Source organism: Oncorhynchus gorbuscha, linkage group LG20, assembly GCF_021184085.1.
Source record: "Oncorhynchus gorbuscha isolate QuinsamMale2020 ecotype Even-year linkage group LG20, OgorEven_v1.0, whole genome shotgun sequence".
Classification (NCBI taxonomy): domain Eukaryota; kingdom Metazoa; phylum Chordata; class Actinopteri; order Salmoniformes; family Salmonidae; genus Oncorhynchus; species Oncorhynchus gorbuscha.
This window is the reverse complement of record NC_060192.1, coordinates 26,276,059-26,397,218: the sequence shown is the minus strand read 5'-3', so window position 1 is coordinate 26,397,218 and position 121,160 is coordinate 26,276,059. Positions and strand designations below refer to the sequence as shown.

Genomic DNA, 121,160 nt, shown 5'->3' with positions numbered 1-121,160 from the left:
CTTGTATTTAAGAGCAATTGGAGGCCACGAAGGAGAGTTGTATGGCATTGAAGCTTGCCTGGAGGGTTGTTAACACAGTGCCCAAAGAAGGGCCGGATGTATACAGAATGGTGTCGTCTGCATAGAGGTGGATCAGAGACTCACCAGCAGCAAGAACGACCTCATTGATGTATACAGAGAAGAGAGTCGGTCCAAGAATTGAACCCTGTGGCACCCCCATAGAGACTGCCAGAGGTCCGGACAGCAGACCCCCCGATTTGACACACTGAACTCTATCAGAGAAGTAGTTGGTGAACCAGGAGAGGCTATCATTTGAGAAACCAAGGCTGTCGAGTCTGCCAATGAGGATGTGGTGATTGACAGAGTCGAAAGCCTTGGCCAGATCAATGAATACGGCTGCACAGTAATGTTTCTTATCGATGGCGGTTAAGATATCGTTTAGGACCTTGAGCGTGGCTGAGGTGCACCCATGACCAGCTTTGACACCAGATTGCATAGCAGAGAAGGTATGGTGAGATTCGAAATGGTCGGTAATCTGTTTGTTGACTTGGCTTTCGAAGACCTTAGAAAGGCATGGTAGGATAGATATAGGTCTGTAGCAGTTTGGGTCAAGAGTGTCCCCCCCTTTGAAGAGGGGGATGACCACAGCTGCTTTCCAATCTTTGGGAATCTCAGACAACACGAAAGAGAGGTTGAACAGGCTAGTAATAGGGGTGGCAACAATTTCGGCAGATAATTTTAGAAAGAAAGGGTCCAGATTGTCTAGCCCGGCTGATTTGTAGGGGTCCAGATTTTGCAGCTCTTTCAGAACATCAGCTGAATGGATTTGGGAGAAGGAGAAATGGGGAAGGCTTGGGCGAGTTGCTGTTGGGGGTGCAGTGCTGTTGACCGGGGTAGGAGTAGCCAGGTGGAAAGCATGGCCAGCCGTAGAAAAATGCTTATTGAAATTCTCAATTATGGTGGATTTATCAGTGGTGACAGTGTTTCCTATCTTCAGTGCTGTGGGCAGCTGGGAGGAGGTGTTCTTATTGTCCATGGACTTTACAGTGTCCCAGAACTTTTTTGAGTTAGTGTTGTGGGAAGCAAATTTCTGCTTGAAAAAGCTAGCCTTGGCTTTTCTAACTGCCTGTGTTTAATGGTTTCTAGCTTCCCTGAACAGCTGCATATCACGGGGGCTGTTCGATGCTAATGCAGAACGCCATAGGATGTTTTTGTGTTGGTTAAGGGCAGTCAGGTCTGGGGAGAACCAAGGGCTATATCTGTTCCTGGTTCTAAATTTCTTGAATGGGGCATGTTTATTTAAGATGGTTAGGAAGGCATTTAAATAAAAAAAGTCAAACATTGATTTTCAATGAGACTCATATGTTGTAAATTAAATATGAAATATACAAAAAAACGTAGGAGAATTAAATGTTTGATTTATTTGGTCATCATTACACTTGCATTACCTGTATCTACACTTACAGATGTATGGGGTAAAGATAAATTGTATTAAATGAAATTAGCTAGATTATGTAGCTAAATCACATATTATGATATAATGATTTTATTATAGCCTTGGCCTACTTTTATGAAAACCTACTGAAAGATCTGACAAACTGAAGTCATCTTTTGGGGGTTTTATTGGTCAGAGCGTGTAGTGACATCAGTTTTTCTCTATGTCCAATTTTGTCGTATTCAAAATGGTGGAGCAATAACAAACGCATTGTACATTTCTACGGTAAGGAATTTGCTACTTTTAGACTTAATGATTCATACTCATTACGATGCAGATCATTCAAACCAATCATCTATTTTATTAACTACATATTTGTCTTGCAGTAAGTTAGAAATGATCGCCGTAGCAAAGCTTTGCACCAGATCACACACAGCAAGCAAGCGAGATTTGGCCTAGCTAGCTAGCTAATGTTAGCTACACAGTGATTGAATGGGAGGGGAGGGGGGTTGGCAGGCAGGGCTCGTGTATGATCAACTGAGCTAACTAGTTTTTTTTGAAGAGTAATGGAGGAAATGATAGCTGGCTAGATATTAATAAGAAAGGTTAGGTTCGTATCTGGCGACAGAAATGTGCAGGTATGTCACAGTCAACAAATATGATGACATGTCTAGCTAGCTAATGTTGGTTGGCCATAGCTCGCAGTAAGTAGTTAGTTACAGAACTTTCCTAACTACTGCTATTTGCTCAGATTCATGCATCTGCAGTTGTAATACGTTTGCATGCAGTAGCATTCATTACACAACATGCTTTTGCAGAGCTGTAGCTGAAAAAAAATAGAAGTGTGTGAAGAGACAGAAGGGTGCATTTTATCAGACTCCATTTCTTCAATATGACACTTTTTCTTTTTGTATAAGTATCAGCATGGCAGACAAAAATGGCAAGAAAGGGAAACCTGTAGGAGTGAAGAGAACATTGACCAAGAGAGAACAAGAAGATCTGAAGAAAAAGGTAAGCGATTTGACCATTTTATAGATAAAATAGGCCTACACTTTGTTGCAGATGGCTATGATTTTCAATTTGAAAACAATCCCTTTTCCAGGAAGAAGAAAAAGCAGCTGAAGTTTTTGAAGAGTTTTTAGCTTGCTTTGACAGTAACGACAAAAGTGGAGTGAAGACTTTTGTCCGTGGGGGTATCGTCAATGCAACTAAAGGTGAGTGAAACATCCTGGCTAATCCAACTTTGGTTGGGTCTGTGTTGCAGACACTATATTATTTTTAAATATCTACACAGTTAATATTTATATTTGATATTTATTTGATTTTGCAGAAGAGGAAGCGGTAGAGGTTAAAAAGAGCAAGCTTTACCGACCAATCACCAAGTTGACTTCAGTGTCCCAGAACGTCTCACCGGCACACTCTTCTGAAATCAGAAGGCCTGTGAGTATCCCATGTGAATCCCTTACTGTGTATACAGAATGATACATTATTTTGTCCTCTTATATGTTTGTCTGGTCCACAGATTGTTAAAAAGAAGACGGACGAGAAGAAGAAGAGCAACCTTGAACTTTTTAAAGAGGAGCTAAAGCAGTATGTTTTTTGACGCGCCGTAGTAATTCATGTTCTTTCATTATTTGACCAATTTGTTGTTTATTTGTGTGTGTAAATAATTGTGTTCTCCTAGAATACAGGAGGAACGTGAAGAAAGGTACAAAAGAAAGACTAATGAGCCTGGGGGAGGATATGGAGACCTGGACATACCACTAACGCGACGATCAAGTAAGAGCCAAGTCTGTCCCTTGCAGTGGAATAAGAATGGTTTACTACAATAAGCCTTTGTCCAAATCAAAGATGAACCCTCTGTAGCTTTTACATGTTTAGCTACATATGAACGTCTCCCTCCAGTATTTGATGATGACCCAGCCATACCGAACACAACCAACCTGTACATTGGCTGCATTAGCCCCAAGGTAAAGAAACTATCTGCTTGGGACGTTTTGACAGGAGATAAAGATTCACAATATAGCCAGTTTGTTTGGGACAAATTCAACTAACTTAAATGCGGACTGAATTTTTGTGAAACTTTGCTGATATGATACTTCTAATGTGTCAGATGAATGAAGAAATGCTTTGCAAAGAGTTTGGCAAGTATGGTCCCCTGGCGAGTGTGAAGATCATGTGGCCCCGTAGTGACGAGGAACGCACAAGGGTCACAAATAGAGGCTTTGTGGCCTTCATGACCAGGAAAGATGCAGAAAGGGCCTTGGCTGCTCTAGACGGTGAGTCAATCTGTGATTAGGGAATATTGCATTCTGTTCAGTAAACGATGCCAGATGATAAATGCCCTGCTCCGTGTTCCATTAACCTTGTAGGATCATTGCTCCTTTTTGCTGCAGGTAAAATGGTTATGGGTTTTGAAATGAAGCTGGGGTGGGGGAAAGCTGTTCGCATCCCTCCCCAGCCACTCTATACACCCATAGGGGTACTTAAAATGTCCACACCCCCACCCCCCTCCGGCCTGCCCTTCAACGCTCAGCCCAGAGACCGCTTCCGCAATGACTTTACCAAGCCATGGGGCAGGTCCAAGGAGGAGTTGGACAAGGTAGGTTGGCCCTTTAAAAAAAATGTTTTTTAAAGAGTGTCGGGCAGGACGCTCCAACCCTGTTCCTGGAGAGCTACCATCCTGTAGGTTTTCGCTCCAACCCTAATTTAACACACCTTTCTAATAATTAGCTGGTTGATAAGCTGAACCAGGTTAGTTACAACTGGGGTTGGAGTGAAAACCTACGGAAGGGTAGCTCTCCAGGAACAGGGTGAGGAGACCCCTGCTATAGTGTATGTGCATGGTTCTGTCAAGTTGTTTAAATAATTGTTTTATTTTGTTTTAAACTACAGTTAATTTGCCAATATTAGGTGTGTGTAGTAGATTTTCTATGCATGTTGATACATTTATCATAGGCCCAATCAACTGGACATTGCTTAGAATTCAGAACGGCATTTTATGCACAAAACAAAAGAGATGTGATGGCTGTGTTCTGAAATAGCAGTTCCGAGTTCCATTTCCCTTTTTTAAAATCCAGTTGGTTTGTCCTGTGGTGCGTGTATAGACCTGTTATGAATCTATTCAGGATATGTTCTAAGGCAGGGGAATTTGTCCCAGATGGAGTTATGAGGTAGTTACAGAACCATATGTAATTAAAATGCTACTGTAAAAGTAAGAGGGTGGGGGTATTCTATAGATAATGTACTTTGACAGTGTACCTCTCAACTGTAAAAGTAAGAGGGTGGGGGTATTCTATAGATAATGTACTTTGACAGTGTACCTCTCAACTGTAAAAGTAAGAGGGTGGGGGTATTCTATAGATAATGTACTTTGACAGTGTACCTATCTACTGTAAAAGTAAGAGGGTGGGGGTATTCTATAGATAATGTACTTTGACAGTGTACCTATCTACTGTAAAAGTAAGAGGGTGGGGGTATTCTATAGATAATGTACTTTGACAGTGTACCTGTCTCTCGAATGTGGGAACTTTTCCCCTCGTTAAAATAAAGTATAGCTGTTACTGCTGTCCTCAGTTGATATGCTGTATGTATCCTGCAGTGTTTCATCTCTGTATATATATATACTCACTTTTTTTATATCTTCACTATTTTATTTGACTTCACGAACAGACTCTGTCCGAAGCTGTAGTCAAAGTGGTTATCCCAACAGAAAGGTACACACTCTCTATCCATTCTTACTACTACGACTGACCAGACATTCTCACAGACAGAACCGTGTTAGAGGACAGAGGCCCTGCCCTGGTGTACTGTTCTTGTGTACGTACGTGACAGACAAGAAGCCCCAGTCCTAAGTGCTACGTCTGTATGTACATGACTAATGGGAGAGGACAGCTGAGAACATAAGTGTCTCGTAGTTTGTAGTAGTGTCCTGTTCTAACATTGGTCTATCTATCTTGTTGACAACATGGCCTATGTTCAGGGAATTGGTAACCCCTTCTGCTTAGGACTGGAGGCCCTATATCTAACTAGTAGGAGGGCCATGGGCCTCAGTTGAACATGGTTGAAGTGAATCATTGGCCTAGTAAGCAAAGCCCACCGTTTATTCATTCATGTCATCCTCATTAGATTAGTAAATGTCACCATTGTAATCCCCTGTCAGAAAAATTGATTGTTAGACTTAAGTGATTGTTGGAGTCAATTATATCCATTGAAACATACTGGTACTAGCTTCAGTGGCAACCTTTGTTCTTCCTACCTTGTGTTGGCTGAGACACTGCAGACAGATGCAGCTAGAAAGCAAATGCATTTTAGATTAAAATCAGTAGTAGCTAATAGTAGTATTATGTTGTCACTCATATATATAATATATATAGTCCCTCTTTTTTTCATTTAGACACATGACAGAAACACTACTTCTGCTGTAACTACACACTAGGGACAGACCGTCTCCCCCACTCACTCGTGTTTGCAGACCAACACACATCACACAACATATCCTCAACGTTGCTGTGATAAATGATTGCAGAGGGACAAATGTTCTAGAAGAGAGACAGAGAGAGGTTAAGGGGCTCGGGGCCAGTGTTCAGTGAGAGCTTTGACATGGCCACTGGTCTGGATGAGGGGGGACAAGTCACAGCGTTTGGTCTCATCCCCTCTCCTTTTACTCCACAGGAATCTGTTAGGCCTCATCCACAGGATGATAGAGTTTGTGGTGCGTGAGGGACCCATGTTTGAAGCCATCATTATGAGCAAAGAGAAGAACAACCCTGACTTGAGGTGATCTACCATTGCTGAGCTCTCCCTTTCCCTCTAGTCATACCACTGGTCTAAAGATGTCTTTTTAAACTAAATTTTAAACGGATTCCAGGTTTCTCTTTGACAACAAAAGCCAAGAGCATGTGTACTACCGCTGGAAACTCTACTCCATTCTCCAGGTAGGTCATGATCTGTCCTGGCTACAGCCCTATGACCATGAGGCCATCTCAAATCAAGTGTTATTTGTCACATGTGCTGAATACAACAGGTGTACTTGACCATGAAATGCTTTCTTACGAGCCCTTCCCAACTATGCAGAGTTTAAAAAATGTATACAAATAGTAACACAATTGGAATAACATAAACAAGCATAACGCTATATGCAGGGAGTATCAGTACCAGACCAATGTGCAGAGGTATCAGAGGTAGATATGTACATGAAGGCAGGGTAAAGTGACTGGGCATCAGGATAGATAATAATAAGGTATTAGAGGTAGATATGTACATGAAGGCAGGGTAAAGTGACTAGGCATCAGGATAGATAATAATAAGGTATTTGAGGTAGATATGTACATGAAGGCAGGGTAAAGTGACTAGGCATCAGGATAGATAATAATAAGGTATTTGAGGTAGATATGTACATGAAGGCAGGGTAAAGTGACTAGGCATCAGGATAGATAATAATAAGGTATTTGAGGTAGATATGTACATGAAGGCAGGGTAAAGTGACTAGGCATCAGGATAGATAATAATAAGGTATTAGAGGTAGATATGTACATGAAGGCAGGGTAAAGTGACTAGGCATCAGGATAGATAATAATAAGGTATTTGAGGTAGATATGTACATGAAGGCAGGGTAAAGTGACTAGGCATCAGGATAGATAATAATATGGTATTTGAGGTAGATATGTACATGAAGGCAGGGTAAAGTGACTAGTCATCAGGATAGATAATAATATGGTATTTGAGGTAGATATGTACATGAAGGCAGAGTAAAGTGACTAGGCATCAGGATAGATAATAATAAGGAATATGAGGTAGATATGTACATGAAGGCAGAGTAAAGTGACTAGGCATCAGGATAGATAATAATAAGGAATATGAGGTAGATATGTACATGAAGGCAGATTAAAGTGACTAGGCATCAGGATAGAAAATAAAAGGAGTAAAATGAAGAACAGTGCCTACCCACTACACCTCTGCTGTGCCTCATCCATGTCCCTCTCCCTCCATCCCCAGGGCGAGCCCCCCAGTGAGTGGAGGACGGCAGACTTCCGGATGTTCCGTGGGGGCTCCATCTGGAGGCCGCCCCTCCTAAACCCCTACCTCCATGGAGATGAGGAGGCGGGAGAGGAAGAGGAGTCTCCCTCCCTGGAGGAGGAGCTGCTGAAAAAGGGCCAGCTGAAGACTGAGTGAGTGTTGCTGTACATACAGGGCAGAGAGGGAGGTTCTGAGGCAGACTGAAGATGAAAATCGTTCTCTCATGAATCTGACGTGTTACTGGAAAAACAGACTTTGGAATATGGACATTCTCAGGATAACAATGAATGTGTGTTTTTATTCCAGGCACAGGGAGAGACTAGAGATGCTGCTGAGAGGACTCACCCCTCGTAGGGAGGACATTGGTGATGCTATGCTGTTCTGTCTGGAGAGAGCCGAGGCAGCGGAGGAGGTGGTGGGGTCCATCGCAGAGTCCCTGTCCCTCCTTCAGACACCACTGCAGAAAAAGGTCCCTTATCCTATGACAGTCTTACACTACCAAGCACATTCACATGGCATATAGTATATAGAAAACATGTATTATCAACGGTCCCTGGAGAAATAAGGGTTAAGTGACTTGCTCAAGGCACATCGACCACTAGGTTACCTGCCGCCCAGAGTATTGCTCACAGTCATGTTTATCTTTCTTCCCACAGATTGCCAGACTGTACCTTGTATCCGACATCTTGTACAACTCTTGTGCCAAAGTTGCCAATGCATCTTATTATCGCAAATAGTAAGAAAAGTCTATTTTAAATAAGTCTGTCATTATATAATACACATGTTCAGTGGTCATACTGTGTTTTCCTGTCTAACGGTTTATTGTTTCTGTTCCTTCAGTTTTGAAGCAAAATTGCCCCAGATATTTGGTGACATTAGTGATGCATATCGAAACATACAAGCAAGACTACAAGCTGAACAGTTCAAGGTAATGAGTGCAGTTAAAAAAAAATAATAATGCTTTATAATGTTTTTCCATGCTTGTGATCTGTTATCGACTTGGCCAGAACAAATACATTATCACTCACCCATATGTCTTCTGTCCTCAGCAAAAGATAATGGGCTGTTTCAGGGCCTGGGAAGACTGGGCCGTATACCCAGAGGCTTACTTGATCCAGCTACAGAACATCTTCCTAGGTCTGATCAAGGCAGGAGAGGAGGTGATCGAGAGGGTAGAGGTGAGCTGGATCTCAGGACCTGTCCTGGACAAGACCTGGAAAAGAGTTTTGATCAATGCCTATTTTACTGATGACACTATTACATTCTCTGATAGTGTGTGTAAATATACAATTCAGCAACATTGGTTTATGCGGGCTGGGTATATCTCACCTCAGGTGTCGTCTCCAGACCTGGATGGAGCCCCGTTGGACGGAGCTCCGCTGGAGAACCTCGACGGCTCGCCCCTGGCCTGGGACCCTGCCTCCCTGGATGGGGTGCCTGTTGATGACATCGACGGGGTTCCCCTGTGTGCACCCATGGAGGACATTGACGGAATGCCTTGTAAGTCAATCTGGCAGAATTTCTGTGACGAATGGAAACCATGAAAGCGTTATAAGATGTGGACTTGATGTAAGTTTGTGTTCTGCAGTGGATGAGCTGGCCCACTCAAGAGTGGCTCTATCGAAATGGGAGAGGGTGGACGATGCTGACGCTCTCCCACAAGGTACTGTACTGTCAGCACTGTCAACCCAACAATCATATCTCTACTCCTAACCTACAGCTCACCCTGCCGCTTCCTCTTTCAGCGAACACTGAATCCAAATGGGACACTTTGGGAGAGCGAGACTTGGGGGATGACCTGAATGCCAGGTAAGAACCTGGTGCAAGGGACTCTTTTCCCCATCACTGAAACCCAACTCCTCATCACAGAGTTACTGTAATGTAGCATTTACTGCTGTTGAGTGGTGTTTTCCAGCTCCAGTCCTCCAGTACCCCCAACAGTACACTTTTTTTGTTGTAACCCTGGACAAAAAAAAGGGCTTAATGATTAATTGACAAGTAGAATCAGGTGTGCAAGTATGGGGCCATAACACATGTACTGTTGGGAGAACTGGAGTTGGGACATAGTGGCTCTTGCATTTTGTTAAGAGATTGGTTGACTGGCAACATTGTTGCTACATTTGGGAGAAACTTCATCAATTTTGTTTGGAACAAATCGTAGATTGCTTAGGGCTGACAAGATAAAGGTAAACTGCAGGCAAGGAGATTAACTTGGTGTGTCCCGAGATCAATCCCTTTCTGGAGACCTAATTTCTGCTCAAATGATTTCTAAAATGGCAAACAAATTTAAATGTTTGTTATTTGGACGTCAAAGTTAAGAAACTGCTTGTGTCGTGTTGATTATTCTGCTCTGCTTGGTATAGTGGGCTATCAAAAAAGCTGAACGAGAGAATGCAGGTCATGTATATGCTGAATGTTCCCCCTAGGATCCACAGTGTTATCAGGTATATGCTGAATGTTCCCCCAAGGACCCACAGTGTTATCTGGTATATCCTGAATGTCCCCCCTAGGACCCACAGTGTTATCAGGTACATGCTGAATGTCCCCCCTCGGACCCACATAGGGGTACAGGAGTTCTGGAGAAGTGGGCTTGTTACCTGTGGACCAACTTAATCATAAGTTTGACATCTTAAATGATCGTGCCCCAGGTTACATGAAAAACCACATTGGTATGGTCTATAACCAACAGTCACAGTACCAGAGCTAGTATTATGTCTTGTAAAATCCCAAGAGTAAACAGTGCTGTGAGGACCACATTTTTCTGTACAGGCATTTGTCTATGGAATAGCCTCCCCTTGGAGATCAAGAAAAAATAGCTTTAAAAAGCAGGCAAAGATTTATTTGGACAAGGTTGTCCAAGTAAGAGAAACCACTCCACTGCCCCGGTGTGATGTGAAATGAATATGGTTGACTACAGTTAGGGGAAAGTGACATTTTAGGATGTCAATGTTCATGGTTGTTTAATTTTGTCTTGCCTTTTAATCAGTTATTGTTTTTACCTTCAAGGTCACTTTGGAAACAAGCATTTTAATGAATACTTTCAAGTGATATCCTCTGGGTCCACATTGAACATTTGGTTGTATGTCTGTTACCCAAAATCAATTAAATTCCTCTTATCGCCCCATGGTCCACAGTGCTAACATTAAGGGAGGAGATGGGAAGTCCGAGGATGACAGCAGCGATGATGACAGCCCCTCTAAGTATGACAACGCTGACTTCAAGAGCTCCTCAGCAGTTTTGAGATGTCCGAAAGCAAGAGGAGCCGGCTGAGAGAGCTGGAGGTAAGCACAGTCAACAATGCCTACTAGGACCAAGTAACACACTGCAGACCATATGACTGAGTCCATACCGGTCAACCGACTTACAATACATACAGGCCCTTCAGAAAGTATTTACACCCCTTCACTTATTCCACATTTTGTTGTTACAGCCTGAATTCAAAATGTATTTGTTTTTCTCACCCATCTACACACAAAATCAATCACATGTATTTATAAAGACCTTTTTACTGCAGATGTCAAAGCGCTATACAGAAACCCAGCCTAAAACCCCAAACAATGCAGAAGCACGGTGGCTAGGAGAAACGAACCACGATCTGAGGGGTGGCCAGTCCTCTTCTGGCTGTGCCGGCTGGAAATAAGAGTACATGGCAAAGTGAACTAATTTAAATCTCATTCAAATAAGTATTTACACCACTGAGTCAGTACTTTGTAGAATCACCTTTTGCAGAGATTAGTGAGACTTTCTGAATTGTGCAACATTTACCCATTTTATTTTCAACATTTTTCAAGCTCTGTCAAATTGGTTGTTGATCATTACTAGACAACCATTTTCAGTTCTTAGTTTTGACTAACTCAGCCACTGTCTTCTTGGTAAGCTACTCCAGTGTAGGACAGACTGCCATCTATTGGCAGAAAGCTTAAATTATTGTTAATCTAACTGCACAGTCCAATTTACAGTAGCTATTGTTTGAGGAGTGCAATTTAAACTATTTGGGCAGTCTTGATGCATTGCTGTTAAATTTTGTAATGGTTCACCATCTAGTGGCAAATCTAAATTGCACCTGCGCTAGAAAAATACATTAGCCTTTTTTTTGCATTTCAAAGATGATACAAAACTTGTTTTTTTTCAAATGGTACCAAGAATATGCACATCCTTGCTACAGGCAGTTAGATTTGTTTGTCAAGGGGCGGATCCTTGTTTATAGTAAATTCTTAATTGTGGTTAACGACAGATGTTTTCCTTGTCAGCTCTGGGACAAGGTAAAAAATGTTACACTATTGCACACAGTTTAACTTACATGACTTGTTATGCACATTAACCCTGAACTTATTTAGGCTTGCCATAAAAAAAAGGGGGGGGGTGAATACTTGACTCAAGACATTTCAGCTTTTCATTCATTTGTAAACCCCCCCCCGGAAATTATCACTTTTATAATTTGGGCGATAACAAAATGTGGGAAAAGTAAAGCGGTCTGAAGGCAAAACCTGAATACGCTCGGCAGTTGGTTTGATTTACATTAATTTATGCAACAATTGGACCCACTGTCCAAACAGTACGAGTGTATGCATCTTATATTTACTCAATGTGTCTCTGCTGCAGGTGAAGGTGATGAAGTTCCAGGATGAGCTGGAGTCTGGGAAGAAGCCCAGGAAGTCGGGGGTAAACATGCAGAAACAGGTGGCGCACTACAGGAACAAGCTATTGCAAAAGGTGGGTTTCTAGTGTGCTTTTTCATAAGCCCAGCAGTAAGGGAAACTGTCCAGGTACCATGAAGTTGCAGGTTTAAATGTGACTAAAAAAAAACTTCACCGGTTGCAATGGCTCCACATGTTCTGTTTACATCAGGAGTTTGATAAGGATGACAAGGAGAAGAGAGAGAGATCCATTCCGAAATCAAAAGAGCGATCAAAGAAGGATGAGCGGAGAGACAAGGCGGAGGAGACCAGTAAAGGACGGGATAAGGAGAAGAGTAAAAGGAGTCAAGACCGGGACAGGGGACGGAGTAGAGACACAGAGGAGCGGACACAGAAATACAGAGGACATTCTCCCGCAAAGTAAGGCCCATGTGAAACCATTGTTCCATTTAATTTGTGTTCAGCATTCAATATATTTTTGCTGACTCACCCCTATCCCACCCTTCCAACAGAATCAAGTCAAAGTCTCCCAAGAAGTCCAAGCGGTCACGGTCGCCCTCGCCAGTCAGGAAGACGTGGAGGTCTAGCTCCCGGTCGCCACACCGCTCCCACAAAAAGACTAAGAAGAGCAAACACTGATCCTGAGGCCTATGCCTCTCCCCCTGAAGCAGCTAGGCGGCTTTCATGGACTGCCCTGCTCTGCCAGTGCTGACCACGCCACGGCACCACACGCTTCTTTCCCACAATGCCTCTGAACTGCCTCTGCAGACCAAGTGACATCTGTTCCCCTCTGCAGTGAAAATTTGGCCATTTTTTTGTAAGATGAACATTGTTTGTACAGTTCCGTTTTCCTGTCAGGTTGTTTTTAAACCCCATTCAGATTGCGACTAGTTCCTGAGACAATAAATCACTCTTGGCAATGTGTCTGTTGTCATCCATGCTCCAGGATGGTGAATGGATTAGCTGAGGGTACCACGTCATGTCATTTAGCCTTTCTAAACAGCATTGGAAACTAATCTTATCACCATGGAAAAAATGGAATGAGAGCACTATCCTTAAAAAGTGGTTCCATTTTATTTTTCATAACACAAGACAGATGTACCCGAAATGATTAGTTGGTTTTAATTTTAAGACTTGACATTCCTGGCAAGGAGGAGAGGGTACTAGAAAAGCAGTGAAGTTCAGAGTAAGACAGTGCCCGTTAAAACTGACAACAACAAAACATACATAACCGTCCACATTGCACTTGTTTAACCAAATTCTGGTCCTACTATACGATCCAGTCTCACAAACCTGCTTTACTTTAAACACAGCGCACTTGTGCTTTGGACAGGACATCTGGGAGCCACCTTCCCATCATCATCCTCTACTTTAGGGTCCCTGTTCTCCGGAGGGTAACTCCTCCCTCCTGGAGCACTCACCAGTAGGAAATTGTCCAGTTTTAGAAGCATTGGCAGGGCAGTGGGTTGCTCTACACACTGACAAGAGTTCAGTATATGTTCAGGGTGAAGCCTTTAAGGCAGAAGTGCTCAGTATTTTTTTTACATTGATGAAAACTTTAATGGCGCCGGTGAAGTCAGCAGAGAGCAGAACCTCTGTATGATCGGCCTTCAGAGCCCCTGTGGACAAGAAATACCATGTTAAGCATTGAAAGTATACAAGTGTTTTCCTATCCACTCAACACAAACCATATATCAGTTTATTAGTCTAAGCGTATCGAAACCGGCATTTACCTGAAGGAATGGTCTCGGAATCAGTGGAGTCCACGCTCTTACACTCTGCATCGGCCCCAGCCCCCGCTTTCTCTGCCCCCACCTCCTGGGGGACGATCAGGTTAGGATGGGGGGCGAAAATGGCCGATGTCACTACTGCATTGTGGGCTGAAAGACGAGACTAGACTTAGCGGAGGGATACTACAACCATACCAACCAGACATTCATGTTACCAACAGTAAAGACCTGAGCACCACAACAGTATCTAGGTACCTTTAATTCCCTCCCAGAAGTCATTGCGGTCTCGTCGTACGGAGGTAAACTTGCTCAGATCATGGTAGGTGCTCCAGATGTACACATACTTGTCTTCTGAGCCACTCACAATGAACGAATAGTCATGGCTGGAAAATAAAGAACGTAGCAGTTCCTCACGATTTCTTGATCGGCAACATTGAACATCATGGCGGACTGAGGTGGAGTTGTTCTCACCTGAAGCTGGCTTTGATCTGACTACTGCTGTTGACATAACCCTTGTACTTCATGGACAGAGACAGGTCCCGCAGGTCATACAGGCGGATCCTGCAGTCATTGGAGGTTACCAGAATCTAATAACAAAATAAATAGACTTAGCTAATGGACAACTGTCACTAGCAACGTACCCTCAATTTTAAGTTAAGTGGTCAAGTAGGCTACTGTGGCTATTTGATCACAAGGTAGGACTACCAGAGTGGCTTACCGTCAAAAACAATAGAGAAAATGCATCCCATAACATTTTAACATGATAGCAGTTTATCATTCAGCCTACTGTAGCAGCCTTTGTGTGGTGTTCAATGTAGGCCTGCATTCCATGAGACTTTTGGAAAAAAAAAAAACATGCAGGGCTTGACAACCTGTTTATCCACTTGTCTGTCAGACAAGGAGGTAACTGAAATTGTGTTTGATGCAAGAAACCACTTTACAAAATAAAATGCATTATTATTATTCCCCAACCATTATTACAGAGAATCAGACAAATGATACTACCCACTGCCTATTGGCTACTACCCACTGCCTATTGGCTACTTAGCTTATTCAAGCCTGTCTCAAAATAACCCATTAAGACCAAAAAAAAGCTCTTTATCTGACTCACTTTTCAAGATGTCTAGAAATGTACTAGTTTTGTGCTCTTATAGGAAGCAATCACATCCCCATTGCAATCACTCCCCCAATCGATAAAATGGGCATTATAACTCACTAACTAGCAAAGGATTTGAACAAACGTGCATACACGGCTACATGCAGCTCTTGCTTTGATCTCAGAACAAGCGCATCTACTCACGACCGCTCACCCTGGACACAGTCCAGTTCAAAGTCAATGGCACAGATCCATACAGTGCATTTGGAATGTATTCAGACCCCGTGACTTTTTCCACATTTTGTTACGTTACAGCCTTATTCTGAAATGGATTTAATCATTTTTTCCCCCTCATCAAGGGGCTCCCGAGTGGCGCAGTGGTCGAAGGCACTGCATCTCAGCGCTAGAGGAGTCACTACAGACCCTGGTTTGATTCCAGGCTTTATCACAACCGTCCGTGATTGGGAGTTCCATAGGGCGGTGCACAATTGGCCCAGGGTCATCCGGGTTAGGCAGTCATTGTAAATTAGAATTGGTTCTTAACTGACTTGCCTAGTTAAGGTAAAAATATAACACACACCTCCCCCCCATAATGACAACGTAAAAACAGGTGTATAGCCATTTTTAGACAAATTTACTTTGTCATTATGGGGTATTGTGTGTATATTGAGGATTTTTATTTATTTAATTGATTTTAGAATACAGCTGCAACATAACAAAATGTGGAAAAAGTGACGGGGTCTGAATACTTTCTAATTGTCTATTTGCATATAGGCCTCCTGCAGCTCTGATTACACAAACCGTTGCGGCATGACCAGAGTATGGGCAGAGTCGTGCGTGACAATAAAATGGAATGCCTACCTACAACTAAATCTCTTGCATAGTTAGTGTCGGTATGTTGCATTGAAAGTGGATAATAATGCGTAGACTTGATCACAATTCCCACAGTAAAGGGAAATGTTAACAGTAAAGGGAAATGTTAACAGTAAAGGGAAATGTTAACAGTAAAGGGAAATGTTAACAGTAAAGGGAAATGTTAACAGTAAAGGGAAATGTTAACAGTAAAGGGAAATGTTAACAGTGTTAACTAAGGGGGAAAACTAGAGAAAGTTGATTGAAGTTCAATCTTGTGTTTCTCTGCGTGGGCTGATATTTCTTCTGCGCGGCAGTCCCGGGGAGCTGCACGCCCACAAACGCGTGCAGCTTAGTGGGAACATCGGTCACTAGTAGGTCATCTCCAGAGAGGCATGTCTGTGGTAAGTTCATCAAAGCATGGCTATACCTTGTTCTCTCCAGGCAGAGGCTCGATGCCTGTGATTTTCCGCCCCACTCGGTTCCTGCCTCTGGTTGACCGTACATGGATCTGGGTGTGGTATTTAAGGCGCTGAAAAAAGAACCAACTTAGAAATGGTGTACCATTTCCTGTGTTCCTCATTTTCATAATTATGTTCAGCCATTGTAATGCTCAAAGAATCAAACATTTGCTGAAATAATGATTCCTCAAGCTTGAGAAACCGTGTATAATTCTCCCTCCACCGTACCTCTGTGTCGTAGAATATGCAGCGGCCATCGTAGGTGCCAATGACGGCGTACTTCCCGTTCTGGCAGAAGTTGGCAGCAGTGATGAGGCGTGTTTGTCCATCCACCTCATTCCACAGCGCCACCTTCTTGTCTGGGATGTTCCACAGACGCAGTTTCCCATCCAGAGAGCCACTCAGAAAGTACCTGTCATCCTAGGAGAAATAACAGATAATTAGTCTGGCTATCAGAGTCAGAACACAAATATAGCCAACTCACTCTGCACTTAAAAAGGGCCATACTTAAACCTAAACACGCACTAACAAAAGGCACAAGCTCACAGAGGCCCACTTACTCTGGGATGGAAAGCGATGGCTGTGACAAAGTCAATATGCTGAAAGCAACATAGACACTCTCTCCTGGATATGTGCCACAGTCGGACGGTCTTATCCATCGACGAGGAAAGCAGGAAGTAGTTCTGGAAGCAAAGAACACAGGGAATATTAGGACACAGTGTACAGTCATTTGGGAGTGTTGTATTTCTTTAAAGGGGGAGGAGGAAAGGGATTTGGAGTATCACCTTTGACCAGGACAGGTCAAGCAGGTCAGCTGTATGACCCTTGTACTTGCAGAACGGGACTTGGCGGAAGGGGAGATTCTTGTCCTCAGGGTCTTCAGGAACACTGCTCATCTGGGAACAGAAGACACTGAGGTCTGAATGGTAACACCGGTTAAGTTAGACCTTCTGGACAACTGGGTGTGATTGAGCTATTACTACCTCCTTTAGTAGTTTGAGTTGACACAAATAAACCATGCATCTGATTATATCACATATGGGTCCTAACCTTACTCACCCCACCGTCCGTGTCTGATTTGGAGGAACACAGGCTTTCCTGAGAGGGAGAGGGAGACACACGACCTGGTTGACAACATAAAGGGAGGAACCATGAGAAACCCACCAAACAAGCCTTACATTTTCCAAAGCTGTGGTAGAGAGAGAAACTAAACTACTCACGTTCTACCTACCTTCAGTGTTGTACTTTGCCCTCATGTTGTTGAAGTAGTCAAAGGAATTTTTCAGAACCCAGATTCGCACCACGTTGTCCTGGCCTGCTGTCGCCAACAGCCTCCCGCAGTGAGAGAACTTCATGGTCCACACTGCACCCTGAGGGAACCACGGAACAAGGGTTTGGTAAAATATACATATACTCACGTTTTACATCTACATTCATGGTAACATATACTTCAGTCACGGCAGTAGTCAATTGTTTAATGAACTGAAAGCACTGACACATTAACACACAATCTTACCATGTGCTCCCCGCTCAGGTCCTGGACCACCTTAACCTGATCAAAGTCAAAGGGACCCTTGAAGCTGTGGGCTGCCTTGAACTTGACAGGCCGGGTGTAGGGCATCCCCTCATCGTCACTGGACGACGGGTCATCCTGGTCGTTATGGAAAACTGAGACAACCACACAGTGAGACTAAACAGGAGCAAAACTACTGACCAACTGATGAAGAGCAAATACGAAAATATGTCCATCATGAAAACAAGCAGGCATGTGATTGGGGTGGGGCTGTGGGGTTTGGCATACCTTCATCACGGACACTCTTCACCTTGTTGACGGCTTTCTCCCCATACTCCTCAGCCAGATGCTTGGCCCTCTTCACAGACTTGCCCAGGAACTTCTTCAGCTGAGTGCTGGGGGAGTGGAGACAAGAGGAGACAAAACTCCATGAACTTTATCACAGGCTCTGTCACAGCAGCTAAGAGGAAAGACTAACCACAGCAAGAGGCAGGGCACTGTTCCAAGTCTTACGTCTTCTGTTTCAGCTTCCCTCCGTCTGTGTCAGTCAGCGGAGCCTGGCCTCTGTCATCATCATCAGACTGTGCTGCGTCATTACTGACAGGGAAAAAAGGAACAAACTGTGATATCCTCTTCTGTATTGCTGCATGTGAGTGCTACTCACTATATCCTTACCAAAGGAATAGCACAGGGGAATGATTATATAGCTGTATGTTTTTTTAACCATATACCAGGGATTGGTGTGAGCCAATGAGATATTAGAATAGTTTAAGTAACAGGAGCAGTTCTTACGTGATGTACTCCTTGGTCCTCCTCATGATGTGTAATGTGAGTGGGTTGATCCCTGTAGGAAGCTTCTCCTCTGCCTGGATCAGAGGGATCTCCTCCCCAGTGTCCAGATTCTTGATCATCACACTCGCCAGGATCTCCTATTACAGAGACAGCACACCCAATCAATGAATTGGAAACACACACTCAAAAAGGTATGTGTAGACAGAAGCAAACCTGTACAAAAGGAGCTGAAGGCTGAATGAAAGGAAGACACAGAGACGACGATATGTACCTCATCAGTCAGCTCTCTGCCAGAGTTGGAGCGTGGGCGCTGAGGACCTAGAGATTCATCAATGGGACCGGATGCCTGCTCATCCTCATTCTCCTGTGGGAACACACACTAGGTGTTAACTAACAGGTATTCAAAATTGTTAAAGGCTGTTGAAAGAGGACAACATAGAACTAAAAGTAAACCCACACACTGGTATGCCGCTCTTAAAGTGTTTAATCAGAAAAGGACTGGGTCTCCATCAGTACAAAGTGTTCACCAGGTGCAGAAGAATATATACAGTGCATTCAGAAAGTATTCAGACCACCTCCCTGTTCCCTCATTTAGTTACGTTACAGCCTTATTCTAAAATTGATTGCTTTTTCCCACCTCAATCAATCTACACACAATACCCAATAATGACAAAGCAAAAACAGGTTTAGACATTTTTGCAAATGTATTAAAAATAAACTGAAATATCACATTTACATACAGTGGGGCAAAAAAGTATTTAGTCAGCCACCAGTTGTGCAACTTCTCCCACTTGAAAAGATGAGAGAGGCCTGTAATTTTCATCATAGGTACGTACACTTAATCTATGACAGACAAAATGAGAAAAAAATCCAGAAAATCACATTGTAGGATTTTTTATGAATTTATTTGCAAATTATGGTGGAAAATAAGTATTCATCATAGGTATATGTGAAATGTACTGTACTTCTTGGGCAACAATTAGTGGACCCGTGTCCTGTGCCAATGGAACGCATGGGAAACAAATACCAACTGACCTGTGCTGTGACCACCTTGTCCCCGCTGGTGGCACTGGCCAAGTCCAGAGAGTGCTGCAGATCCTTGGTGATGCCTCTCACTGTGCTGCTGGGAGACACCAGGCCACACGGCTCCTCTGACTCCACTGCACACAAAGGCCAATCACACAGCAGACATGCAGGGTCAAAGGTCAACACAGTAACCTTGTCGCCATTGTTAAACTATTCATTTTAATAGAAATTATAATTAGAGGTGTGGGGACAGAAGTGAACATTTATGAGAGGTCAATGTATTTACGCCCTGTAGGGACATTTTTAATTGACATGCATATCAGCATTCAGTCGATTGACCTTATGCAATTGGGTGTGTGGAGAAACAAGTACAGCATTATATACCATCCAGTCCTGTGGGCCTCATACACTCCTGGGACTTCTTGCCGAGGGGTAGAGCAGGTCGGGATGGGGGAGGTGGTCGTGGAGGAGGAGCTCCGCTGGGAGGAGGGGGGCGTGAGGGAGGAGGCTTCTTGGTGCTGGCCACAATGTCAGGCTCTACGGTGAACTGCCGTGGGGGTTTAGAAGGCCCAGGGTCGGTGGAGTCACATAGCTTCTTGTCTGTGAGGGGGACCTGGTCTAGGATGTCTGCAGGTCTCTGCTCCCTGTCCTCTGCAGACACCCGGGGTAGGTCAGGGAGGTCCGGCGGGAGGTCTGGTTGGCTCTGGCCCTGACCCAGGGTGCTGGTGATGTCTGGGGGCTGGACATGCTCCTGTGACCCAACCGACGGGCCGGGGATGTCTGGGAGAACCATGGCACAACACGCTCCCTGCTGTTCCTGAGGCTGCTCTGATCTCTCAACCACAGGCTGAGGTTCCACAGCAGGATGCGCTGGTTCTACAGGGGCCTTATTCTCCTTCACCACTGACTCCGCCCTCATCTCAACATCCCTCTCTCCCATCAGAGCCTCCACCACAATTCCCTTCTGGCTCTCCTCAATGATGCGGTCGATGATCTAGGTGGAACAAGACATCACAGATGAAAACATCATCATCCAAAGGGAAGTTTTCATAACAGGATGTTCCTCTAATGAAGAGTTTGTTCTTGTATTCTGTCACGGTGAAAGAGGGGTGTGGAGAAGGATTAGACAGACAAATGTTGCTAGTTATGTATATTTTGATAACGATGATCACCGCTAGCCAGCTAGCTAACGTTAGCCTACCACAATACAACTTGGATTTGACTCAGAAACACATTTCAAAAGGCAAATAATTAGTAGGAAAACCTTTTGTCATAATTGTGATGTCGCCAGATTGACTTTAGATGCTGTATAACTTTAGCCAGTTAATTAAGATTGAGGGGACCACTGTATTTTAGCTAGCTAACATTACCAAAGCTGGCCATTTTTGAAGCCCTTAGTCCCCTCCTGTACTCCCTGTTCACTCACGACTGCGTGGCCAAGCACGACTCCAACACCACCATTAAGTTTGCTGACGACACAATGGTGGTAGGCCTGATCACCGACAACGATGAGACAGCCTATAGGGATGAGGTCGGAGACCTGGCCGTGTAGTGCCAGGACAACAACCTCTCCCTCAACGTGATCAAGACAAAGGAGTTGACCGTGGGCTACAGGATTGTAGTGGAACGGGTTGAGCATTTCAAGTTCCTTGGTGTCCCCATCACCAACAAACTATCATGGTCCAAAACACACCAGGACAGTCATGAAGAGGGCACGACAAGACCTATTCCCCCTCAGGAGACTGAAAAGATTTGGCATGGGTCCCCAGATACTCAAGAGTTATACAGCAGCACCATTGAGAGGATCCTGACCATTTGCATCACCGCCTGCTAAGGCGACAGCTTGGCATCCGACCGTAAGGCGCCACAGAGTGTAGTGCGAATGGCCCAGTACATCACTGTGGCCAAGTTTCCCACCATCAAAGGACGTATATACCAGGCGGTGTCAGAAGGCCTCCCAGAAAATGTACAACATTTTTTTTTTTAAGTCTCCAGTCACCCAAGTCTGATATACAGAAATACTGTTCTCTGCTAACGCACGGGAAGCGGTACCGGAGTGCCAAGTGTAGGTCCAAAAGGCTCCTTAGCAGCTTCTACCCACAAGCCATAAGACTGCTGAACAATTAGTCAAATGGCGACCCAGAGTATTTAGATTGACACGCCCCCTCCGTTTTTACACAGCTGCTACTTGTTATTTATTATCTATGCATTGTCACTTTACCCCTACCTACATGTAAAAATAACCTGTACCCCCGCACATTGACTCGGTACCGGTACCCCCTGTATATAGCCTCGTTAGTGTTTTGTGTTTTATTTTTTTAACTTTAGTTGATTTAGTAAATATTTTCTTAAGTCTATTTCTTGAGCTGCATCGTTGGTTAAGGGCTTGTAATTAAGAATTTCCCGGTAACGTCTGGACCGGTTGTATTCAGCACATGTGACAAATAAAATGTGATATTTTATTTAGTAATAGTAAATGGCAACATAGCCAAATCTCTAAAGTACTCTACCATTCAACAATTTGGGGGTCACTTAGAAATGTCCTTTTTTGAAAGAAAATCATTTTCTGTCCATTAAAATAACATCAAATTGATCAGAAATACAGTGTAGACATTGTTAGTGTTGTAAATGACTATTGTAGCTGGAAACTGCTGATTTTTTAAATGGAATATCTACATAGTTGTAAAGGCCCATTTATTAGCCACCATCACTCTGGTGTTCCAATGGCACGGTGTGTTAGCTAATCCAAGTATATATAATTTTAAAAGGCTAATTAATCATTAAAATCCCTTTTGCAATTGTTAGCACACAGCTGTTCTTCTGATTAAAGAAGCAATAAAACTGGCCTTCTTTAGACTAGTTGAGTATCTGGAGCGTTAGCACTTGTGGGTTCGATTACAGGCTCAAAATGGCCAGAAACAATTAACTTTATTCTGAAACTCGTCAGTCTATTCTTGTTCTGAGAAATGAAGGCTATTCCATGCAAGTCCTCAACTGGCAGCTTCATTAAATAGTCCCCCCAAAACACCAGTCAACATCAACAGTGAAGAGGTAAACTCCAGGATGCTGGCCTTCTAGGCAGAGTTCCTCTGTCCAGTGTCTGTGTACTAATAATATAATAATATATGCCATTTAGCAGACGCTTTTATCCAAAGCGACTTACAGTCATGTGTGCATACATTCTACGTATGGGTGGTCCCGGGGATCGAACCCACTACCCTGGCGTTACAAGCGCCATGCTCTACCAACTGAGCTACAGAAGGACCACTATTGCCCATCTTAATCTTTTCTTTTCATTGGCGAGTCTAGAAGGCCAGCATCCCGGAGTCACCGCTTCACTGTTGACTTTGAGACTGGTGTTTTGCAGGTACTATTTAATGAAGCCGCCAGTTGAGGACTTGTGAGGCATCAGTTTCTCAAACTAGACACTAATGTACTTGTTCTCTTGCTCAGTTGTGCACCGGGGCCTCTCATCCTATTCTGGTTAGAGCCAGTTTGTGCAGTACGTTGAAGGGAGTCAGTTTATTGGCAATTTCTTGCACGGAATAGCCTTCATTTCTCAGAACAAGAATAGACTGACGAGTTTCAGAAGAAAGGTCTTTTTGTTTACTCTTTGTTTATGGCCATTTTGAGCTTGTAAATCGAACCCACAAATGCAAATGCTGACGCTCCAGATACTCAACTAGTCTAAAGAAGGCCAGTTTCATTGCTTCAGTTTCAGCTGTGCTAACATAATTCCAAAAGGGTTATTTAATGATCAATTAGCCTTTAAAAATGATAAACTTGGATTGGACACAACGTGCCATTGGAACACAGGAGTGATGGTTGCTGATAACGGGCCTCTGTACGCTTATCCAGATATTCCATTAAAAATCAGCCGTTTCCAGCTACAATTGTCATTTACAACATTAACAATGTCTTTCTGATCAATTTGATATTTTAAAATGTACAAAAAAGTGATTTTCTTTCAAAAACAAGGACATTTCTAAGTGACTTCAAACTTTTGAACAGTAGTGTACATTTGAGGACATAATATGGCAAAGTTGTTTTCTTTTAATTATTTGCCTACTTTAGCCATGTCATCATATTTTCATGCCACTAACTTAGTGTAATTTAGACAAAACCTTAACATTAGCATCCAAGGTGCAACCCATGTCTCGGGCACAAATAAATAATGGATGCAGCGATGGTGGTACTATGTAGCTCATGTCTGACTACAACAGTGTACTAACTAGCAGCAACAAACTCAAACCAACCCAGGACCATAGCAAAACACGTCACAGTTGGTTGCATAGTGTAACTGTCACCATTCTGAATCTAATCTGGAGCTAGTCAGTCAACATCTGTAAAACATAAAATTAGCTTCCAAACAAAATTAAGTTATTTCTAGAACCATGTTTATAACTGATGGAGGATGATGACAATCGTTAACCCTGCTTTTCTGTTCAACAAAGTGCACAGTTGGGTGCCAGACTGATTCCCTGGTCATAAATGGATGCAAGCACCAACCAGAAAAAGCATAGGTACCATAACATGTCCAGCAAAGCAATGGTTTAGTGACCTCCAAAAATAATCTTGTTCAATTGCTATTTTCACAGGTTGTCAGGCAAGACCTCCGAATAAAAATGTGTCATTTGACACAAGTACCCTTGTGACACCTCTGTTGTTGCCAGTCTTCCATGACCAATGAAAAGGCCCCGCCATAATGAGGTCTCTGATAGTGACCCGAATTGCTTCCCTAATGTACAATGACAGGTAATACGTTTTGTGAAAAGTTGCATATAAAAAAATCCCTCCCAGTCAACACCACCTCATAAGATTGCCTGTTGCAGTTGTTAGAGAGAGATCCAGTTTACATCCAAATATGCAGCATAGACAAGACCAGCAAGGGGGGCCTGAACAGCTACATGCCCTTACTGTGAGAATTCCTATGAATGGAACAGTAAGCCACATGTTGACAAGTATCCGGCCAGCAACAGCTTTCACAGGTTCATAATTTGTACAAATAAAGAAGGTAAACCACTTCATTACTTTGATAAAGTGATGCTTATTTTCTACTTCTTAGATGCATATACTTTCCAGGGCATAACCTAGCCGGGTGGAGCCAGCCTGATCGCTGTGTTTGCCATTCTAGTTCACTTCACATGTTATATCTGAAGTGAAATAGAAAGGTTAACGCAGAAATTAGGTTGGTTCCACTATTGATAATGTAATCAGTGCTCTGTGTGACCAACCAGTATTTTTGGTGAGAGGCCAGGAGCTTAACTACGCTGCTATGCCCATCAATTGGGCTCTGGTTAAGACCTCACCTCTTGCCTGCTCACCAACGGTTGTCGATAGGGAGAACAGAATTAGGGAGAACAGAATTAGGTAGGTTTGGTCTGGCCCGTTTAAACTTCAACATAGTATACGTTTGTGTGACTACTATCACCTATCCCTAACTACCATTAGTAATAGAACAGTGACTGTTTACAGAGCATTCAGAAAGTATTCACACCCCTTGACTTTATCCACATTTTGTTGTATTACAGCCTGAAATGAAAATGGATTACATTGAGATGTGTCACTGGCCTACACACAATACCCAATCATTTCAAAGTGGAATAATGTTTTTCAAAATTGTACAAATAAAAAAAATAATTAAAAGCTGAAATGTCTTCAGTCAATAAGTATTTTGTTATGGCAAGCCTAAATACGTTCAGGAGTAACAAGTCACATATGTTTCATGGACTATGTGTAATAAAAGTTTTGAACATTCATTTTGAATGGCATTAATCTCTGTACCCCACATACAACTACCAGGGAGGTTTTCCAATGCCTCGCATAGAGCACACATTGGTAGATGTGTAAAAATAAATAAACATGGAATGCATCGTGAAGTTATTAATTACACTTTGGATGGTATCAATACACCCAGTCACTACAAAGATAAAGACATCCTTCCTAACTCAGTTGCTAGAGAGGAAGTATACCACTCAGGGATTTCACCATGAGGCAAATGGTGACTTCAAAACCATTACATAGTTTAATGGCTGGGATAGGAGAAATTTGAGGATTGATCAACATTGTGGGGCGGCAGGGTAGCCTAGTGGTTAGAGCACTGGACTAGTAACCGCAAGGTTGCAAGTTCAAACCCCCGAGCTGACAAGGTACAAATCTGTCGTTCTGCCCCTGAACAGGAAGTTAACCCATTGTTCCTAGGCAGTCATTGAAAAATAAGAATTTGTTCTTAACTGACTTGCCTAGTTAAATAAAGGTTAAAAAAAAATTCATTACTCCACAATACTAACCTAAATGAGAGAGTGAAATGAAGGAATCCTGTTTTGGAGTATTTTTATTCTGTACAGGATTCCTTCATTTCACTTTAGTGCCTTGTTTACAAAAAGGCACTAAAGTAACACCGCAAAAAATTTGGCAAAGCAGTATTTTTGGGGGTCCTGAATAGAAAATGTTATTTTTGGGGCAAATCCAATCCAGCACATTATGGAGTAACACTCTCCATATTTTCAGTTTATGGGTATGCTTGTAATCATTAAGACTGGGGAGTTTTCAGGATACAAAAAAATAAACGGAATGGAGCTAAACACTGATCAACAACCAATTTGAATGTGGAATAAGTCAAGGGTCATGAATACTTTCTGAAGACACCGTATGTGTTCAGATGCATGAGATGCAGGAGAGACCTGGCACTCAACACCTCCACAATGAGGTGATTACTAATAATAAAGTACAGCACAAATGTCCAGTAATAGCAACACCCTTTTCTTTCCATGTATCACTGATGAACTCTGCCCATTTCTACTGATGGACTGAAGATGCTTTTGCCAAACGGCAGATTCAGTCATTTGATGAGGAGACCATAGTAGGATAGGTTTTATCTGACCTGTTCAAATTTCCACATAGTACCTGTTTGTATGTCAGATATTACCTATCCTAACTGCCATTGGTAATAGTCACTGTTCTATGTGTGTATGTGTTCACAGAAACATGTAGGGAGCCAGCACATGGAGACGTGATGTTTCAGACTAAGAGACAAGCTTGATACTGATGTTTCTGAATGGAGAGAGACCTGGCACTCGGCGTTAAAATGTGCCAAGGTAGCCCCCATTAACACCAAAAGGCACAGTATCTGTATCAGCTGGGAATGAGAATGAAAGATATACATTGTTATATTAGCAGAGCACTGGTTCTATGGTATTATGTTTATTCTACATGGACCTGTTCTTACATTTGAAAGTTATCAAAACACTTAGTTTAGAATATCTACATAAATTCAGCAATTGCATTCTTCTCACATTACTCTGTAGGCTACTGACCTATTCAAAACTTCCTCCAGCATCTCACTATACATCTGCATGTATTTATTGAACTCAGTCTGCAGGATATGTTTGATGTGATTGAGTGGAGGGGGGGGGAAACGGTTGCAGGCAAGGTTCTGACTGATTGGTGTGTCAAGAAAACCCCACATCAAACCACACCCCCAAACCAACTCACATTTGGCTTCTGCCAGGATTTCTTGAGGAGCAAGCCAAAAGGGTGCAGTTTTTTTATTGAACCTTTAAGATAGTTAAGAACAAATTCTTATTTAAAATGACGTTCTACACCTGCCAAACACGAACGACTCTGAGCCAAGTGTGCACCACCCTATGGAACTCCCAATCACAGCCGGTTGCGATACAGCCTGGATTTGAACCAGGGTGTCTGTAGTGACGCCTCAAGCACTGAGGCGCAGTGCCTTATACCGCTGCGCCACTCGGGACCCCCCAGTTCCCCTGTAATGACCTAGACCACTTAGTGGTGTAATACACCCCTCACTGGCAGTGACTCCATAGAACAGTGAGACTAGCTACATTTACATAAATCCCAGGACTCAGCCACCATAAAAAAAATAAACATTTAGACATGAACAACACGTACTCAGTGACTTTTTTTTAAATCACAGGGAATAAAACAAAACTTTGCTTCCTAATGACATTCACAATGCCCCATCTGAGTAGGGAATCATGAGTGTTGGAATAGATTTGAAGATGAGGAAATACCTGGATGGGGTCATCTTGGCGTGCCTCAAGTGTGGCCAGCCCAACAGCCACGTCCTCTGGTGGGCTCTCTACCACCCCCTGCAGGAACACAAAACAAAGGCACAAAAACAAAAGGGAGAGTCAAACAACATACAGTGCATCCAAGCACTTTAAAATGCTGGGATGTGCTTATGTTTTGTAATGTTTTACTAGTAAATGAGATGACAGTGTCCTGAATAGAGTATTTAAAACAACTTCACTGGCAACTCAGGACATGCAATAACAAACTGCTTATTGCAAACAATCCCACTTAAAGTTGTGTTTTGGGTTAACTTTAACCTCAATAGAGAACTTAAAAGCCATCCTCTAGCTAGCTCATTTGAAAGTAGTTAACAGCAGATATGCCTTGTAATGATTTAACGAAAACCAGCACTCTGGGTTAGTCTTTGATATGCTGCTCCAAAGTTAAACTTCACTCTTTAAAAAGGAGATGGCTGTTAGAAACAAATGTTCAAAACTGTAAAATGCTAGTAAGAAGAAGACATACCAGAGGTGTGGGAAGAACAAACTGTGTCGGTGTCCTAAGCAATAAAAAAAGAAGGTAAAAGTGTGTTAGTCACAAGACTAGTCCTGATATGGTTGTGTGTCAAAGAGACACAAGTCAGACTTCTCTCTCCCTTACACATTGTTCACCGTGAAAACACAATTTCTGTTGGTAGACTTGGGGAATTGATCTCCCCACAACATTTTAATAATTAAAAAGATGGGAATAGAGTAAACAAGACAAAATCAGTTATTGTTTTCAAATAATGATAACTAATGTTTTTGTTCCTTTATTAGTTACAGAAGAAACACTGAATGTATGAACAAAACAATGTTCTCTCTTGCTAACATCTGGTGCAACTCAATGGCCAGCATCATCTACGTCATATCTGAGAACGTTTCAACACCAATCACAGCATATAAAAACACACCATAGTTCTTAAAAAAAAATAGCTGTAAGTAGAAAGGTCACTTACAATTTTGGCGGTGGAGTAAAATGTACGTCTTCAGCAGCATCGTAGAATTCCTCTGTGTCACTATCTGACGCCATTTAGCTAGCTAACGTGAACTAGATGTCGTATAGGCCCTGCATGCATCTAAACTAAGGGAAATCGCTGCAATATTTATATTTATGTGTTCGGTTCGAAGTGAAGAAGACTTCAAATTTACGCAGCAAATAAAAAGGTCATAGACTGAAAACTCACGTACTTCGCTAGGATACACCCAGATGTTGCTAGCTACTAAGTTGCTAATGCATTTGAGAGGCCACTCACCTGGGTGTACTAGCTACTCCTAACTGGCTGCTAACGTAACCAGCTAGTTAACGAAGTTACTTAGCGCTAGTTTTTACCTAGGTAACTGCCAAGTTTCTCGAATTAATTCATAAATACATACTCCGAACTAAATGTCTGCCCATTGGCGTCTTCCTCAACAACAACAAAAAAAAGGGCTACAGCCAGGCCAAATGTAGCTTGTGTAGTCACAAATAAGGAAGAACACCCCAAAAGATTAATAACGCACACGGAAATCTCGCGATAACTTATCTAAGCCCACTTCCAAGCCCACTCCTCTCTTATCCTCCCCTCATATTGATGTAAATGAGAACTTGTTCTCAACTGGCCTACCTGGTTAAATAAAGGTTAAATTTAAAAAATGTACAAATACAAATATCCTCATGGTCCTTATGTGTACAGTCCATGGCATGCGTCTCTGATGGCTTCACAGTCAGAGCACCATTGTAGCAAACCGTGAAACTCAAAACTGGGTATATATAAACACTGCTCCAATAGGGTTAACTCACTTAAGCTTTTCTTGTCTATGTTTCATGTTTTGTGTGAACCCCAGGAAGAATAACTGCTACTTTTGCAACAGCTAATGGGGATCCTAATAAAACACCAAAAACACCACGTTGGGGGGATTGTATTGAGCCTAAGCAAGGGTCATCATTACACTATTACTGAAAAAAAAGTATAACACACATGAATCCTTAATTAACAGCCCTGAAAGAAGTAGACTATTGACCAAATCAGGATCCGTCTTTGTTTATATATGAAGGAGAGACAGGGACCATGAGGATATGAGAGGAGGAGAAGAGAGGAGTGGGCTTGGAAGTGGGCTCAGATAAGTTATTGTTGCAAAGGCAGTAGTTATTCTTCCTGGGGTTCACACAAAACATGAACCATGACATAATACAGAACATTAATAGACAAGAACAGCTCAAGTGGTTTAAACCTTTTGGACCAGTGTTTGGCAATGTATACCTAGTTTCGAGTTCCACAATGGGTGTTTCACTGTTTGCTACAATGGTGGCCGACTGTGAAGCCATCAGAGAGGCATGCCATGTACTGTACACATAAGAGACTTGGTATAGTGAAGTGTGGGAATTCACTCTCTGAATAGAGGGGATAGTGTAACAACCCTTGCATAGCAAGGCTCATCACAATCACCCCAAACTTATTGAAACAGTGGTTAGTAGTCATTTGCTTGGGTAGCAAACATAGTCTTCAGGTCTGAAGGAAAGAGTGTGGTTCAGCGAACCAATTCAATTGCAGGGGTTCAGACCAGACTCAGAAATAAAACACACTTAATCTGGTTAAAAACAATTCCAAAAAATTGCTATCAATACAATTGATTTATAAATAAAAACCAACAAGATCGATATTTACAGAACTCTTATTTCTTCTATGAGGTTTCACAACTCCAGTAAATGGCATATTCTACCACCAGCTGGACCACGTCTACTTTGTTTGGTATTTAAGTTTTGCGACTATGAAAAATATTGCCGTATGATCCTACCATTTACCAGCGTGGCTACGTCACGTTCCTTGCAAACGACCATTGGATAGGTTGGAGGCGGACCTTAGTGAGATCTATGGGTAGAGAGGATTTGAGGGTTTAAGAAGAAAACAAGGACGTATCAGGTAGGAATTTCGCTATTTAAAAGTTTATAGAATGTCTTTTAAATTCTCCTTTTATATGTATAATGTTGAATACAACATAAAACGCAACCCAACGTTTTCAATTACGGGTAACTAGCTAAAGAAGTAGCTAGCTAGCTAAGTAGCTTAAGATGTAGCTTCAGCTGGCTAACTAACTTCACGGGTAGCCATGCTGTGGGGTTTGTCCTTCCTACAAATGCTCTCGCCCGGCGAAGTTGGTATACATTGACACTGCTTAATGGGTTTAAGCACCCTACGATAGCTAACTAGCTAAATATACGTTCCACCGTTATTTCTAATTGTTGCCTTAGCTTTTCACTTAGGTGATCATGAATGTTTGGAATAAAGATGTGTTGTAACTAACTATCCAGCCTGTAGTTACAGCTAGCTAGCCATCCAGCCTGTAGTTACAACTAGCTAACGTTAGCTATCTAACTTTCAGACTTTCTGAACAGTGGTGGTCATACCAGGTAGCTAGCTAGACAGCTAGCAAGCTAGTGAAAGTTTTAGAAGTTTCCAATAAACATGTGTAGTCATGTCCTCCATGCATGGCTACGCTGGGGTTAACTTGTTGTTAAACTTAAAGCTAGCTAACGGTTGACTGTACAGCAGCAGGTTAACTGTTATCTATTTGATATTTTGGTTAGCTAGTATGAACGCCAGGAAAGTGAGGCATGGATAATTATTAATAATAATTTACCTTGTTACCACGATATCGGCGTGACAGACTGAGGTTTAGAATATTCAATTGAATTGAGGGCGTCGACTGGGCGCTGTCCTTTTTTCTAGTTCCAAATGTCATTCTTGCTGCTCTTTATCTATGTTAACGTAATGACTGACATTAGCTAATGATTTAATGACCTTTAACCATGTGAAATTTGACCGACTCAATTGCTCGACAATTTGTGCATCACCTGTCAGAAGACCTTCTCGTGTAAATAATTTGTTTGTAATATAGGGTCGGTATAGGTGCACTCAGAAGGTGGATGTGTTTATCGGAGGAGCTGGTGTCATGAGGATTGCCATACGAGACAACATCCAAAACGCTAACTGAGTTAGTTACCTGCCCCAATGGAGCATGCACGTATTTGTTTTCAAAATCAGTATATCATTATGGAAGCAGCAGACCATCACCCATCACATGAGCCCTTTTTAGTGTAATGCCAATTGGTCTTTTGATACATGTTTGTCAGATCTGTGCACATGTGGCAACTACATAGCATGTACAGTAGGCTACACAGTATACTTCAAAACCTCTGTGTAGGCTAAAGGCTAGCCAGACCTAGTGGACTGAACTCCACGGTGAAGGAAGTTTATGATGAACTTCACCAACAGAGTGGAGCAGAGACCAGGCTTTGTGGAATTGAGCTCCGGTGACATCGATTCAGCCATGGTCAATACTTAAAGGTAAAATGGTAGGCGTTTCATGATTTACATGTGTCCTCTGTAGTTGCTGGACTTTCTTTGCTGAAATCATACTTTTTCAATAAACGTGAATCAAATACAACCACCAACCTTTTGCTCGTTTCTGTCTCAAAGATGACAACTCAGTGCAAATGCGCATGTGTCAATTGAATCTCAAAGTATTTCAGCAAACAAAGTCATGCAAGTACAGATGACAAACATAGACATAGTGTAGGCGTTTCCTGATTGAAAGTTTTGACCTTGGGTGAATCAATGTAGTCGGAGCTCGATCCCACAAAGCCTGGTCTCTGTTTCACTCTGTTGGTGCAGTCATCATAAACTTCCTTCTCCATGGAGTGGCGTTTAGTCTGCTAAGCCAGACTTAGTTTTTCTCAATGTTGGCCATGTTTTATGTGTTTTTGTGTTCTTTGTCCTGAGTGTGACTGGAGAAAGTAGCCTACACATTGTTCACAGTCAAAGGGCCCTTTGCCGCTGACCTGCAAAAATAACAAGTAACGTGCCATGTCCAAGATGGCCACTGATTGGCTTTGTGTTTTGGCCTCTCTGGATGGAGGATCATGGTTGAACCTTGTTTGTCCTGTCTAGGCCTAGTAGTTTAGTTCTTCAAGGTTGCCCTCTCCTGGCTTAGCCTGACCTACAATCATGTCCTCAGGTGGAAACTTTCAAGATCAGGAGGAATTTCATTAAAACTAAATGCATGCTCTTCAACCGATCGCTACCTGCCCGCCCGTCCAACATCACTATTCTGGACGGTTCTGACTTAGAATATGTGGACAACTTCAAATAACTAGGTGTCTGGTCAGACTGTAAACTCTCCTTCCAGACTCACAATAAGCATCTCCAATCCAAAGTTAAATCTAGAATTTGCTTCCTATTTTGCAATAAAGCATCCTTCACTCATGCTGCCAAACATACACTTGTAAAACTGACCATCCTACTGATCCTCGACTTCGGCGATGTCATTTACAAAAATAGCCTCCAATACCCTACTCAATAAATTTGATGCAGTCTATCACAGTGCCATCCGTTTTGTCACCCAAACCTCATATACTACCCAACACTGCAACCTGTACGCTCTCGTTGGCTGGCCCTCGCTTCATACTTGTCGCCAAACCCACTGGCTCCAGGTCATCTACAAGACCCTGCTCGGTAAAGTCCCCCCTTATCTCACCTCGCTGGTCACCATAGCAGCACCCACCTGTAGCACGCGCTCCAGCAGGTATATTTCTCTGGTCACCCCCAAAACCAATTCTTACTTTGGCCGCCTCTCCTTACAGTTCTCTGCTGCCAATGACTGGAACAAACTGCAAACATCTCTGAAACTGGAAACACTTATCTCCCTCACTAGCTTTAAGCACCAGCTGTCAGAGCAGCTCAAAGATTACTGCACCTGTACATAACCCATCTATAATTTAGCCCAAACAACTACTTCTCCCCCTACTGTATTTATTTATTTATTTTGCTCCTTTGCACCCCCATTATTTCTATCTCTACTTTGCACATTCTTCCACTGCAAATCTACCATTCCAGTGTTTATTATTATTTATTTTTTTACTTGCTATATTGTATTTACTTCGCCACCATGGCCTTTTTCTTACCTTTACCCCCCTTATCTCACCTCATTTGCTCACATTGTATATAGACTTATTTTTCTACTGTATTATTGGCTGTATGTTTGTTTTACTCCATGTGTAACTCTGTGTTGTTGTACCTGTCGAACTGCTTTGCTTTATCTTGACCAGGACGTAATTGTAAATGAGAACTTGTTGAGTGATGTCATGTCCCAGCCTTTGTTGCACTGCGTGTATGACAACTCCAACTACTTTGATATGCATCTGAATGGTGACTAGTAGGAAGAGATTTCTGTCACTACTTTTAAGTCATTAGGATATGCAATGTAGCTACATAATTGTACAATTTTAATGCCACTATGCGCACCTACAATTAGCTTGGATGGTGTGGAAGCCACAGGTGTTGTCACCTTTTATTATAGGTAGCAGACTAACTGCTATATTATCTACTCGCTTTTAATTTTCTGTCACCTCTCTTCCAATGTCCTTCTGTCTGACTATGTAGACCCCTGGTGGGGGAACTATCCACACAGACTGTGCTGCAATTATCACCCCATCTGATCTCCACTGTAATCATGACCAAGCTGAACAGTGGGGTGCAGGGAGGACAGATGGCAGACAACGCCCCAAAATATGAGTCTGAAATATTAATAGAAAGGCCATATGCTCATGCTGCTAAGAAATGGAAAAAGAGAGGAGGCAGAGCTGAGCTCTGTCCACCTGGCCTTGTGGAAATTTGGGAGATAAATATTTGTTGCTTATTTCATTGTACAACATTTCATTGTCATGTGTTTAACCTTTATTTAATTAGGCAAGTCAGTTGAGAATAAATTCTTATTTACAATGACGGCCTAACCCGGGCGACACTGGGCCAATTGTGTGCCGCCCCATGGGACTCCCAATCATGGCCGGTTGTGATACAGCCTGGAATCGAACCAGGGTCTGTAGCGACGCCTCTAGCACTGAGATGCAGTGCCTAAGACCACTGTGCCACTTGGTCAACCCTATCTCTCTTATTGAAAATATTTTATAATGAGGTTAATTAGGAAAAAGGTGAAACAAAGTCTTAAATGTAGAATTTTGAACGACTATATTTGAGCAATATTGCTAATAACACAAACCACGAGGTAGAGATCTGCTACGCGACACGAGCCCGATGGGCCCAACATTTATAATGGATTTGCTAAAGGAGGAAGTTATTTTTGGTTCCAGGCAGGGCCTTAAATTTGGCTATCAGGCCTGGGTAGGGCCTGAATGTCGCGGGCTTAAAATTCATGCCCAGCAGGGTTATATCCTGAGGTGCCTTATTTGGGATGGGTGGTGTCCAGATTTTCATATGGTCATGTTGTTTCTGTACCATACCGGGTTATACGGTATTACCGGAAGTGCACACAAGGGGCGCTATTTCCACAATAATTGGATGCAGCGATCTTGATCCAGGAAGGGATTGAATGTCTCTGCTGTAACCAAGAAGCTTGATCTTGACATCAAGCCACTTAACAAGCAAGTTATCAAACCAAATGCATAGCTGGAGGCCAGACCTGGATATAATTTATTTGACACATAGTAATACTTAACTTAACCTCTTGCTCCTACCTGGCACGCAGGCGTCCCATCTAGAGATCTGGAAATGCAAATGCTCTACGCTAAATGCTAATAGTATTAGTTAAAACTCAAACGTTCATTAAAATACACATGCAGGGTATTGAATTAAAGCTACACTCGTTGTAAATCCAGGCAACAAGTCAGATTTTTTAAATGCTTTTCGGTGAAAGCATGAGAAGCTATTATCTGATAGCATGTAACACCCCAAAAGACCCGCAGGGGACGTAAACAAAATAATTAGCATAGTCGGCGCTACACAAACCGCACAATAAAATATAAAACATTCATTACCTTTGACCATCTTCTTTGTTGGCACTCCTAGATGTCCCATAATCACTATTGGGTCTTTTTTTTCTTCGATTAAATCGGTCCATATATAGCCTAGATATCGATCTATGAAGACTGTGTGATAAACGAAAAAAATAGCGTTTCATAACGTAACGTCATTTTTTAAAATTAAAAAAGTCGACGATAAACTTTCACAAAACACTTCGAAATACTTTTGTAATGCAACTTTAGGTATTAGTACACGTTAATAAGCGATAAAATTCATCATGAGGTGATGTAAATTCTATAGGTGTCCGTCTGGAAAAAATGTCAGGAGAAATCTCAACCAAAACATCCGGTCGGAGACCGGAGGGAATCGGTTCCCTTGATTCGGTTTGACCAAGAATCAAAGCCGAAGCAAATGACAAGACTCTAGACATCGTGTGGAAGCTGTAGGTACTGCAACCTCGGCCTCATTTAATTCGGTTCACCTTTAACAATTCCTGGACGTGGCGCATGGATATTTATTTCCATTTTCAGTGATCAGATTTTCCTGCACTTTTCGATGAAACGCACGTTCTGTTATAGTCACAGCAGTGATTTAACCAGTTTTATAAACGTCTGAGTGTTTTCTATCCACACATACTAATCATATGCATATACTATATTCCTGGCATGAGCAGCAGGGCGCTGAAATGTTGCGCGGTTTTTAACAGAATATTCGAAAAAGTAGGGGGGTAGGAGTAACAGGTTAAGCTGTGGCGTTGGTATTTCGGGGGCGGGGGGGGGGGGCTCTACGGTATATCGCCCGAGCCTTATTGCTATTATAAACTGGTTACTGGCATGAATAGAACAGTAAACACCTATTTTGTGTCATACCCGTGTTATATTGTCTGATATTTCTTATAGTCAATCCGCATCCAGGACCCACACTACCCGGTTTATAATGCGAGTTTGAAAACAAATGCACTACAGGAAGGGATTAGCCTATTGCATTTTATGACTTTGAAACTAAACAGGGGAACGGGGTTTGGCTAGGAGTCAGTCAGTGTTGGCAATGGGGGTAGCACTGTGACAACTGTTAAAGTAGTGTAGATTGTCCATCTCCCATTTCCAGTTTGCGGTCTCGCAGCCCTGAGCTTCGGCTTTCACTGGGACAGAAGGTGCCAGTGGAGAAGTAGGATAGGACTGAACCGGTCTTAGATTTTCCAAACACTCCACAAACTTTCTTTAGGCTATTCATGTGTACAGGCGAAGGGGTTGATGATTGTATTATCACCTAAATGACCTTTGAAGAGCCCTGACAATATCATTAATGTATTGTTCACCTGTTTTTCAGTGGTGTGGTTTTGGCGAGGGCATGGAGCACCCTGTACACAGAGGGGAGACGATGTCCCTCGGACTGCACGACAGGTACTGTGCAATGTATGTCCAAAATTTATTCTACATCTATACACACAATCATTCAACGTTCCTCACTTTCCTCTGAAGTGGCTCATTTTAGCCGTTCTGGGTTTTAGCCGTTCTGTGAACATGTAACGTTAGTAATTATCTCATCTCTTAATTAATATATGAAGTTAGTCTAACGACATTAAATATTTTTAATTCTCATTTCTGTCAGGTCTGCTTGCTTTCTCTTACGAACAGAGACAGAAATTGTGGTTTTAAACAAAAATAATATTTCCTTTTTGATAGTCTGAGTTTCTACCTCTTGCATCATTTGCAATATTCTGTTTCTATTTTAACTTTAACTTGCCTGTTAAGTAACATTCATGATTCCATCTTAAAGTGAGTCAAAGACATGGACTCAGTATGGAGTGTTCATGCAGCTCAGTGTGTGTGGGCTAACTTAGCTGTTGACCATGCTGCAGCAGTGATTCAGGTTGGGTTACAGCGTGTATCCATGACTCAGTCTGTCAGAGGGCTGTCATTGTCCCCCTGTTGCTGGGTAAATGGCTGCCTCTTTGGGCCTGTCTCCAGGCCCCTCTTTGGGACGTGTTGTTTTTGTACCAAGTGACTAATGCCTTATTTCAAGCTGTGAGTGGAGTTTTATCTGTAAGCCAGTTACTATCGTCAACGGTAATGAATTAGGAAGTTGTGTGATTGTGGAGAGCCAGGGGAGATTTCTCACAACATCATGACTGTTGACTATTTTCAATTCTGCTGCTCTCATGACTGTATTTTTCTGAGTCCTCTATGGTGTAGTCAGCTAGGCTTCTCTAAGCCCCTGTCCTTTGTGCCTTCCTGTGTGTTGCAGCAGCTGTTCAGGGATTTTGTCTTCTCGGAGCACTTCATGAAGATTTCAGTGGAGTGCCTCAATTAGAAATGCTTTCATGACACAATGTTACAGATTTATCTCTAACTAGAATCTGTGTCAGTGCATTTTGACCTATGGTTTATTAGAATGATGAGCTCTGACTACTCAAGTATAGTTTTTTTTTTTTTTTTTAACAAATTGTATTTCTTTCCACCAAAACAAGTTGCTGTGATGTCTAACCTAATCCTGCCTTCAGTCATTTCCATGACCATAACCACAACAACAGATCTTAACGGGCAATGCTTCAGTCGTGTGGTTTTCTGGTTTCCCTTTTGTAAAGTTTGTATTTCCTTATTATATTGTGTCCAGTCCTTTTGAAGCTAAGCAGTAGTTTGAGGCTGCCGGATCATAGGCTTGGCAGGACTCTACGCTGGCCTTTAAAAACAAAACAAAAATACAAGGAGCAAGTGTGCGCCTAAGTTCAAATGTAGGCACGCGCACAAAGAAATTTAGGAGCACAATTACAAATATTTGAGGTAATAAAGCTAGAATTGTACATTTTTCTAGGCTCACTGGTGCGCTTAAATAAAAATAAAAAACACATCCCACAGAAAAATATTTAGCCGCATATGCCAGTAAAATTGTCACACTGTAGATAGAGCCCTGCACTTGAGCGCTATACAGGGGTATGACTTTCAAAACCGTTGAAACAATTTCTAGCTTATTCTTTATTTTTAAATAAATACCTGCAGTCGACTTGTGCGCTAGGTTAATAGATAAAGCAGATCGCGTTCTTCAGTTCACCTGTTGCATTATTGTTTCATTATGAAGCTGTTCCCCAAAGCAGCTGATTAAGCCAGCCATGTGGTAAGTTTTTTATCAAAGAGCAAACGGAATCTTTTGGGACATGACGATCCACTGTTGTGCAAGAGTTACAATTTAAATTCACTACAGCTGTTTGACAGCTAAATATCTTATCTTAAACTATAGGTTTAACTATCTAAGATTCTCTACAGCTCAGGGCTCCAGCATTTGGTGAGCTAAGTAGCTAACTTGCTCAAGATCAAGCTTCTTGGTTACAGCAGAGACAGTCAATCTCCTGGATCAAGATCCCTGCTGTCTAATTATTATTATTTTATATATTTAAACTTTATTTATAGATTTTCAGATATAACAAAAACAGTACAACACCAACCCCTCATTCTCCCACCCCTCCCTTCTTAATTATTTGTTTTGTGCGTGTAGCAAACTTTCAGTAGCCTATTGAGATAGTTGTATAATACGCTGGGTTGTCTGTCCTTGCAATTAGTTTGTTTGCTTGCACTTGTTAGCATTTAGCTACTGTTCGTTATGGGAAGTTTGGAAAGACTTGCACTGCCGGTAGTACCGTATACCCCGGTATGGTATAGAAACAGCATGAAGCTATGAAAATCTGGACACCGTTGAAGCCTACTGGACCAGCATGTCCCTCTGTTGTCACGCAGCTTGCTACCTCCTAATGAGCATCAAGGAATAGTTGCTAGGCAGTGGCAGTCTTTGGCCAGAGAGCGTGCCGCTGGACTGGACAACGTGGTGCAGTGGAGCGAGAGTAGACCACAAGCTGATGGGGGGGAGAGGTTGATGGCTTAATCAAACGCACAGATGGGCAGTTATTATTGGCATAATGGGTTTGTCATCATTCCTCCCCTCCCAACCAACAGTAGCTTCAGCTCTCCAGCATCACTATTTTGAGTGCTGTTGTAATGAATAAACCATACAGCAGCTTGACTGGCTTTTAGTGAGTGTATTGTGGGAGTTGAGGTGTTTTATTTCTCTTTCATTCTGTGCTAAGCAAAGTGTCTTTTCAATTTAAGTAGGAGCACTATAATGTACATTTCATGTCCAGATGGAGGTAGTAACAATGCACTAAAAAGGCAGGAACATTTCAGTGCATCACTTGGCAAGGTGATACTCCTAATGCGACAGTTGTTGGCCAGCAAACACTAGACTGCTGCAAACCTTCTTTTGAGGTGGACAGTTGACTCTTCTAGGCACTCTTAATAGCAAGCTCATGGGAACGTGTGCTGTTGGCAAGGTTTGTTTCCCCCATTTTCGCTTTCACCAGCTTCCATCTGTTGCATCGATGTACCCCAATTGGCAAATCTACATCTGTATGCGGCGCTACACTTCTGCTGTCCACATATGAACTCGAGTACCTAAATCCAATGTCTATTCAACCCTGTACACTGGGGTGAATCTGTATTTTCTAAAGCCAACTCTTTCTTCTGTCCTCAACCACATACGGTGTGACGATTGGTTTTGTCAAAGGTCTTTTTTTGTACTGCCCTGAATTGATCCCTGTGACCTAGCCTAACTCAGTCAGGCTACCTCTGGCGAGCACATGGAGGGCAGTGCGGCCCCCCCAAAGAAATGCCACCCCACACCATGACTGACCCACCGCCAAACCGGTCATGCTGGAGGATGATGCAGGCAGCAGAACGTTCTCCATGGCGTCTCCAGACTCTGTCACGTCTGTCACATGTGCTCAGTGTGAACCTGCTTTCATCTGTGAAGAGCACAGGGCGCCAGTGGCGAATTTGCCAATCTTCGTGTTCTCTGGTAAATGCCAAACGTCCTGCACAGTGTTGGGCTGTAAGCACAACCCCCACCTGTGGACGTCGGGCCCTCATACCACCCTCATGGAGTTTGTTTCTGACCGTTTGAGGAGACACATGCACATTTGTGGCCTGCTGGAGGTCATTTTGCAGGGCTCTGGCAGTGCTCCTCCTGCTCCTCCTTGCACAAAGGCGGAGGTAGCGGTCCTGCTGCTGAGTTGTTGCCCTCCTACGGCCTCCTCCACGTCTCCTGATGTACTGGCCTGTCTCCTGGTAGCGCCTCCATGCTCTGGACACTACGCTGACAGACACAGCAAACCTTCTTGCCACAGCTCGCATTGATGTGCCATCCTGGATGAGCTGCACTACCTGAGCCACTTGTGTGGGTTTTAGACTCCGTCTCATGCTACCACTAGAGTGAAAGCACCGCCAGCATTCAAAAGTGACCAAAACATCAGCCAGGAAGCATAGGAACTGAGAAGTGGTCTGTGGTCACCACCTGGAGAACCACTCCTTTATTAGGGGTGTCTTGCTAATTGCCTATAATTTCCACCTGTAGTCTATTCCATTTGCACAACCGCATGTGAAATTTATTGTCAATCAGTGTTGCTTCCTAAGTGGACAGTTTGATTTCACTGAAGTGTGATTGACTTGGAGTTACATTGTGTTGTTTAAGTGTTCCCTTTATTTTTTTGAGCAGTGTATAATGAAACATGTTCAATTTGGTTTAAATAATGCAAAAATAAAGTAAAAGAAGAAAGCTTTTTTACATAGCACATATTGCACTAACTTTTAAGTTCCTTGCTCAGAACATGAGAACACATGAAAGCTGGTGGTTCCTTTTAACATGAGTCTTCAATATTCCCAGGTCAGAAGTTTTAGGTTGTAGTTAATATAGGACTATTTCTCGCTATACCATTTGTATTTCATATACCTTTTACTATTGGATGTTCTAATAGGTACTTTAGTATTGCTAGCCTAATCTCGGGAGTTGATAGGCTTGAAGTCATAAACGGCACAATGCTTCAAGCATTGCGAAGAGCTGCTGGCAAACCCAGTAAAGTGCTGTTTGAATGAATGCTTACGAACCTGCTGCTGCCTACCACCGCTCAGACTGGTCTATCAAATCATAGTCTTAATTATAATATAATAACACAGAAATACGAGCCTTAGGTCATTAATATGTTCAAATCCGGCAACTATCCTTTTGAAAACAAAACATTTATTTTTTCAGTGAAATACGGAACCATTACGTATTTTATCTACTGGGTGGCATCCATAAGTCTAAATATTCCTGTTACTTTGCACAACCTGCAATGTTATGTCATAATTACATAAAATTCTGGTAAATTTGTAAGCAACAAGCCAGGCGGCCCAAACTGTTGCATATACCCTGACTCTGCATGCAATGAACGCAATAGAAGTGACACAATTTCCCTAGTTTAATATTGCCTGCCAACACTAATTTATTTTAATTAAACATGCAGGTTTAAAAATATATACTTCTGTGTATTGATTTTAAGAAAGGCATTGATGTTTACGATTGTGCTTTTTTCGCAAATGCGCTTTTGTCAAATCATCCCCGTTTGGCCAAGTTGCCTGTCTTTGTTAGGAAGAAATGGTCTTCACACAGTTCGCAACGAGCCAGGCGGGCCAAACTGCTGCATATACCCTGACTCTGTTGCACAGAACGCAAGAGAAGTGACACAATTTCCCTAGTTCAAAGAAATTCATGTTAGCAGGCAATATTAACTACATATGCAGGTTTAAAATATATACTTGTGTATTGATTTTAAGAAAGGCGTTGATGTTTATGGTTCGGTACACATTGGTGCAACGACTGCTTTTTTCGCGAAAGCTCTTGTTAAATCACCCGTTTGGCGAAGTAGGCTGTGATTCAATGATAAATTAACAGGCATCGCATCGATTTATATGCAACACAGGACAAGCTAGTTAAACTAGTAATATCATCAACCATGTGTAGTTAACTAGTGATTATGTTAAGATTGATTGTTTTTATACGATAAGTTTAATGCTAGCTAGCACCTTACCATGGCTCCTCCTGGAATGCTGCGCAGTCTCCTCGTGGAGTGCAATGTAATCGGCCATAATCGGTGTCCAAAAATGCCGATTACCGATTGTTATGAAAACTTGAAATCGGCCCTAATTAATCGTCCATTCCGATTTATCGGTCGACCTCTAGTCTGTGTGCCGTATTCTCTGACTGGCTGTCTGTGATTATGCAGATGGGGCTAATCTCATCCCATTTAAGATGTTTAAGAAAGATTTTGACTGTTAATGTGAAAAGTTAAACATGAATCAGTAACCCATTACCCACCTAAGCCTAATTCTAGTAGCAGTTCTATTGTACTACACCCTGGCTTGTTTTATTTAGGACTACCGGTACACAGAGTTTGTATTGTCTGGCTGAAAGTGGATCATGACATAGAGAGTGTTCTTATGGGAGAGGTTTGTAGGGCTTTGAGCACGGTTCTATCCATCCTTCTCCAGCCCTGCCTGCCTGCTGCTGTTTCTGCACTCCTCGGTAGAAGTCCTCAGCCTTCAGCATCTGCTGGGCCTCTGCTTTCATCACCTCATCCCTCTGAATCCAAGCAAACTTTTGTTGCTCTCTACCTCAGTCTTTGATTTTTCTACACTGGGTGAGTTTCTCTTAGCTAGCACTTTCAGCAGGATTATTTCTCACCCCAGAAACGCTTTTATAAAGACAAATGCATATTCTTTTCTGATAATCGCCACGCCTTGCGAAATGCGTTAAAATGTGAAACAAACCAGGTGCTGTTTCATAGCTGGAACATGACATTCAGGGCACTTGCTTTTTAAATTTTTTTTTTTTTTTTACATGGTTCTTATTTGGATAGAGCCATTAGTACTTTTTAATGTCGGTTCGATTTCAGTTAGATTATATAAAAATGATCACAGTTTTCGGTTCAGATTTTTATATATAGATTTTTTTTAACATAAAATGCACTATGTTATGTGTGTTTAATGCCGTAACACAGAATAAAACAATTCATAAAAGTCCCATGATGGTAGTGACTGCCCATTACAGCTTATCACTTACTATTTCATTCACATTACTTTTTATAAATATTTCAGATGTTGTGTATATTACATTTGTTTTGTTAAATTACTTTATTTGATTCCAAGTCATCATCTCATCTCTATAGAGCTGCTGTCTATGCTGTCTGACAAAACCACTATTTTAGTTGTTCTTCAAAGTAAATAAGGCATACTTTTAAGACTGCTGAATACCAACTATCAATCACTTAGATCATGTATTTTCAGGCTCGTGAAGCAACTGCTTTATATTTCTCTCAATAGTGCGTTCTCTGTCTCCATGTCTGCTGCGCACAAACGGACAAGTTTTTAAGCTTGTGTGCAATGGATTATGGTCATTGTAGTTTAGCACTGAAAACATGGTAATTAACTATGTAGAATATTGGCTTGTTGGAAACTTCAACTCCCTGCTACATCGCACAGTTCAGGCCTGATCTGATTTATCTGTACAAAAACTGCACATCGATCTCACAGAAAAAAAGCATGAAGTGGAATTCAAATGATTGAACTATCAATTATACTGAACAAAAATATAAATGCAACATGCAACAATTTCAAAGATTTTGCTGAGTTAGAGTTCATATAAGGAAATCAGTTAGTTGAAATAGATGCATTAGGGCCTAGATTTCACAAGACTGGGCCGGGTTGCAGCCCACTGGGGATCCAGGCCCAGCCAATCAGAATGAGTTTTTCCCCACAAAAGGGCTTTATGAAAGAAATAAATACTCCTCAGCACTGTTTTACCAATCCTGTGACAGCTGGATAGACTGTCCGATGAGATGAAGGTGATTCTGATCGGGCCAGAGAGGATGGATGAGGAACCACACTGTGTGGTGGTGACCGCATGCGCAGTCAGCTGCTTGCTTGAGGGGGTATATGGCGTTTAGACAGTACAGTTCCCTCTGTGTCCACTAGATGGTATACATTTGTCTGTTCTGCAGTCAGTCACGAGGGCTGTCTGTTCCCCTGATGCTCATACAAGCATGAACCCACGCCTAATGGCCAGTACAAATGTCAGGCAAAGGCAAGGTGCACCAAACGCAATGCAAAACAATCTTATGGACAAGAAAATGTGTAGATGGTCGACACTTTAATATGGTGTATGTGTTATTTTAGTCCAGTGTGTTTCTGTTAGAACGAGTGATGGGGTTTGCGTTAAAGTGAGACAGATTTTTAGCAGTGTTACAGCACAGTGAGGATGCATTCCTGTCATCCAGGGCTGTTAGGTCAGTGTGCATAGCTCAGGAGTCTGGCTGTTTCTCTCTCCTCTCCCACCCCCTCCCCCCAACGGCCCTAATCGCTTCTGAAAGAAGTCCGCAGATTGATGCTCACCAAGGCTCTGATAAAAGCAGCCATTGTCAGGCTTCACTCTAAAAGCTGGAGGAGTTTGGTTATTGAGGACTAGGCTGTCAGTGCTGCCTCCCCGCTTTGTTCCCAGCCTGTCTTGTTCTTCATAATACTGCTTGGTTATTGTGGCTTGCAGGGCAGAAGTCAAACGACATAATAATAACGCAGTTTCTTCAATAGATGTTCAGATGACATTCTGTTTTTGAAAAAGGGAAGTGTTTCATGATGAAACATACAATGATTGCGAAATTGCATTGGCCTAACTAGCTTAGTCTTTTTAAATGGGCAACTCTACATTTAGGACTATCTGGTTTCATGACAGGTCCAGTACCATGTTTAGATGTTTGCCCTCTCCGTTTTTGATTTAGGATTGTATCTAAATAAAGAGGAGCAGCTTTAGTACCCTAGATACAGGCTGTAGTACAGGTCAGTATAACCTGCACACAGAGCTCAGGCTGTAGTACAGGTCAGTATAACCTGCACACAGAGCTCAGGCTGTAGTACAGGTCAGTATAACCTGCACACAGAGCTCAGGCTGTAGTACAGGTCAGTATAACCTGCACACAGAGCTCAGGCTGTAGTACAGGTCAGTATAACCTGCACACAGACCTCAGGCTGTAGTACAGGTCAGTATAACCTGCACAGAGAGCTCAGGCTGTAGTACAGGTCAGTATAACCTGCACACAGAGCTCAGGCTGTTGTACAGGTCAGTATAACCTGCACACAGAGCTCAGGCTGTTGTACAGGTCAGTATAATCTGCACACAGAGCTCAGGCTGTTGTACAGGTCAGTATAACCTGCACACAGAGCTCAGGCTGTTGTACAGGTCAGTATAACCTGCACACAGAGCTCAGGCTGTTGTACAGGTCAGTATAACCTGCACACAGAGCTCAGGCTGTAGTACAGGTCAGTATAACCTGCACACAGAGCTCAGTGTTTTGATCCAGAGACAGGCTTGGTGTGTTTTTTTCACTCTGATATTAATTGTATTTTTGTATGGAGGAGGAGCAGGTACAAATTAACGTATTCAGCCATGCTTTGTTCACTCAGACTGACGCATATTAATAATTTTTATGTGCTCACATCTGGCTCAGCGCCATCCCCACTCATCTGACAAAGGGTTTTTTAATCCCCTGGTTTCCATTGTCTTTTTCATTCCTACCGCCATCATAGAGTGTAATCTGCACCCATAAAAATATACTCCCCGTCATCCTCTGTAACCACAGACAAAGACTGAGAACATGACTACCCTGCCTGAGAGAACAGGCTGTGTACTCTGTTGAAAGAGTTTCATAGTGAAGAAGTGGTCCAAGACATCATGGCTCCAAAGAAATGACCTGCAGTGGTTCCATTGGTTGATATTCTCCCTAGATATGGGACGAGATGGTGAGGAGTCAACCTTAAGGGAGGGGTTAAGGGCAGGTTGGAAGACATTACCTTAATTAAGCTCCAGAGTGAGAAAGCAGGAGTGGGCTGACTATAACCCTCAGCTTGGCTGAGGCTGGCACTTTTAGAAGTTCCACAATAGGTCGTTTTTCATGACGATGGGAGTAGAAGAGATTTGAGAGAAAGGGCTAGAGAAAGGGCTTGTCAAAAGGAAGTAGCACACAGGAAATTACTTTGCTTTAGACTTCTTGACAGGGCCTTCAGAGCTCTTTGGACGAGAGGGACTGTAATCGTGGAAATGAGCTGCACAGTGCTCTATTCATGGTTGTATTTTTCTCTTGGTGCTTGGGTGAATGTTGATCTGAGGTTTAAAGGTGTTTTAGTGTTCCATCTTGATCAGCTAGCTGCCTCAGGCAAGGCCATGGCTTACTGCACACTGTGGGAAGATCTCAATTGCATACTCCTCGCATCCTCTCTCCTTGTCCCCTTTTCAAAACGCATTGGATTAGAAAGCCAGAGGTCCCTCCCCTTTTGACTTTCTGATCCAATGGGTTTTGAGAAGGAGAAGAGGAGAGAGGACGCAAGGAGTATGCAATTGAGATGATCTCCGTGTTCCTGCTAGATAAGAGGGCACCGTGGATGACGGCCATGCAGGAGACACTATGAGGGGACAATACAACTGCAAGTGTCCAGCGAATGAGATCTTCATTGTATATCTACTAGTATAGGCTATACAATCTGCCATGCTTGCATATTAGGCTTATATTTTATCTTTGATAAAAGTGGAGAATAAACATTACCTCCGAAGGTGTAGGGGGACAAGTTGTCCATAGAAATATAATTATATTCCTATGATGTACTCTCTCTCCCACATGGAATTACACCTAGCCTCCTAGCCTATGTGGGTGTATCTGAAGTCGCACTAGAGGTTTTATTACCAGTTATAAATGGGAAGATGTAAACTTAATGGACTGGTTAGAAATACCAAACATTCCTTTTGATTTCCCAGTGTGAACTAGTGGTAATTTTAGGCACCGCTCTCCTGAGGGTGGGGAGACGCTAGCTACTGTATTTAAGCCTCTGCTCAGTGCTGTGGGGTTTTCTCCTCCCTTTCTCTTACTCATCCCTCCTCTCCCCTCCACCTCCCCCCTCACTATAACAAGCCCAGCACTGCAGTCGCCGCTCCTTTAACAAGGTGGCACTGTTGTTGAGCTGCTGGGCTGGAGACGGCACAGCCTCAAAGGACTGGAGGCTTTTTCCCTTCTAACAGAGATGACTGTGAGCTGCCGTTGCCCCTGTAGACACAGGAGATAGGATCTATTGGCTTCTTCTCACTGCTACCACAGCTACCGTTAGGATCTATTGGCTTCTTCTCACTGCTACCACAGCTACCGTTAGGATCTATTGGCTTCTTCTCACTGCTACCACTGCTACCGTTAGTGTCATAAGCCGGTGTAGCCTGCGCTGCTGTTGCTGCCTTAACCACTCCACCGCTGTCGCTGCTGCTCTCCCTGCCTCTGATCCTTGTGGGCAGAGTGGGATGGAAGCCCTCGCTGGAAGCCTGTTCATGGAAATGCTCTTTGCCGTTGTTTGCGCTGTAGCTCCGTGCTGGTGACAACATGCCGTTAAAATGGAAAAGCGGTTCTCCTGTCAGCTGGAAATTCCCAGTGCAAGTTCTTAAGACATCCAGGTCCTCACCGCTCTCTCCTGCCTATATGTGAGTAAGGAACAAATTCTATTCATAGCATGCTGTGGTGGTGTATTTTCAGTTTTAGATTTTGTTCAGTTGTGGTGTATTATTTTGGGGTATGGGGAGTCCCCGTCTGTCATTGCAGCCTAATTGGGCAAAATATGATGGGAGCTTTGTTGTGTGTCGATTTAATACCCTCCTTTGTGCCGCGTGTGATGACTGGCCAGCTAGCGGAGCGCTGTCCTCTAGATCGGTGTGCTGACTGGCCAGCTAGCGGAACGCTGTCCTCTAGAGCGGTGTGATGACTGGCCAGCTAGCGGAGCGCTGTCCTCTAGATCGGTGTGATGACTGGCCAGCTAGCGGAGCGCTGTCCTCTAGATCGGTGTGATGACTGGCCAGCTAGCGGAGCGCTGTCCTCTAGAGCGGTGTGCTGACTGGCCAGCTAGCGGAACGCTGTCCTCTAGAGCGGTGTGCTGACTGTCCAGCTAGCGGAGTGCTGTCCTCTAGAGCGGTGTGATGACTGGCCAGCTAGCGGAACGCTGTCCTCGAGAGCGGTGTGATGACTGGCCAGCTAGCGGAACGCTGTCCTCTAGAGCGGTGTGATGACTGTCCAGCTAGCGGAACGCTGTCCTCTAGAGCGGTGTGCTGACTGGCCAGCTAGCGGAGCGCTGTCCTCTAGATCGGTGTGCTGACTGTCCAGCGTGTGGAACGCTGTCCTCTAGAGCAGTATGGCTTATTATCCATGGCCGTGGCCCATTTTCAATTTTTTTGGGACCAGGACCACATCCACTGCCCCTCTCCGCCCTCCCTGGGGCTGTGTTTTTCCGCCTGCAAGGACTGTCGGCCGCCACAACAAGCTTGGGAGGAGGAGCCTGCCTTCCTTTGTCAGGGCATCAGGCTTGCCCTGGTTTAGGAGCTATTGTTTGTTGCTGTGGAGGGGGGAAGGGCAGAATATGGAGGGTCCCTCCAGGCTCTCCTCCCTCCATTTCCTCCTTTCTGGGGAGAAGCCCCATATCATGTCCTCTGCCAGTCACCCTGCTAGGCTAGCTCTAGGTAAATGGCAGGGATCAGAGTATCGTTCCTAACCAGTCTACAGTAGTAACCTTGTTTTAATCTGTCTTGGAAGACCGTGTACAGTAACCAAGCTTAATCTGCCTTGGAGGATAGTGTACAGTAACCAAGTTTAATCTGCCTTGGAGGATAGTGTACAGTAACCAAGTTTATTTTGACTTGGAGGATAGTGTACAGTAACCTGGTTTAACCTGGTTTGGAGGACAGTGTACAATAATTTGGCTTAATCTGGTTTGGAGGACAGTGTACAGTAACCAGGCTTAATCTGCCTTTGATGATAGTATACCGTAGTAACCTGGCTTGGAGGATAGTATACAGTAGTAACCTGCCTTAATCTGCCTTGGATGATAGTATACCGTAGTAACCTGGTTTATTCTGTTTTGGTGGATAGTATACCGTAGTAACCTGGTTTATTCTGCCTTGGTGGATACTATACAGTAGTAACCTGGCTTATTCTGCCTTGGTGGATACTATACAGTAGTAACCTGGTTTATTCTGCCTTGGTGGATAGTATACCGTAGTAACCTGGCTTGGAGGATAGTATACAGTCGTAACCTGGCTTAATCTGCCTTGGTGGATACTATACAGTAGTAACCTGGTTTAATCTGCTTTGGTGGATAGTATACCGTAGTAACCTGGCTTGGAGGATAGTATACAGTCGGAACCTGGCTTAATCTGCCTTGGTGGATAGTATACCGTAGTAACCTGGTTTAATCTGCTTTGGTGGTTAGTATACCGTAGTAACCTGGCTTGGAGGATAGTATACAGTCGGAACCTGGCTTAATCTGCCTTGGTGGATACTATACAGTAGTAACCTGGTTTATTCTGCCGTGGAGGATAGTGTACAGTAGTAATTTGTTTTAATCTGGTTTAAAGGATAGTGTACAGGAACCTGTCCTAATCTGGTTTGGAGGACAGTGTACAGTAACCTTGCTTAGTCTAGTTTGGAGGATAGTGTACAGCAGTAACCTGTCTTAATCTGGTTTGGAGGACAGTGTCATTCATCTGCTTTGGAGGACTGGCATCCTCAGGAGCAGAGACGGTATCAGTGCTGTCAATCCTGGCAAGTGAAAATGAACGGTGGTACATTGCTTCTTAGTTAAAGCTAGATTGAAAAGCTCATGGTCAGTTGATGAATGTGTGTTTGATTTTTGGCTTCATTTTTATCCTGATATTTCTAGTGGAATTTCAGGCTGTTTGCTAGTTCTTTATTGCAAGATTAATGAGATGGTCTCGATATATGCTTTACCATACAGTAGATGCGTCATTTACATTAAATATTGCATGTGGTTACATTCGGCTTATTGATATAAAAATGTCTACATTTTACCTTGCCTTTCTATTACCTTTCTATGCCTCCTGAGTGGATGCAGATACTGTAAGTTTGTTTACATTGCGGTCGTCTATGCCCTATTTAAGTGAACTCCCTAATGCGTTGCAGGCGCGTAGAATGTTTGATTTTTTTCCCATCCACCGAATTATATTTACATGGTAAAGCACCAAGAATATGCCTTCAGGGTTTGAGGTAAATGGAATGGCAGGTAAATCTCTAAAAGAAAAAGGGGTTGAGTCTTAATGTGTATTAGTTTACATATGGACTCGCATCAAGTCTCTGCCTGTAATGTTTTTGGCTAATTTCCCAAAACCAGAATGACATCATAGAAAAAATGACTTTACAATCACTGTACATTTCTAAATGTAATTCAAATTTAACATTTGCGCATAATTGTATATCAAAACTTTTTTTTATTTAATTGTATATTTAATTTATTTCTGTATCCTAAATTGAATTGACATGGACTTGACCCCAGTCCTGGAGCCACCAATTCTCACATGGGAGACTTAGTTTAACGATGATTCATATGGATTGAGAAACTAACATACAGACTCCAACCACTATACTGGGGCTATAGACCTACATATTTTACCATTGCATATAGCACTTTGTCTCTAACGTTAGGACAGTCAAATAGCTTTTTCCCTTATAAAAATGACTAACAAAAAGACCAAACTTTAATACTGAGGCATGCCCTTCCTAGCCCGGCCCAGTTGCTATTTTTCCTTCTGATTCTAGGTTTCTCTATACAGCCTACGGTAAGGATGGGAATAGGCTCTGTGTGCTTAGCTTCTCCCTTTTCACTAGATATGGCCGTTTTCAACATGGAGACTGAGTAGCATATGGTGATGCCTCTTTAACATCTACCACATGGATAGGGTGGAATTTTAGTTTTAATGTCACGGGCAAAAGTACAGTGGAATAAATACATTTCTAATAAGAGCTAACATCTGCATTGCTTGCTGTTTGGGTTTTTAGACTTTGTTTCTGTATAGCACTCTGACATCTGCAGATCTGTAAAAAGGGCTTTATAATACATTATAATACATTTCATTGATTCATAACCTCAACAATTCAGTAATCAATATTAATGCAGTACTAAAAATAAGTTAGTAAGTAAGTATGCTATATACAGGGCCAGTTCCAGGGTCAGTAAGCTATATACAGGGCCAGTTCCAGGGTCAGTAAGCTATATACAGGGCCAGTTCCAGGGTCAGTAAGCTATATACAGGGCCAGTTCCAGGGTCAGTAAGCTATATACAGGGCCAGTTCCAGGGTCAGTAAGCTATATACAGGGTCAGTTCCAGGGTCAGTAAGCTATACACAGGGCCTGTTCCAGGGTCAGTGAGCTATACACAGGGTCAGTTCCACTGTCAGTAAGCTACACACAGGGCCAGTTCCAGGGTCAGTGAGCTATACACAGGGTCAGTTCTACCGTCAGTAAGCTATACACAGGGCCAGTTCCAGGGTCAGTAGCTATGTACACGGTCAGTAGCTGTATACAGGGTAAGTTCCAATACTATATTTACAATGTGCATGGATACTTGAGTGATGGAGGTAGATGGGTATAGGGGTAAGGTGACTAGACATTAGGATATATGATGAACAGAGTAGCAGCTTCGTAAATTAAGATTATATGTGAGTGTGTGTGTAGAGTGAGTATAAAATGTGTGTGTGTGTGAGCAAGTGAAGTGTGTGTGTGTGTTGGAGGGTCAGTGTGCGCGAGTCAAATCAAATTTTATTGGTCACCTACACATGGTTAGAAGATGTTATTGCGAGTGCAGTGAAATGCTTGTGCTTCTAGATCTGACAGTGCAGCAGTATCTAACAGGTCATATCTAACAACTTCCACAACAAAACCTAATACACACAGTCTAGTAAAGTAATGGGATGAGAATATATAAGTATAAAATATATGGATGAGCAGTGACAGAGCGGCTAAGATGCAATAGATGGAATAGATAGTGTATTATGCAGTATATACATATGAGATAAGTAATGCGAGAAATGTGAACATTCTTAAGTGTGTAGAATCCTGTGAGTGTGCATAGAGGCAGTGCAAAAATAAAACTAGATAGATAGTCTGTATATAACTAGACTCAGTCCGTATAGCCATTTTGTTAGCTATTTAGCAGTCTTATGGCTTTGGGATAGAAGATGATGTTCAGGATGTCCCGTTTCAGACTTTATGCACTGGTGCCACTTGCTTTGATGAAGCAGAGAGAACAGTCTATGGCTTGGGTGGTTGGAGTCTTTAACAATTTTCCGGCGCTTCGTTTCACACACTGATTATAAAGGCCCTGGATGGCAGAAAGCTCTGCCACAGTGATCTACTGGGCTGTCCTCACCACCCTCTGTAGTGCCATGCAATCGAGGGTGGTGCTGTTGCCGTACCAAGCAGTGATGCAGCAGGTAAAGATGCTCTCAATGGTGCCGCTGTAGATAGTGCAGCCAAACATTTTTTCAACCTCCTGAGGGGGAAGAGGCGCTGTTCGTGCCTTTTCCACGACGGTGTGTAGACCATTTTAAGTCCTTAGTGATTTGGACCCCAAGGAACTTGAAGCTCTCGACCCGCTCCACTGCAGCCCAGCTGATGTGGATGGGGGCGTGTTCCTGTAGTCCACAGAAGAAGATCTGGTGTGTGTGTTAATGTGTGCTAGCTGGAGATTATTATAGAGAGGGGTCTGTGTGTTTGCCTTCAGTGATTCCACTCGTGTCTAAATATAGCCTCTGCCCGTGGTGCAGATTTCACGCTTAGAAGGAATGGCAAAGGTGCACTGCCCAGAAGACCCATGGAAGTTCACTGGGAATTTCAGGTGTTTATCCTTGCCACTATGCAAAGTCCTTTACAGTTAATTTCATCCTTGCGTCAAGGACACTGATAAAATTATATTCAGCGGTTTGTGCTATTTTAACATTCAGAAACATTTTCCCGTCTGTCTTCCTCAACTAATGTCCATAAGATTGTTTGACCCTATGTTAACCAGTGAAAGACCAGGCCATAGGACAAATTAGTTTAGGCTGTACGATCTGATCTTCAAATGACATCATATTAATGAAACATTAGGCCTACGGTGATCAACAAGAAATGAAATGGAAGTGGATTATTTTTCTATGGCGGCGTAAGGAGAACCAACACCCTCATGTCCTGATTTTCCTGGCATCCGAGGGAAAACAATTCACTTAAGTGAAAAAAAGAAACATGTAATAAACTGTCTGGAAAGCATATTGTGCAGTAAGACTTTCCATTTGGTGACCGAATCAGCTCATGCAAACATTGATCTCTACTCCCTGAGGAATGTAGCAGGCTGGCCCTAACCCAAACATTGATCTCTACTCCCTGAGGAATGTAGCAGGCTGGCCCTAACCCAAACATTGATCTCTACTCCCTGAGGAATGTAGCAGGCTGTGGCCTTAACCCAAACATTGATCTCTACTCCCTGAGGAATGTAGCAGGCTGTGGCCCTAACCCAAACATTGATCTCTACTCCCTGAGGAATGTAGCAGGCTGTGGCCCTAACCCAAACATTGATCTCTACTCCCTGAGGAATGTAGCAGGCTGTGGCCCTAACCCAAACATTGATCTCTACTCCCTGAGGAATGTAGCAGGCTGGCCCTAACCCATCATGGCTGCTCCGTATCTCTATTTTTGGTTCTCTGTCCACTGCTCCCAGTTCCCTTGACACCACTGTTTTACCTTGTTACGATGAGGCTGGACACTACAGTCCAATTTGACACTGCTGTTTTATCTTGTTACGATGAGGCTGGACACTACAGTCCAATTTGACACTGCTGTTTTATCTTGTTACGATGAGGCTGGACACTACAGTCCAATTTGACACCACTGTTTTACCTTGTTACGATGAGGCTGGACACTACAGTCCAATTTGACACTGCTGTTTTATCTTGTTACGATGAGGCTGGACACTACAGTCCAATTTAACACTGCTGTTTTATCTTGTTACGATGAGGCTGGACACTACAGTCCAATTTGACACTGCTGTTTTATCTTGTTACGATGAGGCTGGACACTACAGTCCAATTTGACACTGCTGTTTTATCTTGTTACGATGAGGCTGGACACTACAGTCCAATTTGACACACTGCTTGTGAGGCTTTCCAATTTGACACTGCTGTTTTATCTTGTTACGATGGGAGGCTGGACACTACAGTCCAATTTGACACTGCTGTTTTACCTTGTTACGATGAGGCTGGACACTACAGTCCAATTTAACACTGCTGTTTTATCTTGTTACGATGAGGCTGGACACTACAGTCCAATTTGACACTGCTGTTTTATCTTGTTACGATGAGGCTGGACACTACAGTCCAATTTGACACTGCTGTTTTACCTTGTTACGATGAGGCTGGACACTACAGTCCAATTTAACACTGCTGTTTTATCTTGTTACGATGAGGCTGGACACTACAGTCCAATTTGACACTGCTGTTTTATCTTGTTACGATGAGGCTGGACACTACAGTCCAATTTGACACTGCTGTTTTATCTTGTTACGATGAGGCTGGACACTACAGTCCAATTTGACACTGCTGTTTTATCTTGTTACGATGAGGCTGGACACTACAGTCCAATTTGACACTGCTGTTTTACCTTGTTACGATGAGGCTGGACACTACAGTCCAATTTGACACTGCTGTTTTACCTTGTTACGATGAGGCTGGACACTACAGTCCAATTTAACACTGCTGTTTTATCTTGTTACGATGAGGCTGGACACTACAGTCCAATTTGACACTGCTGTTTTATCTTGTTACGATGAGGCTGGACACTACAGTCCAATTTGACACTGTTGTTTTATCTTGTTACGATGAGGCTGGACACTACAGTCCAATTTGACACTGCTGTTTTATCTTGTTACGATGAGGCTGGACACTACAGTCCAATTTGACTTGTGTGATAATCATCCTGGCTTGGCAACCAGAAAAGTGGAGTTTCCAACCTAGTGGCCCATACCATAGCAGGGGGGCTTGTAGACTAGATGAACTGTAACTTGTTTAACCACACATTCATTAGTCTCATTACTTTCAAGAGAGCGAGCCGGCCAGGAAATCTCTTTTTCGGAAATCTCTTTTTAACTGTTTTAGCCTGGTTTCATCATAAGCATCTTACTCTAATCTTACATTATTCTTCTTTAGTGAATGGGCTTATTAAGTTGTGTGTGGCCTGGCCTGGCAGGTACAGCAATGCAATACCACGTCCCCAGTCCACTGTGATAGACAGCTAAACACAACAGCACCACATTTCTCGTAGTTTGATTGTCCAATGTTTTCAAAAACACTCCAACACTCATTAAGCCTACATGTTTTGTGCCCCCTGCGTATCAATTCAGTACGGTTGAGAAGAGCGCACCCTCAAAAACCCAATATAAATGTGATTTGATTATGCAATACTCAGGATTTATTGACACAATAGGCTAGTAATAATGCTTGTCTACAATTCAGAGTGCTCTCCCTCCCAGACAGTGTTTTCTGATGAATCATACCTCTGCTTTCACAAAATGGCCACAATGAACCTTTGCTACAGAAATAGACATTTGACAAGTAATACTTTCTTCAAGGGGCAGTGCGGTTAAAAATGTGATTTTCAATGTTTTTTGGTGATATTTCCACACTATGAGGTCGAAATAACACTATGATACTGCCCTGTTGTCTTAGAGCTTTTTCAAAACAATGCCTGGATTTTTAGCCTGCTCAGGTGGGATGAAACTTTTGGTCCACATCATGACGTCACAATGTGATCTGATTTGTAATAGACCAATGACTGTTCATCTGGTTAAGGGGGTGGGCTCTAGTCCAGCATATCTGCCAATCAGGGCTGTGTAAAATACTGTATCTTCACATTTGTTTCCTAACACCAAAGAAGCTCAGGAAAATAAATGATAATGAAAACACCTCTGACATATTTTTTAAATAAACAGTTATTTCAAATCAAATTTTATTGGTCACATGCACATATTTAGCAGATGTTGTTGCGGGTGTAGCGAAATGCTTGTGTTTCTAGTGCCAACAGTGCAGTAGTATCTAACAATTCACAATAATACACACAAATCCAAAAGTAAAACAATTGAATTAATAAATTAATAAATATTAGGATGAGCAATGTCGGATTGGCATTGACTAAAATACAGTATATACATATGACATGAGTAAAGCATTATGTAAACATTATTAAAGTGACCAGTGATTCCATGTCTATGTATATAGGGCGGCAGCCTCTAAGGTGCAGGGTTCAGTAACCGGGTGGAAGCCGGCTAGTGATGGCTATTTAACAGATGTCCTTGAGATAGAAGCTGTTTTTCAGTCTCTCGGCCCCAGCTTTGATGCCCCTGTACTGACCTCGTCTTCTGGATGATAGCGAAGTGAACAGGCCATTTCCTTGATGATATTGTTGGCCTTCCTGTGACATCAGGTGCTGTAGGTGTCCTGGAGGGCAAGCAGTGTGCCCCCGGTGATGCGTTGGGCAAAGTGCACCACCCTCTGGAGAGCCCTGTGGTTGCGGGAAGTGCTGTTGCCATACCAGGCAGTGATACAGACCGACAGAATGCTCTCAATTGTGCATCTGTAAAAGTTTAGGGTTTTAGGTGCCAAGCCACATTTCTTCAGCCTCCTAAGGTTGAAGAGGCACTGTTGCGTCTTCACCACACTGTCTGTGTGAGTTGGCCATTTCAGATTGTCCGTGTTGTGTCGCCGAGGAACTTAAAGCTTTTCGCCTTCTCCACTGCGGTCCTGTCGATGTGGAAAGGGGCTTGCCTCCCTCTGCTGTTTTCTAAAGTCCACGATCAGCTCCTTTGTTTTGTTGCCGTTGAGGGAGAGGTTGTTTTCCTGGCACTACTCCGCCAGGGCCCTCACCTTCTAGACATACAGTGATGATTTAAAAATACAATTACTAAGACTGCATGGGGCCTTTAATCTATGTAGGCTAAATGGAATTGATATCGGCTTATGCAGGTGTATGTGTTCAGGTGGAGGAGACTTGAGAGGATTGGTATTTTATTAATGTTGAGAATAAGTCTCTAATAGAATTGGCCTTTGCCTTTTTACGAATAAGAAGTGCATTTTCTCGAACACATGGATTGCTGTCTGAGACAGTCAGTGGAGAATAGATGCTGCAGTGTGTTTGGTGTGGCTCCTCTTCATAAGCTGCATTCACCCCAAGGTTTATTTCTGTTCCAGACCGCTCAGATAGGATGGCATTACGGCAGCTCCCAGTAGCATTAGCATATCTTTCTTCCTGACTTTTTAAATTATGAAATAGAAAATCTGCTGACAATACTGCTGGATAAATAAATGCTGGAGATCTTAAGCGTTTCTCAGTAAAGCACATTTGGTGCAGGATTGGTGACTCATATTGCGTGAATGGAACTCTATTCTCCTTCATATCAGAAATGTCAGTTTTCTTGGCATAATCTCTCAAACTATCCCATCAGTGGATGCTCACAAACTGCAGATCACCTGCACTCATATTAATGTAGCAGGAGAGGATACCAGAGGGTTGCGTGAGCATTATCAATCAAAGGTTTGTTTAGCTGCTGTGTCGACTTAACAGTTGAGTGCCATCTGTTTGCAGTTCAAATGCACCCTGTCTTTAATAAAAATGCCCGCTGCTTATATTACATCATGGCTACTTTTTTGTCTCGTTGAAAATTCTGACATCAAAGCTAGTATTATTATACACCTAACATTTTCTGTAAATTAATCTGTTGTTTTTTCTCTTCAAGTGCTTGGTGCTTAATTTGCAAATGGGTATAAACACTAATGGGCACAGCAACCATTTTATTCTTTTCTTGTAAGCAGCGTCCCGATTTCAAAAGTCAATGGGGGGGGGGGGGAGTAGAAAGGCACCTTTCTGTTTGATCTGGCCGCTCCCTCAAGCTTAATCCAGAGGCCAGCGTCGTGTCCAACAAAGTTAAAAGTGATGTTGGGTAGTCAAAGATGGGGATGTGCTAAGGTCAGTCCCTCAGTGTATCTCATTCACAGGGAGAAGAAGTCTAGCACAGAATGAAATCGCATCACAGCTGCCCCTCACACCAGTAGCCTATTGGAACATACTGTAGTATATCATTATTAATTATTTTAGGGATTTTGCTGTTCTTTTCTTTTACCTGTCTGAAACAATGTCCTGGTTTTATAAAAAGACACAGTAGAGGAGTTCATGAGGTGAATTAGGATTTCCCCGATGTGCTGCAAGGGGTCTTTTCACCTCCTTTGAGGTACTGTTGGCCAGGTAGCAAATATGGTATCATCCTGTGTTGGTGTTGGAGGGAAAACCTGGGCCAAACTATAACATTGTAAAACATGACTTGCTGCGAATGAGTGGCTTTGTTGGATCAGCATGCTGCATAGCATCTAGTCATTTAATTTTACTGAACCAGTTCTCTGGGGGAGGGGGGGTATTGTCTTTAGTTGGTGTTTGTGATGTGTTTTTGTGCAGTATGTTTCTTTTAATTCTTTAATTGTTTTGTCAGTAAAGGCATTATCTTTATTTTGTTATTCTTAATTCCAATGATTGTCACACAAACAGGAAGTGGAGAAATGGCCTACTAAACAGTGTCCGTTTGATGAATGAGCAGCTGTCAATGGGTTTTATTTCCTCATTGTAGGGTGGAGATAGAGGAACAGAGTGTTGTGAAACCATCTATCTTTAGTTTTAATCCAATACTTCCCCACTTTTATAAATTAATCCCTCAAACAGATGTGTGAATGAGAGGAAATAGAGACAGTCTGCTGCTCTTAAGATGCATGTTTTCATTATAGTCATCTTCCAATTTACAAAAGCAATTAAGATGCATCGCACACCTAACCCCCATCCAATTTGGCCAATTTTAATTAATTATTCCCTGATGTATTTCTGATAAATGGTTCAGTCCACATTCCATAAAGCAGACCCAGGTTTTGAATGGGTTGTGAGTGGCTGAGTAATTTTTTATTTATTTATATATATATTTATATATATATATTTATTTATATATATTTATTTATTTATATATAATATATTAGACCGATCGATCTCTGGATATCTAGATGGATCTCTAAATGGATAGATGGATCTCTAGATGGATAGATAGATCTCAATATAGATGGATAGATAGATCTCAATATAGATGGATAGATAGATCTCAATATAGATGGATAGATAGATCTCAATATAGATGGATAGATAGATCTCAATATAGATGATCTCAATATAGATGGATAGATAGATCTCAATATAGATGGATAGATAAATCTCAATATAGATGGATAGATAGATCTCAATATAGATGGATAGATAAATCTCAATATAGATGGATAGATAAATCTCAATATAGATGGATAGATAAATCTCAATATAGATGGATAGATAAATCTCAATATAGATGGATAGATGGATCTCTAGATGGATAGATAAATCTCAATATAGATGGATAGATAAATCTCAATATAGATGGATAAATCTCAATATAGATGGATAGATGGATCTCTAGATGGATAGATAAATCTCAATATAGATGGATAGATAAATCTCAATATAGATGGATAGATAGATCTCAATATAGATGGATAGATAGATCTCAATATAGATGGATGGATAGATAGATCTCAATATAGATGGATGCATAGATAGATCTCAATTTAGATGGATAGATCTCAATATAGATGGATAGATGGATCTCAATATGATAGATGGATAGATAGATCTCAATATGGATATATAGATAGTTAGATCTCTTGATGAGAGGTCAACCGATTTTTATGATTTATGACACACACACACTTACTTTAAAAATTGGCCGATTGATGACAATATACTTTTGTAACAATGACAATATACCTTTGTAACAATGACAATTGCAACAATACTGAATGAACATTATTTTAACTTAATATAATACATATGGGCTTTTGGATGGGTGTTCTTAAGGTGATTCAACAGGTTGGTGGTATGTTTTGATTTAGCCGTTGCTGACCCCATGCTTACATCTTTATCACAAATAAGACACCTTGCTTTCCCTGATGCCAATTCCATGTAATAGTCCCACACTGGTGCTCTGCCATCTGTAAAACACACAGACACTGAAGTGACAATGATACTGAAGAGTCTGCTTCGGAGACAGATACTCTCAAATGTTTGAATAAAAATAGAGTTTAAGTAATCTGTGATGAATGTTGAAAACAAAAACTGTAATTTCTATATGCAGGTAATCCTATTTTAATAATGGACATGGTTAAGAATTGACCACCAAAGTGCAAGTCATATTTCCCATGACACCTAGAAAAATCTGAAAAGCGGTTCCTTCATTAATTTATTCCATAGGATATTTTTAGATGAACTTAAAATAAGGTCTATGTTTCGTGTAGGCTTACACCACCTTGCCAATTTTATAACTGTAGATATCCATAGGACAAGGTAACTGATCAATATTGGCTAAATATAAGCGAAGATCATTTTTTTTGTAGAGTGAATTTATGAAAATATTTTGACAAACGTTACATTATCCTAGTGAGATTTACGCGGGTATCAAAACGCCGAGGCGGTTTAAGCCTGAACAAAACACAGACCTTATTGGAAGTAGATCAAGACATTCTCTATGGAAGACATGAACGGTAAAATAACGAAGGAACCCCTTTCAAGTTCAGCCGCAAGTTATTACAGGAATTACAGCGCGTCAACTATTTCTCTCTAAACCATATACCTTTGACTATTACGAGCCTGCTGCTGCCTACCACCCCTCAGTCAGACTGCTCTATCAAATATCAAATCATAGAGTTCACTATAATAAACACACAGAAATATGAGCCTTAGTTTCTGGATTTGACTTATCACCTCGAAAACAAAACGTTTATTCCGTTCCGTATTTTATCTAACGGGTGGCATCCATGAGTCTAAATATTCCTGTTACATTACACAACCTTCAATGTTATGTCATAATTCCGTAAAATTCTGGCAAATTAGTTCGTAAAGAGCCAGGCGGCCCAAACTGTTGCATATACCCTGACTCTGCGTGCAATGAACGCAAGAGAAGTGACACAATTTCACCAGGTTAATATTGCCTGCTAACCTGGATTTCTTTTAGCTAAATATGCAGGTTTAAAAATATATACTTGTGTATTGATTTTAAGAAAGGCATTGATGTTTATGGTTAAGTACACATTGGAGCAATGACAGTGGTTGATTGATTGTTTTTTATAAGACAAGTTTAATGCTAGCTAGCAACTTACCTTGACTTACTGCATTCGCGTAACAGGTAGGCTCCTCGTGAGGCAGGTGGTTAGAGCGTTGGACTAGTTAACTGTAAGGTTGCAAGATTGGATCCTCCGAGCTGGCAAGGTAAAAATCTGTTTTTCTGCCTCGTTCCTAGGCCTTCATTGAAAATAACAATGTGTTCTTAACTGACTTGCCTAGTTAAATAAAGATTAAATACAGGTGTAAAAAAAAAAAGGCAAAATCGGCACCCAAAAATACAGATTTCCGACTATGAAAACTTGAAATTGGCTCTAATTAATCGGCCATTCCGATTAATCGGTCGACCTCTACTCTAGATAGATAGATAGTTGGATAGATATATGCTGAACAAAAATATAGACGCAACATACAACAATTTCAATGATTTCACCCAAATTCATTGGGGCCTAATCTATGGATTTCACATGACTGGGAATACAGATATGGATATGTTGGTCATAGATATCTTTATAAATAAAGGTAGTGGTGTGTATCAGAAAACCAGTCCGTATCTGGTGTGACCACCATTTGCCTCATGCAGCAAGACAACATCTCCTTCGCATAAAGTTGATCAGGCTGTTGATCGTGGCCTGTGGAGCATTGTTCCACCCATCTTCAATGGCTGTGTGAAGTTGCTAGATATTGGCGGGAACTGGAACACGCTGTCGTACACAGCGTGTTCCACATTACATGTCTGGTAAGCATGGAACTGGGACATTTTCAGCTTCGAGTAATTGTGTACAGATCCTCTAACATGGGGCTGTGCATTATCAAGCTGAAACATGAGGTAATGGCGGCGGATGAAGGGCACAACAATGGGCCCCAGGACCTCGTCACGGTATCTCTGTGCATTCAAATTGCCATAGATTAAAAAGCAATTGTGTTCATTGTCCGTAGCTTATGCCTGTCCATACCATAACCCCACCGCTACCATGGGGCACTCTGTTCACAACATTGACATCAGCAAAACGCTTGCCCACATGACACCATACACGCTGTCTGCCATCTGCCCAGCACAGTTGAAATCGGGATTAATTAGTGAAGAGCGCACTTCTCCATCGTGCTAGTAACTGACTTCAGGTGAGCATTGGCCCACTGAAGTCAGTTACGACGCCGAACTGCGGTTAGGTCAAGCCCTGGTGAGGACGACGAGCACGCAGATGAGCTTCCCTGAGACGGTTTCTGACAGTTTGCAGAAATTCTTTGGTTGTGCAAACCCACAATTTCATCAGCTGTCCAGGTTGCTGGTCTCAGACGATCGTGCAGGTGAAGAATCCTGATGTGGAGGTCCTATGGCATGGTTACACATGGTCTGCAGTTCTGAGGCTGGTTGGACATACTGCCAAATTCTATAAAATGTCATTGGAGGCAGCTTATCGTAGAGAAATTAACATTAAATTCTCAGCCAATTGCAAGCTCCCTCAAAACAACATCTTTGGCATTGTGTTGTGTAACACAACTGCACATTTTTATAGTGGCCTCTTATTGTCCCCAGCACAAGGTGCACCTGTGTAATGTGGAGGCTAAATAAAAGCACACCTGTTTAGGCGAGGTACACCTGTGTAATGATCATCAGCTTCTTGATATGCCACACCTGTCAGGTGGATGGCAAATGAGAAATGCTCACTCAAACAAATTTTTTCACTAAATTTGTTTGTGTATGGAACATTTCTTGGATCTATTTCAGCTCATGAAACATGGGACCAACATGTTGCGTTTTATATATTTATTTATTTTTACCCTCTTTTTCTCCCCAATTTCATGGTATCCAATTGTTAGTACCGTAATTTCCGGACTATAAGCCGCTACTTTATTCCCACACTTTGAACCTCGCGGTTTATACAATGACGCAGCTAATTTATGGATTTTTCCCGCTTTCACAAGATTCATGCCGCCAAAAAACTGAGCACCGTCACATAATGTGACGTAAATCGAGCGCGCTCAAACTTCCCATCATTCTGATTACGGTAGTAATTTTCTCACCCTCATCATGGCAAAGACACGGAGAAATGCATATAATGCAGCTTTCAAGTTGAAGGCGATAAATCTGGCTGTTGGAAAAGGAAATAGATCTGCTGCATGGGAGCTTGGCCTTAATGAGTCGATGATAAGACGTTGGAAACAGCAGCGTGAGGAACTGACTCAGTGCCGAAAGACAACAACAGCTTTCAGACGGAAGAAAAGCAGTTGGCCCAAAGTATTTGCAGCCACTCGACGTCGGTGTAAATCGTGCATTTAAGGTGGCGCTCCTTGTTCAGTGGGAGGCTTGGATGACAAGTGGGGAGAAATCCTTCACTAAAACGGGCCGCAAGCGAAGAGCATCTTATGGTCAAGTCTGCCAGTGGGTCCTGACAGCGTGGAGCATTGTCAAAAAATCCACCATCATCAACGGGTTTCGAAAGGCTGGACTGCTGCGGTGTTGAAGGGGCAGCATGAGCTCAGCGGGGTATTTGCCTCAGGATGAAAGTGACGAGAGCGACAATGAAAACGATCCAACATCGGATGAAGCAATTCTGAGGCTATTCAACTCTGACACCGAAGGAGATGGCTTCAGTGGTTTCAGTGCACAGGAGGAGGAAGATAGTGACCAATGGCTTTCTTGGTAGGCTACTGTTTTAATTTTTGTTACAAGCCGTGTTTCGTTTAAAGACTGTAAAGTTCATTTGTTTCAATGTACCGGTAGGCACCTGCGGCTTATAGACATGTGCGGCTTATTTATGTACAAAATATATATTTTTAAATAATTCAGTGGGTGCGGATTATATTCAGGTGCGCTTAATAGTCCAGCAATTACGGTAGTTACTATCTTATCTCATCGCTACAACTCCCGTACGGACTCGGGAGAGGCGAAGGTCGAGAGCCATGCGTCCTCCGAAACACAATCCCAACCAAGCCGCACTGCTTCTTAACACACTGCCCATCCAACCAGGAAGCCAGCCGTACCACTGTGTCGGAGGAAACACCGTATACCTGGCGACCTGGTCAGTGTGCACTGTGCCCGTCCCGCCACAGGAGTCACTAGTGTGCGATGAGACAAGGATATCCCTGCCAGCCAAACCCTCCCTAACCCGGACGACGCTAGACCAATTGTGCGCCGCCCCATGGGCCTCCCGGTCGCGGTCAGCTGCGACAGAGCCTGGACTCAAACCCAATCTCTGCTGGCACTGCGACCACTGCGCCACCCGGGAGGCCGCGTTTTATATTTCTGTTCAGTGTGTATTTTTATAGATTCTTTTTATATATATATATATAGAAAAGTATGAACTTAAACCAGGTAGAAAGTGTGTCAATTATTATAATGAACTAATTAATAAATAATTTAATCTCTCAACAATTTTTCTTTAATCACAGTATTTTCAATCTAGAGATTTGTGGTCTCAAACCATTGAGTTTATTAACATTATTCATCAATAATATGGGCAAAATTGTGTTATTGACAATGAAAGAGGTGGGAATGTTGTTCCCTTCTCATAGAATTGTTACATTTACTGTCAATATAGCATAAAAAAAAGATCCAGATATATTTTGCGGATTTATTTTTCTAGACAATTTTGGTCCCGAGGCAAAACTTGTTCACAAAAATTGGCTTAGTCTGTACATTTTTATTTTGTGCGTGTGTGTGTTTTTCACTATAAATCTGCTGCTCGTGGATGAAACGTCAGATGCCATTTGTGTTTGTTCCTCCCACCGACAGCAAGAAACAGAGTTTTTATGACTGGGATGCTGTAAGTCAGGGGTCCCCAATTACTTTCAGTCATGGGCCGATTCTTCCTTGAGCGGATGATATGGGGGCCGGAACATAGTTATACATAATTTGTACAAAGCAAATTGACCACAATAATCCCAAACTGTTATATAGTATTTGACAAAACAGAATAGTTTCAAACCTTGATTAAATTGGGATATAATCACATATGCCCCTCTATTTATGCCTAAGAATACTTGAACAGATTTACTCAATTAAAATCACTTACAGTGTTTTATGTCTAAGAACAAACATTATTATTATTTTTGCTCAGAAAACTTGGGAGGCCAAATAACATCACCCTGCTCTAGATGTTGTTTTCTTTGTTTTTCGTTCCGGCAGCCACCAGCACTCCTTTGTGGTATGGACAACCCACTCTCTCCTTGCTGCTTCTCCGACTTACCACCTGACAGGGTAAATGTACCAGTACCCTGCCTGTGCTGTGTGTCAGTGTGTTTGTCACTCTTCAAGCCATGAATCCTCAGCATCTAGGGGTGGTGGTTTTCACCCTGAATTCCTGCAGGCTAGAGCCCACTAGGCCATCCACCCTCACCTCCCTGTAGAAACACTAGAGCCCACTAGTCCATCCACCCTCACCTCCCTGTAGAAACACTAGAGCCCACTAGGCCATCCACCCTCACCTCCCTGTAGAAACACTAGAGCCCACTAGGCCATCCACCCTCACCTCCCTGTAGAAACACTAGAGCCCACTAGTCCATCCACCCTCACCTCCCTGTAGAAACACTAGAGCCCACTAGGCCATCCACCCTCACCTCCCTGTAGAAACACTAGAGCCCACTAGTCCATCCACCCTCACCTCCCTGTAGAAACACTAGAGCCCACTAGTCCATCCACCCTCACCTCCCTGTAGAAACACTAGAGCCCACTAGTCCATCCACCCTCACCTCCCTGTAGAAACATACCTGATAGTATTAACTGACCCCCTGATTGTCTCATCCAGTTACATTCATTAGAGATTCCTGGATGATCATCATATCATGTGTTTAAAATAACTTGTAAAGAATGTGTTGTAAATAAATATGGACTGGTTGTCCTTAGTTATGGTGGTAGCCCTAGATCTATAAATAGATCTCCCTTCGTGTGAATTCGATTTTTCTTTGTTAGTTTTAGTTTTATATATTTTTGCATTATCATGGTTTTTACATGCCGTGTGAGGAGAATGAGATTTGCGATTATTCTTCCCAGCCTCTCTCTGTCTGATTATTCTTCACAGCCCCCCTCTGTCTGATTATTCTTCACAGCCCCCCTCTGTCTGATTATTCTTCCCAGCCCCCCTCTGTCTGATTATTCTTCACAGCCCCCCTCTGTCTGATTATTCTTCACAGCCCCTATCTGTCTGATTATTCTTCACAGCCCCTATCTGTCTGATTGTTCTTCACAGCCCCTCTCTGTCTGATTGTTCTTCACAGCCCCCTCTGTCTGATTGTTCTTCACAGCCCCCTCTGTCTGATTGTTCTTCACAGCCCCCTCTGTCTGATTGTTCTTCACAGCCCCCTCTGTCTGATTATTCTTCACAGCCCCCCCCTTCACAGCCCCCTCTGTCTGATTGTTCTTCTGATTACAGCCCCCTCTGTCTGATTATTCTTCACAGCCCCTCTCTGTCTGATTGTTCTTCACAGCCCCCTCCCTTCACAGCCCCCCTCTGTCTGATTATTCTTCACAGCCCCTCTCTGTCTGATTATTCTTCACAGCCCCTCTCTGTCTGATTATTCTTCACAGCCCCCCTCTGTCTGATTATGCTTCACAGCCCCTCTCTGTCTGATTATTCTTCACAGCCCCCCTCTGTCTGATTATGCTTCACAGCCCCTCTCTGTCTGATTATTTCAGCACTGCCTATCTTTGAAGTAGAAACCATTGAATCATTTTTTAATGCAAAATGATTTGATGAGAAGAAGGGGAAAGAACGTCTTCCGTCCACACAAACTGCCCCATTTCTAATAAAAGTTACTGTCTGGGCTTTCTTCCCAAGTGAGCCTGAATGTGTCTGACTGAATTGTTACAGCATTAAAGCAGCATTAAATCTGTTCTGTTTAAGGAATTCCCACGGCAGTTGCATGCTCCATTGTGATTAGGAGTGTGGAGCAATGTTGGCCATGATGCATCTCGTAAGAGTGCATGGTGCTACTTTTCCTTGTCTGGGAGAACGACTTCCCAAAGTGAGCTCCCTCTCCTCCTGCATGTCCTCAAGTTAATGACCCTCATGGTTTAGGTGCTGTGCCCTACTAATCAGTGGAAACACTGACAGTCCCCGGTAATTATAGGCCTGATTAAAGTTTCTGTAGTTAAAAAGATGTTGCATCGCTGTGTTGCATAGAGCACTAGTATTGCTTCATCGGGTTCGGAGTGGAGCGCTCCTATTGATGGAGCGGAATGTGGCGGAGGAGTTGAGCACACCATTATGATTGGCTCAGGGGCATCAACCAAAGCAAGTCGTGTCATTCTCTCACAATCTCAATGAGAGCATGGCCAGACCGTCTGACATCAGAAACTATGGGATGGTAATTGCAGTTTCTGATGGACAGAAGTGTGAGGATGATGACAGGATAGTGCAGGGGTATTCAACTCTGACCCTACGAGCTCTGGAGCCTTCTGTTTTTCTGTTCTACCTGATCGTTAATTACAACCAACTGGTGTTTTATTTTGTTGGTTTTTAGTTCTAAAATATTATCTTATTTTTAAATATATCTCCGTTATCTTTTATACATACTTTATATCTGGTTTTAGTCTTTAGAGTTTACACTGACAATGTTTTAACATCCCAAAAATTATTTCTCCCCCCACCCCAAATGATTAAAAATTATAATTTTAAATTGCAGTGGTGGCCACGATTTAACAGACTTGTTCACCACTGCTATATGCATGTAGGGGAAATAGGACCTCTTCACTTGTTAATTCTGTGTATTCATTATCCTTTTCCTCAAACCCCCTTCCTTAGCCTCTGTGCTGTACAGTGCATTCGGAAAGTATTCAGACCCCTTGACTTTTTCCACATTTTGTTATAGCCTTATTCTAAAAATGATAAAATTGTAATTTTCCTCATCAATCTACACACAATTTCCCATAATGACAGAGAAAAAAAGTATTAAAAACATTTACAGAAGCATTCAGACCCTTTACTCAGTACTTTGTTGAAGCACCTTTGGTAGCGATTAGGTTGTCAGGTTGGATGGGGAGCGTCACTGCACAGCTATTTTCAGGTCGCTCCAGAGATGTTAGATTGGGTTCAAGTCCGGGCTCTGGCTGGGCCACTCAAGGACATTCAGAGACTTGTCCCGAAGCCACTCCTGTGTTGTCTTGGCTATGCGCTTAGGGTCGTTGTGCTGTTGGAAGGTGAACCTTCACCCCAGTCTGAGGCCCTGAGAACTATGGAGCAGGTTTTCATCAAGGATTTCTCTGTACTTTGCTCTGTTCATCTTTCCCTCGATCCTGACTAGTCTCCCAATCCCTGCCGATGAAAAACATCCCCACAGCATGATGCTGCCACCACCATGCTTCACCGTAGGGATGGTGCTCGGTTTCCTCCAGACGTGACGCTTGGCATTCAGGCCAAAGAGTTTAATCTTGGTTTCATCAGACCAGAGAATCTTGTTATTCATGGTCTGAGAGTCTTTAGGTGCCTTTTGACGGCCCGCTTGGAGTTTGCCATGTGCCTTTTACTGTTGGTGGAATGCGGCAGAGATGGTTGTCCTTTAGGACGTTTTTCCCATCTCCACATAGGAACTCTGGAGCTCTGTCAGAGTGACCATCGGGTTCTTGGTCACCTCCCTGACCAAGGCCTTTCTACCCCTAGTGCTCAGTTTGGCCAGGCAGCCAGCTCTAGGAAGACTCTTGGTAGTTCCAAACTTCTTCCATTTAAGAATGATGGAGGCCACTGTGTTCTTGGGGACCTTCAATGCTGCAGAAATTTTTTGCTACTCTTCCCCAGATCTGTGCCTCAACACAATCTTGTCTCTGAGCTCTGTGGACAATTCCTTCGACCTCATGGCCTGGTTTTTGCTCTGGAATGCACTGTCAACTGTAGGACCTTATATATATATATAGTCGGGTGTGTGCCTTTCCAAATAATGTCCAATCAATTGAATTTAACACAGGTGGACTCCAAGTTGTAGAAACATCTCAAGGATGATCAATGGAAACAGGGTGCACCTGAGCTCAATTTCAAGTCTCATAGCAAAGGGTCTGAATACTTATGTAAATAAGGAACCTGTTGTTGCTTTGTCCTGATAGGGTATTGTGTGTAGATGAGAACAAAATAATATTTAATCCATTTTAGAATAAGGCTGTAACGTAACAAAATGTGGGAAAAGTACATGGGTCTGAATACTTTCCCGAATGCACTGTGCTTGCAAAACACACTCAATAAGTTGATTTTTATTATAAATGTGTGCTTGTACTGCATGATTGTGAGCTAAACATCTCTTTCCCTCTCTCTTCCCCTCCCTCTCTGCCTCCCCTGAAGATCCCTCGTGGAGGACGACGACCCTCACATGAAAGTGTCGCTGGGGTGTGGTGACATGGGCATATCTGCCCACCTACAGGCTTCCAAAACAGGAAACACTCGCTTCTTCACAAGCAACACACACAGCTCAGTGGTCCTTCAGGTGAGCAGTAATGGATGGGAGGAGGAGGTACAGGAGAGAGACTGAGAGATGGTGTTGCTTCGGAGGATGTTCAGATTGATGAACCTCATAAAAGCCCTAATGAAATATGCCAGGGTGATTTTCATGTGCCTTCAGAGGTCCAGTGATGGATTGAAAAGCTAGATAGTATGTCTGTATGGTGTCTGAGAATCTTCCAGACAAAGGCCAAGGGTCTGATCTGGCCTTTACCCAAATCTAAAAATATCTACAACACAACAAGAAATTACACAAATGGCCCTGGGATTGTTTCAATTAGGTTTTCTGTAGAAAACAGTTTTCTAAAACCCATTGTCGGTAACAAAAAGTAGTTCCTGTGCAGCACCAAACATGCTCATCTATCTCCAACAATCTAATCTCTAGTGTATGATATTTTTATGCAACTCTAAATCACAAGTCATTTTTCCTTTACTGTAGTATTGCATGGTATACCTGTACCACTGTAATATCACAGTACCAAAATGTCATGATATCAACATTTTAGAAGGAAGTAGTACCATTTCATATGATTCTACTAAAATTTTCAGCCCTAGCGATCTAAAGAACCTGCTGACTCCTGTTATAAAATGTTTATGAATTCAGTTGAATTGAAGGGACAGCCACTAGTCTCTGGTATGCACAGGTCCAGTCATATCCACTTCACTTTCATGCTCACATCACGTGTAGCAGCTGTAATCAGCCAGCATAACCCCCTACCAGCTATAACCATAACTACCAGCCCTCATTCACCCGCTTCTCTCCTTCTGCTCTTCATGAGCATCTATTCCTCAGTCAGTTCAAAAATATATCATTTAGCCATGATGGAGACGGGGATGCAGACCCTGATGGGTCTGTTGTTAGTTGTACATTTGTTACATTGGAGCAGCACTTAGAGCGAGCAATGATGATACATTGTATCATTTCATCGCCTGTTATAACCATTTTAAAGGATTTCAAAAACCATTTTGCGGGCCGTTTTAAATTAATCCCGGGACGCTAATTATTGGTTTGATAACAAACAATGTTGTTCAGTAATGAAACCTACCTAGCTAACAACCTGGTAACAATTTGATTGGCACAGGAAGAAAGGAAAAGGGTCTGCTACTCATGAGATGTGCGTCAAAGGTAGGATTCATATGGGCCTAGTGTAAGCTTAAACTATACCACAAATCAATGTCTTTCTTGTGCTCATTAAATTCTGTTTGGTGCCTAATGTTTTAAAAGTTGGGGCAGTGTGTGTGTGTATGTGTTTAGGAGCGAGAGAGTAGTGTGTGTGTGTTCATGAGAGGAAGACCGAGAGTAAGGGAGGAGAGTGTGTGTGTGTGTCTGTTAACTGAAGAGTAGAAGGTTTCAGGCAGTGTTTTCCCTTACTGACACAATAACAAGCAGATCATTATGCAGTGTTTCCCCCTCACTGACACAATGACAAGCAGATCATTATGCAGTGTTTTCCCCTCACTGACACAATAACAAGCAGATCATTATGCAGTGTTTTCCACTTACTGACACAATGACAAGCAGATCATTATGCAGTGTTTTCCCCTTACTGACACAATAACAAGCAGATCATTATGCAGTGTTTTCCCCTTACTGACACAATAACAAGCAGATCATTATGCAGTGTTTCCCCCTTACTGACACAATAACAAGCAGATCATTATGCAGTGTTTCCCCCTTACTGACACAATAACAAGCAGATCATTATGCAGTGTTTTCCCCTTACTGACACAATAACAAGCAGATCATTATGCAGTGTTTCCCCCTTACTGACACAATAACAAGCAGGTCATTATGCAGTGTTTCACCCTTACTGACACAATAACAAGCAGGTCATTATGCAGTGTTTCCCCCTTACTGACACAATAACAAGCAAATCATTATGCAGTGTTTTCCCCTCACTGACACAATAACAAGCAGATCATTATGCAGTGTTTCCCCCTTACTGACACAATAACAAGCAGATCATTATGCAGTGTTTTCCCCTTACTGACACAATAACAAGCAGATCATTATGCATCTATATTCCTTCCTCCCAGTCCTCTAGACAAATCACAGAAAGGCCTTTGCAAATATGAGCAAATCAGCCATTCTATGAAGTATTATATACTAAGCAGTGTGAAGTTAAATTCAATATGTTGGATTGAGTAGAAGTGTGAATTTCACTGCCAGGTTTTTGCATAGCACATGCACAAAACATTTTGACCATTTTCTAAATGTTCTAACTTGTTTTGCCATATATAGACAGATACACCCATGTGTTTGAATAAAACCAACTACATATTTTTCTATTGAACCTTTATTTAACTAGGTTAGTCAGTTAAGAACAAATTCTGTTGGCCAGTTGTGTGCTGCCCCATGGGACTCCCGATCATGGCCGGTTGTGATACAAGGATGAACCAGGGTCTGTAGTGACACTTCTAAGCACTGAGATACATTGCCTTACTTAGACTGCTGCGCCACTCGGGAGACAATGTACTGAGTTTGTCTGATGTTTTAAGCACACTGTTTGATTAAAAAATTAAGAAACACACATGACTCAAGAACGAGCCCGGCGGTCACACTTTAAAAAACACTAGTGCCTCGGTGACTGGTGCACGTTGTCTCGCTCTCCTCTCTACTGCAGCAAAAAGGCACCACAGCACAGCAAGTGTTTATTGCGCTGTCCGTGCTGAAGCTGCTACATCATTTCAGCCATTTAGTTTCTTTTTTTGCTTCTGACTCAAAAGCTATGTTACCGAAATCCCTAATTTGTTTAGGAAAAACATTCCCCGTTCCCTCAACCCTTGCTCTCTTTATGTGAAACATGGACGCATTTCATCGCATCTGACCAATAGGGCCCGACCTATAGCCGATCATAGTCACATCAATAAATTGCTTATAACAAACTCCAAACACAGTAATGTCGACAGCAAAATGAATGCTGAGGGCGTGAAAAAGAAACTCGAAACGGGCGAATGTATAATGGTTTCTCATGAGGGAAAGGGGAAGTCAGATGTGTGGAAGACATTTGATTTAGGAGATCAAGAAAATAGTTGCATTTTTCTGACCTTTTGGAACATTGTAAGTAATGATAATGACATTACTTTATTATTATTATTATTATAGTGATGATCGTAATAATAATAACAATAAGAAGGAGATCATAAAAAAAGGAGGGAATAGGAGCGAGGGCTGCTTGCATATCTGTGATAATCACGTGCTGTTAGATTACGATATTATTTTTCTGCCTGTTTGGAACAGTGTAAACAACACAAAATAAATTATAAGTAGTACTAGTCTGTTGTAACTGAAATTACAGCATAATAAATGCCAAATATGTGAAATTGCTTTATCCGACATTTTGCCATTGCATGAGACTCTGTGTACACGGAATCAGTAGGCTAGAAAACAAACACTCAATGGCAACAGAAGCAGCTTTTGTCTTATTTCATTAGATATATATGCATGATGAATAAAGCAAGGCACATTTAACAGTTAGGCTATTGATTATATACCAATATAAATTGGAGTTTGCCCGCTCCTCAATTTTCTTAGACAATTGGGCTAAGCCCTATTCGCACGGGGCTAGTATTACTAGACAACGTTGGTGTTGTAATTATTACACCAGAATTTCCATTATTCCAGAGGACGGTTCGGATGGGATTCGTTTTTTCCAAACTGCTCCCTGTAATTATTTCATTTTTTCTAATTAATTGACAGTTATAACGGACACCTGGTGTTTTATTTTCTAGGTGTGAAGACAAGTCCAGACGATAAAAGGGCTACACTGATAACTCGAGCTTGGTTCCCAAATTTCTAAACCATACCAAACCGTCTTTGGTATAGTGTCGAAATAATATTTGAATTGAGGAAGTGTGATCATAATCATTAGGATATTTTAGCGATCCGCATTAGACGTCCTAAATGCCCCACAGACTTCAGATGTGAGCTAAACAGTGCACTTGCTCTTGAGATGCGTTTTAAGTCTGTGGATGCGAAAGTGAACTTATTATTTCCCAACATGTAGGTCAGTTGTATGCTGCTTTGCGATCTATTAACAGAACTAGTTTGACAATATTCAATTCATACTCACAAAACGTATGAACAAAAACATTCACTGTGAAAGTTGATACATATAGGACCTTCAAATATTTTGATGATGCGCAGCACTTCATTCAATGTATCGAATCCGTTATAGTTTTCTTGCTCAAACTGTTAGAAACACCTGTCCAACTTAGACATTTCAAAACACAGGGATGTCGATTCGCATAGGTCTAGTATTATCAGAGGACCTTTGAGTTCGCCACAAAAACAGTACAAATTACTGACATGGCAGATTCGGACGGGACTAAAATGACAGATGTGGTGTTTTGTGCTTGTGCACATAATTACATTACCCGACCACACCCAGTAAAACTAATCCCGTCCGAATAGTTTTTAAGGCAAGGACTGCCTCCGCAGCATTGTTCTCAATCCCAATATGATGGTTAATTTTGCTAGTATGCACATAGCAACATAGGGAAAGGCTCATTAATTATACGGCGCACTGAAGATTGTTTCAGAACCGCATATAGTGACCATATCCACATCCATAAAGCGCATTTGTTATCAAATCATTTTGGATTTCTTAGTGTTGCACCATTTTTTAAATACATAATATAGCCATGTACAATTTCACTATCACATGTCTTAAAGTGATGGACTGTGCCGTCCCCGTGGCCTCCGCAATGGATTAGTCCTCTGAGACAGGCGCGAATCAGGTGCGACAGGTGTCTTGCGACTGCTTGACTACATGCTGACCACACCGCTCCATGCATGAGTTGCAAAATGCTTGCAAACGCCGTGTGTCTGCATTGCCAAGCCCTAAAATGAAGTCCGTTTTATTTGTGATGCTGAACACGGTGCAATTCCTGCATATACCCACATGCCATCTCCTCATTGGTTATACCCACGTGGATGATTAAAAGTTGGTCGGTTGTGGTAATACACCTTATTATGAAAGTTAGATGCCAATTGCCATATAAAGTCCAAAGAAGAAAAAGCCTGGAAGGAGGAGAGACGACAAGAAATTAATCGGTTGACCGTTTTATGTGTGGCTTAATTGTCAGAGTAGAGGACCTTGTGCATTTCAGGTAAAATAACAACTCAACATTTATATCCCAGGACAAATTAGCTAGCAACAGTAAGCTAGCTAATAGGACAAATTAGCTAGCAACTGCAAGCTAGCTAGCTAAATTGCCTTACATGTTTAATCCATTTCAACCTGCGTCTTGTGATCGCGTTTGGTGTGGGGGGACAAAATCTATTTGCACATGATGGCGCACGCATGCAAGTGTCCGGGTTTGGGCATGGTAGAAATCTCTGTCGACCAAACAATGGACCTGTCGACTAAATGGGGTCAGCCTTAGAAAAAATCTGTTGAGTTTTTTCACAATGCAGGGAACGCGTCACCTTTCTATAATTCTAACAATCACACCCACACTAAGAACACGACTCACGCACTCTAATCACTGGCACATCTGAAGTCAGGATGTGATGCGTGTGGAGGGTCAAAGCACATAAATAACGGAATAAATCAGGGTCACGTGTGCAAGCTGGTTAAGATATATAAGGCTTGACTTTCATACCCATTCACTGCATTTGATAAGGAGGATGATCGGTACATTATTCCGTTGACTCAAATGTTCTAAGAACATTGAAAACGGTATGTTATGCTCTCTACAAAGAGTTGTCAAACTGTGTCTTCGTGAAGTTGGATTGAAATGGACTGTTCCCTCTAGTTGAAATGGTCTACTTTTTTCATTGCACGCATAGAACAAGATGTCTTCTGCATATGAGAAGATAAAAAGAAAGCGTAATAACAACTGCATTGTAGAAGCAATCCATGATATTGTTTATATACAGTAGCTAGTTGGAAGGGAGAGACATGGTGAGTGAGTCCTTCAGTGAGTCAGACTCCAAGGCCTGCCTTGCCCATGCCAGTCTCTGTCCACATGTGAAGGTCGTCACAGAGAGAGGGGCCCCCAGGCCAGGCAGGAGCTGGCAGAAAGCTGTTGGACTAGTCAATGTGTGACCTTTCCACACTGTGTGTATTCCACAACCTGCCACTGTGATGGAGGTGTGTTGTGTGGACGTGTTGTTAGACAGAGTGCTCCAAAGGTTTCCTTTCAACAGTGTAATAGCCTTTTAGCTGGTGAATAGTTTTTTTTACCTGCTGTTGAAGAGCGTATTATTGTGTTGAAAAGGTCTCGGGAACACAGCACAGAGTGGGTGTATACGTGTGATTTAGCCCAATGCTGATGTAGGATGTCACTTAATCACATTGACACTGTCTCTGTCGTTGCTGCAAGTAGGGCTGTGATGGTCATATAATTTTGGATGATGGTAATAGCAAAGAAATAAAAACGTTTTTTTTAGATGCACATTGCCTCCTTTCCTCTACTCCTGAATGCATGTGCTGCCATAGAAATATAATTAATTTGTCAATGATGGTATAATGGGTGGACCATTGCGAGTGTAACTATAGCAGCATCTCATTAGTGGAAACCAAGACTGTTCTCAGGGCAGGCCTGGTTGTAGCCAGCACAACTGTCCGTGATCAGTAGTACCATAGGGCAGCGCACAATAGGCCCAGCGTAAACCCGGGCTAGGGGAGGGTTTGGCCGGGGGATGGCTTTACTTGGCTCGTGGCTCTCTAGCGACTCATTGTGGCAGGCTGGGCGCCTGCAAGCTTACCTTGTTTATCAGGTAAACAGTGTTTCCTCCGACACATTGTTGCGGCTAGCTTCCGAGTTAAGCAGGCACGTAATAATTAAGAAGCGCAGCTTGGTGGGTCATGTTTCGGAGGATGCATGAACTCGACCTTCGCCTTCTGAGCCTCTTGGGGAGTTGCAGTGATGAGACAAGATCAAAATTGGGGAGAAAAAGGGGGTAAAATGTTAAAAATATTTTTTGTTGAATAATAACACTTTATTGAAGAACTTATTGAAGAATCCCTACTGTTGACCAATCACCGGCAACTGGGCGTAGACTTCGGCTACTGACCTCGGCTTGCCTCATAAATGTAAAAAAAAAAAAACCTTGCCGAAGACCAAAACAAACAAAAACGTCACCAAATGTTGTCATCAGATGGGAAGCATGCAGAAGCATTTAGACTCCACTGTGGGTTTAACAACACCATAATTGTCCTATTTAGCTAACATCGACATCAGTTTTTCCTCAACATAAGAACGTTAAAAAAAATGTTGCTGGAGTAATGACTTTGTATTCGGAATGTCAAGGAAGCCGTCTAGAAACCGTCAATTTGACCAGTAGAAAATGTGATATCATTGCTACATATTGCTATTAAGCCGGGTGAGCATTATAGTTCTGTGGCATATTCATTTAACATGTATTTGTCTGGTTTTACCCCCCAAAAAATATTTTCCTGGGAGGAATTTACATTAAATCAATAGGAAATGTAAAACATGCTGTAACATTTTCTTTATGAAGGTAGACAAATAATGATTTTAGGGATATACGTGTTTTATTGGCAGGAAGGTTGTCATGAAACGGTAGCGCTGTCGTGTAGTGATTGAGTTAGGATCATCCAGTCTCGGTGTAACAGTCTGGGCAGGGCTATAGGGAGCAGGTTGAGCCCCTCCGGAATGAGGCCATGGTTCAGGACAGATAGGGTCTCTCCACAGTACACAGAGCAGCTCTCTAACAGGCTGGTCTCTCTCTCTCTCCCTCCTTCCCAGGGATTTGACCAGCTGAGGATAGAGGGATTACTGTGTGATGTCACGCTGGTGGCGGGGGACGGAGACGAAGCCTTCCCAGTGCACCGCGCCATGATGGCCTCCTCCAGCGACTACTTCAAAGCCATGTTCACAGGTAAGACAATATGCCTCTGTCTCTCACCCGCAGCACAAATCACAGGATGGGATAACAGCATATTGTGTTTAATGTTCATTAACAGACTGAGTGATCAGAGAATTAGCCTGCTTGTCACACATCCATCAATCACTCTCCACTCTGGGGCTCTGTAGCTGTTAGCATTGTGTTGTCTGGTTGTTGCGAAAATCTCCTTCTGATTGAAGCATTCTGTCTGTCTGTGTCTGTCTGTGTCTGTCTGTCTCTGTGTGTCTCTGTCTGTCTGTCTCTGTGTGTCTCTGTCTGTCTGTCTCTGTGTGCCTCTGTGTGTGTCTGTCTGTCTCTCTGTGTGCCTCTTTGTGTGTCTGTCTCTGTGTGTCTCTGTCTGTCTGTCTGTCTGTCTGTCTGTCTGTCTGTCTGTCTGTCTGTCTGTCTGTCTGTCTGTCTGTCTGTCTGTCTGTCTGTCTGTCTGTCTGTCTGTCTGTCTGTCTCTGTCTGTCTGTCTGTCTCTCTCTGTCTGTCTGTCTGTCTCTGTCTGTCTGTCTGTCTGTCTGTCTGTCTGTCTGTCTCTGTCTGTCTGTCTGTCTGTCTGTCTGTCTGTCTGTCTGTCTCTGTCTGTCTCTCTGTCTGTCTCTGTCTCTCTGTCTCTGTCTCTGTCTGTCTGTCTGTCTCTCTCTGTCTGTCTCTGTCTCTGTCTCTGTCTGTCTCTGTCTGTCTCTGTCTGTCTCTGTCTGTCTCTGTCTGTCTCTGTCTGTCTCTGTCTGTCTCTGTCTGTCTCTGTCTGTCTCTGTCTGTCTGTCTGTCTGTGTCTGTCTGTCTGTCTGTCTGTCTGTCTGTCTGTGTCTGTCTGTGTGTCTCTGTCTGTCTGTGTGTCTCTGTCTGTGTGTCTTTGTCTGTGTGTCTTTGTCTGTCTCTGTCTGTGTGTCTTTGTCTGTCTCTGTCTGTGTGTCTCTGTCTGTCTCTGTCTGTGTGTCTTTGTCTGTCTCTGTCTGTGTGTCTTTGTCTGTGTGTGTGTGTCTTTGTCTGTGTGTGTCTGTGTGTGTCTGTCTCTGTGTGTCTTTGTGTGTCTTTGTCTGTCTGTGTCTGTCTGTCTGTCTCTGTCTCTGTCTCTGTCTGTGTGTCTGTCTGTGTCTTTGTCTCTGTGTGTGCAAGCCATGGCGAATCAGAAGGGCGTTGTTGGTCTCTGTCTTGTTTCTCCTGCCTGGTTGATGGAAATATTATTAACGTGTCAATCTCCCCGAAAGAGGCTTCTCCCAAAGTGCTTTCTCTTTAAGCACAACGTGAATCCTCCAGGGTTTGAGATGCTGCTATTTACTTCCTCTGTCATCTCTACAATCTGACAAGCTACACTACATGACCAAAAGTATGTGGGCAACTGCTCGTCGAACATCTCATTCCAAAATCATGGGCATTAATATGGAGTTGGTCCCCCCATTTGCTGCTATAACAGCCTCCACTCTTCTTGGAAGGCTTTCCATTAGATGTTGAAACATTGCTGAGGGAACATTCTTCCATTCAGCCACAAGAACATTCGTGCGGTTGGGCGATTAGGAAGCACAGAATTGTGTAGAATGTCATTCATTGTATGCAGTAGCGTTAAGATTTCCCTTCACATTTCCCTTCACTGAATCTAAGGGGCTTAGACCGAACCATGAAAAACAGCCCCAGACCATTATTCCTCATCCACCAAACTTTACAGTTGGCATTATGCATTCGGCAGGTAGCATTCTTCTGGCATCCACCAAACCCAGATTTGTCCACCAAACTGCCAAATGGTTAAGTGTGATTAATCACTCCAGAGAACGTGTTTCCACTGCTCCAGAGTTCAATGGCGGAAAGCTTTACAACACTCCAGCCGACGCTTGGCATTGCGCATGGTGGTCTTAGGCTTGTGTGAGACTGCTCGGCCATGAAAACCCATTTCACAAAGCTTCCGAAGAACAGTTCTTGTGCTGACGTTGCTTCCAGAGGCAGTTTGGAACTCGGTAGTGAGTATTGCAACCGAGGACAGACGATTTTTACGCACTACGCGCTTCAGCATGTGGTGGTCCCGTTCTGTGAGCTTGTGTAGCCTACCACTTAGTGTCTGAGCCGTTGTTGCTCCCAGACATTTCCACTTCACATTAACAGCACTTATAGTTGACCTGGGCAGCAATTTGACAAACTAACTTTATGGATTTTATACAGTTGTCAGCAACGGGTGTGGCTGAAATAGCCAAATCCACTCATTTGAAGGGTCGTCCACATACTTTTGTATATAGTAGAGGTCAACCGATTATGATTTTTCAACACCGATACCGATTATTGGGGGACCCCCAAAAAAAGCCGCTACCGATTAATTGGCCGATTTTTCTTTTAGATTTATTTGTAATAATGACAATTACAACAGTACTTTATGAACACTTATTTTAACTTAATATAATACATCAATAACATCAATTTAGCCTCAAATAATGACACATGTTCAATTTGGTTTAAATATTGCAAAAATAAAGTGTTGGAAAAGAAAGTAAAACTGCAATATGTGCCATGTAAAAAAGCTGACGTTTAAGTTCCTTGCTCAGAACATGAGAACATATGAAAGCTGGTGGTTCCTTTTAACATGAGTCTTCAATATTCCCAGGTAATTAGTTTTAGGTTGTAGTTATTATAGGAATTATAGGACTATTTCTCTCTATACCATTTGTATTTCATAAACCTTTGACTATTGGATGTTCTTATAGGCACTTCAGTATTGCCAGTGTAACAGTATAGCTTCCGTCCCTCTCCTCGCCCCTACCTGGGCTTGAACCCGGAACACATCGACAACAGCCACCCTCGAAGCATTGTTACCCATCGCTCCACAAAAGCCACGGCCCTTGCAGAGCAAGGGAAACAACTACTCCAAGTCTCAGAGCGAGTGACGTCACCGATTGAAACACTATTAGCGCGCACCCCGCTAACTAACTAACTAGCCATTTCACATCGGTTACACCAGCCTAATCTCGGGAGTTGATAGGCTTGAACTCATAAACAGCTCAATGCTTGAAGCATTGCGAAGAGCTGCTGGCAAAACGCATGAAAGTGCTGTTTGTATGAATGCGTACGAGCCTGCTGCTGCCTACCATTGCTCAGTCAGACTGCTCTATCAAATATCAAATCATAGACTAAATTATAACATAATTAACACACAGAAATACGAGCCTTTGGTCATTAATATGGTCGAATCCGGAAACTATCATTTCGAAAACAAAACGTTTATTCTTTCAGTGAAATACAGAACCGTTCCGTATTTTATCTAACGGGTGGCATCCATAACAACCTTCAATGTTATGTCATAATTATGTAAAATTCTGGCAAATTATTTTGCAACGAGCCAGGCGGCCCAAACTGTTGTATATACACTGACTCTGCGTGCAATGAACGCAAGAGAAGTGACACAATTTCACCTGGTTAATATTGTTTGCTAACTGGATTTATTTTAGCTAAATATGCAGGTTTACATTTACATTACATTTAAGTCATTTAGCAGACGCTCTTATCCAGAGCGACTTACAAATTGGTGCATTCACCTTATGACATCCAGTGGAACAGCCACTTTACAATAGTGCATCTAAATCTTTTAAGGGGGGGGGGGTGAGAAGGATTACTTATATATATACTTCTGTGTATTGATTTTAAGAAGGGCATTGATGTTTATGGTTAGGTACAGTGTGGCAACGATTGTGCTTTTTTGGCAAATGCGCTTTTGTTATTAAATCATCCCTCGTTTGGCAAAGTTGGCTGTCTTTGTTAGGAAGAAATACCTTTTTTTTTTTACCCCTTTTCTCCCCAATTTTGTGTTGTCCAATTGTTGTCTTGTCTCATTGCTACAACTCCCGTATGGGCTCGGGAGAGACTAAGGTTGAAAGTCATGCGTCCTCCGATACACAATCCAACCAAGCCGCACTGCTTCTTAACACAGCGCGCATCCAACCCGGAAGCCAGCCGCACCAATGTGTCGGAGGAAACACCGTGCACCTGGCATAATCTTAACACAGTTCGCAATGAGCCAGGTGGCCCAAACTGCTGCATATACCCTGACTCTGTTGCAAGAGAAGTGTCACAATTTCCCTAGTTAAAATAAATTCATGTTAGCAGGCAATATTAACTAAATATGCAGGTTTAAAAATACATACACAATTTAAAACATTTTTTTTTTAGAAAGTTATTGATGTTTACGGTTAGATACACGTTGGAGCAACGGCCGTCCTTTTTCGCAAATGCGCACCGCATTGATTATATGCAGCGCAGGACACGCTAGATAAACTAGTAATATCATCAACCATGTGTAGTTGACTAGTGATTATAAGATGTGTTTTTTATAGGATACGTTTATTGCTAGCTAGCAACTCACCTTGGCTTCTGACTGCATTCGTGTAACAGGCAGGCACCTCGTGGAGTGTAATGTATGGCAGGTGGTTAGAGCGTTGGACTAGTTAACCGCAAGGTTGCCAGATTGAATCCCCGAGCTGACAAGGTAAAAATCTGTTGTTCTGCCCCTGAACAAGGCAGTTAACCCACCGCTTTTAGGCCGTCATTGAAACTAGGAATGTGTTCTTAACTGACTTGCCTAGTTAAATAAAGGTAAAATCAAATTTAAAATATGGCTAAATAAAGGTGTAAAAAAAAGAAATTGGTGTCCAGAAATACCGATTTCTGATTGTTATGAAAACTTGAAATCGGCCCTAATTAATCGGCCATTCCGATTAATCGGTCGACCTCTAATATAGAGTGTACCTTACCTTGAATTAGACATCAGGCCTTTTCCCCAGGCGTTAAGGTTTTGATTTGCCTTGTGCTTTTAGCAAAATAATAAGGCTTTTCACAAGACAATGCAAATATTGCATTCATCACGGAGATGAGCCTGGCGTTGTTTAGAAATGTGCTTTATTTTATTGTACAATGCCTGGGAAATCATTTCTGTGAACAGCAACGATATTCAGCATTTCGGTTTTTCTTTTATTTCTTCTTGTTGTAGCTTAGCAACTGCCTCACTGATGATGTGAATAGAAATAACTTTGATAGATGGAGTTATTCCCCAAAAGTTAGGCAATATTATGTCCTTTTCTTAACAGCCAAAATTGGAAAGCCTTAATACGTGTAAAGTGGTTGAACAGATATTTGACAAGTGTGCAGCGTATCTCAGAGGTTCACAAGTGTTGTTGAGCTGAAATAGATGTGTTAAGAGGGAAGTGAGTCACAGTTTATGCCTGTAGTAAGGAGGGGAAGTATGCTGCTGCGACGCTGGGCAAATGCTTTTTACTGCAACTCACAGCCCTTTCTGGGTGAATTATACAACAGTCTTCAGGCTTTGGCGAATACATTTCCTTTACATGAAACCATAATGGTAGATGTGTGAAAGCTTGGTGAGGTGGCATCTGTTTCTTCGGTTGGCCTTGACTGTCAAAGGTAGAGCTCATAGGTGATGCAGTTCTGTTTTTATCTGACTGGTGCATTGTATAATGCTCCTCTCTCGCCTCATCACGCAGGTGGAATGAAGGAACAGGATTTGATGTGTATCAAGCTTCATGGTGTCAACCGAATAGGCCTGAAGAAGATCATAGACTTCATCTACACGGCCAAGCTGTCTCTCAACATGGAGAACCTGCAGGACACACTGGAGGCAGCCAGCTTCCTCCAGATCCTCCCGGTGCTAGACTTCTGCAAGGTCTTTCTCATATCTGGGGTAAGGAACCTAACACAGCCTGCTCAGCCATCTAGCTCAGCCCTTTAGAACCAGCCAGGGGGGTTATACTCAGTAGTTTAAGATATCTGACTACTCTACCCTACTGCTTACTTTAAAATCTACATTTGGTCTGCAGTAAAATCACTGTGTAAAATGTGTTTGTGTAGTGTTTCTGTGTGTGATTGAGAGTGGTTGCTTCTCACTGCTTCCCCTCTCCTTGGCTGCAGGTGTCCTTGGATAACTGTGTGGAGGTGGGGCGCATCGCTAACACATACAACCTCACCGAGGTAGACAAATACGTTAATAACTTCATCCTCAAGAACTTCCCCTCGCTGCTGGGCACGGGGGACTTTGTCAAGTTGCCCTTTGAGCGGCTGGCCTTCGTTCTGTCCAGTAACAGTCTGAAGCACTGCAGCGAGCTGGACCTGTTCAAGGCTGCATGCCGCTGGCTCCGCTATGAGGACGGGCGCATGGACCACGCCCCCAAGCTCATGAAGAACATCCGCTTCCCCCTCATGAACCCCCAGGAGCTCATCAACCACGTGCAGACTGTGGACTTTATGCGCACAGACAACACCTGCGTCAACCTCCTCCTAGAGGCCAGCAACTACCAGATGATGCCCTACATGCAGCCGGTCATGCAGTCAGAGAGGACGGCCATCCGCTCAGACAGCGGCCACCTGGTCACCCTGGGTGGCGTCCTGCGCCAGCAGCTGGTGGTCAGTAAGGAGCTGCGTCTCTTTGACGAGAAGGCCCACGAGTGGAAGGCGCTGGCGCCCATGGACGCCCCCCGTTACCAGCACGGCATCGCCGTCATCGGCAACTTCCTCTTCGTGGTAGGAGGCCAGAGCAACTACGACACTAAAGGCAAGACAGCGGTGGACACGGTGTTCCGGTACGACCCGCGCTACAACAAGTGGATGCAGGTGGCGTGCCTTAACGAGAAGCGCACCTTCTTCCACCTCAGCGCTCTCAAGGGACACCTCTACGCCGTGGGCGGCCGCAACGCTGCCGGAGAGCTGGGTTAGTTTAATTCACCAGGGTCGGTTTATCACGCTGCTTGTAGTCCTGCTCTGATGCTTAACATGTCTGGGTATATTTGGAAAGGGACATGTCACAGGAAATGGTCAAATGCAAGGCACAGCAGTTGTCACAACTTGGTGTAGCACAGGTGGCTGTGTGATTGTGGCATAGCCCTGGACCAGGCAGAGTGTAGGATGAGATGAGGGAGGACTAGCTGCAGCCAGACCCTGTGAACGACTGCAGCAGAAACCTCAAGGTGAAGGAGGTGGTGGTCAGGGTGGAATGTTTGTAAGTAGCATTGCAGGATACTGTGATCTGATGTCAGTGCTCAGCTCAGCTCAGCACATAGACTCTCATTGCAGAGTGCCACCCTACTACCTCGATGCAGCCCTGTAATTGCAGGGGACAAGCTGGCCAGGTCATGCTATCCACTCTGCTCCTCTGGGCTCTGGGCTGTAATTACCACATTGGGCATGGGTCCTCGGGGGGGGGCCCTGCACGTGCGTGCACGAGTACACTCTGAATGGACAGTCTCCTTGGCTGGTTAGTGCCTGTTATCCTTGGGAAGCCAGTCTGGCACTCAGACATTCAATCACTTGTTTCAAATGCAGAGTTCAGCCTTTTGAACATAAATCGTTTTTGATGTAGCTATGCGGAGGAGGGAGGGTTTTGAAACTTTGATTTGTTCCTGAGGTTCTGTCAGCTTATTTTAAAAGATTTAAAGAACATGAAAGGCTCCCCTCAGTCAGGGTGGTTTGAGAGTACAGGATGGTGATGTGTGTGCATGCGTCTACAGTGACACACGCGAACACACACAACCATTTGTTAACATAAGTTCTGATGGATGATGTGGTTATATTTTCAGGTTTAAAGGACATCCATCCTGTTTATACCTCTATGGCCTCTCTCCATAACTGTCCATGTGAAGGCCTGTCATATTAATCCACTGAGACAGCCAGAGTACAAACATGTGAGGAACAATGACAGCACAGCTATCTCTGATGTTTGAATAATTCATTTGTAGGACGCTCTTGTAAATATAACAGCATGTAAAAGAAAGTTCTTGAGCACTCATTTGCATGTATACCTTAAAGCACCAAGCACTCTAAGGACAAGTGAAAATGTACTTGTTAGCTGGGGCTATTACTTCATTTTTAAGCTTTGAATATTTTTCAGAATGCATTCTTGCAAGTCATCAGTTATTGTTTAGGAACTGTGTAGGAAGTAGTAGATAGAGAATAGAGAGAGAACAGATGACTGATTTTAGTAGGGTTCTAATGAATCACTAAATGCCTGGTGCTGCCGTTTTAGTCTCCCAGTAAAGTTCACTAAAGATATGTCTTCTTCTTGGAATGATATGGACTGTTAATGTTAATTAGGCCTAGGCTGCTTCCCTTTGACAAGTTCTCACAGGAAATATTGGAGAAGTGAACACTGGCCTTAGTGAGATAATGATGACAACGTGATGTAGTGATGCTCTGAATTGGAAACCATCCATTTGGTCCACTGGGACTGCTCTATCAGAACTGTAGCCAGAGCTCTTTGTATCTGGGCCTGGGTTAAACCCTATAGGTAGGTCCCAGGGATTAGATCCCATGGGTCAAATCAGCACCATGTTGGCACATAGGCTACCATTATTTCCCAAACCATTTTCTGGACCCCATGGGGTGCACTAATCATCAAGCTTTAATTATTTGAATCAGCTGTGTAGTACTAGAGCAAAAACCAAAATGTGCACCCCTTGGGGTCCCCAGGACTGAGTTTGGGAAACACTGGTAGCCTATGTGCCAAAACGGTGCCGATTTGACCCTTGGGAGTCTTACACTAAAAGGACATTATCATTTTCACAATTTCAGAGTGTTATTTCAACCTCCTAGTGTGGAAATATGATGATAATCACGTTTTTTGACCCCACTGCCCCTTTAAATAAAATAAAATTAAAATAAAATATTTTGCTCTTCCATTTGCCTGACTAAGAACGATCATCCAAATGTCCATGACTGTCAGAGCCCTAGCCAGGGCTACGACAAAGGAGGGTTGAGTGTTTGACCTGATCACCTGGACAGTCAGGTGGTATCTAAAACCCCATCACCCTCCAAACCAGCTTCTCCTTTAGACTTCCTGATAATATGATTTCTACTTCCAACTGCCATATGGAGACTCCTTAACCATTCTGCCCGGGTGCCAGCCAGCTTGAGAAGTCAGCTTTGCCCTCTGTCTGGAAACTTGATTGGACAAATCATTTTCTAACCTGACAAATCACTGCACAATTGAGAGGTTCCAGATGGAGTGAAGAGAAGATCCCAGTCTGGCACCATACACACTACTGAATTATGATAAGTGGAGTGGTACAGAGTAGGCCCTAATTATGTAATGGGGAGTAGATGCATACTCCCTAGACTCTCGGTATAGACTAGAGTCACTGCAGGGTAGGGGCTGGGGAAGGGGCTAGGGAGGGGAGTGGTGGTTGGTGGGGGGATGTATGCTTTGTATTTAGGTTCCTGGTTCAGTAGCTCCCTCACTGACACCCTCCAAGGCTGCGTTTGCAGCTATGTTTGTTCTCCTTAGTTCTCTCTTGAACTACTTTCCCCTTTAATACTCTGTTTGTTTTCTCCTCTCTTTCTTCCCCATGCAGCCACAGTGGAGTGCTACAACCCCAGGACAAACGAGTGGACGTACGTCGCTAAAATGAACGAGCCACACTACGGCCATGCAGGGACGGTGTACGGTGGTTACATGTATATTTCAGGTACGTTAGTCCTATTAGATCCGGGGTTTGGTAAACTTTTGTACTAAGGGGGTATAGTAGATTGACATAGGCTAGTGCTTTTGCTGTTGGTTAGCCTACTTATCTTGTTGGCTGATGAAAAGTACATGTGGACAGTTCTTCTAACATCTTCAATATGCGTCTCAGAATTGGATAAGAAGGACGCACACCGTTGCATTCCCGATGTCTGTCTTCACTTGAAGCCTACTTCGGAGCTGAGATGCCTATGAAAAGGACCCGATCAATTGCGGTCATTAGCTAATAAGAATTGAGATATCTGACAGAGCTATGTGAGGGAAAGGCCCTTCAATGCACAGCGATTGGCAGCCGGGAGAAGGGAATTATAATTATATTCAGCCCAAGGGCAAAAGGTCCACTTTGGCCAAAGGCATGGATTTTTTTTAGGGGGCATCACAGCCTCACAAGGAGCATACCACTGGGAAATTTGAGGTCTGGTGAGAATATTATCAAGTGCTTTTCAAATTGTGATTGAGAGACTGATGAAGTGTGTGCAGCCTGTGCAAGAAACAAATCCGAGTTCATGCTTTTCATGCAACTATTTTCAAATCATTAGAGTTGCATCATGCAGCCTTTCTTTGTTCACCACTCAACACAGAATATCAGCATGCCCACACTCCCTCAGAAATCGTTTGGAGAAAATATTGTTTCTATTTTATTCAGCTATGTTCAATTGTGTTCTTCATACTATAAAATAATGCGACAGAATTCTAAGCAAATGTTGTCTGCTTAATGAACGAGTGTAGCCCACAGCCATATGGCATCGTCAGATCAGGACCTAACATAAGGACAACTCAGAGTATGCTATTCTGTTCTTCTGGAGTAGACTGCATTTTCTTCATATCATGTTGCTTTAGACCTGTCTAAAATAAATAATGGATTTATTGTGAAGGTATAGGCTATATTACATGGATTTATTAGACTTTTTAAAATGTAGATGTTCCAAAGGTCAGCATCAGTGGTTTGTAGGCTATGTGTGGAAGCCAGGAGATTGTAAACATGTTTGTTAATTAATGGTCAATTACCGTGAGACAGTTATTTTCTTGACAATCACTGGCTGACAACTTCATGACCGCCACAGCCCTACGTGGTACCCCAATGCGGCACACCACAAACTGAGATTCATTTTCCAGAATCAATGTTCATTGATACTCCCGTTTTAGTAGTGTCAGTTCTGTGTGGAATCTGAGTAGTTGAGACGAGTTAGAAAAGGTAACTTCTCTTTTACAATAAAATAATATCTCTGTGCTTCGGTGTCGATATGACCCATTCTGTTTGACCAAACCTCAAATTTAAATAGCGAGTTGAGGCCACTTGTCAGAGAGGAAGATGTGATCTCTCAGCTGTGTTGGTGTGAGAGGCAGGGGGAGGGGCTTTGTGTGTGTATGTGAGAATTGAAGGTGTACACAGCACAGGAGACGAGACCAAAAAGACAACACGAGGACAAATGGACTTAAAAGGTAACAAAAACCTTGATTTATCACCCAAAAACATACATTTGAATGAATTGGATATATCCCCCTACTGTGATGTCAGTAAAGCACCCTTCATTAGAAGGTCATACTGTGGCATCCTGCAGACCTCACCCCCTCCCTTACACATCACATTGCTGGGGTCCAGTTCTCTGGGATGTTTTTGGGGGGATATTCTAAAGATGATTGGAAGTAATGATTGTGTAGTTGTCTGACTTTGGTGCTACTAAATCCCCTGTCTCTCTGTTGGAGTCAGCCCTGTGCTTGTTTACTTCATAGGAATGAAATCAAATCCTGCCTTAAGGAGAGATGAGCCCCAGTTTCCCAATGTGTGACTAACACAAAGTGATGCTGTACAGGGCAAAAGAGAGGGAAGGATAGACGAGTGAGAGAAATGGGAGGGACAGGTTGATGACTGTGTAGGAGGTGCAGAACCATAGAGCCACAACACACAGGCAAGGTTATGTTAATCTCTCTTGGCCTCTGGGCACAAGTGTTCATATAAGCGTAACCCAGCCACCTACCCCGAACACCATAACCCTCCATCACCCAGTGGCATCTCACCTGCTCTGCTCCAGCCTGAGCCTCCATTAAATAACAACATGGGCTTGGTGGCTCTAACATTAGCATTTTAGCTTCCCAGCCGAGGGGGTTACTGCCTCATCCTCCATGTCAGGGGTTCACGTTTTGGTCTTTGCCCTAGCACTACACCGCTGATTCAAATAACCAACTCATTGTCAAGCTTCGATGATTTGAATCAGCTGTGTAGTGCTAGGGCAAAAAACAATACGTGCACAAAGGGTAAACCCTGGTCTATGTTTTTCTGTCTCTGGTTGGCTTATGGTCCGACTGGCACCTCTGGGTTCCTTTACTGAGAGGAAACGGGAGGGGTAATGGCGTTTGAACTATTAATACACCAGAAAGTCAACTTCCCTCCCTGTGAGCATCTCTTAGTGTCATCCTGATCTCACTGCACGTGTACCTCACTATAGTTACAGTAGTCTGCCTGGAGGAACTGAGCAATGGTTAGGCCTAGATATCTCCACCTTCCCAGATAGATGTCTGTACAGTAGAACTTAATGATTAAACAGGCTCCCATCATGCACAGCTTCATTCTTCCAAGGTCACTGGCAACATGCACGGATGAGATTTTCTGACAGCCTGCATGTTATAACCTCTCACTAGTGATGGTAGTCAGGTGGAGTTGAGTCATTTTTTTGCCTGTGTCTCTGTCCGGGAGCGCACCCCGTATCTCAGGGGTCATGACCTCACTGTGCAAGGTGACTCAAATGGGGGTGCAGGCTGTGTTTCGCTGTCGGTCCAGATAAGGTGCGGTGGCTGTGCTGGCGTGCTGTCTAAAGACATCCTGTCAGGTGAATGGAGCTGACAAGCTGAGTCAAGCCGCAGGTCATCATTGCTCTGCTCTCGCTCTCAGGGTGGGGCTCAGACCCCTAGCCAGCATGGCTTCACATTACCACTACTGTCACACAACACAACGCTACTGGAAACCATGGGGGATGTGGCACCTTTACTTCAGTCTGGAGTACAGTGACCACTGATTCACTTATTTAAATAAAAACATCTAAATATTATGATCCCAAGAAATGTATTTTATTTTCCTCTTGGTCTGCGTTTTGATCTGTAAAGAAGGATTTATTTTAATAGGATTGTATACTATTTCCATTTTAGCTGCTCTACAGTATATCTCTCTGGCTTAAACCAACTGCCTCCTGAAGCTGCCGGCCATCCTGTCTATTTATCATCATTGGGTATTTTTGGAACTTGCTGACCCCATGGTTTTGTGTCTCTCCTCTGTGTTCCCCGCCTCGATTCTTTGGGTCTCATTTGTGCCAGCACTGTGCTTCCTCCAAGCAGGTCATACATTTTTACGACGGGTCAAAGCACCGGCACAATTTTATCTCCACGAATAATTAGAGAAATGTGCCAGGAAAATGGCAATCATTGTGAGCTATCAAGAGGGCACCTCGATCAATGAGCTCAGGTGTCTTTGAAAGGACAACCATTTATACTGTCTTCAAGATGCAAAAGATACAAATATTTTTAAGCATCTCCGAATGCTTGCAGTTGTTTTCTATGCAAAAGCTTTTGCCTTTGTTTTAAATGAAAGCTCCAAACTCCGTTTTTCACAATTCCTGACATTTAATCCTAGTAAATATTCCCTGTCTTAGGTCCGTTAGGATCACTACTTTTTATTTTAATAATGTGAAATGTCAGAATAATAGTAGAGAGAATAATTTATTTCAGCTTTTATTTCTTTCATCGCATTCCCAGTGGGTCAGAAGCTTACATACACTCAATTAGTATTTGGTAGCATTGCCTTTAAATAGTTTAACTTGGGTCAAATGTTTTGGATAGCCTTCCACAAGCTTCCCACAATAAGTTGTGTGAATTTTGGCCCATTCCTCCTGACAGAGCTGGTGTAACTGAGTCAGGTTTGTAAGACCGCCTTGCTCGCAAACGCTTTTTCAGTTCTGCCCACACATTTTCTATGGGATTGAGGTCAGGGCTTTGTGATGGCCACTCCAATACCTTGTCCTTAAGCCATTTTGCCACAACTTTGGAAGTATGCTTGGGGTCATTGTCCATTTGGAAGACCCATTTGGGAGCAAACTTTAACTTCCTGACTGATGTCTTGAGATGTTGCTTCTATATATCCACATAATTTACCTGCTTTGTGATGCCATCTATTTTGTGAAGTGCACCAGTCCCTAAAGCAGCAAAAGCACTGCCACAACACGATGCTGCCACCCACATGCTTCACTGTTGGGATGGTGTTCTTCAGCTTGTAAGCCTCCCTTTTTCCTCCAATCATAATGATGGTCATTATGGCCAAACAGTTATATTGTTGTTTCATCAGACGAGAGGACATTTCTCTAAAAAGTACGATCTTTATCCCCATGTGCAGTTGCAAACCGTAGTCTGGCTTTTTTATGGTGGTTTTGGAGGAGTGGCTTCTTCCTTGCTGAGCGGCCTATCAGGTTATGTCGATATAGGACTCGTTTTATTTCTTTAGATTTTGCCATGATGTCAAGCAAAGAGGCACTGAGTTTGAAGGTAGGCCATGAAATACATCCACAGGTACACCTCCAATTGACTCAAATTATGTCAATTAGCCTATCAGAAACTTCTAATGCCATGGCATCATTTTCTGGAATTTTACAAGCTGTTTAAAGGCACAGTCAACTTAGTGTATGTAAACTTCTGACTCACTGGAATTGTGATACAGTGAAATAATCTATCTGTAAACAATTGTTGGAAAAATTAATTGTCATGCATTAAGTCGATGTCCTAACCGACTTGCCAAAACTGTAGTTTGTTAACAATAAATTTGTGGTACGGTTGGAAAAACAATTTTTAATGACTCCAACCGAAGTGGATGTAAACTTTCCTGATGACCAGGGATGTTCTCTTGATAAGTCTGATTTGGACACTTTTCCTGTCAGGGAAAATGTATGGAGTAAAAAGTACATTCTTTTTTTAGGAATGTAGTCAAATAAAAGTTAGCAAAAATATGAATTGTTAAGTACAGATACCCAAAAAAAACGACTTTAGTACTTTCAAGTATTTTTACTCAAGTACTTAACCCCACTTGTAGTTAGTCTTGTCCCATCGCTGCAACTGTTGTAATAAACTCTGGAGATGTGAAGGTCGAGAGCCATGTGCCCTCCAAACACGGCCTGCCAAGCCGTACTGCTTCTTGAGACACTGCTCGCTTAACCCGGAGGCCAGCCACACCAATGTGTCGGAAACACTGTACAACTGGCGACCATGTCAGTGTGCATACGCCCAGCCCACCACAGGAGTCAATAGAGCGCGATGGGGCAAGGACTTCCCGGCCGGCCTCACCCCCCCCCCCCCCCCTAATCCGGACGATGCTGGGCCAGTTGTGTGCCTCATGGGTCTCCCGGTCGCAGCCGGCTGCGACATAGCCCGATATTAAACCTGGATCTGTAGTGAGCCGCTATGATGCTTAGTTTTAACAAAAAACTGAACATTGAGTCTCTGAGATTATTTTGTCAATTTTTTGGAAACAAAATCTATCCTCTTCACATTTGCTGTAAAAAATATATCTGTAATAGAGCTATCCTTCAGCCATTAGAAGCCCTGAGGGTTGTTGGCCAGTTACATCAGTTACTGTAAGATGCTACTTACCTTGGGCAGTGAGCTGCAGCTCAACATACAGTGGGGCAAAAAAGTATTTAGTTAGCCACCAATTGTGCAAGTTCTCCCACTTAAAAGGATGAGAGAGGCCTGTAATTATCATCATAGGTACACTTCAACTATGACAGACAAAATGAGGGGGGAAAATCCTGAAAATCACATTGTAGGATTTTTTAAATGATATTTATTTGCAAATTGTTGGCTGACTAAATACTTTTTGCCCCACTGTACAAAAGAACCACAGCCTGTATCAAGCTGCTGTTCTATTAGTGGGTTTGATATGTCTTTCTTGTCTCAGAGATTATTTTAATGATGCTCACTCACTCGCACACACTTGAATAACGAGAATGGATTGAACTCTGGCATCTAAGTGTTTGCTCTAATGATCGAGGAGGAGGCTGGTGTTAGACTTCTGATCAGTTAGGGCCACTGACTAAAAATAGGTATGTATAGATTGAGTATGGGAGGGAGAGCGGGAGAGAAAGAAAGAGGTAAAGAAAGCGAGAGAGATCATTGGGCAGCAGTGGATGGATTGGGGCGCCATTCAGCATGCACTGCAGATCCTCACCTTGCTGGGTATGCTCCCAGCCATTCTACACAGCACAGGGAGGAAGGGATGCCTGCCTGGCTCTCACCCAGTTGCATGCTGGGATTGTGTTCCTCTTTATTTTCAGCCTTCCCTATAGACATGTTTTGTTTTTTCCCGCTCCCTTTTCCTCAGTTTTGTGTGTCCCTTCTATTCCTTTGTTTCCACCACTACAGTGCCTATGTGTACATGCCAAGGTTATTATAGTAAACTAAAAGAACGTTTCTGTAAGATAAAATCATTTAGAAAAACAGTTTGAAAACTATACTGGAACTATTATCTTTGGCTGCAAAAATAAAGTAAACATAAATTATGTTCAGTTTTTTTTAAATGTGTTTTCAAGCTTTTTTTCCTAATGGGTTGTTCGAGCTTCTGATTCTGGTGAGTAAATGTTTCAAATAAGATTAGCTTGTGCATCACTATTGCTAGATATCACCAGAGAGGTGACACGAGAGGATTACCTCCGCCCAAAATCAGTCCCCGCGCCCCGCGAGCTAAGCAGACCTTTTAGCATGGAGATCTGAGAGTCAAATTACGTTTGGCTTATTTGATCAAATCGAGTAATGTTTAGGTTGTTACAAATGTAATGATATAAGTGAATTCATATGACATTCTTTAACTTTGAGAAAAACAACTTAGTTCTGCCTGTTGTTCACACACGTATCTGCCCTCTCATTGGCTAGAATGGTCCCAATTGATTTCGTCTCCTCCCACCTGCCTTCCATCTATGAGGACATGTATTTGAATTGTTATAGCTGTTACTTGAACATCTTTTCAAAATAATAGACCATTTGCTATCACTAGCTAACAACAGGGAAGAAATCCAGGGCAAAGACCGAGAAAGCGAGACACCCCCTCATTTCTGATCGGGGCAGGTCAACTCTGGTCTGCGTATTGTCTCCGCAGAGGGGACAATACGACTGTGTCATCGACTGACTCATTGCTGTAACATATGATGTGGTCAGCTGATACTTAAAGTACCTATCCGGGTGTTGAAAGATCTGTCAGGCGTCCGCAATGTCTATGCTCTGGAACGCGGCCTAAAATAGGTTTAGTTTGAGTCATAATTTAAACCTATGACGTTCCTTATTACTGACCCCTAGTGGCATGAAGTGACATCCTAAAAAAACTAATTAGACCTACCCCACATAAATGGCTCCTAGCCTCTCATGCATAGACTACTCTCTGTCCCCAACAATACAACTGAAACTAAATCATATAATCATGTCGTCTTTCTATCAAACTAAATAAAAACCCATAAATCAAATCTGAAAAGTAACAAACTAAATAACAAAATTTTAAATAAACTACTAGAAATTAAAACTACTATTAATAACCTTGGTACACATGCACTGTATTATAGTGTTATGAATTTCTGATTCATTTTATTTGTCATATTTTATTGCAGGTATGTGGCTGAGAAAATGTGTGTAGTGTGTGTTAGTGGTGCTAAGCATTGGGCTAATTGTGTGTGTGTTGCTGGGAAGAGCAGCCGTGTGTTTCTGAGGAGGTTGTGTGGAGTAAAGTGAACTGGGGGTTCAGGATTACATGCTCTGCAAGGCCAGTCACGGTGCTGTGGTCTGGCATGTGACTTACAGGACAGGAGCTGGTCAAGGCCCAACGTGGCAACACAACGTGGCAACACAACGTGGCAACACAACGTGGCAACACAACGTGGCAACACAACGTGGCAACACAACGTGGCAACACAACGTGGCAACACAACGTGGCAACACAACGTGGCAACACAACGTGGCAACACAACGTGGCAACACAACGTGGCAACACAACGTGGCAACACAACGTGGCAACACAACGTGGCAACACAACGTGGCAACACAACGTGGCAACACAACGTGGCAACACAACGTGGCAACACAACGTGGCAACACAACGTGGCAACACAACGTGGCAACACAACGTGGCCACACAACGTGGCCACACAACGTGGCCACACAACGTGGCCACACAACGTGGCCACACAACGTGGCCACACAACGTGGCCACACAACGTGGCCACACAACGTGGCCACACAACGTGGCCACACAACGTGGCCACACAACGTGGCCACACAACGTGGCCACACAACGTGGCCACACAACGTGGCCACACAACGTGGCCACACAACGTGGCAGAGCTGAATGTAGATCTAGGTTGAGGCCAGGATAGAGTTACTATTAGGTCCAGTTCAATTGGCTCAGACTATTAAATGCTTTTGATTAGACCCCAGGGTGGTTTTCAACCCCAGGAAATCAATGTCATGGGTCTTATTTAATATGGTTTTGTTCTGTGTTGCAGGGGGAATCACTCACGACACATTTCAGAAAGAGCTGATGTGCTTTGACCCAGATGCAGACAAATGGACTCAGAAAGCGCCCATGACCACGGTGCGTGGCCTGCACTGTATGTGCACGGTGGGCGACCGCCTCTACGTCATCGGGGGGAATCACTTCCGGGGCACCAGCGACTACGATGACGTGTTAAGCTGTGAGTACTACTCCCCGGCCCTGGACCTGTGGACGCCCATCGCCGCCATGCTGCGGGGCCAGAGCGACGTGGGTGTGGCCGTGTTCGAGAACAAGATTTACGTGGTGGGAGGCTACTCGTGGAACAACCGCTGTATGGTGGAGATAGTGCAGAAGTACGACCCGGAGAAGGACGAGTGGCACAAAGTGTTTGACCTGCCTGAGTCGCTGGGCGGGATCAGAGCCTGCACACTGACCGTGTTTCCTCCAGAGGACTTGATGGGCTCCCCCTCCAGAGAGTCACCCCTCTCAGCACCTTGAAGAACAGGGGGGGGAGCCCACCCCGCTCCTCTCACACCCCCACAACCCCCAACACCCTATAGACATTGTTTGCACTTCTTCTTTGGACTACATCTGTACTGCATCCCGATACACCCCTTCCTCCCTATGATGAAATCTACATCCCGATACACCCCTTCCTCCCTATGATGAAATCTACATCCCGATACACCCCTTCCTCCCTATGATGAAATCTACATCCCGATACACCCCTTCCTCCCTATGATGAAATCTACATCCCGATACACCCCTTCCTCCCTATGATGAAATCTACATCCCGATACACCCCTTCCTCCCTATGATGAAATCTACATCCCGATACACCCCTTCCTCCCTATGATGAAATCTACATCCCGATACACCCCTTCCTCCCTATGATGAAATCTACATCCCGATACACCCCTTCCTCCCTAGTGATGAAATCTACATCCCGATACACCCCTTCCTCCCTAGTGATGAAATCTACATCCCGATACACCCCTTCCTCCCTAGTGATGAAATCTACATCCCGATACACCCCTTCCTCCCTAGTGATGAAATCTACATCCCGATACACCCCTTCCTCCCTAGTGATGAAATCTACATCTCGATACACCCCTTCCTCCCTAGTGATGAAATCTACATCCCGATACACCCCTTCCTCCCCCAAAGCTGTGCAGAACCCCCCTCCCTAGTGATGAAATCTACATCCCGATACACCCCTTCCTCCCCCAAAGCTGTGCAGAACCCCCCTCCCTAGTGATGGAATCTACATACCGATATGGTTTGGCAACCTAATTACATGTTAATGTTACATATTCGGTATATTTTGGCAGGAAATACCTTGACTTGAAGAGTGACTTTGAAATTCAACTTTTCTACCTGATGTCTTTGAAGTTTTATTACATCCTTTTTCTTTAGACGTTTTAGCGGGTAAAAACCATGCTGTTGGTTACCATACTGACTCTGTTTTAGTCTGCCAGGTTAGGGCCAGTTGACACCCAGCGCAGCAGCATAGGGGCAGCTGAGCTCCACACAGAGATAGTTTTAAACTCAGGGGTCGGCCCACCCCCCCTCCCTCTTTCAGTTTCAGTTCTTTCCTGCTATTGCTATGAAACCGTTAACAAAATTGTGTTTTCTAAATTTAATAAACAAGATTTTGAAAAAAGAATGGTGTCTCCCCAAAGTATCTTGCCATTTACTTAGGCACATGGTTGGTGCGTTCTCTTTGTTATTGAGCTTAACATCAACTATCTGTTTTAGAACCTCCTGGAAAGTGTATTTTCCCCATTAAAAACACTGACGTGTTCTATTTCTCAATTTACTTGTTGAAAATAATCTCATCATTAAGCATTATGTCCCTTCAGTACAGCCTCAGAACCCCTACCCCCCTCCTCCTCCTACCCCCCTTCTCTCCTCCCCTCCCCTCCTCCTCCTACTCCCCCCTTCTCTCCTCTCCCCTCCTCATCACATCCCCCTCCTCCTACTCTCCTCCAGTCCCCTCCTTCTCTCATCCTCCCCTTCCCCTCCTACTCTCCTCCCCCTCCTACTCCCCTCCCCTTCTCTCCTCCAGTCCCCTCCTTCTCCACCCCCTCCTACTCCCCTCCCCCCTCCTCCTCCTACTCCCCCTCCTCTCAACCAAGCCCCTCCTTCTCTCCCCCTCCTCCTACTCCATCTCTCCTCCAGTCCCCTCCTTCTCTACCCCCCTCCCCAGCTAGTGTTGTCCTCAGAATTAACCAGTTGTCATCTGATTAAATAGAAAAATACTTTATTGTTCAAGATACAGGAGATTTTCAAGACAGTAACTGTGGATGTACACACAAAGTGAAGATGCAGTGTCTGCTGTCTTAATCCTAATCACAACCATAACCACTATTCTTCACTGAGTTGATTCCTGCCCACTGTGCCCAGTGATTCAGGACACCACCGTCCTCCACTGTGTCCTTTCACCTGGCACACAGACAGACGGTAAGGTCACCCACAACCTAGCCACCTGCCTCTGGCCCATTTAAAACCTCAGTGGCAGCATATGGTGTCCAACACAAACAAATCTGCTACACGCTGGAGCAAGGAAAGGAAAACTGATATGTCACTGGTTGTTTTTGTTTGTTGGTGCATGAAAGGAGAATATTTTTTTTAATAAAAAAATGTCATATAGAAATGTATGACTGAAAACATGTAAATGCTATAAGATGATCCAGTGGTGCCTCGGGCGGTGCATCTGGGCAACAGCCTCCAGTGAATGTGCTCCATCGCCACCGCCTGCCCTTGTCCTGTTCACTCATGTCTCCTTCAGCTCCAGACCCTCAGGGCCAGTAGTGTGCTGGGCTATTTTAACACATCCAGATTCCAGCGCCAGTTCGAGGGCAGGCGACTGGGAACCCCGGGGGATCAGGGGAAGGTACTGCTGGGGGTGGGGGGGGGGATATGACTGGGAATGGGACTGGAGTGATTGGCCTTGGTTTTCCTGATGGATGTTGTTCTGCTCATCGACAGCTGCACTCTGAATACTATTCATATGGGACTCTGGGCTCAAGTGCCGGAAGTTGTTTACTGAGAGTGGAGAGGGCCATAGCTTGGTGCTCTTTGCTCAGGATCCATGTGCTATTTTACACTACGCTTAAATTACTTGCACTTAACTGAAAAGTCTTTCCATCAGTTCATCACAGTCACTGATATTTGAGGGGCACAGAGGTCCCTGGGAGAGGAGACTACGCTCTCACTTGAATGGGAAATTAGTTTAGTCCTGACTCATATTTGAGACGAGCAATACAAATCCTAACCCATCTCATAGTAGGTGTATAGTCTCTGGACTTATACAGTGTGATAAGAGATCAATGTGACCTTCATGGATGGTCAATATATTCATAATGCCAACCAAGAGGACAGAGCAAGCCCTTTTATTTAGATTTTAGGGCTGATGGTAAGGCTAGTTAGTCACACATTTGTTCTGTTCAGAAGGTATACTTCAAGGCTGCTTCAGTTGGCCTACTTCACATTTACATCAGCAGCGTGCGTCATCAGTCGGTTATGTTTTTTACATTGTTTGCTCGCCCTGGTCGTGTGGACCAGGATATGGTAATGGTATTCTCTGTGGACCAGGATATGGTAATGGTATTCTCTGTGGACCAGGATATGGTAATGGTATTCTCTGTGGACCCGGATATGGTAATGGTATTCTCTGTGGACCCGGATATGGTAATGGTATTCTCTGTGGACCAGGATATGGTAATGGTATTCTCTGTGGACCAGGATATGGTAATGGTATTCTCTGTGGACCAGGATATGGTAATGGTATTCTCTGTGGACCAGGATATGGTAATGGTATTCTCTGTGGACCCGGATATGGTAATGGTATTCTCTGTGGACCAGGATATGGTAATGGTATTCTCTGTGGACCAGGATATGGTAATGGTATTCTCTGTGGACCAGGATATGGTAATGGTATTCTCTGTGGACCAGGATATGGTAATGGTATTCTCTGTGGACCAGGATATGGTAATGGTATTCTCTGTGGACCAGGATATGGTAATGGTATTCTCTGTGGACCCGGATATGGTAATGGTATTCTCTGTGGACCCGGATATGGTAAAAGCTTAATTGATTTTGAGTGGAGAGAAGAGAAGATGTATCATGCACTGATTAGAATGAAGCTGATTAATGAAATAGTTTTTTTGGCCATTTATCCTACTCCAAGGAGAATAGGCTATAAACGCAACAATTTCATTGATTTTACAGAGTTAGTTACAGTTCATATGAGGAAATCAGTCAATGTAATAAATTCATTAGGTGCTAATCTATGGATTTCACATGACTGGGAATATAGATATGCATCTGTTGGTCAAAGATTCCTCCCCAAAAATGGGTCTCACAATGGGCCTCAGGATCTCATCACAGTTTTTTTGTGCATTCAAACTGCCATCAATAAAATGCAATTGTGTTCTTTGTCTGTAGTTTATGCCTGCCCATACCATATCCCCACCGCCACCATGGTGCACTCTGTTCACAATGTTGACATCAGCAAACCGCTTGCCCACACGATGCCATATACATGGTCTGTGGTTATGAGACCAATTGGATGTACTGCCAAATTCTCTAAAATGACATCATTGTTCTCTTAGGGTAGAGAAATGAACATTAAATTCTCTGTCAACAGCTCTGGTGGACATTCCTGCAGTCAGTATGCCAATTTCATGCTCCCTCAAAACTTGAGACATTTATGTCATTGGGTTGTGTCACAAAATTGCACATTTTAGTGGTGTTTTATTGCCCCCAGCACAAGGTGCACCTATGTAATGATCATTCTGTTTAATCAGGAGTAGGGTCTCTACTGTGATCCATTACAGCTATCATCATTCTCACTTCATTATTCATTATCCTGTATGCTTAGTGTTCTCACACAACTGATTGTGAAAAGGTCAGCAGTTTGACCGTGATGTGCTGTTACCACAGTCTCATGTAGAAGGAGGGGCTGTTGGAGGATGTGTGTTCCCAAACCCTGACTGCTGCTTTTGTGTCTGCAGGTAGAGTAGACTGGATCAGATAGGCTGCAACATACTGCTATATAACACATAGATCGGTAAAGGGGGGTGTTTGTGTTTTCATCATCGTATCAATAATGTAAGATATTAGATTTAGTCACCAGAGTCTAATTAGAGTCCTATTGTTATCTTGTGTTTCCTATTGGTCCGTCTCAATGCAGCAGCATCTAGAGCCTGACTAAACACATCATTTAGTCTGTATCTTTGGTTTGTTAATGAGGGCTGCTGTGCCCCAAATGCTAATCCGACGTTACAGGAACAACAGAATGCAAGGAGAAGTGGAGTGCCCCCCCCCCCCCCCCCCCCCACGTTTTACTCACCTCTCTCCCAGGTGTTCAGCACCACTGTCAGCATGTTCACTTCCTTTTTTGAGAGAGAGAGAGAGGATGTGGGAGGAAATGTGGATTCAGTGTGAGTTTTTACACATGTATGGTTTTCTATGTCCCCTGTGGGGCTATGGTACCAAGCAGAAAATGACCCAGATTCTCCAGGATGTAGGTTGTGTGCAGAACACATTGTCAGTCAAAATATTGCTTGTTTTGGATGAAGTAAAATGAGTGTGGAGGAAATGGGTATCAAACAATCTGGGGGTCTGTGTTGATAGCTAAGGTAATGTAATGGTGAACAGTGTAGGGCTCTCGACTCTGCTGTCTCACTAATACTCCTAACACATCAATACACTCCGGATGGTGATTGACTCCGAGGCCATTTCAGCGTTGAGCTGAAGGCTTTTTTTCTGGCATTAAAAGTAAGGTCATGCAACTATACACAGATTCCCTGACACGCACAGGCCATTTAATACACAGATTCCCTGACACGCACAGGCCAATTAATACACAGATTCCCTGACACGCACAGGCCATTTAATACACAGACATGCTTAGAACACACCCCATTATTGATCATTTTTCATTATCTGACCAATTTCCTTTGATCTGAACAAAGAATATCTCATTTCTTTGGATTCTGTTTCTTGTTGGAGAACGCTCTCTTTGCCTGACTCAGGTGTCATTTGTGATAAAGTGCACAGGGATGCCAGCAGCAAAATGATGAACCCCAACCATGGGCGGCAGCAGGTAGCCTAGCGGTTAAGATAGTTTGCCCAATAACCGAAAGGTTGCTGGTTCGAATGCCTGATCCAATTAGGTGAAACATATGTGAATGTGCCCTTGAGCAAGACACTGAACCCTAGTTGCTCCTGGATAAGAGTGTCTTCTAAATGACTACAATGTAACTCAACTCAATAGAACCAAAACAAGTAATGAGTTTCTTACCAGATCTACTTGGATATTGTATTCCTGCCACATCCTCCAATTGTTTTATATTATTAAAACTGATCTATTTTTTATGATTTTCCTCAGTTTATCATTCTGTTCCATACATATGGGGACATTTTTATTTAAAATATCTTAGCCAAAATATTATTGAAATGGGTTTATCTCATGTACAACTCTACTGCAGCACTCCAATCCCTGCTACTCTGCTCTGTGCTGTTGAATATCTGGTACATCTCATATTAGGGTGGTTTTGTTCCTGTTTTCCCCCCATGGTCAGGGGGTGGGTGGGGCCGGGCCGCAGGTCGCCATGCTAAAGTAACAGAGAACCCCCAGAGAGTGTATGGCGTGACACTGGGCCAGACGGGGATGCTGCTGTGAGTGGAGCAGACCAACAGACACACACACTGGGCTGTTCTGTGTGTCTCAGTGGTCTGGTTCTTTTTCTTTTAACCTATGAGACTCCCTCTCTGTCACTGCAAAGGAAGCATCTGATTGGTTGAACTTCTCCTGACTCCCCGTCTGCAGAGAAGGCCACCCTGCCTGGGCAACAGAGGAGACGAACCACTGGGAGAACTATGTGAACACTGGTTCTTTTTCAAGGTTAAATACTGTTCAGGCTTTATTTTACACCAGAGACCAGGATATAGACTCACAGATTCATCTCACGTACCCTTTCTGTGAAATAAGTGGATTGAGGCAAAAATGTTATATTGTAGTCTTGGCTGGATGCTCTTTTTCACTAAGGTCTTAATGAGGAACAGAATGGCTGGACAAGGCTGCTGAAATGACACAATTCACATGTCATAGAAGTTGTCACCTACAATTGTTAATATACATAATAGTAAAAGTGAAAGCATCTGGGTACACTGTTCTACATGCGGACCTTTTTCTGTGGGTTAGTTTGGATGTTATTCTGGGCCCATGAGACAAAGTACAGGACCTTTTCCTCATTCGATTTTAACCTTGAGAAGTGGTCATGGACTATGAGTGCTTTCACCTACTGCTCTTAGATAAACACACAAAATGACATTTCAGCTACTATAAGTCAATATTCTATCATGTCTTGGAAATACCTGATTAACATATCTGATTAATTCCCAATATAATATAATTAATCAATAAAAATTCAACTTGCACTGAAACTTCAAAGCAAAATATGCACCGCATTGCTGCTCTCCTATTGGAATGTTGCTCTGGGCAGGAAATTAATTCATGGAATTATTTGATGTTAATTCATTCCAAAACTAAACTTTTTCTTATTTTTCACTGATTCATTGCAAGCCTGCAGTCTATGCAATGACCTTGAATTTGTTTTAAAAAAAAATCATAATTATTGTACCTTTTTGTACCCTTTTAATATTGTAACAAAAAAGAAAATACACAATGCCTCAATTCTGTTTTCACAATATAGTTCCCTCATGTATAAAGCGTTAAATTTCAATGACTTGCTGAGTGAGGGAAGTTCTCTTTTCTCTAAATACCTAAACATGGTTAGGGAAAGGCCAGTATGGGCAAATGTTAATATCTGTTTGGTTTATCTGTGTTCTAGTTGACTATAGGAGCAGAGCATCCGGGGGAGGGAGGGGGAGCACTGCGGTTGAGTTGTGATTAAGTCTGGAACAGGGCTGCCTGGGATACGGTGCCATGTCTGTCCCAGAGTACTATACCCACCCTCGAGTCGGCATCCGTCCGCACACACTCACGCTACCTCCCCTCTCGGGACTGATTGTAGTCTGTACCCACCTCTATACCCACCCTCGAGTCGGCATCCGTCCGCACACACTCACGCTACCTCCCCTCTCGGGACTGATTGTAGTCTGTACCCACCTCTATACCCACCCTCGAGTCGGCATCCGTCCGCACACACTCACGCTACCTCCCCTCTCGGGACTGATTGTAGTCTGTACCCACCTCTATACCCACCCTCGCGTCGGCATCCGTCCGCACACACTCACGCTACCTCCCCTCTCGGGACTGATTGTAGTCTGTACCCACCTCTATACCCACCCTCGCGTCGGCATCCGTCCGCACACACTCACGCTACCTCCCCTCTCGGGACTGATTGTAGTCTGTACTCACCACTGTCTGTAGTCTGTACCTACCACTGACTGTAGTCTGTACCCACCACTGACTGTAGTCTGTACCCACCACTGTCTGTAGTCTGTACCTACCACTGACTGTAGTCTGTGCCCACCACTGTCTGTAGTCTGTACCCACCACTGTCTGTAGTCTGTACCTACCACTGATTGTAGTCTGTACCCACCACTGTCTGTAGTCTGTACCTACCACTGACTGTAGTCTGTACCCACCACTGTCTGTAGTCTGTACCCACCTCTGTCTGTAGTCTGTACCCACCACTGTCTGTAGTCTGTACCCACCACTGTCTGTAGTCTGTACCCACCACTGTCTGTAGTCTGTACCTACCACTGTCTGTAGTCTGTACCCACCACTGTCTGTAGTCTGTACCTACCACTGACTGTAGTCTGTACCCACCACTGTCTGTAGTCTGTACCTACCACTGACTGTAGTCTGTACCCACCACTGACTGTAGTCTGTACCCACCACTGTCTGTAGTCTGTACCTACCACTGACTGTAGTCTGTGCCCACCACTGTCTGTAGTCTGTACCCACCACTGTCTGTAGTCTGTACCTACCACTGATTGTAGTCTGTACCCACCACTGTCTGTAGTCTGTACCTACCACTGACTGTAGTCTGTACCCACCACTGTCTGTAGTCTGTACCCACCTCTGTCTGTAGTCTGTACCCACCACTGTCTGTAGTCTGTACCCACCACTGTCTGTAGTCTGTACCCACCACTGTCTGTAGTCTGTACCTACCACTGTCTGTAGTCTGTACCCACCACTGCCTGTAGTCTGTACCTACCACTGACTGTAGTCTGTACCCACCACTGTCTGTAGTCTGTACCTACCACTGACTGTAGTCTGTACCCACCACTGTCTGTAGTCTGTACCTACCACTGACTGTAGTCTGTACCCACCACTGACTGTAGTCTGTACCCACCACTGACTGTAGTCTCAGCACTCACATCACAAGGCTCAGAGACCAAATGCCCCCTCTCCTCACACACATGAAATACTTTATTTGAATCCATCAATCAAATGTACAAAAAAAGGATGCAACATTTCAAAGATCCCTGTATGCATGGCAGTCCTCCAAACCACTAGACTGAAACAGATCAGTACCTAGTCAATGGCCTTGCCCAAGTTTTTATCAGACCCGCAATCTGGAGGCCATGCACTACAAGCCTGTGTACATGGCCGAGACTACCAAATATCAGCCCCACCAGCTTGCACCACCACCCGAGGTTGTCCCAGCATGCCACACGGGGCTGGTATTTAAACAGATACTCTGCAAAGGCCTGCACCATGTAGCTGTCCAATGAGCAGTCCACTTCCAAAATGAGCCCCTCCACCTGGCTTCCACCCACAACAATATCATTTGTTTGTACCATGTTTTGTGCTGCTACCATGTTGTGTTGCCAACAAGTTGTTATGTGGTGTTGCTACCATGCTGTGTTGTCATGTGTTGCTGCCTTGCTATGCTGTTGTCTTAGGTCTCTCTTTATGTAGTGTTGTGTTGTCTCTCTTGTCGTGATGTGTGTTTTGTTCTATATTTATATTTGATTTATATATATTTTTAAATCCCAGCCCGTGTCCCCGCAGGAGGCCTTTTGCCTTTTGGTAGGCCGTCATTGTAAATGAGAATTTGTTACTAACTGACTTGCCTTGTTAAATAAAAAATACATGAAATAAAAATATCTGGTGTATTTGGCGCACAGGAAAACACATCATCATCAAACCAGCTTCCCCTTTACACAAGAATGTTTCTGCATGTGTAGTGTTGGGGAGACCACTTGTCTCGCCTCTCTGGCAATCAGATCAACAAGGTGGTCATGTCTAGCAATGTAAAAATCCTTGTATGAACAGCAGCCATTCACAACATGGGGAATGGACTCCATTCCATTTGACTCATATGGAATAAAGAATGGGTCATGGTTTGCAGCGTACCAGAGTGCTAAATTATATTTTGTCGGTGGAACTTGCAGCCTCGCCTTAACAGTAAAGGTGAGAATGTCCTCGCCAACGGCAGCATTCTGGTACATGGAATGGGAGACAGAGTGGTCAGCAGAGTCCAGAGCAGCGAGTTTCCCCTGCAGCCCCTGCTGTCATAGCAGGCGCTATCCTTCCCCTTCATCTTCCACCCAATTAACTACACCTCCTTCCTACACACCTGAAATCAGATTCATTAGTATGGCAAATTTGTGAACCCAATTTTTGCAGCTCTGTACCTTCAAATAGAATAAAATGACAACATAAAAGTTTCCCCACACACTGCCTGTGGGCGTTTGAACACTCCACAATCCTTTCAGTGTGGCTATATCATTTCAGTAGTGTGTGAAAACGTGGCAATGATCGCTAGCGGACGATTGCAAAACAGTGTCTGAATTACTAGAGAAACATCCAGGAGTTTGTATATACTTACGGAAGCTGTTGTTAACAATGATGTCACACTCTGAGTCAGTCATGGCCATTAGGCTCTGCTCTGATTCACAGGGGCAGCAGGTAGCCTAGCGGTTAAGTGCGTTGGGTGAGTAACTGAAAGAGTTCCTGGTTGGAATCCCCAAGATGACTAGGTGAAAAGTCTGTCCTTGAGCAAGGCACTTAACCTTAATCGCTCTGATAAGTGTCTCTGTATAAGAGTGTCTGTTAAACGTTAAAGCGACAGCTCACGGCTTTGTCTGTATTGCTTTATCATTATTGTACCTGGAACAAAAAGCATAGGAGGACCGTTTGAAATCCATGATTTCTGGATGATTACTCTGCTTGACTTTCAATACATCATCAATGACCATTGGAACCCTACGCCTTGCCACACTAATGTTATGACAACATCTAATGGGGTTCTCATGGTTCTTAATCATCCTGACAAGTGACACCCATATTTCTCCCTGTGTCATGATTTTCTACCTTTCCAACTGTCATCTTTGTTCAGTCAGGCAGCTTTTGTCTCATTCCATCATATTTCAAGACCAATGTGTCACACAGTTCTACCTCTCTCTTCCATTTTGTTCCAATCAGAGAATACCTCCTGCATATGACTTCTGAGAAGTTACGTTTCTGACAATAACAAGAGGCAGGAGTAAACTGTAGCAACCTGGGCGCAGTGCAGCACAGCCTCCTGGGCCTGTCTCGCTGTGTTTCAGCTGTGGATCTGGGGCAGTGCAGCACAGCCTCCTGGGCCTGTCTCGCTGTGTTCAGCTGTGGATCTGGGGCAGTGCAGCACAGCCTCCTGGGCCTGTCTCGCTGTGTTCAGCTGTGGATCTGGGGCAGTGCAGCACAGCCTCCTGGGCCTGTCTCGCTGTGTTTCAGCTGTGGATCTGGGGCAGTGCAGTTCGCCACCACTCCTCAGAATGAGCTGTTGCCATGCCATCTTCCTCTGGGCCACCCGGCTCTTGGCTGCAACCCTTCTTGCGTGACAAAATGGCGGTTCATTATTCAATGGCTAACGGGGCATGAGGTTGAAGAGCTTTGTAATCGGTAAAGCTACGAGCACTTCCACAGATCCACATTACACTAAAGACCACAGTAAAAACTTGACTTTGTTATTGATCAGCTAGAGCAGGTGAGGGAACAGGAATGTAATGAAGCTTCAGAATCACCCAATGACTCTACATGTATATATGGAAAAAGGATGCATGGGTGCTATTTTATCTCAATGCTTTGTTGTTGTCTATTCTCTTCCTGTCAGTCTGAGTAATGACCTAACTACTGCAGCCAAGTCAACCTTCAGATGTCTGAGAGGGCATCACATAAGCCCTGGCTTCGCTCAGAGGGGCTTTGGAGCCCAGAACACGCAGAAGAAGCGGCCAGGTCTGTGATCCAGTCCAACGCCATCCCAATTTCACCCCTTACCCCTCTCCGGGTCACTGTATTGATCAGCTGGGGAGGCTGACTAGGTTATTCCTCTCTGGATAAGAGGGGATCAGGTTGCTATTGACAATGTCATTATCAACTGTAGCTCCATGTTGACATGCAGCCTGCTCCCAGGCCTGTGATGGATCCATAAGTAAAGGCATATTGGCATCTAACTGGTAGACTCATTTACTTTAATGAAAGGGGTTTAGTATTTTATTAGTGCGTAACTGTGTGTGTGTCTGTGTGTTTGTGTGTGTGTCAGTGAGAGAGAGAGAGAGAATATGCAGGTTGACACAGTGTGTGAGTGTTGGCAGCAGTGATTTAAACTGCTCTCTTCCTGGCTGAACTCAATATCAGCTTCCTCAGCTCTCTCCTGCATAATCATGCAGTGCTGCTAGTTGCCACGGTTACCACGCTCTTCATATTATAAATAAAAAGGAAAAGATTTTAGGCCTTTTCGGTTTGCTTTTAATAATAATAATATATAATATATGCCATTTAGCAGACGCTTTTATCCAAAGCGACTTACAGTCATGTGTGCATACATTCTACGTATGGGTGATCCCGGGGATCGAACCCACTACCCTGGCGTTACAAGCGCCATGCTCTACCAACTGAGCTACAGAAGGACCACTTTTCTCCCATTTAAGTCCTCTTTTATTAAACACACCAATCAATAGGAACTAAGGAGAGTCTGTTGGGTAGAACATAGCAGATCAGAGGCAAGCCAAGGGAAGGGGCTTGAATTCACAAAATAAAAAATGTATAATTTTATGGATCAGTAATAATCAGTTATCTACATAGTAAGAAAGCAATATATGCTTATTGTAAATATTCTATTTTGAATTCCCAAACATTTTATTTTTTAACCATGTATCTCCTGGACATGAATGTAAATCCAAGAATGTACAAATCTGTTCTTTATGGAGAAAATGTCTTAATTTCTGCATTATTCTCTGTAATGATGACATCTAGTGGTAATCATGAAAACGGGACTCCCTAAAAACACGTCAGTTCGATACAGTTACTGTATATCTGGAAGTGACCTTTCGTAGCAGGCTAGGAGAGCATTTTCCTAACCTTAACCTAATTCCCCTAACCTGCTACGTTAATTCTCCTAACCTGCTGCATAAGTTCTCCTAACTTGCAATGAAAAGTCCCTACCGGGTCGTAGATGTATCGAAGTGATGTGTTTTTAGGGAATCTCCATGAGAACGCTGGTATATCCATGTCCTCCAAATTAATCAATAACGTTCATAAAGAAAACTATAATATTTCATTTACTAGTAGATCACATACTAGTTATAGATCTCTGATGAATTTGTATGAACAAAATACAAACTCTTTATGATTGTGACCTTGGGTCTATATTATGTTCTTTATCAAAAAAATGTGTTCATTATAGTTTTTCATTCATTTTTAGTACCCTAGCCCTAATCCTAACCTTTACCTCTTACCCTTTGTCAGAGATATGTGTATAGGTGGCAGGGAAGTCAGGCGCAGGAGAGTCAAACGGAGTGTAAAATGGAGTCTTTTAATAAATGTCCAAGTAACATGCTCCATAACACTAAATAGAAAAATGAATATAAACAAAATATGGGTACGAAGACCCGTCGCGCACCTATACAACAAACAACACTACACTGACAATAAACAATCTCTGACAAAGACATGAGGGGAAACAGAGGGTTAAATACACAACAGGTAATGAATGGGATTGAAAACAGGTGTGTGGGAAGACAAGACAAAACCAATGGAAAATGAAAAATGGATCAATGATGGCTAGAAGACCGGTGACGTCGAACGCCGAGCACCGCCCGAACAAGGAGAGGCAACGACTTCGGCAGAAGTCGTGACACCCTTATTCTAAACTTAACCGTAACCTTAACAAGCAGTTGCTTATCAACTGATAGTTTGTTGATAGTATGACCATCTGTAGAGCATCTGTCCGGACTATCCAAATAAAGTGTGACATTTGGAAATGTGACAATGTTATTTTCAACATTTCAAATGTCGCTGTTGATGTGACTGTTTCCTCTTGCAATTAATGAGATCATTTGTGTAGACTATTCACCATGAGCCAGCATTATGGAAGTGGTTTGTGTTTACAGCTCTAAACCACACAGGAAGTCAGAGCAGGATAGAATGACCAAGGATCGGTTTTACACAACACCCCCTCCATCCATCCCAGGGATTCCTCTGTGGGGGGCCTCAGTCTGCTGAGTGACGTGTCTCTCTGGGAGGGCCAGTTGTGTGCCCCTAAGTCTAAACCTACTCTGCTGGACAGATAGCCACAGAACTGTGAGCTTAGAGTACACTGAGAAGCACTCCCAAAGACTATTCCCCTACTGTAATTATTTATTTTGCTCCTTTGCACCCCATTATTTTTATTTCTACTTTGCACATTCTTCCACTACAAATCTACCATTCCAGTGTTTTACTTGCTATATTGTATTTACTTTGCCACCATGGCCTTTTTCTTACCTTTACACCCCTTATCTCACCTCATTTGCTCATATCGTATATAGACTTGTTTCTACTGTATGACTGTATGTTTGTTTTACTCCATGTGTAACTCTGTGTTGTTGTACCTGTCGAACTGCTTTGCTTTATCTTGGCCAGGTCACAAATGTAAATGAGAACTTGTTCTCAACTTGCCTACCTGGTTAAATAAAGGTGAAATAAAGAAATAAAATAAATATGAGGGGGCGCCGGCTGTCCACACTCAGATGACAGGGGTCAGGCACAGGGGTTCTAGGAGGGTTTCCTTTTTCCTCATAGATGAGTTGATTTGAACGTCTGCCAAAAGCACTGGACCTGCCTCAGCCTACTAGCTGGTGTTTCCATGGTGACTATGAGTAGGAAGCTGTGGAGTCAACACCTTCAAATAGGGGATACAGCCTCTGCTGAACAGGTGGATAGAAAAACAGGTATCGTATAGAACACTAACTCTCCCTCACTGACGTGTGCAGAGCGGGATGCTTTCCAGGGACATTAATCCAATGTACTGTATTTCTATCCGACCTGTTTCCGGTTTTTTTGCAGCACACTTTGTATATGCTCCATGACTTCTCATTTGTGTTGTTGTTACATTCTCAGTAGTTGTCATGACATTGTGTTGTTGTTACATTCTCAGTAGTTGTCATGACATTGTGTTGCTGTTACATTCTCAGTAGTTGTCATGACATTGTGTTGTTGTTACATTCTCAGTAGTTGTCATGACATTGTGTTGTTGTTACATTCTCAGTAGTTGTCATGACATTGTGTTGCTGTTACATTCTCAGTAGTTGTCATGACATTGTGTTGTTGTTACATTCTCAGTAGTTGTCATGACATTGTGTTGCTGTTACATTCTCAGTAGTTGTCATGACATTGTGTTGTTGTTACATTCTCAGTAGTTGTCATGACATTGTGCTGTTGTTACATTCTCAGTAGTTGTCATGCCATTGTGTTGCTGTTACATTCTCAGTAGTTGTCATGCCATTGTGTTGTTGTTACATTCTCAGTAGTTGTCATGACATTGTGTTGCTGTTACATTCTCAGTAGTTGTCATGACATTGTGTTGCTGTTACATTCTCAGTAGTTGTCATGACATTGTGTTGCTGTTACATTCTCAGTAGTTGTCATGACATTGTGTTGCTGTTACATTCTCAGTAGTTGTCATGACATTGTGTTGCTGTTACATTCTCAGTAGTTGTCATGACATTGTGTTGCTGTTACATTCTCAGTAGTTGTCATGACATTGTGTTGCTGTTACATTCTCAGTAGTTGTCATGACATTGTGTTGCTGTTACATTCTCAGTAGTTGTCATGCCATTGTGTTGCTGTTACATTCTCAGTAGTTGTCATGCCATTGTGTTGCTGTTACATTCTCAGTAGTTGTCATGCCATTGTGTTGCTGTTACATTCTCAGTAGTTGTCATGACATTGTGTTGCTGTTACATTCTCAGTAGTTGTCATGACATTGTGTTGTTGTTACATTCTCAGTAGTTGTCATGATATTGTGTTGCTGTTACATTCTCAGTAGTTGTCATGCCATTGTGTTGCTGTTACATTCTCAGTAGTTGTCATGCCATTGTGTTGCTGTTACATTCTCAGTAGTTGTCATGCCATTGTGTTGCTGTTACATTCTCAGTAGTTGTCATGCCATTGTGTTGCTGTTACATTCTCAGTAGTTGTCATGACATTGTGTTGTTGTTACATTCTCAGTAGTTGTCATGCCATTGTGTTGTTGTTACATTCTCAGTAGTTGTCATGCCATTGTGTTGCTGTTACATTCTCAGTAGTTGTCATGCCATTGTGTTGCTGTTACATTCTCAGTAGTTGTCATGCCATTGTGTTGTTGTTACATTCTCAGTAGTTGTCATGACATTGTATGGTTACATTCTCAGTATTTGTCATGACATTGTGTTGTTGTTACATTCTCAGTAGTTGTCATGACATTGTGTTGTTGTTACATTCTCAGTAGTTGTCATGACATTGTGTTGTTGTTACATTCTCAGTAGTTGTCATGACATTGTGTTGTTGTTACATTCTCAGTAGTTGTCATGACATTGTGTTGTTGTTACATTCTCAGTAGTTGTCATGCCATTGTGTTGCTGTTACATTCTCAGTAGTTGTCATGACATTGTGTTGTTGTTACATTCTCAGTAGTTGTCATGACATTGTGTTGTTGTTACATTCTCAGTAGTTGTCATGACATTGTGTTGTTGTTACATTCTCAGTAGTTGTCATGACATTGTGTTGTTGTTACATTCTCAGTAGTTGTCAAGCCATTGTGTTGTTGCATTCTCAGTAGTCATGACATTGTGTTGTTGTTACATTCTCAGTAGTTGTCAAGACATTGTGTTGCTGTTACATTCTCAGTAGTTGTCATGACATTGTGTTGCTGTTACATTCTCAGTAGTTGTCATGACATTGTGTTGTTGTTACATTCTCAGTAGTTGTCATGACATTGTGTTGCTGTTACATTCTCAGTAGTTGTCATGACATTGTGTTGCTGTTACATTCTCAGTAGTTGTCATGACATTGTGTTGCTGTTACATTCTCAGTAGTTGTCATGACATTGTGTTGTTGTTACATTCTCAGTAGTTGTCATGACATTGTGTTGCTGTTACATTCTCAGTAGTTGTCATGACATTGTGTTGTTGTTACATTCTCAGTAGTTGTCATGCCATTGTGTTGCTGTTACATTCTCAGTAGTTGTCATGACATTGTGTTGTTGTTGCATTCTCAGTAGTTGTCATGACATTGTGTTGCATGGTGATAGTTGAAGGTGACATCACCAAGCCTTGTAGGTCTTTATGTACCCCTGTAAGTCCTTCACTTCATGGCTGTGACATCATGTATGTGATGATTAAAAACGTTTAAGGTGATTCATTTGGTCCAGTGGGATATTTGCATGATGGAATGCCACTGAAAACAATACATCACAGAGCCCTGGTGTTCAAAAGCTCTCTTTTCCCCACAAGTTATTTTTTGCTCCCTCTGTGCGATTTTGACGTGTGCATTTGTGGAGTATTCATAATTAGTTGAGCTCATATCTAATTAGCCATAGGTTTTCTTTGGTTCTTTCCTCATCACCCCAAGCTGGTGACTAAAGAGACACCTGTAGGTCATATACCGAACTGCAAAACGGAATGGTACATTCAACTTACACAGAGACGAGCGCAGATACTCAAACATGCACATCAACACTCAGTAAGAAGCGGCCGACCAAATGCCCCGTCTCTCTTTCAATGACTGATCGCTCAGTCTGATGTGAATCCATTCCAAATAGTAGCTGTGGTTTTTGTGGCCGGCACAGGCAGACACCGGGAACGAGCTCTGTAGTGATTCCACTTGACTGGACTGGGTGAGACTGGAGGCCGGAGTCTGTCAACATTCAATAAATTGGTCATTAGCTACAATAACAGTCCATCTCTCCTGTCTCACTGTGAACTAACACTGACTAGACCCACAAACATTCTGCAAATTACACTGACAGACTGCTTCATGAGAAATACGTGATCAAAGCTCTATCCAAGCCTTGACTAGCAATCGTTCAGATGTAATGCTGACTTTTCCTATTACTCACTTCTGTGAGTGTATAATGTCTTGGCTTTTCTTGCTGTTAGCATTTAGATTGAGTCTTTCATTCTGAGTAAATCAAACCCTATATACAGTGCATTCGGAAAGTATTGCGGCCCCTTCCCTTTTTCCACATTTTGTTACATTTACAGACATATTTAAATGGATCAAATAAAAAAAAATCACCAATCTACACACAATACCCCATAATGACAAAGTGAAAACAAGTTTTAATCAGAAATACCTTATTTACATAAACATTCAGACCCTTTGCTATGAGACTCGAAATTGAGCTCAGGTGCATCCTGTTTTCATTGATCATTCTTGAGATGTTTATTCAACTTGGAGTCCATCTGTGGTAAATTCAATTGATTGGACATGATTTGGAAAGGCACACACCTGTCTATATAAGGTCCCACAGTTGACAGTGCATGTCAGAGCAAAAACCAAGCCATGAGGTCGAGGGAATTGTCTGTAGACCTCTGAGATAGGATTGTGTTGAGGCACAGATCTGAGGAAAGGTACCAAAAAATGTATGCAGCATTGAAGGTTCCCAATAACATAGTGGCCTCCATCATTCTTAAATGGAAGAAGTTTGGAACCACCAAGATTCTTACCAGAGCTGGCCGCCCGGCCAAACTCTCCCAATCAGAGGGAGAAGGAACTTGGTCAGGGAGGTGACCAAGAACCCAATGGTCACTCTGACAGAGCTCTAGAGTTTCGCTGTGGAGATGAGAGAACCTTCCAGAAGAACCATCTCTGCAGCACTCCGCCAATCAACCTTTATGGTAGAGTGGGCAGAGGGAAGCCACTCCTCAGTAAAAGGCACATGACAGCCGGGTTGGAGTTTTCCAAAAGGCCAGTTTGGTGCCAGTTTGCCTGAAATCATCTCTACAGTGAAGCATGGTGGTGGCAGCATCACGCTGTGGGGATGTTTTTCATCAGGTACTGGGAGACTAGTCAGGATCGAGGCAAAGATGAACGGAGCAAAGTACAGAGAAATCCTTGATAAAAACATTCTCCAGAGTGCTCAGGACCTTTGACTGTGGCGAAGGTTCACCTTCCAACAGGACAACAACCCTAAGAACACAGGCAAGACAACACAAACTACCTACCCTCCAGGACACCTACTCCACCCGATGTCACAGGAAGGCCATAAAGATCATCAAGGACAACAACCACCGAGCCACTGCCTGTTCACCCCGCTATCATCCAGAAAGCGAGGTCAGTACAGGTGCATCAAAGCTGGGACTGAGAGACTGAAAAACAGCTTCTATCTCATCAGACTGACAGCCACCACTAACATTGAGTGGCTGCTGCCAACATACTGATTCAACAACTCAAGCCACTTTAATAATGGAAATTGATGTAAAAAATGTATCACTAGCCACTTTAAACAATGCCACTTAATATAATGTTTACATACCCTACATTACTCATCTCATATGTATATGTATATACTGAACTCATTTAAACTGCTGCATCTACTGCATCTTGCCATCTTTATGTAATATATGTATCACTAGCCACTTTAAACTATGCCACTTTACGTTTATATACCCTACATTACTCATCTCATATGTATATACTGTACTCGATACCATCTACTGTATCTTGCCTATGCCACTCTGTACCATCACTCATTCATATATCTTGTGTGTATGAAGTAGTAGTTGAATCCATTTTAGAATAAGGCTGTATCGTAACAAAATCTGCAACATGTCCAGGGGTCTGAATACTTTCCGAATGCACTGTATTGCAATACTGTGTACGTGATGAAGCAGTGTCTGGCCTATGTTCTTGGAAAGGAGGAAGTTTCTATGACAGCTTGTGTATTCCACCCTATTGAGCAATTCCTCATCCAGCAAGATGTCAGGCTTCACACATCAATCTTCAGTATTACCTAGTAACCTTTCTTTCAAAAGAAAATACCCTTGCTGAACACACACGGAGACTAGTGATCAAATTTATTTCAAGGATTTTGACACAGAAAGTGTCTAGGTTTGTGCACTGCTATGATCTTAGCAACCGCTCAGAAATGCAGGACATGAAATACGGGCTGATTTTCATGACAGCTGGTCCCTGCCCATATTACCACACCATGTAACTGTAAACAGACGTAGAGAAAGAAGAGGGAGGGACCAATAGAGATGGAGAAAGGAGAGGGAGGGACCAATAGAGATGGAGAAAGGAAGGAAGGAAGGAGTGCAGATAGGAATGGGTTGTGGACAGATGGACAGAGAGGAGGGAAGGATGAGAGTGGACAGAGAAAAGGGATCAGGGCAAAGAGCATGGGGTTATAAAACTAAGGCAGGGAGGGGTGGAAGCTGGGCTGGTACAGTCTTGACATCAATGCTAACATGCCAAAGTAAGCCTCTACAAAAAGCCCCACCTCACAACCCCGCAGAAAGTGCACTCGTGTAGAATACTGGTGTGTTTAGCTCAGAGTGTAATGGCACATTAATAATGCTTACCAACAACGACGAGACGGCCTACAGGGAGGAGGTGAGGGCCCTCAGAGTGTGGTGTCAGGAAATTAACCTCACACTCAACGTCAACAAAACAACGGAAAAGATTGTGGACTTCAGGAAACAGCAGAGGGAGCACCCCCCTATCCACATCGACGGGACAGTAGTGGAGAGGGTAGTAAGTTTTAAGGGCGTACACATCACAGACAAACTGAATTGGTCGACCCACACAGACAGCGTTGTGAAGAAGGCGCAGCGCGCACCTCTTCAACCTCAGGAGGCTGAAGAAATTTGGCTTGTCACCAAAAGCACTCCCAAACTTCTACAGATGCACAATCGAGAGCATCCTGTCGGGCAGTATCACCGCCTGGTACGGCAACTGCTCCGCCCACAACCGTAACGCTCTCCAGAGGGTAGTGAGGTCTACACAACTCATCACCGGGGGCAAACTACCTGCCCTCCAGGACACCTACACCACGCAATGTCACAGGAAGGCCATAAAGATCATCAAGGACAACAACCACTACCTGTTCACCCCGTTATCATCCAGAAGGCGAGGTCAGTACAGGTGCATCAAAGCAGGGACCAAGAGATTGAAAAACAGCTTCTATCTCGAGGCCATCAGACTGTTAAACAGCCACCACTAACATTGAGTGGCTGCTGCCAACATACTGACTCAACTCCAGCCACTTTAATAATATAAATTGATGTAAAAAATGTATCACTAGCCACTTTAAACAATGCTACTTAATATAATGTTTACATACCCTACATTACTCATCTCATATGTATATACTGTTCTCACTTAAACTTTTGTATCTTCTGCATTTTGCCATCTTTATGTAATACATGTATCACTAGCCACTTTAAACGATGCCACTTTACGTTTATATACCCTACATTACTCATCTCATATGTATATACTGTACTCTATATCATCTACTGCATCTTGCCTATGCCGCTCCGTACCATCACTCATTCATATATCTTTATGTACATATTCTTTATCCCTTTACACTTGTGTGTATAAGGTAGTAGTTGTGGAATTGTTAGGTTAGATTACTCGTTGGTTATTACTGCATTGTCAGAACTAGAAGCACAAGCATTTCGCTACACTCGCATTAACAGCTGCTAACCATGTGTATGTGACAAATAAAATTAGATTTGATAGGAGTGGCTTCGGGATATGTCTCTGAATGTCCTTGAGTGGCCCAGCCAGAGCCCCAATTTAACATCTTTGGAGAGACCTGGAAAGGGCTGTGCAGCAATGCTCCCTATTCAACCTGACAGAGCTTGGGAGGATCTGCAGAGAAGAATGGGAGAAACTCCCCAAATACAGGTGTGCCAAGCTTTTTGCGTCATGCCTAAGAAGACTGAAAGCTGTAATCGCTGCCAAAGGTGCTTCAACAAAGTACTGAGTAAACGGTCTGAATACTTATGTAACTGTGATTTTAATTTTTTTTCTTTCTAAAAACCTGTTTTGTTTTGTCATTATGGGATATTGTGTGTAGATTGATGAGGTAAAAAGAACAATTGAATCCATTTTAGAAAAAAAGCTGTATCGTAACAAAATCTGGAAAAAGTCCAGGGGTCTGAATACTTTCCGAATGCACTGTATTGCAATACTGTGTACGTGATGAAGCAGTGTCTGGCCTATGTTCTTGGAAAGGAGGAAGTTTCTATGACAGCTTGTGTATTCCACCCTATTGAGAAATTCCTCATCCAGCAAGATGTCAGGCTACACACATCAATCTTCAGTATTACCTAGTAACCTTTCTTTCAAAAGAAAATACCCTTGCTGAACACACACGGAGACTAGTGATCAAATTTATTTCACGGATTTTGACACAGAAAGTGTCTAGGTTTGTGCACTGCTATGATCTTAGCAACCGCTCAGAAATGCAGGACATGAAATACGGGCTGGTTTTCATGACAGCTGGTCCCTGCCCATATTACCACACCATGTAACTGTAAACAGACGTAGAGAAAGAAGAGGGAGGGACCAATAGAGATGGAGAAAGTAGAGGGAGGGACCAATAGAGATGGAGAAGGGAGAGGGAGGGACCAATAGAGATGGAGAAGGGAGAGGGAGGGACCAATGGAGATGGAGAAAGGAGAGGGAGGGACCAATAGAGATGGAGAAATGAGAGGGAGGGACCAATAGAGATGGAGAAAGGAGAGGGAGGGACCAATAGAGATGGAGAAAGGAGAGGGAGGGACCAATAGAGATGGAGAAAGGAGAGGGAGGGACCAATAGAGATGGAGAAAGGAGAGGGAGGGACCAATAGAGATGGAGAAAGGAGAGGGAGGGACCAATAGAGATGGAGAAAGGAGAGGGAGGGACCAATAGAGATGGAGAAAGGAAGGAAGGAAGGAGTGCAGATAGGAATGGGTTGTGGAGCAGATGGACAGAGAGGAGGGAAGGATGAGAGTGGACAGAGAAAAGGGATCAGGGCAAAGAGCATGGGGTTATAAAACTAAGGCAGGGAGGGGTGGAAGCTGGGCTGGTACAGTCTTGACATCACTGCTAACATGCCAAAGTAAGCCTCTACAAAAAGCCCCACCTCACAACCCCGCAGAAAGTGCACTCGTGTAGAATACTGGTGTGTTGAGCTCAGAGTGTAATGGCACACTAATAATGCTTACCAACAACGACGAGACGGCCTACAGGGAGGAGGTGAGGGCCCTCAGAGTGTGGTGTCAGGAAATTAACCTCACACTCAACATCAACAAAACAAAGGAGAAGATTGTGGACTTCAGTAAACAGCAGAGGGAGCACCCCCCTATCCACATCGTCGGGACAGTAGTGGGGAGGGTAGTAAGTTTTAAGTTCCTCGACTTACACATCACGGACAAACTGAAATGGTCCACCCACACAGACAGCGTTGTGAAGAAGGCACAGCAGCGCCTCTTCAACCTCAGGAGGCTGAAGAAATTCAGCTTGTCACCAAAAGCACTCACAAACTTCTACAGATGCACAATCGAGAGCATCCTGTCGGGCTGTATCGCCGCCTGGTACGGCAACTGCTCCACCCACAACCGTAACGCTCTCCAGAGGGTAGTAAGGTCTGCACAACGCATCACCGGGGGCAAACTACCTGCCCTCCAGGACACCTACACCACCCGATGTCACAGGAAGGCCATAAAGATCATCAAGGACAACAACCACCCGAGCCACTGCCTGTTCACCCCGCTATCATCCAGAAGGCGAGGTCAGTACAGGTGCATCAAAGCAGGGACCGAGAGACTGAAAAACAGCTTCTATCTCAAGGCCATCAGACTGTTAAACAGCCACCACTAACATTGAGTGGCTGCTGCCAACATACTGACTCAACTCCAGCCACTTTAATAATATAAATTGGTGGAAAAAATGTATCACTAGCCACTTTAAACAATGCCACTTAATATAATGTTTACATACCCTACATTACTCATCTCATACAGTGGGGCAAAAAAGTATTTAGTCAGCCACCAATTGTGCAAGTTCTCCCACTTAAAAAAATGAGAGGCCTGTAATTTTCATCATAGGTACACTTCAACTATGGCAGACAAAATGAGGGGAAAAAATCCAGAAAATCACATTGTAGGATTTGTAATGAATTTATTTGCAAATTCTGGTGGAAAATAAGTATTTGGTCAATAACAAAAGTTTATCTCAATACTGTGTTATATGCCCGTTGTTGGCAATGACAGAGGTCAATAAATGTTTTCTGTAAGTCTTCACAAGGTTTTCACACACTGTTGCTGGTATTATGGCCCATTCCTCCATGCAGATCTCCTCTAGAGCAGTGATGTTTTGGGGCTGTTGCTGGGCAACATGGACTTTCAACTCCCTCCAAAGATTTTCTATGGGGTTGAGATCTGGAGACTGGCTAGGCCACTCCAGGACCTTGAAATGCTTCTTACGAAGCCACTCCTTCGTTGCCCGGGCGGTGTGTTTGGGATCATTGTCATGCTGAAAGACCCAGCCACGTTTCATCTTCAATGCCCTTGCTGATGGAAGGAGGTTTTCACTCAAAATCTCACAATACATGGCCCCATTCATTCTTTCCTTTACACGGATCAGTAGTCCTGGTCCCTTTGCAGAAAAACAGTCCCACAGCATGATGTTTCCACCCCCATGCTTCACAGTAGGTATGGTATTCTTTGGATGCAACTCAGCATTCTTTGTCCTCCAACACGATGAGTTGAGTTTTTACCAAAAAGTTATATTTTGGTTTCATCTGACCATATGACATTCTCCCAATCTTCTTCTGGATCATCCAAATGTTCTCTAGCAAACTTCAGATGGGCCTGGACATGTACTGGCTTAAGCAGGGGGACACGTCTGGCACTGCAGGATTTGAGTCCCTGGCGGCGTAGTGTGTTACTGATGGTAGGCTTTGTTACTTTGGTCCCAGCTTTCTGCAGGTCATTCACTAGGTCCCCCCGTGTGGTTCTGGGATTTTTGCTCACCATTGTGATCATTTTGACCCCACGGGGTGAGATCTTGTGTGGAGCCCCAAATCGAGGGAGATTATCAGTGGTCTTGTATGTCTTCCATTTCCTAATAATTGCTGCCACAGTTGATTTCTTCAAACCAAGCTGCTTACCTATTGCAGATTAAGTCTTCCCAGCCTGGTGCAGGTCTACAATTTTGTTTCTGGTGTCCTTTGACAGCTCTTTGGTCTTAGCCATAGTGGAGTTTGGAGTGTGACTGTTTGAGGT

The 121,160-nt window shown here is 43.1% G+C and overlaps 2 protein-coding genes and 1 pseudogene across 10 annotated transcripts; 2 read left to right on the top strand and 1 right to left on the bottom strand.

Annotated features, from left to right (window-relative positions):
- Positions 1–2,044: 2,044 nt before the first annotated feature.
- LOC124007097 lies at positions 2,045–13,012 on the top strand (annotated as a pseudogene).
- A 128-nt stretch (positions 13,013–13,140) lies between these two features.
- LOC124007096 (WD repeat-containing protein 44-like) lies at positions 13,141–29,148 on the bottom strand. Of its 2 annotated transcripts, none has more exons than XM_046317391.1 (20): positions 28,598–29,148; positions 28,126–28,159; positions 27,600–27,677; positions 19,945–20,554; positions 19,570–19,694; positions 18,806–18,898; positions 18,535–18,671; positions 18,256–18,339; positions 18,031–18,137; positions 17,746–17,897; positions 17,461–17,599; positions 17,280–17,353; positions 17,015–17,125; positions 16,790–16,912; positions 16,458–16,649; positions 16,199–16,300; positions 14,292–14,407; positions 14,076–14,203; positions 13,824–13,970; positions 13,141–13,709 (listed from the first exon to the last, which is right to left on the bottom strand). In XM_046317391.1, the coding sequence occupies exons 1-20, from the start codon at positions 28,669–28,671 to the stop codon at positions 13,591–13,593; spliced, it is 2,745 nt and encodes a 914-aa protein (XP_046173347.1). In that variant the 5' UTR covers positions 28,672–29,148; the 3' UTR covers positions 13,141–13,590. The 2 variants fall into 2 exon arrangements, with proteins under 2 accessions (XP_046173347.1, XP_046173348.1); XM_046317392.1 differs by having other exon boundaries at positions 17,289–17,353; positions 28,598–29,147.
- A 1,260-nt stretch (positions 29,149–30,408) lies between these two features.
- On the top strand, positions 30,409–97,332 carry LOC124007098 (kelch-like protein 13). Of its 8 annotated transcripts, none has more exons than XM_046317396.1 (9): positions 30,409–30,541; positions 36,767–36,840; positions 65,498–65,569; positions 69,636–69,777; positions 77,511–77,643; positions 83,133–83,329; positions 83,557–84,352; positions 86,988–87,101; positions 95,677–97,332. In XM_046317396.1, exons 2-9 carry the CDS (start codon positions 36,788–36,790, stop codon positions 96,162–96,164), a joined length of 1,995 nt encoding a protein of 664 aa, XP_046173352.1. In that variant the 5' UTR covers positions 30,409–30,541; positions 36,767–36,787; the 3' UTR covers positions 96,165–97,332. The 8 variants fall into 8 exon arrangements, with proteins under 8 accessions (XP_046173352.1, XP_046173351.1, XP_046173356.1 ...); XM_046317395.1 differs by having other exon boundaries at positions 36,767–36,852; XM_046317400.1 differs by lacking the exon at positions 65,498–65,569.
- The last annotated feature ends 23,828 nt before the right edge of the window (positions 97,333–121,160 follow it).

Excerpts from the sequence above, each read along its gene's own strand:
- LOC124007098 (XM_046317394.1), top strand. The coding sequence starts at position 47,709 with ATGCCGTTAAAATGGAAAAGCGGTTCTCCTGTCAGCTGGAAATTCCCA. Across the intron at positions 47,807-65,497 it reads CCGCTCTCTCCTGCCTATAT|CCACCAGCACTCCTTTGTGG; the intron begins GTGAGTAAGGAA and ends TCGTTCCGGCAG. Across the intron at positions 77,644-83,132 it reads CTTCAAAGCCATGTTCACAG|GTGGAATGAAGGAACAGGAT; the intron begins GTAAGACAATAT and ends CTCATCACGCAG.
- LOC124007096 (XM_046317391.1), bottom strand. The coding sequence starts at position 28,671 with ATGGCGTCAGATAGTGACACAGAGGAATTCTACGATGCTGCTGAAGAC. Across the intron at positions 18,672-18,805 it reads GCAGAGAGCTGACTGATGAG|GAGATCCTGGCGAGTGTGAT; the intron begins GTACATATCGTC and ends TCTCTGTAATAG. Across the intron at positions 17,126-17,279 it reads CGGACGGTGGGGTGAGTAAG|ATGAGCAGTGTTCCTGAAGA; the intron begins GTTAGGACCCAT and ends TTCTGTTCCCAG.